This window comes from Diplotaxodon limnothrissa, linkage group LG14, assembly GCF_057381915.1.
Source record: "Diplotaxodon limnothrissa isolate DT_005_m linkage group LG14, D_limnothrissa_male_GT1.1, whole genome shotgun sequence".
In the NCBI taxonomy this organism is placed as follows: domain Eukaryota; kingdom Metazoa; phylum Chordata; class Actinopteri; order Cichliformes; family Cichlidae; genus Diplotaxodon; species Diplotaxodon limnothrissa.
In genome coordinates this window covers 13,810,604-13,954,782 of record NC_140609.1, presented here as the reverse complement: position 1 = coordinate 13,954,782, position 144,179 = coordinate 13,810,604, and the positions used below count along the sequence as shown (strand labels likewise).

At 43.0% G+C, this 144,179-nt stretch overlaps 4 protein-coding genes across 5 annotated transcripts; 2 read left to right on the top strand and 2 right to left on the bottom strand.

The window, feature by feature from the left end:
- The first annotated feature begins 39,971 nt into the window (after positions 1-39,971).
- fzd9b (frizzled class receptor 9b) lies at positions 39,972-42,692 on the top strand. Its single transcript, XM_085371649.1, has one exon. It carries the CDS (start codon positions 40,441-40,443, stop codon positions 42,196-42,198), a length of 1,758 nt encoding a protein of 585 aa, XP_085227775.1. The 5' UTR covers positions 39,972-40,440; the 3' UTR covers positions 42,199-42,692.
- Positions 42,693-68,427: 25,735 nt separating this feature from the next.
- Positions 68,428-82,725, bottom strand: baz1b (bromodomain adjacent to zinc finger domain, 1B). Of its 2 annotated transcripts, XM_085371155.1 has the most exons (22): positions 81,974-82,725; positions 80,683-80,799; positions 79,573-79,717; positions 79,209-79,398; positions 78,943-79,064; positions 78,585-78,782; positions 78,303-78,491; positions 76,883-78,203; positions 76,519-76,674; positions 76,288-76,426; positions 75,076-75,239; positions 74,724-74,838; positions 74,521-74,619; positions 74,207-74,384; positions 73,184-73,369; positions 72,847-72,994; positions 72,460-72,597; positions 72,120-72,267; positions 71,489-71,604; positions 70,683-70,822; positions 70,490-70,596; positions 68,428-69,294 (listed from the first exon to the last, which is right to left on the bottom strand). In XM_085371155.1, the coding sequence occupies exons 1-22, from the start codon at positions 82,090-82,092 to the stop codon at positions 68,592-68,594; spliced, it is 4,938 nt and encodes a 1,645-aa protein (XP_085227281.1). In that variant the 5' UTR covers positions 82,093-82,725; the 3' UTR covers positions 68,428-68,591. The 2 variants fall into 2 exon arrangements, with proteins under 2 accessions (XP_085227281.1, XP_085227280.1); XM_085371154.1 differs by lacking the exon at positions 72,460-72,597.
- A 994-nt stretch (positions 82,726-83,719) lies between these two features.
- Positions 83,720-85,979, bottom strand: bcl7bb (BAF chromatin remodeling complex subunit BCL7B b). Its single transcript, XM_085370944.1, has 6 exons — positions 85,814-85,979; positions 85,237-85,312; positions 85,057-85,144; positions 84,591-84,749; positions 84,393-84,496; positions 83,720-84,282 (listed from the first exon to the last, which is right to left on the bottom strand). Exons 1-6 carry the CDS (start codon positions 85,924-85,926, stop codon positions 84,211-84,213), a joined length of 612 nt encoding a protein of 203 aa, XP_085227070.1. The 5' UTR covers positions 85,927-85,979; the 3' UTR covers positions 83,720-84,210.
- Positions 85,980-89,319: 3,340 nt separating this feature from the next.
- On the top strand, positions 89,320-140,568 carry hip1 (huntingtin interacting protein 1). Its single transcript, XM_085371327.1, has 31 exons — positions 89,320-89,631; positions 109,631-109,694; positions 110,184-110,326; positions 110,431-110,487; positions 114,513-114,593; positions 115,265-115,341; positions 117,252-117,313; positions 118,400-118,540; positions 120,209-120,266; positions 120,453-120,528; positions 120,747-120,890; positions 122,044-122,141; positions 122,424-122,496; positions 122,587-122,770; positions 122,908-122,996; positions 123,117-123,233; positions 123,406-123,507; positions 125,405-125,599; positions 125,735-125,882; positions 125,994-126,080; positions 126,229-126,336; positions 133,592-133,728; positions 133,828-133,938; positions 134,099-134,157; positions 135,770-135,863; positions 135,965-136,065; positions 136,881-136,986; positions 137,105-137,228; positions 137,319-137,380; positions 138,124-138,241; positions 138,332-140,568. The coding sequence occupies exons 1-31, from the start codon at positions 89,515-89,517 to the stop codon at positions 138,340-138,342; spliced, it is 3,144 nt and encodes a 1,047-aa protein (XP_085227453.1). The 5' UTR covers positions 89,320-89,514; the 3' UTR covers positions 138,343-140,568.
- Positions 140,569-144,179: the final 3,611 nt, after the last annotated feature.

The following is a 144,179-nucleotide window of genomic DNA, read 5'->3' as shown; positions in this document are numbered from 1 at the left end:
AGTCATAATCAAGTTAAAACCATAGAAAGTAGACCTACTACGAGCTACAACCTGGTGAAATGATGGCAGCTGCTCCTGTTGGAGCTCCAAGTCAGTATGATACCAACCTTGTATTGTTTTATACTTTATTATACTATAAATTATATATGTTGACAATTCACAAGACCCATTTACAAATCATAGTCTTTAAGTTATAAGGTTTTTTGTCCATTTTTGACCAATAAATTACAGAGTTCACCTTAAAGACCTCGATGGACGTAAGCTAAATTTTAACAGATTTATAACGACCACACTCTCCACTTTACAAAGTTTCCACAGAATTCATTCGAGACTTTTTGAGCTATCGTGTTTACAAGCAGAAGGACATGCACACAAACGCTACCAAAAACATAACCTCCTCGGCGGAGGTCACGTCTATCCTCAATCATAAACCCTTTTTTCCAGTTTCTTTTATTTTTGTTAAACCAAATCAAATATTTTTTAGGATCAGGACTCATCCTGCAGCTGGTTCAAAGCTTAAAACTCTTTTTATACCGATGGTTCAGAACACACGCATATAACGTGTTCTGAACCATCAGTGGATAAAATGAATGGGAAATTCACGGTCACTGCCGAGCTCTGTTGCTGTGTTCAAAGACACTTCCACTGAACGGGATGATGTTTAATGGCTCACAAACTGTCCGACCACTAATGAAACACTACACACTCAGACACGCATAAACTCTGTATGGAATAAATCTGGTGTTTTATGGTATCAAAGCGGAAACAAAATGCCAAGTTTCTGGTCTTAAAATGGCAACTTTCAGGTGACTAATCCACTTCCTGACCTCTGGATTGTGGCTACAGCTACTGCTCAAGTTGTCCAAATATTATTTCTACAAGACCACCCGAGTATAGCAGGCTAACAGTAGCCTTAGCTGGGTTTAAATATATATTTAGCTATGAGGCTAACCTCCCTTATGACCCAAGCTAATATGAGCAATCATACAAACTATTTCTGTGCAGTTTGTCAGTAAAGGTGCGTGTTAAATGTACAGTTTCTGTATTTACCTTAAGGACAAAAGAAACGTTAATGTGTGATCAATTCACTCTCAGAAATTGAGAAAGATGTCAGAAAGATTTCATACTGTGGGAAGTCTTAAAAAACAAATTCAAGTATAATAATTTAGTGGAATTCAAAGGTTGTATGAATAGTAAGAACTTTAATGCAGGTTTGTTTGTAGTACTGCAACTACGATGCACCGGTGCAGAGAAGCTGTGGCGTTCATGGTCAGTGTTAGCTGGTTGATGTCAGCTACCATTTAAATTTTAGCTAATGATGCTGAATAGAGTCACGCACTGGATGCTAGCTTTATAATGTCTAAGGGTTGCTGCTTATATCTTGTTACTATTCCTGAGGGATTGTTTCCCCCCACGCTGCACCACTACAACCAATCTTAGAGTTGCCCCATGAATGAAGTTAAAACATCCCATTCTAACCCCTGAGTATACACCAGTATAACCACAGTATCTACCTATCTACAATGTAGGCAACAGCTAATAATGCTTTGTTTTTCTCTGCTGATGTTCTAGCAAACCGATGTACAAGCTGAAGACTTTCGTTATAATTATAATTTAAATAAAGATTGTATTCCATTCAAATCTTTTAATGCCATTGACTATTGCATTTCCATCTTTGTCACTGTACATCTGACAAGGTATCTCAAAGAGCCTTTTTTTACTCTCATACTTTTTAAAATTCATTTCAGAGTCTGTATGTTTTTTTAATTTTACTTTTAATTAAGTAAAGAATTAATACTTCAACTTTTACCAAGGTACTTTTAACACAAGTATCAGTACTTCTGCTTAAGTTATGAATGTGTGTACTTAGCAGTGTTTTAGCATTCTAACATTTACTAAGCAGTGACTTACTGTAAACCTAAATATAATATAAATAAATATAATACAGTCGCACAGCCAACACCAGCAGCAGGAGATTTATTTAAGCATACATAAACAAAAACAAGCAAAAAAAGCCTTATATCAAATGTTTGTTCATTCTTTATGGATGACAAGGCCTTTGTAACTATCAAGTGATCACATGGGCAAAAAATAAAACTTTAGTAACTTAATATGCTGTTCAGACAGTCATGTATCTATTTGTTTAGAGAGATTTGTCTCTATCAAAAAGACAACATAAGATTACAGACGAGTTGCAGTGGAAACACTAAAAGCCTTGTCTGCTTTTCTTCCTGCTATTTTTTGCTAATCGTATCTCTCACTCCCCCACACGTCAGATCCATTCAAGGTTTTTCTTTCATGCCCGCTCCAGTGAGGCGGCTGTTATGAGTCAGAATTACCAGGTCGAAACTTCAGTGTTTGAAATCTTTATTATCTCTGAGATCTGTTTTCTAGTCTACAGTTTGGCATAGAGGCACTTTATCTCACATCGTCCTCACCGGATCAAGTCTCCTAATCTCACAGCAAGTCTCCGCTTTAGATGTGGGCGTGGGGTCACGGGGTGAAAAGGTACGATCCTGAGCCAGTTTGTGAGTTTTTAATATACAAACATCAACAGTCCAGAGAAAATAAATGCATGAATGAAGATTTTCTGTAGTTATCTGGTTGGAAATCTAGTTTATCATCCAACTGTGACTGTCAGTAGTTCCCTTTGAACCACGCAAGAGTAATTATAACCATTTGATGTGGACTTTTTAGCCATTCCACAAAAATACAAACTTTCTGACTGGAACGGGTCAAAATGGAAAGGACATGGCCAAATGTAAACTTAATGTGTTGTTTTTCCAGATTTCTGGAGGCTTGAATTTTGAGAGACGGGGGTAAGGTGAGACAGGATTAAAATATCAAATAGGCTTTTGGGCTCATTACAAAAGAAACAGGGTTTTTATACGTCCTCTTCAGCAAACCAGAGTAAGCTGTGTCCGTTGGCTGCCGGTGAATGCGCGCTCTATGTCCTGACAGACAGAAGAATGAGCTGCTTTATTACCTCTGCGCAGGGCTGCCAATCATCATACGGCGGGTATCCCCTCACACTAGTGCAAAAACAAATGGAGTATAATGTATTAAAATATATATTTCCATTTGAACAGATATTCAGTGTTTTACTAATATAATGACCTTTACTGCATACAGTGATCCTGCAATGGATACAAAAGCCCCAAACACAGGCGGGATTTCATAATCTTGACCTTACAGCGCACCGCCCTCATTTTATCTCGCATCAAATCACGTCTCTTTCACTTTTTCAGTGAGAATTCAGCCGTTTCCACACTACGCCGACTCCTGGAGTCACGCTCCCTGCTTCATCCTGCTGATCCCGCTCTGTCAGAAGAAACGCACTGCGATGGAGAAAGCTCGTATCTGATGGTTTTAGTTGCTGCCTTCCTTGATTTTCATTGTTGATGAGCATCAAATTTTAAATGTATGTACGCAACAAAACAGATCATGAGAGCCAACCAAAATGACCCTGTCATTATCTCTGTGGCCTTATCAGCGGATGGAGTTGCTAAGGTGACTCTAAGATGGATCTGTTAGCGTTCAAGCTCTCTGCTTTGTTAGGATTTCATTCATAGTACTTTTTAAGTACTGGCTTAAGACTATGGTGTCCATCCGGATGCTCACTGAATACTGAGGGCTCAATAAGCAACATACCATTAACCAATACTTCACTGTATTTAGACAATGGTGAGTGATCAGAGACAGCAGGGTCATGCAGGGTGAATGACTGAATGACATATAGAACTTGCTTATTGTTCAATTATTAATGTAACCGAGGACAAGGGATGAGTAAACGGGGCAAAGAAATAATTGATCATTTATTTATTACATGAGTTAAACATACAAATTCCCAGTCGTTTCCAGACAGGACTTACAACACATCCTGCTGATATCCCAGCTGCACATGAGACTTACCACACAAACTGTGCGAAATAACACTACAACCCGTCACACCCCGCTTAGTGACACTGCAATCGTGGCACACACTGCAAACAATTCGGGTCTCAGCGCAGCTGGGAATCAGTGCTATGTATGGCCTGTGATCTGAGAGATAAAGGGAAGTGGCACAAACAATTAAAATAAAAAAAAAAAACAAAAGAGAGGTTAGTCCGCCCTTACAAAACTTACTCTCAATCAATAACCGCCTCTACGGCTGGACGGACTAACCAAAACAAAATTACAAATCAATCAAAAGAACAAAAAAAAAAGGACAGCAGAGACAGCACAGCTGAAAAACAAACAACATTATCAATTAAAATATTACCCAATAAAATAGCAATTTTATAAAACCATTCAAAATCATGAAACTAAAACAAACACTCAATATACCTACAATATTGATCAGTTTCCCTGCGCGCAGTCGATCTAGGGCTTGATCAATTCTTCTATTAAAATTCGTGGTCACACTAAAAAAGTCCAATGACACATTAAAAAAATAGGCACATGCAATAGCAAAAGATCCAAACAAAAAATGGCAAAAGTCTCTTACCGACAGTATACCCACTCGCACCTGAGTGAATTAATTGCCTCTGGTTTTTTCCACAGAAGAGCGCTGACTTCACCCCACACACCCACTACCTTTTCACAGCTCTTCAGCCAATCACCTGGCAGAGAGCAACAAACTGCCAGGTGACACTTGTTACAACCCTCCCCTTCAAAGGGCATCGGCGACCCGACGATGAGCTGAAAAGAGAGCACACTTAAAATTTTGCTCATTTTATAATGGATTGTGGCAATTTAAATGGGTTTGAGTGCTGTCCAGCAGTCTTCCTCATTGACCTACGAGACCCTTGCGTCAAGCTGGCAACATCTTCCTCCCCAGAACAATCCAAATGGGGCACCCCCACATGTGTGGGACTCAACGTCCCTTCCTCCAACACTGCAGAATCGCCTCCATCTCCCTGTTCTGTAAACATCTGTTCCACTTCATCAACCATACTGTTATTTGTGGCCAACATTCCGGTTAGATCATCCTGTTTTGACATTTGTAGGCCACTATCTTGGTCTCCATCCAATTCCCTGATTGGAATGTTTCTCAACTCAGTTCGATGTACTTGTCGAAGTGGACCAGTGTGCCCAGCAGGAGCGACTGAATATACTACGCCATGACCAGGAGGAGGTCGCACTACTTGAAAGGGCGTGGGATCCCAAAAATCTTGAATCTTATTGCGACCTCTTACAGAGTGGTTTCTCATATACACCAAATCGCCCTGCTCCAAATCAGGACTAGCACATTTAGAGGAATTCAAATCTCTCTGAACCCTTCTCCTTTCTAACCGTTGCTGCACAACATCATATGCAGCAGCCAAGGACTTTTGGTGTTCCTGTACCCACTCTTCAAGAGTGACGTCCTCATCAACTTCACTGCCAGCACCCAACCAAAAATCCACTGGCAACCGTGGCTCTCGCCCGAACATCAAATAATATGGAGTCATACCAGTTGACTGATGTACTGTGGTGTTATACGCATATGTGACTTGGGAGAGATGCCGCGGCCACCGGCGCTTTTGTTCAGGAGGCAGGGCACGCAGCAAGTCATGAAGTGTACGATTAAATCGTTCACATTGACCATTACCTTGTGGATGATAGAGAAGAGTCGGACGACACCCTATCTTATAAATTTTACACAGCTGTTGCACCAAAGCGCTTTCAAAATTTCGCCCCTGATCAGAATGTATACGGCTTGGAGGCCCAAATAAATGAAACCAATGCTTCACTAAAGCCTCTGCCACTGTACTGGCTCGCTGATCTTTTGTAGGGACAGTCTGAGTATATTTAGAAAAGATGTCAGTCATTACCAAAATATTCTCTTTACCATCAGTTGAGGGTTCAAGTACTGTAAAATCAATTGCCAAAATTTCATGAGGCCGAGATGCAGAAATACTACCCATAAAGGTTTTAATCTTTGGCACAACAGCCTTAGAAAGAACACACCTTTCACAATCTCTGCACCATCTCTCAATATCTGCATACATGTGCGGCCAATAATATCGCGAGCGCACCAACTGCAGTGTACGCTCAACCCCTTGATGGCCATGCTCATCGTGGAGTAAACGAAGGACGCGGCCCTGTAAACACTGTGGCAGCACCAGCTGGTCAACCTCCCCCACTCCATCAGGAGTATGAGTGCAGCGATACAACACAGACTCCCTTTGTTTCATCCGCCCCCATTGACGGACCAATTCCCTCGAACCCTTACCAAGACCATCTCTTTCCTTTGAATCTGGCAACCTGGCCACCTCCCAATACTTTAAGAAGGGACCAATCACAGGGTCTTGTTTCTGTAACGTACAGAGATCAGAGAAAGAACAACCAGGTAAAACACTTATCTCTGCCTGAACACTGGGAATCATCTCACACTGCACTCCAATATCATTAGATAATGGACCATCCAATTCCATTACAGTTCCATGTAGGCGGGACAATGCGTCTGCATTAGCATTCTGAGCCCCAGGCCGGTATTTTATGGTCAAATCAAAAGCGGCCAGCTCTGATGCCCACCTCTGTTCTGTGGCACCTAGCTTTGCCGTGGACAGATGGCTTAGTGGGTTATTATCTGTAAATACAGTGCAACGATGACCCAAAAGATACTCCCTAAACTTTTCAGTGACGGCCCACTTGAGAGCTACAAGCTCAAGCTTCATGGAACTATAATTTCTCATATTCCTCTCTGTAGGCTTTAAGCTCCGACTGGCAAAAGCTATTGGCCGCAATTTACCCTCATACTCCTGGGAAAGCACTGCCCCTAGACCCCCATAGCTTGCATCTACTTCCAATGTAAATGGCTTCTGAAAATCAGCAAAAGCAAGCACTGGTGCAGAAACCAGAGCAGCCTTGAGCTGATGAAAACTTTGTTCACACTCCAAATCCCAAGAATCCAATAACGGTTTTGGGGGGGTCCTACCTTTTCTACCTGGAGGGAGGAGTGCAGAGACCAATCTATGCAAGGGAGCAGCCATGCGTGAAAAACCAGCTATGAATCTCCTATAATAACTAGCAAATCCTAAAAAGGAACGCAGTTCTGCTAGATTGCTGGGCGTTTTCCAATCCCGCACTGCAGCTGGATCAGTAGAAACTCCTTCGGCAGACACCACATGCCCCAAATATTTCACTTGCCTCTGGAAAAACTGGCACTTGGAGAGTTTCACTTTAAGCCCCTCTTTATCCAGACGAGAGAAGATTTCTTCCAACCGCTCCAAATGCTGTTGCACGGAGGATGAAAAAACAATCACATCATCCAAATACAAAAGCACCGACTGATGTCTGCAATCTCCAAACAAACGCTCCATCAGGCGCTGAAATGTACTGGGTGCATTACACAAACCAAACGGCATGCGGTTGAACTCAAACAAACCAAATGGGGTACAAAATGCAGTTTTAATCTTATCCTTCTCAGCCATTTCCACCTGATTATAACCACTAGCCAGGTCCAAAGTGGAAAACCACTGAGCACCAGTCAAAGCATCCAAGGATTCTTCAATCCTTGGCAGAGGAAATGCATCCTTTCTGGTCTTGGCGTTTAACTGTCTATAATCGACACACATGCGTAGACTTCCATCCTTCTTTTGAACAAGAACTATTGGGGATGAGTACGGACTACTACTTTCTCTGATGATGCGAGCTTGCAGCAGCTGTTTGATATGATCCCTTGCCAGTTCATACTGAGACGGAGGGATTCGCCTGTATGGTTGTCGCACTGGTGTTTCATCTATCAAAGGAATTTCATGAGTGATCAATTTACTACAACCAACATCCAACTCATTCTTGGCAAACACGCCGCTATACTTCTGCAATAAAACTTTTGCTTGCCGTTTCTCGCTCTCCTCAAGACTGACACATTAAAAAATAGGCACATGCAATAGCAAAAGATCCAAACAAAAAATGGCAAAAGTCTCTTACCGACAGTATACCCACTCGCACCTGAGTGAATTAATTGCCTCTGGTTTTTTCCACAGAAGAGCGCTGACTTCACCCCACACACCCACTACCTTTTCACAGCTCTTCAGCCAATCACCTGGCAGAGAGCAACAAACTGCCAGGTGACACTTGTTACATTAAGGTGTGAAGCCATTTTTAATGCATGTTGATCAGTAGTAGGGCTGCTCAATTAATCGAATTTTAATCACGATTACGATCTGGGCTTTCAACGATCATTAAAAATGACTGAGCCGATTATTAGCCCCTCCCTCATTTATCCGCGACACCTTAAAGGCCGGTCCGTGAAAATATTGTCGGGCATAAACGGGTCCGTGGCGCAAAAAAGGTTGGAGACCGCTGATTAAGAGGACCCGAGGGAAGCTCGGAAAGCTAAGCAGAAGTTATTTGGAGAGGAGAGTGACTGCTGTTGGTTGAAAAGAGGTAAAAAAAAACATCAGTGGTGTTGCACACTATTTTATATTATTTTCTAAAGTCATTGTTAACCCTTTAAAGCCGGTCAGAGCAGCACGCTCCATTTTGTGTAACTATTTTTAAATCCCTGTAGAACCCGAACCGCGTAAGCTAGCGCAATAATTTGTTTTGCATATGAAACCGGAGGAGTTGTACTTACATCTGATGCCATCAGCTTGTCCTCGGTCACGGTTTCCTTCCACATAAAGCTTTGCAAAAATTGCATAAAAAGCGCTTGCAGGAACAAAAGCATAATATTCCAGAAACACGCTTTGCCGATCTGATCAGCTGTTTGTAACACTTCCCACAGTGAAACAGACGTCAGCGCGAACTATCACATGTCCGCCATTTCCTGCCCGAAACCGGAAGTGACGTCATTTTCGCGAAAAATGTAGTTTTTTACTTGTAGGCCTTAAAAGCCTATACTGGTCATGTTTGACTTTTCTGAATAGTTGCTGGGATGTTTAGAACTCGAATTGCACTGCTGGAAATAGTTTATTTTGATGCACCTGCTGTTTTCTTTGCAAATTTGCATCATAGGATTGTTTTTTCATTTTTTCTGCAGTATATAAAAATTGGTGTATCTCCAAAATAAAACTATGAAGACACTCAAAATAAATTTCCTGTTGTTGTAAACTATTTTTTGCAACTTTTTTGTATTTAAAGTTTCGAGGGATAAACCTCTTAAATTTCTACTTGGAGAAATATATGTTAAAAAAAACCAAACGATTTTCAATTTTTTTGTAGTTTATTGCACTTTTTTGCAATTAATGTAGTTGCTATGGACTTAATGCATACATATTATTAAAATATGGGCTATAACAGTTGTATAGCAACTTGAAATGCTCCCACAAATGGCACTACAGCATGTAAAAATATAATATAAGCTCTGGCGGACTTGGTTCTATGGTAGGTCTTAAAGGGTTAAATAAATATCGTCAAATAATCGAGATCTCAATTTCAGTGAAAATAATCATGATTATCATTTTTGCCATAATCGAGCAGCCCTAATCAGTAGTGTTATTTTGCAGAGCCCGTGGCCCTTTCATTGCCAAAACAAGGCATGACACAAGGTAGCAAATCCAGACATTTAGATATTTACGCTGTACACTGACTGTAAAAAACACAGTTTACCACAAGCACACACAGGCTTGTCTGAGGAGGTTATGAATGTGACTCATCAGTAATGAATTTAATCCAGGCACGTCTACACCGCTAGATGATTTTATTTATGGCTCAGTCACTGGAGTAAAAATATGACGGGATCCTCCTTGCAACTAGGAAACATTTGGTTGGTTGCACAGGCATCGCATTTCAATTTTCTGCATTCGCAAAATGATTGCAAGTAGTTGCTGTGACTGCTTTTGATAACCAGGTGACCGCACCGGTTGCCTGATCGAAGGCGAAACAATCGTCTTTCACCAGCGGCGATTATCTGCAAACCTTCGCCAAGGCAGATTGGCAAAGGTTTGCAGATAATTACCATCTGTCTAATTTCTAAATGCAGGCAGTTTGCCAACACACTGCAATCAGTCTGTGCGTATGAGTGCAGCTCATCTGCAACCTGTCCCTTTCTAATAGGGCTTTGTCTAAGCTGGTTGTATCCTCATTATATTCCTATATAAACGTGAGGCTGCTGAGTGCATATGTCCTTTTGCAGTTAAATTGTTGCCCCCTAGAAACTACGTCACTATTTCTGGAGGAATCTCTGAGGTTCTGTTTGGACTCTGACTGTAATGATACGGTAACAGACGTGCGACAAGTGGCAACAGACTTGTGTTTTTTTTTCCAAACCATCACAGGTGATTGCCACTTTATCACAAACAGATTGCATGTAATTGTCAGCTTAACCCCATTCATTCACAAACTGATAGCAGACAGCAGTCTGACTCCGTCTTATCCAGCTTTTGTCACTGTCTCATCGCACCAAAGTTGCACTGAAGACAGCAACTGACTGTGATTGGTTGCAGATCTGGTCCCCGTCTTCAGGGCAACCACTGAAAAAGAGATAAAAATGTAGGTCGTGCTGTGGACTCTCACTACTGTTTTCCCAGGTGTGACTGGAGTAAGCTTTCTTCAATCATCGCAGAACAAAACTGCAGACACTGCTGTAAAAGCGGTACTTTTTAAAACAAAGCACTTTATTATTTTTATGTAAAATTACTTCCTGTATAATGACCCTTTACAAATGACTTGCTTTCCAAAACAAACAACAACAAGCAAGTTTAAAATGAAAGCAAAGTTAATCATCCTGATGCTCTTAGTTTCAAACTTTCATTTCTATTTTTTAACTAAGAAACCATAAGTGTAAAAATGTACTTATTTGAAAATACAACCACCCTCATCTCCTTCTCTGTATTAACGTAATAATGTGTTTAAAGCATCATCGGAGGGTAACGTCACTCTCCTCAGAGGCCTGTACTTGCCCAGCTGCAGTACTGCTGGCACAGGGGCAGTAAGGTGATCCTCAGGCTATCAGCGGGCCATCGGTATCATCTCGGGTATCTGTGTCATTTCTGGCATGTTCCAACCCAGGAGCCAGATTCTCTTTCCATTTCCACTCCTGCATCACGAAATCAAAGATCAAAGATAGCTGCCAGCCTTTCGACAGCTCGCCGTCGGAGAGGAGCGCCTGATCTTCTTAGATTGAGATTTGCAATTACGTCTTTGTTTAATCTCTGGCTCCTCAGTGTTTCCACACGCCACCCGAATTCCATAACAGTGCTGCCTTATGCTGCAGCACACCCTGCCAACACTTATCACATCAGCCAAAGACTGAAGGGAGCCAAACGTTTGTTCAACCTCGCATTTTCGGGCACGTTAAAACACAAACTGCCGTTCACTCCATCAGATGGCATCGGTCTGGTCTTGCATAAAACAAAAACCCCGAAATCTTAGACAAGTATCAGAACAAGGCACAACTTTGTCTAGCCTGCCCCCCACACCCTCTATGCACACACACCCCACCCGCTGACCCCCACCACCATATGCCAAAAATTATCATACAAGTTTCTCTTTGTATCCATATTTAAAACATGATGGAGAAGAATTGAGTCTTTATACGAGGGGCAGCTTGTGTGTTTATCCAGCAGCTCGAGCACCAGGAAACAAGAGAAAGCCCCCATTGGTAGTGGTGGAAGCAGGAAAAGGTTGGAGACTGCGGGGCTGGCGAGAGGAGAGGTGAATGGAGACGGGGGAGAGAGAGAGAGAAGGAGAAAGAAACTCTTTGAGTGACAGTAATTTGGGAACCTGGACTTTTTATGACTTTCCTCCTTTTGGGAAAACATACAGACTTCGGGGTATAGCACTTGGGACCATATCAAAGGCATCTTTTACCATGAGAAGGTGTGTGTGTGTGTGGCTACGGTGAACCAATCACCACACAAATGTAGGTTTAAGTTCTTCCGATGTTCTCAAGTAAATATAAAGTTTTTCAGAAGAGGAAAAATGTTTGTTTTATGTCAACAGAAAACCTGTGTGAGGGGGGTTGTTTACCACCACAACACTGGACTGAAATGTGAGAACCAGCATTAACTAATGTGGTAGAACTTTTGGGATTTATTATATAACCATCATCCATTAACCACCGAATGTCAGCTACACTACGTGTCAGCCGCACAATCTCTTCATTGTTGAAATCAAGGTTTTTGATAAAGAGGGCATTACAGTTTTCCTGTGATGGAATTTTGCCATGGAATACCAGATTTTATGGGAATTAATTGACAGAAGGGAAAAAAATGAAGCAATTTGTTAAAACAGCGAATGATCTCACACACATGTTGCTAATCCAGCCTTAAGTCATCATATATTTTGCATTTATCTGAAAATACCTAATAATATGGTGAAATTAGAAAATATATTCCTTTTTAAAAATTGTTACAGTTTGGCAAGTTACTTTTTAAAAAAAACATTTAAGCAGGATATTAAACATAAATCACAGTACCACCGTACACAAACTAGTCAGTTAATATCGTTCTCTAAAGCCGACGTCACCGCTCGGCGTCCATCTCCACGTACAGATGGTTGGCCTTTTAAAAGTAAGGACACATCAAAATGTTTACTCTCCTCACTGATAATGAAATATTAAACAAGCTGAATTTAATGAACCTGAAACATTCAAACTGATTTTTAGGTGTCAGCTTCAAAACACAAAACACGCCTGGAAGGCGTCTAATATATTTGCAGTCCTGTCCGATTATCAATCACCGACTCCCTTAAAGTTGTGAAATTTAAAAAATACTGAAACTACAAACTAGCAAATTATTAAGAAATTGTAAATTGTGGAAATGTGAGAGTTGAGAAACATTTCTACTGATGGGTTTGTTTTTGTGGCAAACAGAGCTGGGACTGAACGGGCCTCTTCATGACCCTCTGGCCTCGCTTCCACATTCAGGACGCTCAGGAAGGCCTGCGGCTTGGAGGTTTGAAACCACAACGACCTTCTCACTCCGTTTGCCTCGTTTTAAACTTTTTTATTTCGAAACGAGACAGGGGATAAATTGCGCTGACTATGAAGGGCCCCCTTGTTCACTAAAGAATAATAAAGAAAGGATACCCTGGTGGAGAACCTTGGAGTAATTTTGCCTGTAAGTGTGTGAGAGTATGTCTGGGCTCGAGAGTTGGCTGACACAGAGGGTAGAGAGAGGGAGCGAGCGTGGGGGGGCTGTCTCATTCCCTCCATGATGGATGAGCCTATTAGCTGTCCAGTGTTGGCACAGGTTTAGCTTTACAGCTCGGCGGCGCTCGCCTCATGGCACACCACGGGCGATTACAGCAACCAAAGGGAGAGGGAGCGGGATGAAATGATGATGTCGATTCAAGCATACCCCAAACGCGATATCTGCTCCTGCAAACGATTGGCAGTCATGTTTAATTTAACGAATGGCCACATTGTACTTCTCAGATGACCTGTGCATGCTGCACGTCACTAAAAAGAACAACTTGGAGAAACAAAGAATTAAAACCAAAGGAAAATTGTTTGTTTCCATAGTTGGAGTTTGTTGTATGGTATTTCTAATCCACCTGAATGTGCCCCCTTACTTAGGTACACCTGCTCAGCTGCACCAATGTAAATATATATAAACATGAACGTGCAGAACACAGATATCTAGTCATGTGGCAGCAACTCAGTGTATTTAAGTATTTAGACATGGTTAAGACAGCCTGTTGAAGTTCAAGCTGAGCATTAGAATGAGGAAGAAAGGTGATTTAAGAAACTCTGAAGGCATTGTCGTTGGTGCCAGACAGGCTGGTCTGAGTATTTCAGAAACTGCTGATCCACTGCTACATAACCTTAAATACAAAGAAAGGTCTGAAAAAGTTCTAGTGAGCAGCAGTTCTCTGGGAGAAAATGTCTTACTGGTGTTAGAAGTCAGAGGAGAATGGCCAAAATGGAAGGCAACAATAACTCAACTAACCACTTGCTAGAGGTCTGACTATGCAACATGTACAACATGAAGCAGCAGAAGACCTCTCCAGGTGCCATTCCTGTCAGCTAAGAACAGGAAACTGAGGATAACGTTTATACAGGCTCTCCAAAAGTAGGCAACAGAAGTTTGGAAAAATGCTTCCTGGTCTGATGAGTCTAAATTTCTGCAGCAACATTCAGATGATTGGTGTAAACATCGTGAAAGCTTGGATCCATCCTGGGGGATATTTTCTTAGCACACTTTGAGCCTCTTAGTATAGACGTTTAAACACCACAGCCTGCCTTGCTGACCATAGCCATCCCTTTATGACCACACCATACCCATCTTTGAACCCTGCTTCTCAAACTGGTTTCTTGAACACGACAATGGCGTCCACAGTCACCAGATCTCATTCGATAGAGCACCTTTGGGATGTGGCGGAGCAGGGGATTCACATCATGTATGCGCAGTCGCCAAATCTGCAGCAGCTGTGTGATGCTGTCATGTCAACATGGACCAAAATCATTGGAGAAGACACACAGCAAACAGCCCAAAGTGGATTTGAACCACAGAGTATGGAGCACCTGCTCTATGAGAGCATTATTATCATCAATACTATGTCATTCCTCTTTGGGTAACATCCTGCATTTTAATGAAATTTCCTTTCTTCTTGAACATCGACAAGAATATAAATGGAATTATTTGAAGCCATCTTATTTTTATGTATCATGATTTACTGATAGAAACCACCACAGAGCGGGGAGATCAGACTTTACAAGCTTGTAAGCTGTGACAGAGAGTTAAAAAATTAACAGTCTCTTTAATCCTGCATTTACTACAACCAAGGAGCACTCCTTATGCCTTTATTATTTCATTATGCTGTTATATACAAACAATACTGACCAAGTGGTCCTTTCCCCCCCGTTACAGAGCAGCAACCTGCCCAGCATGTATCCTGCCTCTCACCCAGTGTCAGCTGGAATTTGTCCAGTGTCATTAGAGCTTGATGAAGACAATGTGATAGTTCAAATCTATTTATTGGATGCCTATTAGCTAAATTTAAGTTGAATTAAGTTTGCAGCTACTTCCAAACCATGCTGACGTCTGATGGTGTGCGACACATCTGTAAACCTTTGGATAGCCTTAAAGACTCGTCTGTATTTATGTTCACCCATAGTGCAGATAAGGGAAAATTAAATTGTTTTACTATTTTACCTTTAATTCACTTTTAATATGGAGAAAACAAAACAAAACATTTATAGCACATTAGCACTGCAGATCAGTGAGACTTAGGATACATTCCTGTGCACATATATTGCAGCAAATGGACATATGCCAGCATCCCATCCCTGCACACACGCACTCGCAGGCGCGTCAACATTAACACATACATTCACCCTTCAGACGTGGACAGTTTCCAGAGGAGAGTCCACCTGATTCTCTCATCCATCCACAGGTTATAAATAGGACTCGTTTGACGTACCAGGGCAGAGGCCTACAGGGTGGGCAGATGAGGCAGGGGTGGGTGTGGGGTCAGAGATAGTTGATATCCCTGTGCTTGTCCCCTAACCACTCTATAAACCCCCTCCTGTCTCTGCTGCCAGCTTTCTCTCACATGCACGTCTGCCTCCCCCCTCCTCTCTTCCCTGTGCTCTTGTCTGTGTGCTCGGCCCGCCATGTGTCCTTCCTCACTCACTCTGTGCAACATGTGTCACTCGCACTCTCTCCGGCATGTGCTCCGTCTCTCATGCTCTCTCTAGCTTTCCGTCCCTCCCAGCTGACAGCATGTAATTGAAATGGTCAAACGCATGAAAACATGACAAATGGCAAGGAGGTATTTGTGCATCATCATCAGCATCGCTGCTGCTGCTGCTGAGCGGTCTCTCCTTTGCACTTCGTTCAGCTGCAGCTCAGTTGACAGCTTGCAGCCAAACTGCATGGGCAACACGGCAAATGGTGAGGCGACTGAGAGGAGATTTGTGCTTCATCATCATAATTATAACGGGCCCCAAACTCCCTCCTCCCCTCCAGCAGGACCTACACACTTGGCTGCAGCGCAGAATGAGTCAACATGTGTTAAAATATGACCTGTGACTATTTAGCCTGCACATGTTGTACTTCCCAACAGAGAGTCCCTGAGAAACGGGATGTGCAGCTTAACGAGATTAAAGATGATCAACCAGATTAAATGTGATGCCTGAGTAAGTGGAGAACAACAAATTGATTTTAAACCCGTTTTAAATCCCAGCGTATAGTTTTTGGCTCAGATTGTGTGATCACTGTTTATCCACTTCTGAAGCACTTTTAATCTTAAGGAAAAGAAAGCCTGGAGAATCAAACTTCCTGGTGCTGTGTCGGAGGATTCCTCCACTAAGAAAACAGAGATAAAGAAGTAATTAGGAAAAGAGAGGGGGAACCATGCTGAGCCACTGACCTGGGTCTGATCAGCAGCTCTGACAGTATATCACCATACACTGATAACATATGTTTGGTTTGGGCACTCGGTGTCCCTCATGTCAACCACAAATGCCATTAGATACTTACCCCCAGCATTTTAGCTAAACTAGCAGTGTTGACCTTGAATTAAAGGAATAGCTCAGCTTTTGGGAAGCATGAATTGGAGAAGCTTTGTACCATCAGGCCAGCTTGTTCCTGCTGCAGGAAACGACCAACAACAATCAACAATCTTTATTTATAGAGCACATTTAAAAGCCTTGGGCATACCAAAGTGCTTTACATAAAACAAAACAATAAAAGGTTCAAACATTGATAACGGATAAATAAAAATAACGAGTTATGTTCATAGATAAAAGCTACCAATAAGAATGACTACAGCACATGGGTAATAGCAAGATAAAAGCTGTACCACCATAATAAAAGACACCAGTAGAAGGATAGGAGGGAATTAATACAAGAGGTCAATAGGTCACAGCAACCAAACAAACAAACAAACAAACAAACAAACCAGCAATTAAAAGGTGGAGAAGGCAAGTTTAAAAAGATATGTTTTAAGCTGTGATTTAAAAGAATGAATAGAATCAGATGCCCGGATGCCAATCGGGAGATTGTTCCACAGCACAGGTGCAACAAGAGCAAACGATCGATCACCTCTAGTCTTAAGTCGAGATCTGGGCTGAGCCAGCAGTAACTGTGACGATGACCTTAAAGCCCTAGCAGGAGCATAAGGGTTTAAAAGGTCCTTAAGGTAGCTGGGTGCAGTGTTGTTAGTAATTTTAAAAGTAAACAACAAAATTTTAAATTGAATACGATATTTGACAGGCAACCAGTGCAGATCGGCAAGGACAGGAGTAATGTGGGCAAACTTGCTGGTTTTAGTTAGAATGCGAGCTGCAGCATTCTGAACTGTCTGTAATCTCTGTAAAAGGGAAGAGTGGAGACCACAATAAAGTGAATTACAATAGTCTAGCCTCGACGTTACAAAGGCGTGGATGAGCTTTTCGAGATCTTTATGCGGGATATAGCGCCTAGCCTTAGAGATAAGACAAAGCTGGTAAAAACTAGATCTGACAACAGCAGACACTTGTTTGTCAAGTGAAAAGGAGCTGTCAAATAAGACACCCAGATTCCTGACAGTATCAGAGAGAGAACAACTAAGAAAACCAAAGGCATCCCGGAGTTTGGCACGAAGGGCATTACTACCAAAAATCATAATCTCGGTTTTCTTCTCATTAAGGATAAGAGAATTCGACAACAACCACTTCTTGGCCTCAGACATGCATTCTCGGAGGCTATTCAGAGACAGAGCAAGATCGTCGTTTAGCTCAAAATAGAGCTGGATATCATCTGCGTAATAGTGATAAGCAATATGGTATTTCTCAAAGATGGCACTTAAAGGAAGCAAGTATAATGAGAAAAGGGTAGGGCCCAGCACAGATCCCTGGGGGACACCACAGCAAACAGGTACAGCCGAGGAAGAGGATGTAGCCAGATGTACCGTAGAGAGCCGATTGGAGAGATAGGATTTAAACCAATCCAGGGCAGCGCCCTTGATGCCTACAGTGTGCTCAAGTCTCGCTAATAAGATATTATGGTCAACCATGTCAAATGCCGATGATAGATCCAAAAGCACTAAGACTGAGGGGCGTCCGTTGTCAGCCATTAGTAGGAGATCATTGAAAACACGAAGCAATGCTGATTCTGTGCTGTGATGTTGTTTGAAGGCCGATTGAAATTTATCATTTATATTATTCTCATCAAGGTAGGTCTGCAGTTGGAGCAGAACCACCTTCTCAAGTATTTTAGCCAGAAAGGGAAGCTTAGAAATTGGCCTAAAATTGGCAAAATCACTAAGCTCAAGGTTCCTTTTTTTTAGAACAGGTTGGATTATGGCATGCTTGAGAGCTGAAGGTACATAGCCAGAAAGCAAGGAGAAGTTCAATATGGACAATAAACAAGGTCCAATTACACTGAAACAATCCTTAACAATACGGGATGGGAGAGCATCATGTACACAGTTAGTATTGTTCAATTTATCAATTAGACGCTTCAGAGTGGAGAGAGAAACGGGTTCAAATTGATAAAAAGTGGCCGAACAATCAGGAGTAGACATACAATCAGTCACCAGAGGAAGAGTAGATCTAAGGGATAAAACTTTATCTAAAAAATAGTTTGAGAATTTTCCACAAAGACCCGGGGAAGACAGCAGTGGCATAGAGGGACGGGGGTTCACCACAGAGTTAAAAATTTTAAATAGAATTCGTGGATTATCACCATTAGTGGTAATAATTTTAGAGAGAAAAGCCGCTTTAGCCGTTCTGGCAGCAGTTTGGAACTTCGAGCGGCTAATACGTAAAATATCATAAGAAGACTGAAGTCTGACCAATGTATGAGGTTTTAAAAAAAATAGCTATGCATGCGTTCCTGAAACAAATGCCGTATACGTGTGTTTCCACTTTAAAAGACCAAAAACGGCCACATTAGGGTGAAAGCGGGGTGCAGGAGGGACAACACACGCACATTCAAGTCTTGTTTCGGGTTATTTGTATTTTTTCTGCAGTTTCTTAAGGTTAAGTTTAGATCACGACTTTCTTGCTAAACTTAGTAGCACACTTTAAAAACAACTTTAAAGTTATATAATTGCAAAAATATTAAAAATAATGTGTCACGGTCCTAAGATTGTACTATTATTGATCTTTATTTCATCATAATTTTTCACTGCTAGTCTCTTGGTTTCAGTTTCCAGTATTTCTAGCTCCCTAGCTCCTTAGTATTTCATGATTTCTAGTCTTTGGGTTTTGTTTATGTGCCTCCCCTGTGCCTTCCTGCTCCACGTCTCTTTTGTCTGTGTCTTCTTCATCCTTGCGTCCGTGTTCGTGTGTTTCCTGTTTTACTTTGAAAGTCTGTGTCCTATGGCAATGTATTCTGTTTTGCTTCCTCCCTGTCTCCTCACGTCTAATTAGGTTCAGCTGTGTCTCCCTCCTGTTGTGCATTCCCCTCGTTACCTTGTGTGTATATTTACCTCTGTTCTTCATCAGACTGTCTGTGTCTCATCATTCTGTTCATGTTCCCCAGTTTCTTGCTAGCTAGGGTTCCAGTTTAGCTGTCCCCAGTTAAGGTTTTTGTTAGTTTGTAGTATTACATTCAGCCACAAATAAAGGCTCGCTTTCAGTTAAACATCTCCATCGTCTGTGTTTGGGTCCACTCCTCATTCTCACCACACAATTTGCCTTTGGAAGCTCTGACAAATAATGGACGCAGCAGCCTTCGAAATGCATGAGCGACAGCAGGCTGTTCTCGCCCAGCTGGAAGACGAGCTCAGGTGGAAGCCATGGCTCACCCCTGACTACGAAAGCATATTTCAAGGGACTCGTTTAGCTCTGGGGGGACCCCGGAGATGCCGTGCTGCTTCACTTGCTGCTAAACCAGCACCCAAGCCTTCATGCCTGCGCTCCCCAGCCTCGGTGCTGCCATTCTGCGCGCTGGAGGCCAAGTTGCCTGGATCACCGGCTTCCTCTTCCCGGAGGAAGCGGCGCTCACGGCGCCGTCACTCTACACCAGCTGAGCAACCTTCAGTGGTGAGTAAAAGTAACTCCTTTTCTTACGCGCCTTCAGAACCCACAAACATAAGAAACTATGAACTCACCCAGGAAAGCTTTGGGATTTCTTTTTTTGATGAGGAGTTGGACTTGGAGGATTCCTTTCGTTCTGCTCCTCCAGAGGAGGTAAAAGACAATCATTTTTCAAGGACTGTTAACGCTGTTAAATCAAAAACTGTAAGCCATGTTACCAAGTCAGGTTCTGTCAAGTCACAGTTTGTTCACTCAACCAAAAGGTTGAGTGAACAAAAAGCTCCGGATTCAAGGCCAGGTGAAGCTCTGCTAGTGTCTGCATCTGTACCAGCTCCTCGGGTGGGGACAGCAGCTGCCCAGCCGTTGCCGGTACCTATTCCGGCTCCCAGGGTGAGGGTGACCATGAACCAGCAACCTGCTACACCCATACCTACCCCTCGGGTGGGAGTGACTGGTGTCCGGTCTGCCCCGGCAACCATACCAGTTCCCAGGGCGATGCTAGCCAGGACACAGCCCACCTCTGCACCCATACCCACTCCTCGAGTGGGAGCGGCTAGTGTCCAGCAGGTGCCTGCATCCGTTCCTGTTTCCGCTGGAGGCTTAGGTGAGCCTGTCCAGCCGTTTCCCTCGTTTTTTGGAGGCTTAGGAGAACTAGTTCAGCCACCTGCTAATCCACCACTTCATCCACCATTACAACAACATCAACTTCTATCACTAGCTTACTCGCTAGCTCAGTTATTAGTTCAGGTATTAGCTCAGATATCTGCTCAGCCACCGATTCAGCCAGGGGTCTCCACACCTGCTGGCCCTGCTTCATCTCAGCCAGAGGTCTCCGCAACTGCTAGCTCTGGATCTGCTCCCGCTGGGGGCTCTGGAGAGTCCATCCAGCTGTCCACAGCCTGCTTGTCCACGTCCAGCACCACACTGTCGCCAGCCACTTTCCAGGCCATCAGCTGAGCATCTTTGACATCATTAACGGCCTCCTGAACTGTGTTGCCAAAGCTGCTTCCCATGTGGTCAGCGTCTGGACTTGTTACACTGGCGCCGCTGCCGCTTTCTTCACGGCAGGCACCCTGGACTGTTTCTTCGCTGCTGCTGGCTCCACGGACAGCCTCCTGAACTGTGTCTGCGCCGCCGCTTTCCGTGCAGTTTGGCCCCCTGAACTTTTTAGGCCTGGGCTCCTGCGCTTTCATCCTCCAGGCCGGGTTAGGGTTAGGCTGTTTCTGGAGTTCCAGTGCTTGTTGTGGATATTCTGTTTTCGACTATTTCATGAGCTCTAGTGCTTTTTGTTTTGGACCACCACCATCCGCCCTGGTTGGGTTGTTATTGTTATGCTCTTCTGGTTTGGGCTGTCTGGAGCCAGCCCTTGAGGTGTGGGTACTTTCACTGCAAACCAGTGTTTTGAGTTTGTGTTATTATTAATCTTTGATTTTATCATAAGTTTTCACTGTTAGTCTCAGTTTCAGTATTTCTAGCTCCCTAGTTTCTTAGTATTTCATGATTTCTAGTCTTTAGGTTTTGTTTATGTGCCTCCCCTGTGTCCTGTGTTATGTCTACTCTGTGCTCTGTTACTTTGAAAGTCTGTGCCATGTTTCCAGGTTTCAGGTTGTTTAGTTCCAGTTTCATGCTTGGCTGTCCCCAATTTAATTTTTTTTTTTTTTTTTTTTTGTAGTGTTCATTCAGCCACAAATAAAGGCTCGTTTTCAGTTTCATCTTCATTTCCATTGTCTGCGTTTGGGTCCCTTCTTCATTCTCTCCGCACGATTCACCTTTGCACACCGTGACACAATGATCAATAATAATCTTACTATAATGATTGCAGCATAAATGTCTGTATCTGCCCTTTTCCTCCTTAACAGTGTTGTGCCAAAAACTTGCTCCAGGAATTTAAACTGTTATGAGTGACTTGTTGATCCATAATAAAACATCCCAAAGAGAAGGTAGAAGCTGCAATGAGTTTGTGGCAAAGTAACTTTGATATTTCCCTTTTTTTTTTTTTTTTCTCCCCCCCCTCCCCCCTTGGGTTAAAAAAAAAAAAAAAATCTCATTAACAAAAATGTTTTTTCAAGAGAGATCTGGCCGAGAGGGCAGCAGAAATTTTAGATAACATCACTATTCTATAACCCTACTTCAAGGAACCAAAACATGGCTAGGTTAAGTCATAATGACTTAATCAGGTAATTTATTAATTTTATATTTAACCCCTTCATAAATCATGCTCACTACAGACTATTTGTCAATATAAGTAAAGATGTTAGTTTAAAAAAATAAAAAAGTAGAAATACTAAATATCATTACTTGGCACAACAAGGGAGGCTAATCCTTAAATCGTAATCCTAATATTTTTGACTCTTGAATTCATAGTATATAGTATACATGAGACTTGGGGGATATAAAAGATGCTAATGAGGTGAACCATATTTCCTCTGGCAGGTTATTCCACAACCAGCAAACACTTTTGTCTTTAAGCGTAAGGTGGGAAGTGCTTCTGCCCGAGGTTCAGAGGCTTATGCCTTTAAAAGACCAATTATATGAGGACAAGCTATTGTTTGTCTCTGTTTCAAGTCTCTGGTCAAAGTGAGCTCAGGGGCTAGAGACCAACCAAGCTGTTGGGATCCTGGAGAGGTCACCAGTCTTTCACAGTTCTAACACTGAGAGGCAGACAAACATTCACACTGGCAGTCAATTTCGAGCCACCAGCGACATGCATGTGTTTGGACTGTAAGAGTACACCAGAGCACCGGAGAGAACCCCACGCAAGGATGAGGAGAACATGTAAACTCCACACAGAAAGACGTGAGCTGGACAGTGGATTCAAACCCACCATCACTATGCTGCTATATATACACTACCAGTCAAGTTTGGAGAAACCTCCTTATTTAATGGTTTTTCTTTGTTCACTACTCTCTATATTGTAGATACAAACTGAAGACATCAAATATATGAAGCAAGATGTAAAGTTATTTAACAAAGATAAAATTGATATGTAAAAGTTGTTTTGTTTTTTATCTTTGATTCCTGAAAGTAGTCACCCTTTGCTTTTTTGACAGCGCTGCAAACCCTTGGCCTTCTCTTAATGATGTAGTCACCTGAAATGGTTTCCACTTCACAGTGTGCCTTATCAGGGGTCATTCATGGGATTTCTTCTTTCTTAATGGGGTTGGGAGCATCAGTTGCGTTATGCAGAAGTCCTCTTTTCTTTTCCTCACCCCCAACTGGTCTCGGCAGATGGCCGCCCTCCCTGAGTCTGGTTCTGCTGGAGGTTTCTTCCTGTTAAAAGGGAGTTTTTTCCTTGTAATGTCGCCAAACCGCTTGATGACAGGAGGTTGTTTGATTGTTGGGGTTTTCTCTGTCCTATTGTAGAGTTTTTATCTTAAAACATAAAGCGCGTTGAGGCAACTGTTGTTGTGATTTTCCGCTATATAAATAAAATTGAATAATAAAGAGTGCTTCTTTGTGATCTTTCATTTTTTCTGATCTGAGGAGTCTATTTTTTCCCATTTGATGTTCACCTAATCACGTGTAAGCCTTTTTTTTTTTGTTGTGGTGTGGTTTTTTTGGTAAATATAAAAATAAATCCACATCATAAGAAACATTTTTGAAGTAGTTTGGAGGTATTTTGTTTTAAACTCAAACCAGGAAAGTGCTCAGCATCTTTAACATCTTTTTTATTAAGTTCACAGAATATTGGTTCACTCACAACAACTAAAGCTATAGTTGTGATTATACTGTGAGGTCTGGATATGTTACCAACCTCATGTCCCAGTTGTGAGTTTCTTTTTTAGTAAAGTTAAAGGTGTCTGTCTTTATTTTCACAGCAGAACGTGGGAGTTAAATCACATGCCTACCTGCTGTTTTATTGTAGCTAACAATGTCAGTAATGACAGTTACATGGCCAGGAATGCATTACATGCAGGGAATACAATTGGAATATCAGCCAAATGCATAATCAGGTTGTTTTGGTACCTCCAGCTATCTAAAGCAGCCATCTTTCAGTTATCCTAAGCAGCTATGTCTCTGTGCCCCCTCCGACATCAGATGGGAACTGAGCATTGAGAGGGAGACAACACTGGATACACTGATACTGCAGGAGTTTTGTTTTCTCGTGTGCGTTGCCAGGATGTGGTGTATAAATAGGCACTGAGCTGTCTGTGTGTGAATGCAGGCTTAAGTTATGCGGCTATAGCTTGATAGGGGCTGTGCGTGGCTACGGGGGCCACTGCTGGGCCGGAGCTATGGTGAGTCAGGGATGTCGGCGTCTTCTCATGTCCCGAGATCTGAGAGGCCTCGCCCAGGAGGTGGTGACGGGTGGCAGAGGGGCATGGATTCGGAGTATTTTAGTGTTAATTGAGCTTATTGGGCTGCTATTCACAGCCTTGACATGTGATTGATTTAAGAGCTAGTGTGAGACAGAGCTGACATCTATGGTGGCGGCTCCTTAGATATGGCCCGAGGACTGCACAGCTGTGAGAAATAATCCCCTCCCTCTCTCCCGGAGAGAAATCCAAGGGCCGTCCACAGGGCCTTGAACCTGAACACCAGGGAGGGTTTTACAGACTGGAGCACTAGTTAAACTCACAGAGCTAATCACATACCAGGACCAGATTTCACCATTTAGAGGGAAAGGTTTCTTTAACTACGTTCAGAGCTAATTATTCGACTGGATTTAATTTCTAATTAAACTTGGATGCGTTATTTATTTGTTTAGCATTAATAATTTATCCAGTATTGGTCAGATTTCCTGGAAACAACAATGCCAACAGCGCAAAACATCTTCCTTTCTCTCGTGCTAGCCCCCAGACTACAGACGCTTTTGAACATGGATGTAGCCTTCATGATGTCACCCATTAGTGTTGAATTTTTATTTCGAAGTCTCAGCATAAGCCACTATGTTGGTTTATTGGTAGATGGTGTGAAGTTTATTGGTGTTACCATATTTGGAGGAAAAGAAGGGAGTTTTCAGCAAATGTCATCAAGCTGTATCCATATCTGCTGATTAGTTCTAAGTAACAGTCTATCTATTGCTGGAGGTTGATTGTAATTGCTGGGAAACTGACTGCTAACGCCCGCATCACACAGGTCTCCAGATGAGTCAGTGACTTCCTGGCATCCAGCTGTCGCTATGGAAAAAACGTTATTGTCCAGCTGGTTGGCAGAAACTTCCATGTGGTTGTTTTGTTTGCTATCACATTGCTCAGTCATAGTTTCAATGGAAGTGGTACAAACACTGTATGTCTACTCTCCGAGCTGTAGTGAAAGTGGGAACAGTGTGACATAAATTAGAAATGAAAGCCTTCAAAGTAAAGGTTTTTGAAACATGTTTGCTGCACTGCTAACAACTTTTATTTTGAAGGTGAACAGTCTCCATTTTCTGTTTGCAATGCAGTTTTTCAAGTTTTACTATCGCTGGGCTAGCAGTTAGCAAGTATCTGCTAAACAAACATGAAAAATGCTGCCAGTGCTACCCCTCAGCCTCCCAGTGGATGCACTGATAAGTTTGAACATCGTAGGCGACATCCTTCTTGAGTTATTGCATTCACAAGCTTTTCAGAAAACTTTGCGCTTGAGATCATTGCCACCAAGATTCTAACTTGTCCAAGATTATTTTTATGCACCTATGGTAACAATTTAAAAGTCCTATGTTGTATCGTTCTCGAGTTATCATGTTCACAAAGTTGGGTGGATGATGTCAGTGTTTTATAGCTGAGGGATAAAAACTACAGGTGACTGTGGCAATCTGCAAGCAACCAAAAGCGAGGTTTTGGTGCAGTACATTCTTTGCAGCCAGTTTCATCCAGGTAGAAGCAGCAACTTCCACCAGCAACCACCACTGCCCACCAGCCCGGGAATAGGTGTTTTTAAGACATCCAATATGTTGGACAACTTTTGAGCAAAATTCACATGACAATCCTCAATATTTTTCACTTTAGCATAGCTTTTTAGCTCTTTAGTTTTTTTGCAAGTTTTGCTTCATATTTCCACCTTCTTCACGCCCAACAAGCCTGACCCCTTAAGGGCATCCACATAAAAGCAACTAGCAGCAACTATAGAAAGTCGAAGGCATGGCAGTGATGTCAGCGATGGACGAAATGGCCACAAGCTGAATTCAAATTCAAATTTTATTTGTCAAACACACACAACCATACACAGTATGACATGGGGGTGAAATGCTTGTAGCTGTACAATGCCCGACCATTAAATGACAGAAGAAAGTTTTACAATATTTACAATTTACAGTTTACTACAAAAATTTACAAATTAACTTAGGAATTTACAGTAAAGAATGTGCAAATAGCAGAAGAGATTATAAAGATAAGGATTATAAATTATAGGAATTATAGGATTATAGGAAATGTGTGGTGGTGCGTGTGGTGACGTGTGTGAGAGTCCAGTCTTATAGTGACGTGTGTGGGAGAGTCCAGTCCTACACCTGGTTCAGGGCCCGAATAGCCTGGGGGAAGAAGCTCCTCCTCATTCTCTCTGTTTTGGCCTTAAGGGAGCGGAAGCACTTCCCAGACCTCAACAGTGAGAAGAGTCCATTGTTGGGATGGGAGAGGTCCATCATAATCTTCCTAGCTTTGGACTTGCACCGCTTGGTGTAGATGGACAGCATGTGAAGTGGGTGGGTCCCAGTTAAGACTCGTCTCAACTTTGAGTCGAGCAATGAAAGCAGCTACCAATGAGAGTGAAGAATACAGCTGACTGACATTTGCAGGTAAATACAGCACACTGAGGGTTACCTTAGCATCTGATTCAGGTTGCACATCGCTTTTTACCTGACAGTTGATTCTTGTCACTCGGACCTGAGTGGACCTCAAGTGGACTTGATAATGAGTACTCAGCATCGGGTCTGTTCGTGTCAGTTTGTGTAAAAGTATAATCATGGCTTTCTTGGACACTCCAGGCTCCAGTTGCCTAGTTAGCAAGGTTTTAGCAAGGTGTGAAAGTAAACTGAGCCAATAACATAAATGCTTTTGTGCGGATGCCCCTTAAAGAGCGTCCATTTGGGTTGTTGCCTCTTGCAGCATGGTGTTAAAAATGCCAACAAAGCAGACAGTTTACGAAACACATTTCAAGCCGACCTTAAAGAATAAACACATCTAAGATTTGTTCATTGTGTAAGGAAAGTTTCTGAAGCTGACTGACGGCTCCTGACATAATAAACACCAACTGCATGTGTTATTTCAAGTCAGATATGCTACTTGTTCCTTTAACCTTGCTCACCCCAACACCCCTCAGTCCATTTTTAGTCTTTCCATGCCGGGCTGGCTGACAGCCTGTGTCGGTCACTAGCTGCACTACGACCTGTAGTGAAACACAATCAATCCCCAAGCAGGATGCCTTTAGAGCATTCATATTCTGGGAAAGAAGAATAATATACGATCATCTCCTGTTATACAACTGTGGCAAACTGGCATTGTTGTTTCTCCTCCCACAGAAATTCTAACAATCTCAATAACATAATATCATTGTTTTGGCTCACCTCCCCTAAAAACTTTATCTTGAAACATTCCTAAATCCTCCAACCCTTCTTTCTCTCTGTGCAAATCCTTAGCCATTCAAAACACACACCCCCACCCCTCTCCACTACGTCTGTATGACCATGCACTGGTATTGCTTTCAACTGCATTGCTCCCCAAGGACATCTGAGAGTGTCCAAGTGTATGCCCAGAAACTCCAGCCTTTAAAAACAAAGCAGAGACTTTTCACTGTTTGCAAATTGAGCCATTCAGCATTAGCCCTCCTGTGCAAACACGCACGAATGCACGCACCGCATGCAGACGTCCTGTTAATACACCAGTGAATCATACGTTTATTTCATGTGTTTGACAAAGCTGAACGAAAGAAGACTATAATCCATCTCATTCTTCTTAGCTAATGCAAACTTTTGGGGCAATGTTTATACTTTCACAAATCCCTCTCATATGAATATACAGGCCCAATTTATTTTGTAATATCTCAAAAATGTTTTGCTCTCGCTGGCACATTTATGGTGGCTGTGTGTGTCCTCCTGAGTCTGAGAGAGACTTTGTGATGTCTCGTGATGGATAAACATCCTGTGCCTGAAACATATTTTTTTTAACTAAATGTTTACATGTTCATCAAAAAAAGGCCCTAATTCGGACATTGTTTCGGGATGTTTGAGGTCGCTAATCAGAGCTGCTGTCTATTTTCTTGTATTTGCATCTATTTTTATATTTCTTAATGATTCAGCTGCAGAGCTGCTATGAATTTGCTTCCCACAGAGGCTGGTTTGAACTCAGGTCAAAGTTGGGGTGGAATGGTTCAGAAGCACAGCTGGCTGTTGTTATAACGGTTATAATTGTGCTGTAGACCCGTTTCTCTGATTTCTAAGTAAGAAATACATTTGGGTCACAAAAAGCTTTGTTTTAATGAACAAACCTGAGTTTTAAAAAAAATTACATTTTGTAATAGTTCCTTTGTAAATCTACACAAACCAGCAATGGGAGGATAGGAGTTAATACGGACGGCTGCAAAAAGATGAGGCCTGTGCAGGACTAGTCCATATTTCCCAGGACACTAACTTTATTTTACATAACCAACAACTTTTATGTATGTTTTATTTCACATCAGGGTTTTTTTTTATGTATAATGACTTTACATTAGCTTCATTAAGTTGTTGTGACATCGCAAACGCAGTATGCACAGACTGTAAGGTTGCATGCACTTTGTCTCAATTTAGAGACTCAGAAAGTGCTCAGAAAAAGAGCCACAGCTAATTCTAAATTCTTCTACAATGAAAAAGCTTTTACACAACAGTGTTTGATAACTATGCAACCATTTGGTAGCTGTGTTAAAAAAGCATCTTCCACCTATTGGCTGAAAATTGTTTGGTGCTCCCCCTTCCACTAACTAGACATGCTGGTGACCATGGATGATGTAAAGTCTAAAGTATTCCACACCAAACCTTTTGACAATTGTTAGATTGCCATTTGGTACTCTGGTGAGAACATATTTGGCGAATACCACCTTTAGCAACAACAAAGTCTGCACGACCCAATGTTGTGGAGGAATTTTGGCCCACTTATCTTTGCACGTTGTTTCATTTCGTTGAGGTTTGCAGACATTTCTTCATGCTTAGCTCTTATAAGGTCACAGCATTTTAGTCTTGCTGAGGTTTGAAGTTTAACTTGGTCATTGCAACACCTTCATTCTTTTCTTTTTCAGACATTCTGTTGTAGATTTGCTGCTGTGCTTGAGATCATTGTCCTGTTGCATGATTTAGTCTGAGTCAAGCTTTAGCTGTTAGACAGGTGGACTCATGCTGGACTCACCCCTGCTCCACTGTCCTGAGAGTAAATATGAGGTGTTTGTGCTGATATACTGTGTTTGGTTTTCTGCAAACGAGGTGCTATGCATTATAATCAAACATCTCCACTTAGGTCTCATCTATCCAAAGGACGCTTTTGCAGAAGTCTTGTGGTTTGTTCAGATGCAACTTTGGAAACACTCAGCCGTGCTGACATGTTCTTCTCAGAGAGAAGAGGCTTTCTCCTGGAAGCCTTTCCAAATAAGCCATACTCATTCATTGTTTTTCTAATTGTACTGTCATGAAACTGAGCCTGTAGAGTCTCAGATGTAGCTCCTGGCCTTTTTTTAAGTACAGGAAACAAACAATGGGAGGTGCTCACACCTGCTGATGATCAGTTTATCAAGCACATTTGATGCTTCTGCTACTGACCCTCATAATTCCTATGGAAGTAGTAAGGGTGTATGTAGTTTTTCACAGGACTTCAGAGAGTCCTATAAAATCTTTCATTACATGACTGTACTTGTCAGTGTGAGCACCCGTTTGCATGAGAAAAGCAAGTGTAAGTACAGACGTATGCAGTCAGACACAACAGATAAGATGCCAGCAAAGCAAACAAGACCAAACAGCAAGTAGTCAGGCAGTCAAACTCCGTCAAACTGACGGAGCAGGATTTTTGACAAGACAGTGGGCTGGTATAAAAACAAGGCAATGTGGGACAGGTGTGCAGGCAGGTGACGATAAGACAGTCTGTGAACCCGTCAGATAGTCTGCCTCTGGAGACAGTGGCCAGCTTTTAAGGGCTTCCACTGCAGCCACGATATCAGATTCAACACTTCCTGCTGTTTCCACCAGACTTTGCTTATAATGCAGATAATTTTGAGATTGAGTTTCAGCAGAGACATCAATATGTCTGCTCAAACAAGACAAGTCAGGTTAACTCTAAGATTCTGAATATTCTTCTGCAGATACCTGCGTATAGAAATGACTGATATGGAAGCTCAGGAACCGCAATAAGAGCAAGTGATGTAAAACAAGTAAAAACAAAAGAACAGATGACCATGCATCACAGCAGCTTTAACTAGACAGAAAAGGTCAACTAAGATCTCTACCAGAACAACGTCCAACTCTGCACCCAAACTTAAGCATCTCAGGCTCCCACCTAAACATAACCAGTGTTAAGCTTATGTCTAAACCCAACCTTTCAGTTTGGCAAGCCAGTCACATACTAGTCATAACCCAAGCGGTGTTATCATGAACCGCTCAGGCTCTTCAGGGGTAGTGCACTTCTCTTACTCCAAACAGGGAACTGTAGAAAATATATCCTATTTATAAGAGCCAACTTGTGGAAACGTTTTTAGCAACAAGTACCCACTGTCCTTGAAAAAAGAGCTGGCAACGTTGCCACAGTGTTGCATGTAGTCAGCTGGTAGCAAGACAGATAACAGTTTCTATAATCAGTGTTTAAACAAATTATTTGCTTAAGGGTTGAACGCCAGTTTTAGGAAGGATGGCAGCTGCAGGAAGCAGCAGTGGCTGTGCAGCTCTGTTTTTACCGTCGGATGAGACGGATCGGCTGTTTGTAAGGCACAAGAAGAAGAAAGAGAAGGAAATTTAAGGCATGCATATGGAAAACTTCGACATTTCTACAGAGCAGTCATAAAGCAAGTGATTCTAATATCCATGCTGGCATTTCAAAAGCCCTGGAAATTTTTCAAGTGTGGACAGTAAGACTTAGCTGCCTCTTAGATGCGTTTCTATTAAAACGTGCTTCCATAAATGCATTTCAAGAGAACTTGGATCACAATCACAACATTTTGATTGTTTAGCAGCTCAGTTATCTGCTCGTTTAATTCCAGTAATGCTGACATTCAGAGGATATGGCAGCGGCGTCATTCATGCTACCTGCCGCAGGCTGTGAAGAACATTATCTCATTTCAAAACAGGATGAGGAACGCAGATGGACTGAGGTGAAGAATCAGGCCCATTCACTCAGTCACCTAATAGCACTACATAAAATTGCATAACAGTGAAACTGAGACACTTTGTGCACGCTGTCCTCTCATTACAGCAAATGATTGTTTCAAAAGGAGCGTTCAAAAAGAGGCGAATGTGGACGTCAAAATCCTGCAGTCGTGATTGCAAAACAAGACGGCCCCAGCTGATGCTGACTTTTGCTCCGCATGCTTTTTCTTTACCCTTCAACACTGCATAAATTTCAGATTAGTGCTACACAACGTGAACAAAGAGGTAATTAGACGATCCGAGCCTTAACAATTTGCCATTATACTCCCTGTCAAAGGCAGCGCACTCATCCAGATGTATTGCTTTACATGTGAAGTGCCTCTTATTACACCCATAACAATCTCAGACAGCCCGTGTCTCTGGGATAGTAATGTCATGCTGGGCTTTGGCAAGGCTCTCCCATTGTTCTCCACAGGTTGTTTATAGCTTTGTGCCTGATATATGATAACCAATAAGTGAGAAGTAGTAATTACAAGGCCCACACTCCAGCGGATCGCCTGATGAATGCGTGAAATAAAAGATGGGGGTTCTTTGTGGAGGCTTGTTATTACAAAGACATACAGAGACTTGACATACGGCAGTATTATGAGCAGGCAAAGGGGGGTATAAATAGCGTATACCCATTTCCACCAAATAGCAAAGTAAATAGCATTGACCTTCTTAAAACAAATCAGCCGCAAGCCAGAAAATGCCCAAATCAAAATACTCAATTGCACACATTCCGACTCTATTCCAGTCTTCTGTTCAGGTCAGGAAGGAATAACATGATTAAAAGAAATAAAAACATACAAAGAAAGCACAATAGTATCCTATTGTAGGGCCCGGGACACACAGCAGCAGTGTGGTCAGACCGTGTGGCTCCAAAGCTAATCAGCGGCACAGTGCCATTTATTCTTTATGCAAGTCGCAGCAGGAATACCAAGGAGGTGCAACAGCCAAACTCAGAGGACCCATTTGTTAATTTGCAAATTAACCCAGTAAGTTGCATCACACTCGGCTTATTTGTGCCAGGAGTTAGCTGAGAAGATTAATAGCACTCTGTAGTAAAAATAAAGTGACATCCGTTCACCAAGCAGCTATTTCTGGCTCAGTGATGTCCTGAGATAGAATAGTAAATGACCACACAGTCACAGAAACCATTAATCAGCCTTTTGAAAGACAGGCTAGCTGCAGCATTGTTTTATTTAAAGATGTGGTTCATTCCAAATAGGCAGTTTAGGAAATGCACTTTCTTAATGAGAAGATTAATATCAGTTTCTGGATTTTTCTGTGTTAAACACAGAGCTTGAGCTAGCTAGCTTAGCCTAGCATAAAGCCTACAAATATGGTCGGTTAGGATAGCACCTTGGTTAAAGCAGAAAATCCAAAACTAACATGCCTAGAAACCAACCCAAAGGCCGTGTGTTCAAGATGTTACGTGGACAAGATGTTACGAGGACTTTCTGAGGAAATTTCTCACCTGTTAGTCCTCACCTGACAGGTTAGCGAGTGGTTGCTGGAGGTTTCTGGTTTTCACCATGGAAAATTAACAGACAACTGGTGATCTGACAGGTAAAGGCACTTTATATGGTAAGATAAAGACAATAATAAAATAGCGAAAACCCCAACAATCAGAGCAAGCACTTGGCGACAGTGGGAAGGAAAAACTCTCTTTTAATAGGAAAAAACCTGCAGCCATCTGCTGCGACGTGGGGGTGAGGGGTGGGAAACATGACAAAAGAAACACTGTGGAAGAGAACCAGAGATGACTGAACAGAGATCGGTGTATAAACACATAGAGTGGAGTGAAAAAGGTGTGTGAACAAGAAGCAGTGTGTCATGGGAAGACCCCAGCAGCCTAGGAGTATTGCAGCGTAACTAAGGGAGGATTCAGGGTCATGTGATCGAGCCCTAAATATGTGCTTTATCAAAAAGGAAAGTTTTGATTGCAATCTTAAAAGTAGACATAGTGTCTGTCTCCCAAATACAAAGTGGAATACAAATTTTATTCTGGATTTAACAGGCAGCCAATGAAGGGAAGCCAACGTATGGGAGAAATATGCTCTCTATTTCTAGTCCCTGTCAGAACTCTTGCTGCAGTATTTTGGATTAACTGAAGACTTAACAGAAGTTTTTAGGACAGCCTGGACTGGCCACTAAAGCTGTGAAAAGGTGCAACAAAAAAAGACATTATGGGTAGAGCACAACACAAGTTTTGGGCTATTTCATGCTCAAACCAACAGTCAATGTAGTGCGTACTGCTTTCTATGTAACTTGCATTTAGTTAACTTTTGTTATTCTCTGTTTTTTGTTATGAAACACTTTGTGATCCTTGTCTTGAAAGGTGTTTTTTTATTTTACTTACTTAATTACTTATGTGAGGGGACCATACCAAGCAGTTGCTATTCTTTTGTCTGGCTCTAACCAGGGAATGAACCCAAACTTAAAAGCTTGAGTTTTTCAGTCTCTGAAAGAGCTTTCACTTTACTTCAGGAACCCTTATGTGGGTTATTTCAGACAAACAACCGATATGAATCAAAAATCCACCTAACAGCTCCTCTAAAACTCCCTACAGCAATGCTCGCATTTGTTTGATATCTTACATCTAGTTTGCATTTGCTAAACTAAGTTATACATGAGAGCATCATGAATCGTCTCATTCAAAATGTTGAACGACTCCTTATTTGTTTTAAAAAGGTCAATCCTGATTGATGCAGACTGAGGGCCAAGTAACTATCATCCAGGCTACTGCTCCACTCTAACCGTGATCCACCAGCGCTCCCACCGTGAGAGGCCTTGTGCCTTGCATAGACCTGCTAATGCATCCTGATATGTGTTGCTTAGCTTACAGAGAGAAATCTCTCCAACAATAAACTGAAGCCTTCAGGGGGCATACTCAGCCTTCAGTCTGGCCCTCTCCGATGACCCACTGTCTTTGAAGTGTGAACTTAAAAAACGTTAAAGTGGAGAGTGGTAATGGAACTTCAGTCAAAGCTTCTCTTTTTGATACACCGAGGTCTGGGTGCTGACGTACAATAAGATATCATCTCGGAGTCTGGAATGCATTTCCTCCCCTGCTCGATCAGGCTTAATTTAAAGTCGGAGCCTTTTTTTCCTACCTGAAGCCAGATCTGATAAAACCGTCTTCTAGCCCGATTTGTCAAATAGAAGCACAGGAGTAAATTTCCTTTCATAAAGCAAAGGTAAAATACGTCTGATACTACAAAGTGCAGTGTTTGATTTTCACACTTCACTGGACAAGATGAAAATATCAGGCTTTGCAGTTATCTTAAAGAAATAGTTTGAAACTGGGGAAAATTTGCTTTACTGTTCAGAGAGGCCTGAAGTCACTCCCTTAGCAGGCATGAGACAGGAAAAAACAGAAGCAGTACTTCAGCTCTAAAGCTGGATAAAGAGAAACGTTTTAAAAGTATAACAGCTATGATTCGGGGGACGGGGGTTATAGTTTGTGTATTTAAGTATCTGTATTGGTATTGGTATTAGTCCGAGTAGTCCAGGATACTTATAAAATACGACTCACCAAAACTGAGTTAGTAAAGTTAAGCCTACTAAAGTTATTTTTAGCTTATCCAGCTTGAAGGACCGATGAGTTCATGACATAGAGAGGTTCACAAAAATCGAAGCTCGTTTTGGAGTTTGCTCCAATTTTACTGAAACTTGCACACAAGTGTTCACCTTAAAGGTCTTCATTCAAATTCTGCTCAAGATCACATTTCCATTTTTAAAGCGTGACTTTAACGCACTCTACTTACAGATTCATCTAATCTTCGCTCCTGATGTACTGAACAGTATTATTATTGGATTAAAATCACCATACTTGTTGCTACATGCAGATGGTGATGAACATCATCTTACTGGTGGTGATGATGGAGTAAGTGGTCCTCCTGGTTTATGAAGGTGTGATTTGGGCCTGCTTATCAACCATTATGCTGATATCAGTAATACGGTCAGTGCAATGACATGCTGATTCTCATATATTATACATAAATATTCTTTATTTTTAATAATAATGATATAATAATACATTTTATTTGTTGGCACCTTTCTAAAAGCCAGGATCACAGAAAAAATGATTTTTTTTAAAAACAGCATTAGAAAACAATTAGAGTCCATGTTTTAAAAGATGGGTTTTGAGTTTTGACTTGAATAAGGGAATAGAGCAAGTATTTCTGATATCAGGAGAAAGTGAATTCTCTATAGTTGTGAGATGGGCAGAGGGAACAATAAGGTGACCTGGAACGAGAGGGAGTAGTAATGTGGAGTAAATAACACAAGTAGGGAGGGGCAAGGTTATGGATGCATTTGGAAGTGAGAAACAAGATTTTGAAAGTGATTTTAGAATCTACGGGTAGCCAGTGAAGCCGCTGAAGAAAAGGGGTGCGAGTTATGATCCAGGCTGCAGAATTCTGGAGGAGTTTGTAAAGGGACTTGTTAGGAGACCAAAGAGAAGAGAATTACAATAATCAATCCTAGAAGTGAGAAGTATAGTTACAGCATGGGGGGTGAGGAATTGGTAATGCATAAGTGGAAGTAGGCGGATCAGGTGATGTGATTAATAAGAGACTGAAATGATAAAGAAATGTTGAGGATGACACTCAAAATCTTAGCCTGAGGGGAGGGAAAGATGGGTTTGTCAATATTAATGGAAAATGCGTGGGATGCGGTTGGAGTGAAATCTGTGCAAGAACTTCAGTTTATTAATATTGAGTTTGAGAAAATTGAAGGAGAACCATTATTTAACCTCCATGAGACAGTCACAAGGGGAGATGGGTGGAAGGGTGAAATTGGGTTTGGAAGAAATATACAAGTGTGTGTCATCCACATAATGGTGAAAATTAATATTGTATTTCCGAAATATGTGACTGAGTGGAAGCATGTAAATAATGAACAAAAGAGGCCCCAATACTGAACCCTGGGGCACACCAGCAGAAACAGAAAATGAACTGAGTGTGATCCAAGAGATATGAGGTGAACCAGGCAAGGGAGTTATGATTAATACCGATGGATGCAAGTTTTTTCAGAAGGATAGCTCAGATCAAGAAGGATGAGGATGGTGAGAGAACCAGCATCAGCTGCCATCAGCTGGTGATTTTTAATAATGCTGTTTCTGTGCTGTGGTCAAAGGTTACTGAAATTATGGAGATCTGTACCAGGTTTTTAACAATGTGAGTAACGGAAGTAGTTCTCAATAACGTCAGTACTGAGGGAAGAGTGACTAATGGTGGTAATAAGGGGGACCAGTGAGGTAAGATAGGCTTTAATTTAGACTTTTGAACCATTATTGATACATCAGATACTGAGGGGAGAGTGAAACTCGAAAATGACAAATGGTAAACAAAGAGTGGAGCAGGAAGTCAGCTTCAAAGACTTCACCTCCTGCAGAATTAGGTTTCTGGTGAATATTAGAAATTTTGATTGTGAAGAAGGACATGAGAGAGTTACAAAAGTCAGCACATACATATGAGAAGGAAAAGAGTCCAGAGGCCAAGTAATGTTGTTAAACAAGAAAAGAAACTTTACATGCACTAGAACAGATTAAACAAGAATATTATGCAGATTTGGCTGAGGCAATACAGTTCTTGTAAAACAAAATGTGATTATTATACATTTCTTTGTGTATGGTTAGTCCAGTTTTCTTAAAGAGGCATTCCAGTTGGCGCCCCTTAGCTTTGAGAAGGCGCAAGGTGGATGTAAACCAAGGTGCTGAGAAAAGGAGACAGATCTGCGTTTGAGTGGAGCGAATGTATTAAGAAGGTTTTGATGTTTGGTATTATAATAAGAAACCAGATCATCAAGAGTTGAAAAACTACAGGTTAAAGTTAATTATAGCAGATGATTTATGGCCACTGTGGAAATATATAATAATATAAATATTCCTAAATACGCTTGAACTCAGACACTTTGATTTGGTAGTAAATGAGGTTATTCTGTCTTAGATATGAATTTTTTGTGTCTCCTCAACTTCTCAAAGGAGTTTAAGTCTAATTATTCTGTGCAATACAGCCACCCGATGACAAGAAAACTTATCACTTTCTTCCTGCATCTCATGAAATACAGTACCTTGTGTTTATATTTATGTTTATCAGAAAGGGACGATGCATATTAATTCACATGAGCACTTTAATACACCGTGTAAACAATGCCAGATTTAGACCCATGAGCTAATTTTCATTTGTAGCCCGTGGCAGGTGAACTGTGAAGGATCATGGGCTGGATGAGCTGCTAACTCACTGACATTCTGGTTTATTGTTTACATCAAAGATTATATCCGTCTGACCTGTAGTGGCTAAAGCTCAGCTTGTAAACGATGGCTGGAAGTAACCATGTTCATATGAGAGGGTCCTGCATTAGTAAACTGTAAGGGTTGCACTGCACACATTTTGAATAAATGGCATTTTTTTGGTGCTTCTGGGTTGTCTTCATTTTTCAGCCTATAAGTTTGCCTCTTGGTTATGATTTTAAAACATTTTAACTACTGAAATCGAGCTGCACATATGAGTTTTAAGCAAAGCTAGCAGCTGCAGATTTTGTTTTGGCCTAACCAAGCGTGGTTTGCTTTTCAGTTTTATAGCCCTTGGCTATAATCTGGTATGTTTACATTCATGTAATTTTTTTTTTTATATTTATGTTCATTAACATGCACTGTCCTAAATAAAATAAATAAATACATAAATATAACTCAAGCAAAAAAAAGTTTTTTATTTTATCATGCTGCTTAGCTACCAGCTGCTGCTGCTGCTGGTAACCCTTTATTTAACATTAGATATGGGAGTGGTATTTCATATAACTCTTATCAGCTCAATTGAAGCAAATAAGAACGCTCCATGAACTTCCACGGCATCTTTCTAATTTTTCAATGTATTTAACCTGCTGTGCAGTGCCCTGAATGTTAACCCTTCAGAAAGGGGCAGGACGAGGCATGAACGCATCTCGCTGCAGCAGACAGACTTTTAATACAGGGGCTAATAGAGACAGTATGCAGTTGACAACCCATTCAGTCCCGCAGGGCGAGGGGCCAAAATCCTTGAGTTCCAGCCCTGTTTGAGAAAAGATCAAATGCTCAGAGCGACAGCTGTGGAGCTGCAGGCTCTTCCCATTCAGCCACTAGGTGGAAACAATAGCCTGCTCTGCACGACCACCACTGCATTCGTTTATTGCCTGTTATGCCTGATTCCGTGCACCGCTTTGTCTCGTCTCATCATGCCCGTGAAATCATCCTGTTTATGTATTCTGGGTATGCATGGGTCTTGTGTTTGTAGATCCTTCAACTGGTCTGCATACAAGCACCTGCCTCTTCTGAAGCATCTTTTAGCAAGGCAGCAAGAAAAAGGAAAGAAAAAAAACAGCTGCAGAACTGCTTTGCTTTTATAGAAACTGGCCCGCAGAGCTTAATAAAGTTTCACATTATATTGCATGAACACATTAGCAGAAATGGTGACAGAGTAATTTGTGAGTCAGCAACAGTGAAACACCACTGGGACTATCACTTTACCATAGGAGCGGGTTATTTTCTACAACTCCACTGGAGAAAAATAAACTCTAAGGAGCAGTAGTAGCAGGTTCCTTATTAGGGATCCAGAGGGGGAACGTTCCTGCCTCACATATGTCATTTTTATGGAGTCCTCAAAATTACTTATTAACACATAACCACCATTCCAGCTCCCCTTGTTTTCATATCCGACTGTATGGTCTGCATTTTATATGACTTCACGTCCTCATTGGAATGCTAGTTTGTAACTAATATTTAATACTAACCAACTGCTTGAAAGTATCTGCTGTAAATGTGATACTTCTAGAAAAGACAGACCTTAGCTTTTACCAAATCCTGAAGCTTCCTTTGTCTAAACCTGGTACTAAAGCTGGGCGGATCTATCCAGATATCACTAGTATCATACCATCTGATCCTCAGTATTTAGGCCAATGATTTTTGTTGAGTTAATTATATTTTTGGGAGTGAAAAAATATACCCCAAACATGCGCTATGAAAAATGTCTTAACTTTTTTGTGTTTACATTCAGGGTCTACAAAAAGGTTTCAAAATACATGAAAAGCTGAAAGGTGTGATTTGGTGATTATTAAAATATGATCAGAATTTTCAAATTGATCTCATACGTCATGACGCACTGCTCTTCCCCTACATAAGCTGCCTCTATAAGTAAAACGTATCGATACTGGTCTGCGAAATATTGACCCTGTATTAATTTGGTATCGATCAACACCAAAATTTGCAGAATGGCACAGAACTATCTGCTCTGTGACCCACTTTCCTGTTATATTAAATGTGTTAAATGCTGCATTTAATTATTCTACAAGCTGGGCAACACAGCAGCACTTCTAGTCCCAGGTAAGGGGGCCTCTGCAGGTTTACTTGGCACATTACTAATGAATGACCAAATGCATGAATACCTTTTATGTATTTTCACACTGCAAACATGTAGAATAGCCTGCTGTAAAAAAAAGAAAAAGAAAAAGAAATCCATGGTATCCTCATTACTGCATGTAAGTTTTTATTATTATAGCTGTTCCTGAGTGAGATTTTTTGCCTTTTTTAACTGCTGCCCTACGTCGTGTTTTGAAAAGTTGCCAAATAAGTGCAGCAGCTTTTCTGTCACATCGATAATTTTGTTTTTTACTCGAGTGTGCAAACGACTATATTCGTCGTGACATTGCAGCTTCCCCCCACCCTCCAGGCAAAGCGCCTGAAAGGGTAGGCATACTATTCAGGGCAGAAATGTCAGAGGTATTTGACCATCCTCCAGCATCTGTCTGATAATTTTCCTTGTGTAGTGCTCGGGCTGAAATGTGAGCGTCACGGAGCGCCCACCCTCCTCCTCCTCTTCTCCGTCTCTCCCTCAGTGAAGTCCCACTGAGCGGCTTTCAAACTTCAGTGTCGAGCCTGAAAGCGGAGGAGGAAGAGCTGGAGCCGACAAACAGCCTCACAGCAGCTCAAACAGCCGCTGTGATCGCTGCCTCTCTTTTTCTCTTCGCTCGGTCCACTTTGAGGATTTACGCACAGCTCCCCGGCGTTTGATTTTACGATTTTTGTTTTTGTTTTCGTTCCTCAATCTTGTATCGAAGTTTCTGTCACGTTTTAGTCACGGACCTTTATCTCGGCAGACTGTGGGAGTAACCGCTTTAATTCAGGACTAAATCATAACAGCGAGCCGCTCCGAGTGCAGCTGGGGAGGTTTTCTAACGGAGAGCTGACTGAATTTCGACCTGCCCTCGACATGGGGAAATAGCGGGGATCTTCTCTACCCGACCCCGTGTGTCTTCTGAAAGACAGAGACCCCTTTTTTTTCTTTTCTTTTTGGCCGAAACGATGAGTATGGACGGCTGTCCGCTGAAGGTGGTGATTTTTTTGTGGTGTCTGCTGGTGATTTCGGGTTCCAGCTTTGAGATTGGCTCCTACGACCTGGAGCGTGGCAGACCGGCCAAGTGCGAGCTCATCACGATCCCCATGTGCCAGGGGATCGGCTACAACCTGACCCGGATGCCCAACTTCATGGCCCACGACGACCAGAAGGAGGCTGCCATCAAACTGCAAGAGTTTGCCCCCCTGGTGCATTACGGCTGCCATGTGCACCTCCGCTTCTTCCTCTGCTCCCTCTTCGCCCCCATGTGCACGGACAAAGTGTCCACCTCCATCCCCGCATGCAGACCCATGTGCGAGCAGGCCAAGGAGAAGTGCGCTCCCGTCATGAAGAAGTTCAGCTACACCTGGCCGGAGTCACTTAATTGCGAAAAGCTGCCTACCAGGAATGACCCCAACGCTCTGTGCATGGAAGCCCCGGAGAACGAAACCAGGACGGAGGGGAAGAAAGGGGAGGGCATGCTTCCAGTGCCCCCTCGCCCCAGGCAGCCGGGCACGGGCAACAACCGCTCTCCGGGCAGCGTGGGTTCCTGCGAGAACCCAGACAAGTTCCAGTTTGTGGAGAAGAGCCAGTCTTGCGCTCCACGCTGTTCCCCTGCTGTGGATGTCTTCTGGTCTAGGCAGGACAAAGACTTTGCTTTCATTTGGATGACTGTGTGGTCCATCCTGTGCTTCGTCTCCACCGCTTTCACCGTCCTGACCTTCCTCCTGGAGCCTCACCGCTTCCAGTACCCAGAGCGACCCATTATCTTCCTCTCCATGTGTTACAATGTCTACTCCGTGGCCTTCATCATCCGCTCAGTGGCTGGGCCCGAGAACATCGCCTGCGACCGTGAGCACGGCGAGCTGTACATCATCCAAGAGGGGCTGGAGTCCACCGGCTGCACCATCGTCTTCCTCATCCTCTACTACTTTGGCATGGCCTCGTCTATCTGGTGGGTCATCCTCACCCTCACCTGGTTCCTGGCTGCAGGGAAGAAGTGGGGCCACGAGGCTATCGAAGCTCACAGCAACTACTTCCACATGGCTGCTTGGGGGATCCCTGCTCTCAAAACTATCGTCATCCTCACTATGAGGAAGGTGGCTGGAGACGAGCTGACGGGGCTGTGCTACGTAGGAAGCATGGACTCGGGCGCCCTCACGGGCTTCGTCCTGATCCCTCTGTCATGTTACCTCATCATCGGCACCTCCTTTATTCTCACGGGCTTCGTGGCGCTCTTCCACATCCGGAAAGTGATGAAAACCGAGGGCACCAACACGGAGAAGCTGGAGAAGCTCATGGTGAAAATCGGCATCTACTCCATCCTCTACACCGTGCCGGCCACCTGCGTCATAGTCTGCTACTTCTACGAGAGGCTCAACATGGACTACTGGAAGCTGAGGGGGCTGCAGATGAAGTGCGGATCTTTCAACGGACCCGGCAGCGACTGCTCGCTTCAGACGTCCGTGCCCACAGTGGCCGTGTTCATGCTGAAGATCTTCATGTCGCTGGTGGTCGGTATCACCAGCGGGGTGTGGGTTTGGAGCTCCAAGACCCTGCAGACCTGGCAGGGCCTGTGCAGCAGGAAGCTGGCAGACAGGACTAGTAGTAGGAAACCCTGCAGCGGTGTCAGCTGCGGCAGCACACACTGCCACTACAAATCTCCTGCTGTGGTTCTGCACATGGCCAAGACTGACCTGCACTCAGACAACCCCACACACGTCTGAGATTGAGCACACACACACACTCACACACCTTTGCCCTGTGTAAGGAGCTGCTAAAAGACTTAATATGAAGATGAGGCATTGAATTGAACTGTCACTTACTTCTGTGCTGCTGCCAAGGGACACGAAGCTACACCATGAGAAACTATAAACAGTATTCAGTGCATAAAGGGAAAAATGTTCAGTATTGCTATCCATATGTTTCCTGTTCATAGTGTTCTGTGCAGTAGACATGCCCGGTGTTGCAAAGAGAGGGAAAAAGAGACTCGTAGGGGAGGTATGTTGGGAAATATTAGCGTATTCTCCTCCCTGAAAGTGGCATGATTAACTGTATAAATGTGTATAAATGTGTTATTTATTGTCAATATATTTAATTTAAAGTTCACCTTGGCTCTTACAGGATTTGTTGTTTAGATACATTTATTAAAAAGGTCGTGGGAAATCAAGTGCCTTTTCTAAGACCTCTGGTTCTGGCCTTTTGAAGGATAATAAATTTGCGGAACTCATCCTCAACTTTCTTGCCTTCTTGTTGTTTTGATGACCGTTTAACAGTTTCAGCAACCTTTAATAAGTTTTCGTGGCTACAGATGATTGTTTGAATAGATTTCGTAGCTTTTCTTCTTCAGGGATTTTTTTTTTTACAGCAGGACTGCTGCCGCGTGTGTTGTCTTCCAAAGCGCAGGCTACATCCCAGAGGCGTCCCCGACAATAATCCTCAAAGAGAATTGCTGATGAATAGAGTGACAAACCGTGGCAAGTATTAATGTTTGCATCATCAGAGGAATATATTTAATTAATAGCTGTTTTAATCCTTCCGCCGAATCGCTGTTGTTGCCCTCTCGCTGCTCTATTTGATCCCCGTGCAAACACTCGGCACTTTGATGTGAGAGGACAGACCTGAAGTGGATTTCAGCCTTATTGCATGGTTTCACTGACAGATTGAAGCTTAGCGCACGCGGCCAAAACTGTGGTTGCTCATCGAGTAGATGGATTATTAACTTAATATTCGAGTTTATATGCGGCTTGTGTCTCTTGGAGCCTGCGCTTGTGATATGAATTAAGGAATTCCGCTAAGCAGTGCATTTTGTTTGGCTAAAGCAACGACGTGCTCTCAGAAACTGACACGAGGTATAAATGATCACTGGCTGATTCAGAGAGAAGGTATGCATAGCATTATTTTTCATTGAACAAATACTCTAAGTTGGTCCTCTGCAGCTAACTTTTCAGTAATAAACCTGATTTTAACTGTGCATGAGCGCTACCATCTCCTCACACGGTCCATAAAAAAGTGAAAATAAATAGCTTTTACATTACTGGACTTTAACAGTGTAAGCGCAAACGTAAACTGCAACCACACACACACACACACACAGCAAGTTGTGTGGAAATTAGTGTTTGACAGCGGTGGAGTTTATTATGTTTGTGTGTAATTGTGTGCTGTGTCACCACAATCACCAGCAGCAGCAGGAGCAGCTTGTGGGAGTGATAGTTTGGTAAAAGTGGGATGACCAGGAACGTTACCGGGATGTGAGCTGGGTGAAGCAGGGGTGAGCTCGCTGACCATCTCCGCACATCTAAAAGTTGTGTCGTTTGCATTTTTTTTCTCCACCGCTTGAATTTCAGCCGAGTCATTAAGGATGTAATACAGCTTGTTCCACTGTTCAGTTATGACACGCACAGCATTTTTAAAATCAAAGGCAAGTTGTGTCTCTGCAGTAAATTAACCACATTTCCACTTGGCGTGGTGGTGTTGTCGTGGATTTGTGCAACGCATGAGTTAACTTAAATTACTTATTCCTTCCTTCGTTGGAAGAAGATGTGGGTTAACTACCAATATCCTCCCCTCTTTTGTTTTCATTGCTCAGCCATTGTAGATGTTGTCCACGGTTTTGGCAGGCGAGCGCTGCGAGTCCTGGACTCTGACACTGTGTGGATCACATTTAACTATTAAAAAGAGCTGTTTTGCTTGGAGAGCCCTCGCGGCCCGAGGCTCGGCTGGTGGTGTTTTTAGGCCACATGTTCCAGTTCACGAGCGACTGATCGGGGGCGCGTGCTTCCTCCCCGGTTCACACTCCAGTGACATGACCCAGAGAGGCCAAACACTTGCCGTGTGAGACACAAACCAGCTTGTCCCACCTGCGCTGAGCTGCTCTGATTAGATAGGAGCTGCAGAGGGTTAAGCCCCTCTTGAGCTTTTTTTAAATATATTTTTCCATGTAGTGCTGAATAAAAAGCCTCTTTTTTAAAATAAAAAAGTGGGGCCAGCAACAGCGACAGGATGTCTTTAATGTGTTTCTTTTCCACAAGTATGAAGTCTATCGCTGCATTTCCAGGTCACTGAGAGCTATTTTTAGCTCTTTTCTTTCACAGAGGAAAGGAATCACACAGCACAGCGCTTCAGATAGAGGCACGAACGAAAGAAAGGTTCATTCCAAAAACAGTTTGTTTGAGCTGTGGTTCTTTTGGCGCCAGATATGTGGCTGCCGGGAACACCTTGCCTTCACACACGCATACAAATGCGCACACACCTGAGGTCTGCGGGGCTGGAGGAGCGCCAGCCAATCAGCAGCAGGCTTGTTTTGAAGAAGACCCCACCCCATCTCCAGTAATGTCCAATTTCAGGAGTAAGTAAGCCCGGTCTCGCTCGAAAGATTTAGTTTGGCTGAGGCTCGGCACTGTTTTTCTTCTCCTCTGGCTCAGGAGGTTAAATAGTGTCAGAGTCAGTCGCACTGAGCACCAAGTTTGTCTGGGCCAAGAGTGAGGCTACTCCCAGAAAAGGCAACACTTTTCCCTTATAGGTTTCTCAGGGAAATTTCATTGTGTGCCTGAGAGCTTTACAGAGTATTTATTGATTCTGTTTATCCGGGATTTGTACAATTTGTTTTCGACTAAAAGGCGTAAAAACACCTCAGCGGTTATCCCGCTTTAGCTGCTGACACTGTGTTTTTGTCTGCTGAGGAGAAATCCCTCCATCTGGTCATGGGTCTGATTAAAGGCGATCATTATGGCATCAGTATGCCTCCCTCATAGACTTAAAACCCCTGCCCAACCCTGAGGGTAAAAAGAGAAAATAAAGCATCCTTCATTACCCTGCCCTCCCTCCCTTCTGCAGCCCCTCACCCCCCTTGAGCACTATCCCTTTCCTGTGCTGTTTTGATGTGTAAATGAGCGCATTGAAAACCTGCAGGCCCCCAAAGAGATGCTTTCCATGAAAATGCGGCAGTCAGAGAGCACCAAAGTTCACACAGCTCACCAGTCCTCGCAACCGGACTCCAATCAGACGCCCAGTACACGCACAAAAACCACACAACGCGACCGCGCGCGCATGCTGATATCACGGCCCGCGCGGCGACCTCTGAGGCAAGTTTGATGGTGACTTTTTGTCTAAAATGAGGATTTCAGTGTCAAGTGGCAGAGGAAGAGATTGAGGGGCTGAGGTTTTCCAGCCGGTTTAATGAAAGCAGGCAGACTGAGAGATGAAAAGCCGTTTTGCAGAGGGTTTCTTATTGTTTAAGAACCTCTAATGTAGCACAGAGGGAATGCTTAAAGGTGTTTTCACCATTCAAAATTACTGTGTCATACATACATCTGTTGGAGGTTTGTATACAGGTACTGAAAGTCCATCTCCAGTTACCTCTCTGTGTTGTTTGAGAGATATTTTTAAGGATAAAGTCCAGCTGTTGCTCGTCCAAGTTCACGTCAATATTTTCAGTGCTGCTGTCTGGGGGAAAAAGGCCCATCTGCCCATCTGGAAAGAAAGTCAGTTTGTATTTAAAATATTATCCATTACCTAGAAGGTTTGGTCAGTTTTAACAAGTCAGATATTAAATATCCATATCACACTGACCTGATATTTATTACTCTGTGGATCGCAGTCTCAGCTGTAACTGTGCTTGATGTGAGCTCAAGGACACGTACCTTCAGTCTTCATCCTTTCATCTTCATCTAACGAGGGTAGAGACACGAACAAGAGGAAGTGTTCCTTTGAATTAAAATCAGAATGAACTATGAATTAAACATCGTCCAAAAGGGACTCAAATCAACATTTAAAACTTCAATGAAGAGCACGCAGGCACAGCAACAATCTGCAGCACGGCTTACAAGCGGGTGCACACGTTTGTGGCGTTGTTGAGATGGCAAAATTACAGAAAGAAGCTAAAGTTTTGTTTCAGGACCTTAACAAGGAGTGTCGACTCGCTCCGAGATATAAGAGGAGTTAAATATAATAAGGAGCAGTGAGTGAGGAAAGCTCACGGTAAGGAAAAAAGTAAAAATGGGTGACTATTGTTGTATTGAAATCATAATTAATAATGCCCTTACTTCACTCTTTAGCGTCATCCACTGACACTAAAGAGTGCACAAGAAACAGGAAGTGACTGCACCTTTCAGACACCTGGAAACCAATGAACAGCCACAACCTCTAGGAGAGAACTCTTCTGCAGCCAATCACAGTCCATCCAGGAGTGACTGCAGTCACTCAGATAACTACAGCATATCTAAATTATAAATTAAGAGAGACTGGCAACACATTGGAATCAATTGGAGTTAGTCTGTCCAATGGCAGCTCATCTCTTTGCAATAGGAAACTCGGTTCAACTGGTTGCCAACTGGTTGTTTTCTGGTTTTACTCCCATAGGAAAGCAAGGTTATCAAGACTACTGTTTAAGCCCATTCCTGCATTAACTATGTTGTTATTTGTGGAGGATTTCTGAATTGTCTGTTCCCGGTCTGCAAGTTTCTGGTTGGACGCTGAAGTAGTTCATGTGAATTTCTGTTTATTGGGATCTTCTATGTATGTAGACATCAGATTTGCAATTTTCAGTGATTTATTACAGACACACTGCTGTATTATCACAAACAGACTGCATGCTATTATCAACTTGACCCCATTCAAACACAAACTGATCGCAGACTTCATCTTTTATCATCTTCCTGATGCATCCAAGTGGCTTCGAGGAGGACAACTGAATGATCGCAGACCTGGTCTCCGTCTGTGAAGCAATCATTTCAAATGCAACAAGACTACAAGTCCATTGTTTCCCTAGTGCTTAATATCCAATCCGACCACATTGGACCTTCGGGTTGTTCCAAGTCCAGGGATGAAAAAATGACAATGTTTTGTAAAATCCACTCTTTGTGATGTTCAGAGTTATAGAATTAGTGAGAGCTACAATCATTATTCTCAAACGTGTTGCTGTTCTGAAAGGGTGTATTTTAACTCACCCTATGATCTTCTACTAGAGTGAACCAGTACGTGATCTCCTGGTTTATAAAACTGCCAGTTTTGCCACAGGTCTCTAGAGCGGGACCTCTATCTGAAATATTCAAGACACCAAAGACAAAAGATGGTTTGAGCAAGTGGCATTACCGAGAGGATATGGTTCTAATTGTGAAGTTACTTTGGGACAAATTAAGTTAAAGATGTCAAAAGTGCAGGGAAAACAGCGCTGTAGGTCAGAACAAATAAAAACATAAGAGTAGGAGCACTTTACAGGAAGTGAAAGTTTGAAGAAAAAGTTTCCAGCTTTTTGCTGTATCTTTTTTTAAATATATATTTTTTTGTTTTTTCACGTCCTTTGATCAATAAGCAGAAGACAGAGAAGTAAAGCTTTCTCATCCCTCTGTACTCATTCCTGTGCTCCGTCTGCCTGTGGCTGAAGGAGAGATGAATCAGTGAACAGAGGGAGGTTCCACCGCTCGCTCTCGCTCTCTGAAGCCAACAGCATTGCTGTGATCACTGTTAATCTCCTTTGCCACTCTGCTGCCATCTCCTCAAATACATTCATCTCATTTCCAATAGCGTTCGCAGCCTCTTCTTCCTTTCTAATTAGGCACCGTCAAGATTTCAGAAGTCACCCTTTGGTGTTCTGCAGTAAGCGAGATGGCTCTTTGAGCAAGGGGGTCAGCCATGGCAAGTATTTGTTTGAGGGCTAAATCACAGCAGGCCTTTCATCATGTTGTTATGTTGCACGATCAGAGGCTTGGGATTATGTAGGTCAGACGTTGGAGAGTGAGAGCACCCCTTTTGTAGCTGCCATTTTTATTCAGTTGCTAGGCAGCACCCGCTCTAATCTCTTGTACCAAAGAGTCTCTCCCCAGAGAAAAAGAGAGGGAGCAGGAGTTACAAAGGACGGGAAAAAATGTGAAAAAAAGCATCAACAAAGAACACAAACCCATGCAAGGACTGCTTTTAGAAACACTCTAAAGGGAGGGAGCGGAAATGGACAGGATGTGGGAGTCTAAGCTCGGCCCTGAAACCTGCTCTGGCCCTCCTGAACATCTTTAAACCCCTGTGGACTGTTTGTGCCATTGACTCGCTAACTAAAGGATCAACAACAGCGGGCTACATTCAGCATTTGAATCTGTGGCACTCTTGCTTAACGCCGGGAAGCGAAAACTTAACAGCCTTCAGTTCTCGAGTCTAGCTTTTCAAAACAAGTGGAACAGCTCCAGTGGGTCAGTCAAAGCAGGACAGTTGATGAAAGTCACAATGTTGACACAGATTTTCTGTCAGCGAGTGCCAAAATGGATCAGAACCGCTCAGATGTGGAGCTCGGTCTTCTGGCAAAGTGTGTCTGCTGTCGCGCTGCTGCTGCTGCACCCCCATCCTAAATGTGCTCATGTCACGCTCCGCCATCAAAGGCTCACCCCTCGGCTCTGTGTTCTGAGAAAAGGAGGCACACCACCCCCCACCCCCACCCACTGATCCTCCCCTCCCCCCCCAGCCCCGGGCTCAGTAAGGATCTGCTATTCTCCGTTGCATTTCATACGCTTTGATTTGGAGTTTTGAAGTTTGTTCTTGTCTGCCTTTTTTCCTCTCTATTTTTTTTGACTTAGTTCTATTTCATATTGACTGTTTTGATTCATGAAGTTTTCAGATGATGAATGCTCTGAAAAACTGGCACTGCAGCACTGATGGCTCTAATGCTGTCTGTAATCGCATACGCCTGCTCTCAGTCAGTGAGCCTTTGCAATGACAAAGAAGGCCAATAAACTGTATGCAAAACAATGAGTTAGTCTTAATCTCAAACATTTACATCCTTGCAGGGAGTGAGATGAGAGGACTGCTAGGCGACCTCTGCAGATTTAGCATAAAGTCTGAAAAGTTACTTATTTGCAAAGTTGCAAGCCTGCTGTTTTTGTTGAATATTTTCCAGATTTTCCTTCTACAGTGTATTGACTCTCTTGGCAGAACTGAGATGAGCACTAGTACCATCGTTATATCTGTATTCAAACAATAAGCTGCTAGCTAGTAGCTTAGCAAAAGTCCTTGAGACACCACTCATTTCTTTAGATTTTGCCAGGAAAATGGGTCCAGAGATTTATTCAAATGTGCAAATACACAAAGAAATACAATATGTGTAAATATGTTAATCATAGCCTTAAAAGTATACGTTTTTGGAATTTCTTTAAGTATGACAGGAATGCACTGTCATGTCTAGAAATAAAGCTGCTACCAATCAGACACTTTCCAGGTGGTTTTCTGAGTTCATAATTTCATCAATTTTGACAAGATCCCCAAAACCACTGGCTGAAATGCAGCTCAAGAAATCAGAAGCCTCCACTGTGTTTTATAAATGGCTACAGACACTCACTGTTGTACTTGACCTCCTCCATACATCGTGACAACAAACTGAACTAAAATTTTAAGTTTGGATTAATCGCTCCATCACACCTGTTGTCACTGATTTTCAGTCCAGTTCTTGTGTAATTTGGTATGCGTCAATCTTTTCTCCCTGTTTCCCTTCCTTAACAATAACTTCTTGACAGCTTTCCGCCGAGACCATTTCTGATGAGGCTTCAGTGAATCAACTGAAGGGCCAGATGCATCTCTCAGGTTCTGTGTCAAGTCTTTCCTGTATTTTTTCCCATTTCTTAAAGACATGACTTCCAGATACTGTTTATCTGGTGTAAATAGTTTTTCAGGCCTACCCCTTCTTTTTCTTTTTTCCTCCATTTATTCAGTTTCATCAATTTTTGAGGATAGGAAATGTTTTCCACTAATAGCTCAATGGGGAATCCCCTTATTGGCATCATCTGCCTGTGTTATCTATGGCATCTTTCCTACATTAAACAACAAAAAAAACAAAAAAAATGGGGCCAAATCGTGTGTATAGTAATACAATTTTAAATTAGCTGAGTTGTCTGCGATCTGTTGACTCAACACACTGCTTCATAGTTCAAATTAGTTTCCTTTTTATATTGACTCATCAATGAATGACTCATAGGTCAGCATTAAGCAAACATAAAAATCGTCATCTAAAAGGTAAAAGTAGTGGACTGAAATTTGGTGAGAAAGCATCCAGTGCCCAAACTAAAAACCCTGAAAGACCTTCAGAAAGCCTGAAGAATTATTGATCAAGAGCATTTAAAAAACTACAAGTCTGGCTGCTTAGAAGCAAAATATACAGCAATGAGGGGTGGCCTAAGACTTTTGCACATCACTTTAGTTGATAGTTAGACTGGAAACAAGTGTGAGCAAGTAAGAAAATCTGCAAGCCAGTACCTCTAAATCTCTGTCATTAACATGCTATTATAAATTTTATTTCCATAAAAAAATCACAAGTCTGAAACTATTTTACCATTAGTCTTTTGCAAAGCTAAGCTAACTGTTGGCTATCTTTGTAATTAGCAAATATTTCACAGAATTACACGCACAAAAAAATTGTAAGTCAATAGTTTCTTGTTTTCTTAGAGTAAAAGAAAGACTAGAGTAAGAGAAAGACTAGTACCACTCTGTCTTTTTGCTAAACATGACGCTAAAGCTAGCCACCCGCTACCTAGCAAAGAGATTGGAAAGAAGGGAAAACAGTGAGGTTTGACTTATCCAAACAAGATGCGGTTTCAAGAGAGGTTCTGTTCAAATATTTTTTACAAAAAGATTATATAAATTTGATGTAAAATCTTAATTAGCAAGATTTAAATGTTTTCTTTGTCACCTGTTTCCAGTCTTTATGCTAAGCTAAGCTAACCGGCAGGTGGATGGAACAAGGCTCAAACTGACGCTACATAACAAATGTTGAATTATCACTTTAAAACAGAGGGGTGATTTTACTCCACCAGACTTAATTGGCTAATTAAAGCGGCGCTGTGTGAATGGTGCCTGTTATTGTGGGTGTGTGTGGAAAGTTGAAGGGTGTAGGGGGAGTCCTCAATATAACACCAATGGGAACAGTTTTCTAGCCTGGCTTCTGTTCTTTGTTTGCAAGAATGAGTGCGTTAATTAACTTGCGTGTTTGGCACTTTATGCAAGTATCCGCTCAGGTTGCCCGGGATTATTTGTATTCTGTAAATAAAAGGAGAATTTATTGAATAGGACATTTTGGGGCAGTTCAAACACATTTATCCAAAAAACAACTTTCCTATCATCAATTAAGCCCCTTTCTAGCCAGCACTGTTGACTCAGGCTGATCACTGTACATTAGCCAGTCTGCGGAGTAAAAGGAACCAGCTGGGGCCACACTCACTCCAACACTGGACCTTTTGTCAAGGTCTGAACCCCCTACAAGTAAAAGAAAAACCTTGTTGTATAAGACATTGCTCCTATTGTGGCGTGTTAAAGCTGCCATGCCAGGTCCAACACAGTGCTGAATAAACTGCGGTTTGTGTACATACTGTAACTGTAGGCTGTGGAAACGGAGTGAGGCAACGGTCTGTGATGATCTTGGCGGCTGGTGAGGATTTGGCATGCAGACCAAGGGCTACAGCAGCAGTACCACATGCGGCCTTTTCCCTCGGGATAATAACTGCCTGTGGAGGAGAGAGGGAGAAAACCTGCAAGGATCAGCCTTCCTGTTCACACCCCATCATGCATGAGCTGGCAGGATCCTTGTGTTGTTATGGTCATGAGACATTTCCTGTGTGTGTTTTGGGGTTGCATCTGGGCTTGTTTACAGCCTAGGCTAGAGCCTCATTAAGTGGAACATGGTACTAGGCGGATGTGGCGGGGGGGGCTCAAGTGCCTATTAGTGGGACCAGTCTGTAGCCCCAAACCAGAACCCAACTGGGCCAGGTGCTTCAGCTGGGTTTCCAAAATACAGCCAAACATGGCGAAGGAAAGCTTACTCATTAGAAAAGTGTGCAATTAATTTAAAAAACCAGCACATGTATCATCCACGGAGGCCTCAGATGCAGAATTAAATAATGCTGGTGATATTCTGTGTTTCATTTCTTAACACATGCTTAACACACTTCACACCATCAGACTACTAATCACAAATTTCTGATCATAATATTTAAGCTTTTGGAATAGAAAGAATAAATGGTTTGTGTGCATTTGTTGAACACTAATTCCAGCTGTGTATATTAATACATAACACCACATTTATTTTTTAAAGTTCAGAAGTTCAAAGGAGGACCCGAAAATAAAGATGCAAAGTGTGCACGACGCCAGGTTGCAAAAACAAAGAGTGAGGCCTAATTTCAGAAAAACAGACTCACAGAAGTCCAGCCCAGTTCAGTAAAAGGTCAACCAAAGCAGCAAAAACAGGTACAAAAATCTCGAGTCAAGGCATCAGCTGAACCACAGGGGGACTGGCAATCTCAAAACAACAGCCAGGCGGAGCTTTAAACTGCCTATGTTACAGAAAAATGTGATTATAGTGCATTACTTTTTAATGTGTTAGAGCCAGCGCGAGTAAAGCTGTGTGTGGATAACTTAGGACAAACTTTTCTTTTGTTTCTTTAAATTACTTACAGAAAATATTTAGGTTGCAGTTATATGATGATGACTTAGAGTGCAATCGCTTGAATTCAAGGAGCTGAACAAAACAATGTATTTTAATACAGTCCCATTTGCAGGGAGTCAAATGAAAACCGGCTGCCCGAAGTCTGAAACCTATGGATCTCAATAACTAATGAGTTTTCTTTTTTGTGATGCCTTGCCAGGTCTTTCCTTCTGCTGTCTTCAAGTGCAATTCAGCTCAGTTATGTTGTGATGAATCTGTTCCTCCTTCTTTAATGTTCCTCCTTCTTTACCTAAAGCCTAAAAACCCCAGGTTTCTTCCTGAGTATCTTTTGGGCTAGTATTTATCTGCACTTTGAAGCACAGTCCAATCAACATTCCCTCATTTGGAGGAGTCCGAGCTGGAAGTAAAGCTCCGTACACATCGCAGCTCATCATTTCTGTCTTCTGTCAAATCACTAATAAACACGAGTGACCCAGCGCCACTGGAAGCTGTGCGTGTCCATACATCACACTGGCTCCAGTGTGTTTTACAGAGGATGCGTCATTCTCTTTAAGATATCCAAAGAATGCAGTTCCAGCGCCGGTCTGCTGTTTTAGATGTTTTTGCAGAGCCTAATCTGTTTTTTTCTGTTCTTGCAGCTGATGGCTGGTTTTTCTTGTTTTCCCTTTAAAACACCCTGCCACATAGTGAGCGCATTCTTCATTTGATTTTAAGTATTATATATCTGAAGAGGTCTTTGCCATGGAAAGGATCCCATGATCATCCTCCACTCCTATCTTCAGTCAATATCCGGGCCTTTTTGTGTTGTTGTTGTGTTTCCTTTTTCCATCCTTTTTGCAGCCCGAGGACTTCTCTGCTAAAAGAGCTTCTACTACAAGTTAGGCTGAGAGAGTTTCCTAATTCAAATGTTAAACCCCTAATCACATGCTGACATTTTAACTGCTTAACTAACTGATAAAAAGGCTACACTTGTACAAAGAGCATATTTTCCAGTTATATTTAAGCCCCGGGTGTCAAACTTATATTACATCAATTGTCAGTGTAAAGATGTTCAACTACACATTTAATCCCTGAGATATCTTAATAAATAAGATGAAGAGGTGAAATTACACCATCACATTTCAATTATTCTACATGATAAATGTGTACAATTACAGAAAAGGTTCTGGTAGCTCACTGCCCGGACTGTTTCGTATGTCTAAAACTTGAACTTTTAACCAAAATTTCTGTATTAGCCAATTAAAAGCATGATTTTTTTTGTCATGTCGTTTGTTTTTATATTATTAAACTACTTTGGTGTAGTATAAATGCCTGTGAGGGAGGTCTTTATCAGCAGGAAAAGCAGCTGTCAAACTTCAAAAAGTTCAAAAATGAATTCCCGCCTTCATGTTTTCCCAAAACTGTCCAGTGGTCTGGATTGGAGTCTTTGCTGGGTCGATTCTGGCCCCAGGGCCTTATGTTTGTCATCTCTATCCTGGACGGTGACTCAGTCTAAAAACTTGTGGCACAACACAGGCAGGTGATCCAGCTGGCGGGAACAAGACAAATGCACAAAGTAAAACTAAACATGAAACACAAGGTAAAAACAAAACAATTCCGGGTTTTAGAAATTCAGTACTGATTTTGTGTCTTTTCTTGGAATTAGTCTAATGGGAATTGCCCTTCATGGCATAAGTATGGCTGCTAAATGAGTCTCTTTGATTAGCATGAGCATACTGAGGCGTTCTTGATACCTCCTTTCTTTCTGTGCATATCCAAGTAGCCATCTTATTAATCTGCGCACAACTATGAGACCCTCAGAGCGGCGGCTTCGTGAATTCCTGCGACGTTCCAGTGTGAAGCGTCTTGCACAGACAGAGGACAAAGCAGAGAGGGATTAACATCTCCCGCCTTTCTGCACATGCACACTCGCGCTGTGTAACGCTTAACATAATCAAACACTCACCCAGTGTGACACACAACACAACCAAACACTCTTCTGGGACTACACTACTAAAACAAACCTGCGCTAGAACCCCAGGGGCCAAGGAGAGAGGTGGAGGAGCTGAGGAGGCGGATATGAGGGAGGCCAAGCACTCCTGGTGTTTATGCTGAGCAGCCAGCGACTGGGAAACGCTCGGAACACGATCCTCGTGTTTTCCTTACCCCAGCTAATCCGACAAAACGACAGAGGGAGCAGATTCCGTTACAGAGAAAGCTGCCACTTAGATATTTATCCTCGCTAAGGCAAACATCTGGCCCCGGTGGACTTTTTTCACAGGGCGATATGAGTGGGTGTGATACTCTGCTACATTTATTTGGGTGTGAAGCTTTAATTAAAAGTGAAAGCGATGCCCGCCGGCCAACTGCGACAGTTTTATCTATCCCGCCCAAGGTTCATCTGCAGGTAGGATGAAACGAGAAGAGCATTACGGCCTGTTGAATAAAACACAAGCAGATTTCAGAAAAATGAGAATGCAAACAAATACAAACAAATACAAAGACAGGGAGAAAGGGCAGAGGAGTAGGGGATTTATCTGCTAAGGAGGTGCCCAGGGTGTGAAATTTCCCCTCTTGCCGTTTGTTTTCACTTGCAGTCAGATGGAACAGCCTGAGTAACAGACAAAGTGGCCATTGCCCTTACACACCGAGACGGGCGTATTGCTTACAGAGAAATCTGCTTACTCTCCTGGGTCTGCTTTTCCAGAAGCACCCTTGCATGCAAGATCGCTTCTGTCAACCGGCTAACGGGGGAACAAGAACCATTCTTATCCAGACCGAGGACGAAAACTGCAGGGCAATTCCCAGCATTCATATAATCTTTCTTATTTTTTTCTTTTTTTTGCAGTTTTATGCTTTGAAGGGACATCTTCATCACACAGTACAGCTTTAGCACTGCGGTCACAGTCGTAACAGCAGTTTAGGGGCGAGAGACTGAGCTCATTTTGTGTTTACCGATTGCCTCCGGTGCTGGGGCCTCATTTATGAGCTGGCACATAGGATCCCTCATCACCAGAAAAAAAAAAAAGAAAGAAAAGCTTCTTGTACATACGCCGTGTTTATAGCAATGCAGGTAATAAAGCTAAGCCTTCCGTCTATCAGCTGTAATTGCCTGTGTAGGAGGCAGAAACTGTGTGAATGAGCTTCAGTCCCCCCATGTGATAAATGTTCCAGACTACTTTTAATTAAAGTCGGGGCTGGATTTGCTGACACGGTGCAGGGAACAGTTTTGGATTCCTCTGTGCAAACCGTGTTTCTGTTTTTTACTTTATTCATGAGTTTTCGGACTCGGTAATTTTACCGTCCACGCTGCCTTTACAGCACTTAAAGGCACGGCTGAAGCCATTTATTCCCATTCATTTCTCCAAAAGCTGTACAGGGTGTTTACGTGGGACTATTTCTTTGCACACCGCATCACCAGATATTCTTATATGTGTCAAATGATATATTTGTGCAGGATCTATTCAAACATGCTGGGCCTCTCATCGTATTGAAAGAAACTCTTGCCTCGGGTCGTATCGCTGACAGATGTCCAGCACATGGATAAGCTAATAAGTGTCACCCCACCTGACTGTCTGCCCAGCTCTTTGCTTGAAAGACTCAGGCCTATCATGTGTTACCTGGCCGTGCTCTCAGTGTGAGAGGATGTTAATTGGCAGTGAGGCGCCAGTCTCCCCCACCACCAGTCCTCTGGCGTCAGTCAGAGCCAGGAAAGGTGGCATAAAGCCTGGCCTCGGAGCGCTCTAGACTCCCTGGGTCCAGAGGGAACAAGGAGGCTTGATCCAGTGTGTGTGGAGGCCATCCCCGAAGCACCTGGAGTTAACTTGTACGCTCGAATGGAAAACGTGCCCAGAGAGCAACACAAGGAAGGAACTCAACCGTTTTTTGTTTTTTTTTTCTGTTAGGAATAAGAGTGAGAATTATTTTCAATTTAGGAGCCAGAGTGGTTCAAAGAAAAGGTCCTGTCTACTGTTTAGTGCCGTGCAGAGTTCCCTCCTGGCTGATTGGAGTTCACCCAACAAGTGTGTGTTTGTGTGTGCTTGAATGTGTGTGTGTGTGTGTCTCCTGGCTCCTGTCTCCCGTCCGTCTGCCTACCCTGGATTGGACTCCTGTCGCCTTAGCAGTGAAGGGCCACTCAACCTGGGTGGATATTCTTTCCCCCACATCTGCTACAAATTTACCAGAGCCAAGCCATTCAAAGGCTCCTTTATGGAGCCGTCAGCAGCACTGTGACTGCTTCCTATAACACACACACGCACTCACACAGTTGGTACACTTATACACCTTGGCACAGATGAGCACACAAACACAAAGGACACCCGTTTTGCATTCATGTGCACTTTTGCACTTTCTAAACAGTTTTAAATTCACATTTTTTTCCGCAGTTTTTTCCATTTCTCTTTCTATACAAAGACAATTAGACCTGAACACAACCTCCTCCAGTTTCTTACTGAACAGAAAATCTGAACTTAGGTCATCACCAACAGCTGCAGACATTTTTTTAAGTGAATCAACCGTGCATGGTGGAGAAGTGCAGGGGTGGTTATTGGGCCATTACACACTTTAATCTATTTATTGCTGACATCCCTCTCACTTGGCATATGCACACTCCAGAGGAGCATTAGCTGTGCAGGGCCACCACCTAACTTTAGGTGGATTTGATCATAAGAGAAAAGATCGATGCAAAACAATGATCTGGGGTAGCAGGAAATTATTCTGCAACTTATTCCTTTCTATTATTGGATTACGGAAAATGGATTGATATGTTTTCCTGATCTGCTTACCAGAGACATGAAAATATAAAGTAATTTTAGAGTAACTTGCAAAAACGAATTTGCTTTCTTGCCAAGACGTAGATTGGGAAGAATTATAACTTGTACAGGAAACATTTAATGACCATCTGCAGTCAGTCAGCTTACCATAAAGGACCAGTATTAACAGTGACCAGACCATGGTGACAGTTGTGTCATCCATAAACAAGGCCAAGTCTACATAAAACTAAATTTAAAAAAATATAAAAAAAATTTATTCTTGGAGAGCCATGGTAGAAACATATTTACTGCATGCCCAAAAGAGAAAATAAAGCCAACAATTGTCCAAAACACTTCTTTGCTTCAATGGACATTTGAGACAGGTGCCAAAAGTGAGCAAAACTGATAGACAGTTAAAAAATGGACATAGCCTCCAGGTTAGAAATACCTTCAACATGCATTCTTATAGTGGCCATCTGGGGAGTGGGTGAGGGGGGGGATCCTATGGTTGCCTCAACTCAGTAAACGCTTTCTTGATGAGTTTATGGGCTTTATGACTCTTTCCAATTGTAAATTCTAAGCGACACAAAGGAGAACAATCCAGGATATGCTTCTGTGCGCTGTTGCGGTCAGATCCACTCCTCTCTCGTCACATCTGGTTATAAAACACGAGTACGGCGACAACTCGAGGTGACAGCTTCAAGTGTGTGACATCACACTGCGAATACTAACTGCTAACCACTAGTTGAGCAGAAGTAAAACTTGGGAAAAGTGCAATCTAATGCAAAAACTGTACTTTACCACTGCAACAAACACATTTTAAAAGACAATTCTTTTACTCTAAAGGCAAATGTTCTCCATTTCCAATAGTTGGGGAGTGTGTGTAGATAAGTTGGCATCTTTCATACAGCTTGTATGGGCAACAGTAGTAATCTGCCACCAACTAAAGTAATCACAAAGTTTTTCTCAGTCTGGGAATACTCACGGTTCCAACTATTTGGCAACTCGTGGTTGCCAAATAGTTGCAGACCAGTTTCTAGGCCTAATTCTTGCCATATATCCAAAATGCTGAACAACTAAATTTCAAATATTTAGGAAAACCTCAGTATATGGTGCATTGTAATATCCCCTCTTCCCCTCCCTGCTTTCCTGTCAGACCTTCACTATCACATTTTACATATTTTTTGGCTGGATAGAGCCAAGTTTAGCTGAGCATTGGAAACATGGAAGCAGATAGCTTGGCTCTCTCCAAAGATAACAAAATCCCCTACTAGCATCTCTAAAGGTCACCAATTAACATATTATATATCATTTATTAAACTCGGATTAAATCCAAAAAGGGAAAAGCAAGTTTATAAGTGTTATGTGCTGAACTATTCATCAACCCGGCACAGTAACAGAGCCAGACTCACCATTTCCTTACTTTTAGCACTTATGCTAGGCTAAGCTAAGCTGCCTTCTAGCTGTAGCTCTGCATTGGACTCACGGATATAAGAGTGGTGACAATAAAATGCCATTTACTACTTTTCTTTTAAAAAGCCAAAGGTAAAAAAAGTAATTTAAGGGTAGCTCTGTGTCACTGCATGTGTCTCCATGCCTGCTATAAACAGTGGGAGGACGTTAACTGGCTCTGTATCATCCACTGCTAAGCCTGCAAAGAATCCACCGATATATATAAGCCTGTTCAACATTTGGAATCACTGGCTTGCCTGAACGGTGAGATGAAGCCTCAGTATGAATCATGAAAGGCCTCAGCCCACTTATTACGTCTACAAGTTTGACTGCCTTTCATCTTCCCTGTAGCGCGCTCATCCAATTGTTGCTGCTGCCATATCTGAATCCCCCAGTTCAAAGAACTCACTGGGTGATTCTGCGGTTATTCTCTGCAGTCCTTTTCCCAAATTGCCTTTAACATTTTCCTATTTGTGTCATCATGTGAATCTTAAATTAAAATATTTTTGAAAAAGAAAGAAGAGGAAGTGATATGAACAGGAATATAGCAGCGTTTACCTGTGTCATGGAAAGCCAGCCAGAGGATGTAAGCGCTGACGGTGTCGGCATTTGTTGCAGTCATGGCGGAGAGAGAGGTTATGTGAGTGATATGTAAATGCTGCTGCTTGGTCTACGGGAAGATTCAGACTGTTTCAGAAGAGTGCAGGATTCCCTTTGGGATGAGAGCTCTGCATTCCCAAGAGAAAAAAGCCATCCTCTGAACTTCCCAGTCTCTGTGCTCCCTCACTTTTCTCCCCTCTTACTTTGGTTATATCATCAAAGGGAGAAGGCGCACATCAGTGGAGAAAAAAAATGGGGGAGAGACAGCTCTGTTTTGTGAATAATGCATTAATAATCATTTATACTTGCTCTTAAAGCAGAAGGGGGAGACAGAAATTTAGGGCATGTCGCTGCTGCAGTCATGTGAGTTGGTTTTCACATTCAATTTTCGAGACACCTTCATGCTCTGTGAATGATTATGTTACTTCACTTCTTTCTGTTCTGGCAGCCTGTCAGGATTTTTCTCTTTTTCCCCCCCGCTTGTCCTCATTTTCTCTGTGTGCATTCCTGCAGCTGCCAGCCTGATAGACTATTGACTGAGCTCATTCTGAAGTGTGGCGTGATATGACACAAATCGAGTTTACGCTCACAGCTCAAAACTACCTTCGCTGTCTGCCGGAGCAGTAAGAGCCTGACTCGCTGTGATGGCACCGGTGGGACAGGTGTCAAAAATGCGGCAAACAGGCCTCGGTGTAACTTCATCTTAAGCTGGGGATGTGTTCAAAATGTACTAAGATATTCATAAAAGATCCTTACAGTGACAGCTGTTACAGGTACAGCTGTGCAGCTAAAAGACACTCACAAGCCTCCAGAACATGATAGGATCAGGTGACTGCAAAGACCAATCCTCAAACTCATCTATCTGCCGTTTACTGATCCCTTGTGCCATCTATGGAATTATCCATGTTTGTTACATTCCTAGCTGGGATAGGCTCCAGCGCCCCCCGCGACCCTGAAAAGGATAAGCGGAAGCGAATGGATGGATGGATGGATGGATGGATGGATGTTACATTCCTAAATGTACTTTTTCTGTTGTTTAGTCACCTTTAGTCACCTGAACATATGTTTTAAGACTGAATCTTGATTTAGACTTCCACATCGTAACTTAAGTCATTACCAGAAATGCTGTAAGTTACGCAGCAGATGGCCGGAGGCTTCTTCCTGTTAAAGGGGAGTTTTTCCTTCCCACTGTCGCCAAAGTGCTCGCTCATAGGGGGTCATATGATTGTTGGGTCGCTGTATGTATTATTATAGGGTCAACCTTACAATATCAAGCGCCTCAAGGCGACTGTTGTTTTAATTTGGCGCTGTATTAATGAAACTGAATTGAACTGAACCAGAAACCCCTCCTAACCTTGTACTGTAACTTTCCACACCATTCAAGTCAGTGCAGGCTCCGTTGACCCGACGGGCAGTAATAATTCTCTGGGAGGTTCACGTCAGGGTGTGGGAGGTTACACCGTAAGGTTAAAAGGCGTGTCCAAATCATGAATAAGAAATGCCAGTCACCCCATGCAATGCTCAGAAAAACTGCAAAAACCCCAAGAGCTACATCTCAGACTCTGCATTCCTCAGTTAGCATGTTAAATGTTAAAGTTCATGACAGCACAATTAGAAAAAGACAAAACAAATATGGCTTTTTTGGCTCCCAGGAGAAAGAACATGGCAGCATGGGTTAGGAACAAACCACAAGACTTCTGGAACAATGTCCTTTGGACAGTGACCAAAGTGGAGATGTTTGACCACAATACACAGGATCTTGTTTAGAGAAAACCAAACACAAACATCTCATACCAACTGTGCAGTGGTGGAGGGGTGATGATTTAGGTTTATTTTGCAGCCAGGGGACCTGGGCAGCTTGCAGTTACTGAGTCGACCATGAACACCTAAGACAGCCAACACTTTGCCAAATTGGGTCATGCAACTGGACAATGATCCAAATCACAGCAGGAAATCAACAACAAAATGGCTGAAAAGCAAACGAATCGAGTTGTTCCAATGGTGCAGTCAAAGTCTAGACCTCAACCTGAATGAAATGTGTGGTTTAAGAGAGCTTTGCATAAACAAATGGTTGCAAATCTCAATGAACTGTTAAGAAGAGTGGGCCAAAATTCCTTCGTAATGATCTGAGAGACTGAGAAAGTCAGACAGAAATTGATCGCTTCAAGTTATTGCTGCCTAACTTGGATCAATAAGCTACTGAATCATTGGTAGACTTCACATCCCTGTAGTTCCTGGGATGGTCATGAGTTAGTTTTTGGTGACTCCCATCTTTTAATGCCCAGCTTTAATCTGCGTCCACACGAGAAGCAAAGCACTCATTTTGCATCACATCGTAGCTGGTGATTGGATGACATTCCAGGCTCTGGTTGCCTAGGTAACTTTACTGTCAGATGTTAATCAACAGTATCCTTCCCTTTCATTGGTAGTTCAACCCATCACTCGCCTGGAAATTGAAAAAGGTTCATCTCGTCGCCACACTGCTTCTTGTGCTGACTCAGATTTTGAGCAGAAATAAGAATGTTTATTAGATTATTTCCCCTTTTGTGACGGCTGTCCAAAGTGTGAATTTGTGTATAACTCACCTGTTAGCACAGTATTAAGGCTTGGAGTTAAGCCTCAGCCAGATGCTGACACAGACACTAGATGCAGGTCTCTTCCTGTTTAAAGGGAGCTCGTTCTCCCCATTGGTGCCAAGTGCTTGCTCATAGGGGATCATCTGTGCATTAGATGAGTTCTCTGTCTAATACACATTATAAGGCACTGTTGAAACAGCTGTTGTTGCAAACTGGTGCTATATAAATGAAATTGAACTGAACTGAATAGCTGCCAGGCTTCACCTCAGCTAACATGAATTTCTGAACTCGACTGTGTTGGCGCATTTTGGAGCATTTTTTGATGCAATTAACTGACAAAGAGACAAAGAGAGTGTCCAACAAGCCTCTCCTCCGGTTTCGGTGAATATTTTATTTGTATTATACGTTGTATTATATAGGAATGCCAGAACTGTACTGTTTTAAATCTATTTCAAGCAATCTAAGAATTTTTTTTAGGAATTTTTGATCTTTATTAGCATCCTCTTGTTTGTTTCCGTAAGGTCCCAATATGAAAAACCAAACAAAAGAACAAACTAAAGTTTCACAATGAAATAAAAGCTCATAAGGAACAAATAAAGGAAGGAACACAGCATGACAAGTAAACAAATGTTTTAATATTGCACCACTCTTATAGATCGAGGTCCCAACTCCAGGCCTTGAGGGGCGGTGTCCTGCAGTTTTTAGATGTGTCCGTGATCCAACACAGCTCATTCAAATGGCTAAATTACCTCCTCATCATGTCTTGTCGTTCTCCAGAGGCCTGGTAATGAACTAATCATTTGATTCAGGTGTGTAGGCCCAGGGTGAGCTCTAAAACCTGCAGGACACCGGCCCTCGAGGCCTGGAGTTGGGAACCCCTGTTATAGATGCTTGAAGCTCGCTGCGACATTGGTGAGTATCACATTAACAATCCAGTCCCTCAGCTGTCCTGCTATGTGGCCCCAGTGAAGTCATTCCTTGTCTGAATGAGAGCGACAAACACACTTGTTCCCCTCTTGCCACATGCCCTCTGCACTAACTTGGACCTGAGGTAAATATTTGCAGGGCGAGTTGCTCCACTCTGCTCATCCACATCCACACGCTGTGCCGATGGACCCATGATACAGTCGGTTTGCACAGGGTTCAAAGGTTAGTCCACGCATGGCCAGTGTTTGCTTGCTGGCATGCTGCTGCTGCTGTTTGTACTTTTATTGAACTCTGTGTGTGTTTGTGTGATATAAATGTGTCACTAGCAATGCCTAATGTGCAACATGAAACTAAAGGGGAGTTTTACGCATCCGAACACATTCAGTCAGTGACATAAAGGAGAGCAAATCCACATTATATAAGGAAGTTTTTCCACATTCCACACCACACATTAAGTCATAAAACAGCACAACATGCTCACAACTATTCAAGTAAAAGATTCCTCTGACGTCATGCAGAGAGGGAAAAAGCAGCTCAAACAGGAGAATGTTGTGCCGTGACCCCGTATGAAAGACACATGTTGTTTGGCGCCAGAAAGTTTAAAAAAGAACTGAAATGTAGCAGGAATTTAGGCAGTACTATGTGCTAAAGAGAAGTGGAAATGAACAACCGGGCCAGAGACCCCTGGCAACCACCTGTCACTAGTATAAAATGTGTATTTCCAAGGCAAAAACCTTCCTCAATGCAAGCGTCTACAAACATTTTAAAGGTACTCTCTGAGCTGCAGCGAAACCAGGAAGAGTGATGCAAATAGTAAATAGAGACATTCCCCTTCAAAGTAAAAGTTGTGCCTTTTCAAAAATGTGGACTGCAGTGCTGAGGAACAACTTCTACTTCAAAAGTAAACTGTCTTAATTTCCAGTTTGTATTGCGCTTTTTCATGTTTTGCTATTGCTCAGCTAGTAGTTAGCAAGTATTTATGAGAAAATACTGGCTATGTATTGTTGTTGTTGTTGTTGTTGTTAAGCATTTAAAATATTAATAATATAATACGTTAGGTTTTATGTTCCTGCCAAATTCAGGTTACTCATGTTGGTTTGCTTGTGACAGTTTTTAATAGTATTAGCTAACTTCTTTGCTAATGCTAACTGAAGGATTGGTCAGTTGTGATGTTGCACCTGGGTTGTATCATGTCCAATGATACAACCCAGGTTATATAGCACCAATTCACAACAACAGCCACCTCAAGGCGCTTTGTACTGTAAGGTAAAGACCCTCTTTGAAGATGAACTTGGCAACAGCGGGAAGAAAAAACTCATTTTTAACAGGAAGACACATCCAGCAGTACCTGGCTCAGTGAATGCAGCCATATGCCATGACTGGTTGGGGGTGAGGGGAGCAAGACATGATGTGGAAGCACAGTGCACAAAGCTCAATATGACTATGTAAGGTTAAATAATATCACATGCAGTGAAAACTATTGGGTTAAATATGGATGTCAAACAATGTATCTGCAACTTTTGAAAATTAGACTACCCCACACGCACTCGTCCAGCACATGTTCATGACAATCCATTGATACTTGTTGAGATACTTCAGTCTGGACCAACACGAGGGTCACACTGACACTGCCAAAAGCTGTGTCACTAGCAATGCCTAATGTGTAACATGGGGCGAACCCGACATAGTCGCTACATAATGAGTCATCATGAAGGACCGTGGACCGTTTATCCCTGCTGAGCTACCTGTAAAATGTTTTTGGTGGGACATGCCAATGTGTGCAGTCGTTATCTACTCTGACCTCAACAAGGGAGTGAGAGTTGGGTGATTAATGCGCGTTTCGCTGCGTAGGATGGACTGTGTGAGGAATGACAAATACCTCACGTTTCACAAGCTTGGACAGAAACCGATAGATCCACAAAACTCCTAAAACATTAATATATCATGGCTGTATCTAGAAGACAATGAGACTCCTCAAATCAAAGTGATCTACGCCCCAGAGTTCATTAGAAGTTCATTCAGACTTTGGAACCAGTTAAAGAACCAGTGTTAAAAAGAAGTCCTCATGTATTGATTAGGTTTTTATATATTTATACGGGGAGTAAATAAAAAGCACAATAAAACATACCAAAGTGAAAGATCACTTTAGGTTTATTATAGCTGAATGCAGCTGCCACCATGCCTGAACTGCCACTAATCAAGTGCTACGTTTCCACTGACTTTTCACATCTCTGACCTTTACTCTGATCCATCTTAGACTGTACACCTGTTGCCAAATTACAGATGGCTCACAGGCTGTCACCACTTCACTCCTAAATATTTCATCAGGTCCTGCTGTCCTCCTTGCACTCTTCTTTGGCCCATACATCACACGCTCTGTGGGATCATCGCTGCCGCCTGCTTACCTGTACAAGCCTTTCCTGAGCGAACCTGGTTACCAGTGGTTACTTTTCTCAGGTTATTCCGAAATTATTGTGCACAGAGTTTTTAAAAATCAGGTAAAGCTGCACCTTATAGTTGGATAAATACAATCACCAGTTGTTTTATTAGGTACACCTTACAAGTGCTGGGTTGGACCCTCTTTTTCCTTCAGAGCCCTCATTCTGGTCCATGTAGACACGATAGCATCACACAGTTGCTGTAGATTTGTCGGCTACACATCCATGACGATCCATCTTCCCGATTCTCACTTTCAAGTTCAGTCTTGACCACGTATAAATGCTTAAAAGCACGAAATTACTGCCATGTGATTGGCTGACTAATTATCTGGGTTGACAAGGTGAATAGGTGTACCTAATAAAGTGTTAGTATAGTTGACTATGTTGAGAACATCTGAATCCAAACAGACAGCTTCACCTCTTCATGGAACGCTTTGAGTCCAAGTCGCTCATCCTTCTGTGAATAATGAAACCATTTATCCTGTTATGACGGCTTTGGCTTCGACATCCAGGGTTTGCAGATCATTTGTCTTCCACACAAAGATTCAGATGTTCCGAGAAAATGAACCAACACCAGTGTAAAACAATGATTTGATATTTTATTAAAAAGTAAAGACATAACTTGCTTGTCAAAGCTAGCCCATTTTTTGTTTTTTAAAATCAAAGTTTACAGACGGACGGCAGTGATGTCAGCCTCATCAGCTCAGCACAAATCAAACAGGGAGAACTACGGTCTTCATCCATAGCCTTTATTGGAAATTCTTTACAAGTGAATCCTCAGAACTTGCCCAAACCCAGCTTTTAGAGACTATAAATATATATAAAAAAGGAGGTGTAAAAGGATTTTGCAGTTGCTCCAAGTACAAAGAAAGCATTTACAGCCAGATCTCATTCTGAGAAGGGCAGTTTGCTCGTTTGTTGACATGTCAATTTTTACAAACATTGTTGACAGCTGTTAATCGTGTCAGGAAGCTGAATTTAAACAAAAACAATACGGGGCGAAAACAATCAGTGGCCGAAAGAAAACAGGAAAGTTTCGATGGTAACAGCACTAGAAATAACACGGGCGAACGGCACAGCACAGTACAGACAAAAGAGGGCGACCCAGCCACTGCCACATCAGTATACAGGTAATATATACACACACACATTTGATGGCAGGCAACCAAATAACTACACATGGTTTTCTGCACACTAAGAGCTAAAATATCCCAGCACTATGAAGCTCCCCTGCAGTGACAGGCAGGTGGTACAAGAGTACAGCTAGCAGCACTGCCGCTGAAGTACTTGGAAAATGCTGGCACCAGAGTAATAAAAGTGCAGGTATAGAGCGCCACCTGGTGACCACACCAGGAGATGTGCTAGAAAACCTTTGATTTACCTTTAAAGAGCTGCTTTACCCCAAGTCTGAGCTACTAATCTAATTGAGCTGAACCACAGCGCTCACTGTGTCACAAAACGTAAAAAGGGAAGATTTCTGCTGTTGACTATGCGAGAAGTAAAAGAACTCGTGGCACGTTCTGAAGAGAGCCCCGTTTTAAAACCTTGCAAATTCCTGGGTACTATTTATTATTTACAAATAACCAAATAAAAAGTGCAAAAATTATCAAAGGTTAAAAAAAAATGCCCATTTGTCTTAACAAACATCACATCTGCTGCTTTTAAACACTGTTTACAAATGTTTATGCACATAATTTCAAATATAGTATGGTCCTGCAGCTGCTGGCATATTAAGTGTACTTTACACAGGAGGAGTGCAAACTGACGGATCATTTGAGGTACCTTTAAAGTGGCAGGGCACTACAGAGGGGGGAAAGGTTGAACAGCTCTACAAGCCGACAAAGAGGGGGAGACTCAGAGTCCGTCCCTGATAACATCTTGGCACCAAAAGCTGGGATGAAGCTTTTGTTTGTTTGTTTTAAACCAGTGAAGTGATTGGACTACAAAGCCCCTTTCAGACACAAGCTCCTTTCCTTCTAATGGCTTCACATCACACATTTCGCGTTTTCTTTCTTGTGATTGATAAATTAGCCGAACGTGTGGCTTCACCGCGAGATCTCAAGGCTTCTTAATAAGGATTTCGCAAACCAGTGGTCACCATCATGGTAGCTACATCCAACTTCTAAACAGTTTGTGGTTTCTAAAAATGTCCCGGGGCTCTGTGAAGCCTGAAAATTGACTCAGTGCTGTCACTAACAAGATTGAGGAAGCTGAGAATCTTGTGTCTGAAAAGGAATTTTGATTTGCAGTCTCAGCCCAGCTTTGAATGAAAGATTTAAACCTGGACTAGGAGGGAAAATATATATATATTTATGTATGCATATGCTAAATCTAGTAAAATCCTATGGTGTTTATCTATGAACATGGAATTAACCAAAGATTGTAAGCAAGATGCTTCACAGAAAGAGCAATTTACAAGTGACGGCTATCAGCAAACTCCTAGATTGTTTGTAGACACACCAACACGATCTGTTACAGTCAGCGACTCGTCACAGATGCTTGGGGGGGCAGAGAGCTAGCTGGACTCATTCCTGAAGCACACCAGTAAAGCCATGTCTCAACTAAGTGCGAAGACAAGTCCCTCTGATTACACTGTACTCACGTTTGGAGAGGACACAAAGCAGTTCACAACATTTAAGTCAAATTACACTTGTGTGTGAGGTTGTCGACTTTAAATCGAAGAGTCTTAAGAGCTATGAGGACCTCTTGATTATCTCAAATGTCTCATTTTTCTTGGTTTGGAAAAAAACAAACAAACAAAACATCACCAATATTAAACATGTTACAAATATATATCAGTTTTCTTCTCTTGTTTTTCCAAAATATGAGCATAGACTTATTAACACAAAAAAAAGTCCTTCTGAGGATTAGGTCCCGCTGGCTGTGTGAGGAGGAGATGAGGCGCTCGTGGTCATCGTTCTGAGGAGCGGGACAGAAATTTTTAAAGCAAAGAGAGATGACAGAAAACAAACAGCACCCTGGATTTCACGAGCGTTTCTGTCTCTTGGAATGTCGCTGCTGGTTTGACCGGTCCTCGTCGCTGCTCGCTGCCTCGTTGTCGCCCCGGCCCCTGCGCTTACGAGTTCTTCGTGTTTCCCGCTCGCCGTCGCTATCCTGCTCTCTGTAATCCTTCCTGCCCGAGGTGGCAGAGGTTCTCTTACTTCTCCTCCTGCCATCGTCATCATCATAATCATCATCATCATCATCCTCCTCCTCATCTCCATCCACCTCATCATCCTCTTCCTCCTCCTCACTCTCGCTGTCGTCATCCTTCTGTCTTCGATCATTTCTGGTTGTTTTCCTCGCATGAGATTTTCCATTTGTCATCTTCTTCTTGGGCTCTTCTTCCTCTTCCTCATCTTCTTCCTCCTCCTCCTCCTCCTCCTCCGATGTTGCAGGAGCTTGGTAGACACGCTTGCGGGAACGCCGCCGGATGTAGCTGAGACCAGGCAGCAGCTTCTGGAGCAGCTCGGTGAACGTCTGCTCCGTCTTGACCATACAGGAGAGCACGGTGCTGCCCTGCTGGTTGTACTCCTCGGCATTGGAGAAGACCAGCTTTACATCTTCCAGGAAATCCTGGGCGTGGCGGTACGAGCCCTGGCTGAACTTGCCCAGCATTGTCTGATAATCCATGGGCTGAGAGATGATATCTAGGTAGTCCTCTGCCTCTTCAGAGGAAACAGGCTCCCTGAAAGAGGATTTAAAGCATATGATGAGTGTTAGACTGGAGACCTGGGACCATAATGTGTCGCATGTTTTATAAAAGTCGAGAAACATACATAAGGCATATTAAATATAAACGTTTAAATCCTATTAGACATTTATTGGAGGCAGAGACACAAATCCCTTTGGGGTTGCATCATGAGGGAGATCCAGCATCAAACATGCAGACCTACCCATTGTGGTGATCCCTTCTGAAAAAGGGAGTCACATGAGTCAGAGTGGTGAATGTGACCACCAGCTACCTTGTCTCTTCAACATGTCTGAGCAGCTCCCTGAAGACCATCCAGCATGTTTAGTACAGTAGTTATTATCACGATCATAAACTCTCAGAGGAGCAGTTCAGCCCCGCACCTTTCTCTCTCACAAATCTCTACTGCTGCCAGGATTAGCAGCTAATAACCAGCCATACAACCCACACCATTGCTCTGTGTAAAATAACTTGCAGAGGTCAGCGCTCGATCTAGAAGGAAATAGTGCCCAAGAGGCTCTGGGCTTTGCAGTTTTCACACTGTTTCTGCCGAGAGAAAACCATTTACAAAATGTGACTCAGTCTGATAAGCTTGTAATATTTCTGTGGCACACAGGTTTTTGAATGCACAAGTAGTTTCCATAGACAAATGCTTTCCACGCTGATGGAAGCATAAATACAAAAGTACTGGTCCACCTGCACATTGAGCAGTGCACCTAGGTGCCATGGAAACCATGCCACGAAGCTCCCAGCACACAACGTTTGTGCTGATGTTAATGCCAGAGCAGGTTTGAACTCTGCAGAAACTGACTCAGTGGTCTGCAACTGAGTTTCTCCTAAACACTCAAGATGACACCAGTAACAGCTGCAAGTACAAGGAGTCAAGAAACTTCACAAACCACCTTGATGCAGTGGTGACATCCTATCATAATACCACACTTACATTCAGTGAGCTCTTTAGAACAACCCACTCTTAAATGTCTGTAGAGGCAAACAGCATCAGGCTAGGTGCCTGATTTTACACACCTGTGGCCACCAGGCTCAAAACAGCTACATTCAAAGAGTAAGAGGTGTGGCCCAACACTTCTGTCCCTATAATATCTGTAGTTTGGCTAATAGTTGAAAAGGTTGTTCAGGAGTCAAAGTGGCTCCTGTTTCACATGTACTTGTGTCACATTTCTTCTTCCCTCACCTGAAAGGCCAGCTGTAGCGATATTTCATCAGCTTCTTGAGGATTTCCTCACACCTCTCCAGCTCCAGCACCTGTCTGCTCACTCCTGTCTGGGAGCTCTGTCGCACCTGCAGAGACGGCACACACAAAAGCTATAATTTTAGGACAAACGATACAAAGCTGGTCTGTTCTAAGCTCTCTGTAAACTTTGTACCAGTTCGTCGATGTCTGCAGGACTGTTGGGGCCTGTTCTCTGCTTGCCGCTCTGATTACTAGAAGAGGCCGACTTCTTTGATTTACTTTTTGAGCTTTTCTGCCGTGATGAAGACTGCTTATTTTTCTTTCTTGGTCTCACTGTGGAGGAGGAAAGACACGGAGAAGAAGCAGAAGTACAAATTAACATGTATAATGCTGCAGTTTCTCTCATGAAATCAATCCACATCCAACTGTTCAATTCTTGGCATTTTAAGAGATGGCTCGAAACATTCCCAGGCCACCATGATTTGAACGTTCGCCTGTCTGAGCCTCACGCTTGAATTGAGAAAGATAACTGGCTCTTAGGTGCACCGACACCTCTCTGTTGAAACTTCTAAATCATTATCCTTGACAGGCAGGCCTGAACTGACAGAAGGGATCATCCTGCCACATACTCTGAGTGAAGCCACGGTGACAAAGCTTCAAAGCCAGGTCCAGACCTGAGCTGTGCAGCATCACACACAGACAATGAGACAAAGAGGACAATGGCTGAAATTCCCCATCAGCATTCCTTTCATTCTCAACCTTCAGCACCAAAGATCCTCCATTTCCAAAACAAACTCAGGTCTTAAAGCCTTTAAAATTATCCTTTCTGGACCATTAATGTCTTCACAACAATGATTTTAAAAAAGGTATGGAAAAAATGCTAATGGTAACTCAAACTGTTGTATTCCTCACCACCTCCTTAACTGTAGGAGTGAACTTAAACTTGGTCAAAGAGTTACAATTTTTTTTTTAACCTAATTTTCTCTGTAAAATACTCACAGCTGTGTCCCATGGCTTTGTAGTCATTCTCTTCTTCGTCCTCATCCTCTTCCTCAGAGTCCTCCTCTTCAGACTCCTCCTCATCGTCTTCTTCATCAGAGTCTTGCTTATAGTTCCTGCAATGGAGAGCTCGCCTTTAAAGACAGCTGATGAAGTATAGGGCAGACACATCTGGGCTTTAGTTACACTGGTTGATCCGCTGCTCTGTTTGTGGAGCACCCTGAAGAGGGTCTCCCCTTTCACTATATCCAGCTACCACACCATCAGTGGGGTGTGCGATTACTGATCACATGATAGAAAACTAATAAAATAAACAATGTGTTTGTTAGACTATGTCCTAACCAGCTGTTTCTCAGCAACTGTACAGACAGGTTAGCATTAGGGACTGGGGCACAGGAGAGATGCTTTCTGTAGTCACTAACTGTCTGAATACTTTGATGTATATTTAAGGTGTATGTCAGCTGAAACCAGGAATTCCTTTAGCCTTTATTTATATTTTGGTTATCTTTTTCCTCCATGAATGTGGTAGTGGTAGGGTCTGTGCAAGATGGGCACTTTCAGTTATATTTTAGTCTCCTTTTGTTTTGAACTCTTTAGGGATCAGCTTATTTAAAGAGTGGAGGACAGTTACCTTACGCGGGAGCCACGTCTGGCCACAGTCGGCTGGCAGGCTGGGCACAGCCACTCTCCATTGGGAACCCGGTAGAGAGCCGGTCGCAGGCAGAACAAGTGGAAGGCCTTGTTGCACTCATCACAGAGTATAAGTTTCTCATCATCACCTGGAAGAGATCAGCATCAACCATAAGGCCTTTTCTTTTTAATTTTAAAGCCTTAAGTTTTATTCTGGGTCTTTTTAGCAGCCCCACATATTTCCACCTCAACTCCTTTTGCTTTTCCTGACCTTCAGTGTATCAACAGCTCAGCAAATCTCTCACATGTTTTCTACTGTCATCTTATCACTACAGGTTCACCTGTCGGCCTGCGGAGTGGTTGGCTCCGTATGTAGATCTGCCTGACACTACTACTCTGATGTGCTTTGACCCTGCAGTTGCTGCCCTGCCTGGATCTACACTCCTCCAACTTCAGCACAGATGGGTTCTCCCAGAGCACTAGACAGGAGGGCAGAATATCATTTGGCAAGTGCAAAATGCTTCACTTTAACCTTTATGAAGTTTACATGCAAATTAACACCATAATAATCTGGCAAATTCAGAGTGAAACTAGATAATAGTGCAGTTTTTGTTGTCCTCTCTGGAATTTGAACTGTGCGTAATCAATAATGCTCCCATCAGCTGCAAATAACTGGTGATGTGCGTTCTCCCACACAGAGCGGGGCAACCGTGGAAAACATTTCTAACCTTTCCTGCGACAGACTTTGCAGCGAGCGTTCTCAGCAGACATGTCCCACTTTATGCAAGCGTCCAACATTCCCAGCAGCACGTGCATGCGGGAAAATGTCTGGGCCTCTCGAATAGCGGTCTTCCACTTCTCCACTGCTGTTGCTACCTGTGAGGAGAAGTAAACATTGAAAATAAATTAATTGGTTTTGGGGGGGTTTTCAACATTTTTTACTTTATTATTTGTTTTAAATAGCAAAAATCAGAATTTCAGTTTCAAATGAATAAAACTTGACCCTGATTTGGCTCCATACTGCTTTAGCATCAGAGTGCTAACAGTTCATCTCTTTCCTCTTACCCTGGCCTCTTCTGCCAACCGCTTCTCCTCATCCACCTCTTCAGCCTTGCTGCTTTCCTCTCCTGCTTGCTTCTTCTTCTTCTTCTGCTTAGGAGCCATGAACCCCTGCAGGAACTTTTTGATTACACAGGCCTGAATGGTGATGATGCACTCGCCGAAGTCTTTCAGGCTCTCCATGTCTTTCAACTGTGACAAGAGGATGAAGCAGACAGAGAATTTCAATTCAAAACACAGACGGTATGCCCAGTAAAGTCACAAAACTTCCCCGATGGGTGCTTCATGAGGAAAGAGCATCTCTCTAGACCAGTTAAACATCTAAGTACAAATGTTTCATGGAGATCATACTCCCTTAAAATTTACAAAGCATACAGAAAGTAATATTTCTTGTTAAATCAGCTCCTCTATATTACAAGTAATCTGTTTAGAAAAAAGGTTAAGGACAGCCTGATGCGTTTTAAGAAAAATAAGCACAATTTCAACAATATCAGGTTTCCAACCTGCAGTGAGTCCCAAAGTCTTCACATGCAGAGTTTTGGTAACTAAACTAAAAACAGTATTTTACATCTTTATGATTGAAATAATTTGTGTTTTTAGAAGGACATTTACACTTTTGTGCTGTAGGCCCACACTGGCATCGCCACACCAGGTTTGGCAGTGAATTTTACTGAAAAATTTGAGCAATTAAAAATGACCAAGCATTTCTTACACCCTGGAAAGCCAATCAGTGGGCTGTTCTGACCCCACATTTGTTTACACCGTGGCTTTTAATACTTACACTAAACATTTCAGAGCCTAACTGTGTACTTGGTTCTACCATATATGCCTTCCACACTGAACATGATTTCAAAACATCTGTTTTCTTGCACTAGTTATCTGTCTAATCAACCACTATGTCCCATGCCCATTGCCTGATAGCCTGAACAAACACTCTGACTACATGCTGTGCCCTTTTAGTAGAATTTAAACACAGATTTTCACTAAAGACTGGGAAGAGTCTCATTTTCAAACTGTCTGACTATTCACCTTGTCCTCAATGTCCACGTTATCGTCCAGGTACCCGAGGCCGCCCTTCTGCAGGCGTGAGGCTACTTCCTGGATGTCGCTACGCAGATATTTGAGTAGCTCTGCATAGCCGTCACAGGTCCTGAGGCCGAGCCTGGCTTTCCGGGTCAAATGGATGGAGTGGAGTATTTCCTGATACCTGACACAGTGAGAGGTATTTTACATTATCACCACTGCCACCATAAAACTACAGACGAAAAAAAAAAACAAAAAAAAAAAACTGAACTTTGCAGTTTTATATGGGTTAAAACAATCTCTTATAATACTGCATTCACCTGCTTTGTATATTTGACTTTAGTTCACTCTCTCTGACCCCCTGAGAATGAAGACTCTCCACCAGTTCCTCCAGCTCAGCTGAACTGTCACATATGAACCTGAAATCAGAAGTGAAAATGAGGAGAAGATCAATTAAACAAAAAGGATAAAATGCATCAAATGAAAGTGAAAAAGGAAAATAAGGACAGACATAGACACCTACCAAAGGTTCTGTCCCTGTTTGGGAACAGTAGTTTCTATACAAACATCTGGTGCTGCTCCCTGCTGGGCTCCTTCACTAACAGCACCGTCTACACTGCCATCATCTTTTTCAGTTCCTGCAACATAAATAATAATTTAGTGTCTCAAGATAAAGCCATGTGTGGAAATTTGTTTCTCAAAAACACACATTAACTACCAATTATGTGCAAACAAGCCTGCACACAGAGCAAACAAAACCAGACAGAAACAACTGGAAGAAAAAAATAATAATTCTATATCAGTTAATAAAAATATTTGCATTATTAGATCTAAAGAAAAACAAACATTTTTCAAGAGAATGTATTTTTGCTTACCTTGTGAATCAGGAGCAGGGGCTGCCTCACCGTCCTCCTCCTCTTCTACCTCAGGCTCAGCTGGTTTTTCCTCTGGTGGAGGGGTGAAGCTGTAGTCTATGCTTTCGTGCACCCAGCCTTTCTCGATGTACAGACCAGGAACCACATCAGAGAAAAGCCAGAATCTGCACAAAAACATCACGTATGGTTACAATTTACCAAAGTGCTTCTGGTAAATATGTTGTTAGTCTTTTAATTTTGAAAGACTAAGAAACAGGTAAAATGTCCAGAAATTTTGTGATACTCATTAATTTATGACATTTACAATACATCCCTGACTAGGGATGTTCCTGGGGACTAAATTCTTATTCCCTAACCTGACTAATGCACTATTCTAACACTGAGAAGCAATCAGATAAAGTCACATTTGAGACCAGTTTAATGAACAATGTCAGAAGCTCCCTAAAAAGGCATTTGAAAAAAATAATTATTAGTACTTTGCCAACTTAACCTCTGAAAAATGAATCAATTGCGACTGAATAGTGTGGCACATTTTGAATCATTCATAGTGTACAGCACATTCATTTACAAATACAACCCGCGCTATAAAAATTTAAATAAAAAAATAAAATCATAAAACAATCAGTCATCCATCAATTTTTTCCAGACTTTTGTCCCCAGCCACCTCCCTCAGCTTAACTGGGCATAAACCGAGAATACCGAGGCGTTCCGGGGACAAACAAGAGATGCAATCTCTACAGCATGTCCTCAGTCTACCAGGGTCTTTGTCCTGGCAGGACACGCCCAGAACACCACACCAAGGAAGCAACCACCTCTGCTGGCTCAGTTCAATGTGGCAGAGATATAGTTCTACTCTGAGTCGCTCCCAAATGGCTCCTCACTCTATCACTAAGGCAGAGCCCATCTGTCCTTCAAAGAAGTCTCATTTCCATTGTTTGTATCTGCAACTCATTCTTTCACCTTCAAAATAACTAACAATAATATGCTTTAAATAAAAAAAGATCAGGCTTAGATTATTTGATTTGTCTTCAATGATGTCAGGCTTGCAGCGCCATCTAGGGCAAACAGCTGCATGACATTTAGGACACAGCACTTTACCTGTAAACAGTTTCAATTAAATTAATGACTGGTATATCTGGTGCAGACGATTTCATCTGTGAGCAGACATGATGTTTTGGCACACTGAGTTAATTCCTCGTGTTAAGTACCAACCTGTTGTGATTTCTGTCGGTACCTAGAGGAGTCCTGCGCATCACTTGTCTCGCTTTGGTTATTCCATCCTGAAAAGCCCTCTCTGCAGCCGCCCTCTGTTTACGCATCCGCTCCTCTTCAGCCTCCTTCTCCATGCGTTCTAAAAGGAATAATAGTAACCAAAAATAAATAAAGCATACTATGTAATGAATCAAAGTTATAATTAGTATCAATCTTGCTTAAAAACTGTACCTTTGTTCTGTCTGTCCATCTCCTCCTTCTCCTTCTTAGCCTGCATGGCCATTAGTCGCCGGCTCTTCACTGAGCTGATCATGTCCTCTGGTTCTGGCTCAACCTTTACTTCCTTCTTGACCTCCTTTTTAGAAGACCCTTCTTTTTTCTTCTCACCTTTAACCGCATGCAAAACACAAATATGTTAATACAAACAGACACGTGTTGTGCGAGACTTCAAATACACACTAGACTTGAAAGGCATCTACTTTCTCTGACAATTCTTAGGGTAAAATGTAGATGCACAGTTTAGAAACTGTGTGTAAAGTACACATTTGATTCACAGCAATATATTGAGACTGGTAAAACTGATGATCCCTCCTACCTTTGTTCTCCATCTCCTTCCGCCTCTTCTTCTCAGCCCTCTTGCGGTCATTGGCCTCTTTCAGCATTGCCAAACGCTCCTTCCACAGCTCAGCTGACCGCTGCTGCATTGCATCAACATGGTCTTCCACAGAGTACGTCATCAGGATCCGGTGGCACAGCGCCACTAACAGGGTGACTTTCTCCTCGGGGCTCAGCTCAAACACCTCGGTTGTCTCGAGTTTATCCAGGAACTCGCTGGTCACCACATCGTCATATCCACCCATGGCCCCAGAGTCTTCTGAGCCCTGGCCGCTCTCCTCACCGTGAGCGTCACATGGTCGCAGGCACAACCGTGCCAGCTCGGAAGCTGAGTGCATAGTCAGAGGAATCTCAGATAAGGGCATGTCGAGCTCACTGTAGCCCTCAGCCAGCTCATCCTGCAGTAATGTTTGGAGCAGCACCACCAGCACACGGTTTAGATAAAGGAAGCCAGACCGTTCCCCAGCTAGCGCTTCCATCAGAGCCGCTGCTGTGATGGGATACTGGTCATTTGGCATCAGCAGCCCTGAGTAACAGTGAAGGAAGTCCACAACCATGGCCACATTCCCAAACAATGTGTTGGGCAACCCCTCAGGCATGTCCACAAGCTTGAATGCAGGCAGAGGCTTGCCACCTTCGATCTCCTGATCTTCGTATCGGCGCGACTGTTCACGGCGGACCAGCATCTCCTTCTCTCGTCTCTCCTTGGCCTTTTCTCTTAACTTCTCTTTGAGTTCCTCACGCCTCTTCTTCATCTCTTCCTTCTTTTCCTCTTCACTCATGGCTGCCCATCGCTTCTTCTGCTCCAGAAGCTCCCAGCGTTTCTGCACTAGCTCCTTGAGTTCCTCTGGCAGGCGACTACGATCATCTGGGGACAAGGTCTTGGCAGCTTTGGAGATAAGGGATGAAAGGGAGTTCTTCTTATCCTCTTTACCCTTGTTCTCCTTGTAGTAACGAAGGAGGTGGAGAGCCATAGGGTGTAGTGGCTTCCCAAGTTTCGGTGTACCAATGCCAGAACTACGAGCTCTCTTCTTTGGGCTTCCTGCAGCACCGCTCTTAGCCAGATGCAGTAGAGTCATCTGCTTCATCTTTGGCCCCTTAGCACCAGCTTTACCGTCCTTTTTGGATGCTTTGAGAACATTGAGTTTCTTCTCACCACTCTTTCCAGTTTTCTTTCCTTCTTTTTTGTCCCCTGACTTTTTGCCAGATTTCGGAGTGGAGGGAGCGGAGCCTTTACCTTCTCCTTTCTTAGGGGTTCCTGAGTTCTTTACCTTGAGTGGAGAACCATTCATTTTTATTTTCTGAAATACAACCAAGGAACCATTAAACATAACAGTGACGTTTGAGGGATACCTCATAAATGAAATGACATTTCACCATGTACACACAAGCTGACTAACCTGCATGTGGCCCCAGATGGTGGGACTAAGGGGCATGCCTAAAGCATCTTTCTTCTTTTTCTTAGTCTTTTCTTCCTTCTCATTGCCCGAATCTTCTCCTGGAGTGTCAGCAGTCTTGAGCTTCTTGTTAGGCTTACCCTCTGGAGATGACAAGCTCTTGCGCTTCGTGGAGGGATTCTCTGCCAAGAACTTGAGATGTACACAGGAAGGTGAGTCAAGAACATGCAACACTTAAAAAACTGATTTAAATAATGAACAGCAAAATGAAATAACTAAACTTACCTTGTGTGGATCGAGAAGAAAGTCGTTGAATTTGCTGGGCAGGTTAAATTTTTTCACCAGTTCATCTTCAACCACCCAGGGAGCACTTTCTCCCATGCCCAGCCTTAGAGCATAGTGTCTGATGAAGTAGCGCATGATCTCCTTGGTTGGAGGACGCTCTGTTCTATAAAGACTGTCCGCTGGGACGTCACAGATCACCTATGACACATGTTGGAAATTTAGAGTCCAGTTTTTCTTAAAATCACCAAGTCTATTGTTCACAAGTATATGAACCTTAAGTATAACCTTTTATACTCTAAAAATAGAACACACTCCACACACCATTTCTTGAGTGATGATGTAAAAAAACAAAACAAACCTTGTCCTCATTGATGAGCTTTACATCATACTTATGAGGAAGGAATTTAGGCATTGCCCATTTCTTCCTCTCTTCTTTCATGGCAGTGGGTAGTTTCCTCGGAGAACGTCGTGCTCTGTCACCTAACAGGAAGCCAAATATCATATATTGAACAAATACTGTATAAATAAACAATTTTAACCTGCTTATCCAAGCAGCATTTACAACATGTTCTTAATTTTATCCACGATGCAAGATTTCGCCTCCTAAAACTGATTGGCACTCACTCAGACTCTCCCTCCTGTTCTCCTCTCGGGGAGGAGGCTCCTTCCTCTGGTTTTCCTGGCTTGCGTTCTCCTTGTCGCTGGATGGAGAGTCACAAGCACCTTCAAGTTTCTTTTCCCCAGACTCACCCTCTGTGTTTTCCAAGGGGTGGATCTTTACCACTGTCACTCGCAAACTTTTCTCCTTGCCCACCTGAAGCCAAGATGTAAGATTTGACATTATGAGAAATTTTACACACACACTATAACTTTTAATGCAGTAAATTATCAGGTTACAAAAATAAAAAATAAAAAATACTGACAATATCATAAGATTGACATTACAGACAAGTTTAGAAATGTAATAAGAGTAAGCTGTCAAACTGACCAGGAAGTCGCACTCTTCACCCACAGCATATTTGGTGAGGATTTCCACCCAAGCCATCTCAACCAGTTTGTCTAAAGACACTGTGTTGTGGTGAACCATCTCAAGGACTGGTTTCTCAAACCACTTTGGATACTCCTCTTGAAGCCTGCACACGCGCACGCACGCACGCACGCACACACAAAGTGATCAATGGTTAGTTTATAAAAAGGTAACAAGTGTGACACTGTCTTGCAGCTCCATCGTTCTCTGTTCACAGGGGTTGTGATGCTAACACAGAGTTCATCATCACATGATTTGTTTTACTTTGCTTAGATCTGCAGTGCAGAAATCAACCTGTGATAGACACACCATGACCCTGAACTGTAATAAGCAGAAGAAAATAGATGGATGGATCGTTTGCCGAGGGTTGCCAGTAGGGGGAGTAGTTTCTCTTGGCTGAAATAATTAGAGTGTAAATACTGTACAGCTCATGATCCCGACTTACTTCAGCTCTGGGCTGCTGAGCACTGCTCTTCCCAGTCTCTGCTGCGACATCTCTTTGGGCCATATTTATTTTTTTGTTCTCTCTCTTGCTAAAAGGACATAGTGATCCCATATGTCAATACATATTTCAAGTCAAGTGGACCGAAAGAGATGAGTTGAACCATTTTATTATTTTCCATAGGTTCAAGATAAAGGAACTCAGGCCCTTGCAGATTCAAGGATGACTGAGTCACTCGCCCTCTAAATAGACTGAGAGGAGGAGCACAAGATTTATCCAATCATAGCAAAGCAGTAAGCCTTGTGACCTTCACTGGGGTTGTATGGTTCCCTTCTTTGTTGATACCATGAACTTCTGTTAGGTGACTACTGTGTATTTCTTGCACAGTCCTTCCACATAAGTAGGTGTGGTTTTTACAATCAGAGATTTATGCAAACCAGGTTTTACTGGACATCTGAATACAAAGGGCAGGACCTAAAGAATTGAATCTATGCATTTTCACTCAACAGCCTTTATTAAAAGTGCATACTCTGTTTGGTCTGAAATCAGCATAGTAGACCAACAGAGCTTTCACAAGTTAACATGGAATAATGAATGTGCACGTGCAACACTGTGGATGTAATACTAACAGTTCGGTGACTTCTTGTTCCTCCTCCCATGCCTCTTTGTGAGTGAGCTGGCTGCTTCCAGTGCTCTTGCATGTCCAAATGCGTTCATTATATCTCTGTAGGCGGGCCTCGTACTCTCTGTGTACATTCGGTCAAGGAAGTTACATCATCCAAATGTTTTCCTATTTAGGGTTTTGTTTACGCACAACAAGCAAGATGCAAGTCAATAAAATTCCATCATGACATTTAACATCACTGAGCATAATGAGAGGTAAAGAGACCCAGCATAAACACATTTCAAAACAAATCATCTGTGAATAGTCCTGTCCTAACAAGACAAGGAGAGGGTTAGGGACGGGAATGAATAATGATTTCAGAGAAAGTCAGAAAGATCAGTTGGATGCTGTGTAATGGAGTATACTACATTTCCATGGGTACTCTAACAACATACCAAGTCAAATTCCCATAGATGGGACTGTTTGACAGCGTAGTGGTTCACAAAGCTTTATTAAGACAATAAAAATGGATAACAGAGTTTAGACACCCGCATAAAGTCAAATATCATAATCGATTGTCCATATCAGCATATTATGGACACTTAACACTAGCTACGTGTGCCACAGCGGGTTTCATAACCTTGCTGACAGTCGTGGACCTTTAAGAGCTTAAAGCGTTCATGTGAACGTTTTAACAACGTGGTAAAGTTCTCCAATTGTGACAACAGAAGAAACCAAGCTAACAACAAAATGCTGTCATAAGTCACTGAACACCTTTCAGTCTGCCCAAAATACGAAAGTAAGTTAAAGCGAAACGGACTCTGAGACTCTTCTGTGCTAGCATTACCAGCTAACACATTACCAGCCGGGGAGCGGCGTCAGTCTGGGCTATTGTGACATAATGGGATACCTAACGTTAGCAACTGGCTAGCTCACCCTGTTAGCATTGCCAGCAGAACCGTAAAACATGAAAGTGAAAGACTCCTTTTCGCCCTTCTCTACAATGACGTGCTATTTACAGTCATATATTTAGCTCGGTTAGGTAAAAAGCTAACTAATAGGTAAAATTATTTAATTACCAGAAACAGCGGAGTGTTAGCTAGCCAGCCTGTCAACCCAGAGTAAACTGTGTACATGCGGGGAAACACTTAACGGGGAGAAATGTCAGGTCAAATTCCTTGCTTTAGCCAGCTTTATAGCGTTCTACTCGTGACTATGAGCACATCAGTTCAGCTAACCAAGACAAAGCCCGCTATCCAGTCTATCGACTGGCTCGATAAGTCGAGACTGATAACCAGCATCATGTTAAAGGATACTCTTTGTTCCTGAAGGCCTCCTTGGTGTGCTCGATGATGTAGACCTCCTCTCCCGGGCCTGGTGGCTCGGCTAGCGGCTTAGCCAGCGGGTACGGTTTCCGGCCCAAAAGCGGTGCCATTTCAAATCCAGAGATGGCACAAGTGCCGAAAGTAAAAACAGATATACTAGCAACAGACTAGCGCAATAGTACACAATGGTATGTCCTTTGCATGTATCCCAGTATTAAAAATGTCAGAGCCGACAGATAGCACGTCTCACGTTACCGCCGGCAGGCCCGGCTCTCAGCGTGTAGCAGCTAGCTTTCTAGCTAGCAGGCTGGGTTATCTCGTTGCAAAACAATAACAGTGCGCCGCTTCTCGCCGCCGGACTCATCGCACCATCCTTTGCTCTTCTGGAAGTGGTGTCAGGCTATTTTTTATGCTGCACCTTAGGTAGAAAACACGCTGGCAAACGTGTCCCCGGACTCCGTTGTTAAAGTTCAGCACCTTCGGGTGAACGTGAAAGGATGCGAACCGCACCAAAATGAAACTCACGGCAACCGTCAGTCAACAGCAGGTCTGGCGGCTGTACAGTCCCGAGCAAGTGTTCGCAAATTAGGCCTGCTCCCTTTCAAACTGTACTCGCTGCATGCTCTGAAGCTCCTTGTCATCAGGTAACAGCGTGAGCAAGCGTTGCGAGAAAGTAACCTGAATCAGCTAAGAGGAGGTTAATTCCCTGTCGAAATGGCGGGAGTTTTCAGTCCACCGGCACTGTGCCTCATACCCTCAGAACTCTGTTTCCCCGGTAGCAAGCAGCGTCGCGCGCATGTCCCGCCCCCTCTTCGCTTTCACTGGCTGTCTCGCTGAAGCGCCATCGTCAAATTTGCCTGCAGGTTTCTCAGTGGTTGAATTGTCCTGTCTATTCTCAGTCTTTTCCGATAAACCACGCCCTCATATAATATACATGAGGCAAGAGGGTCAGCTGATGACAATAAAAATTATATAAACCGTTCAAATCAGCACTCTTAAATCATATTTCAATAGACTGAACATGGGTTTTGTCGATATCTAACGAGGAGCTGTCTTGTTCAGTTATCGAATTAATTTTTAAAACCATTGTCTGGACTCCATTTTGAATATGCTGATTAAACAATAGGTTACCCACTACTGGGAATCCTCATGGTGTATAAATCCTAACTTAGCAGGATCTTCTTCGTCTTCAGCTGCTTCCTTTAGGGGTCGCCACAGTTAACCATCTCCCCCGATTTCTAGCATACTGCTCTGTGAAGCCAGCCCCTCTGTATGCCCTCCTTAATTACACAAAACTTACTCTGTGCTCTTCCTCTTTTCCTCCTGCCTGGCTGCTCCATGTTAAACATACATTATTCAGTTTATTTACTGTCTTCTCTGCATTTCCAAACTGTCTCAGTTTTGACTTTCTAACTTTCTAAATGCTCAGCCTGTCCACGCTGTTCACCCCCAGCGACAATCTGAGCATCTTCTGCTCTGCCACCTTTTGTTAAAATGTATTTTGTTAGAGCCACCATCTCCAAACCATACTTCAGTGAGTTAAAATGAACAGTCGCATTTATTATGATTTACAAAATGTGTTCAGTTATAAACAAATGTGTTCAGTTATAAACATGGGCAAATAATATATATATATATATATATATATATATATATATATATATATATATATATATATATATATATATATATATATATATATATATATATAAATAAAATAAAAATCATATTCTTGCATGTGATAAGCCAAAAGAAGCTTCTTCTTTTTTTAAAGGAGGGCACTGTATTTAATACACAATGGCACATCTAAAAACAGCAATTTGCATAAAGCTTCACAAATAACACCTTTTCAAAATCGCCAATAAACCTTCAGAATAAAGCAACAGCATATGGAAACATGCATAATTTCAGCTGCGGCTACCAGGAAAATCAGACAGTTACGGCAACTGCATGAAAATACACAAAGCCTGCGAAATACAGTTCAAAATGCTCCCCCCGTCCTTTTCAAGATGAAAAACGAAACACAGCATGACTTCAAATATTAATTAAAGTAGGGGGAAAATAGAAGATTTTGCAGTTAATACACATTTTCTTAAAAGCTGAATTTAAAATAAGCAATATTTGCGTAAATATATGAAGAGATCCAGAATAATTGTCAAAGCTTTGCTAATCTCACAACAACTGAGGACGTGTTTTGTGTGTATTTTGACAAAACGATCATAAATAAGCTATCTCAGAACAGCGTTCTCTCCTGTGCAAATCTTCTTTAAGGGAGGTGCTCCTGATTCATCCAGTTCCTCCTGTTCAATGAAAAGAAACACATTTAATTAGACTGCAATAATTTTAGGAATGATTTAACAAAGGAACATGCTTTTTGGTCTTCTTTGAGCTCATTTTTAACGCAGTGAACCTGGGTGTCTGGGGTGCTCCGTCTGACAGTTCCTGATGATAGAAGGTCCTCCTTGATGAGAGTGGGTGGCTCATCTGTGCCCTCCTGTCCTGAGTGAACTGGCTCTGCATCATCAAGGAGGCAGCGAGATTATATACTGATTATCGAAGCTTTCGCACCGTCACAACAAATGTGATGCAGTGCATGTTATCCACATACCATCCACGCTCTCCTGGCCGAGCATTGGAGGCTGGGAGTCTTCAGCTCGCAGGCTGGAGGCATGAGGAGGGCTGACCTGCTGCGAGCTGGAGGTGCTGCTGCTGTTATCCATTTTAGGCTGGTAAACGTCCGACAGGAAGCTCTGGTTGCTGTTTTCATCTGGCGCAGAGAGGAAGGGAAAGGCACGGAACATGAGGTTACAGCTTTTACAGCATTTTTGAAATATATATTACTGTGCATTAGTCTCGAGCAACCTCTCATTTCTTCATGAAATGAGCAATAGGTCCAGTGAATTACTGTGACGTGCAAACATACATGAAACTGCAACTGAATATTTGGTATGACCACCTTTAGAGCAGTACTGTTACTAATTTCTTTTAGATTGTTGTTTTAATTTAGACAGCATTAAGTACAAAACAAGTCAGCAAACCTTTTAAAAATTATTTTTAAAAGCCTTCAAACATACCAGTAAAATCCAGTAGAGAGTTGGTGTTTTCCAGGACCACATCTTTCAAGCCTCTAACTTCTCCACCGGTGGATTTGGTGCGATATATCTGACAATGGAAGTGCAATTTGTCAGTTTCAAGAACTGTGAGCAAAATAAGGTTATTAAAAAAATAAGCTACACATGACAAAAGGCCCACACCTGCTTTGTTTCCGTCACTGGCACCCACTTGAATATACGTAAAGACGTGTCACCAACTGTCACCCATTTCTTCTCCCTGGGGATGTGATTAGTTTGATTACATTGAGACAGGAGCTCAGGAAACACCTTCCGCTTTCACCTGGTCTACAGCCTCAGTCTCTAACATGACATGCAGCATACACGCTCACGTGTTCTCTCTGCAACAGCACACAATGGACAGCTGCACAAATATCACAATGTGCCCACTAACAGGCATCGCTCACAGTGCAGGAGAGGGTTAAAACCCCCGGGGAAACGTCCGCGGGTGTTTATGAATTACACTGTAATTAGACTAACGGGACAGCGAGCCGGAATTAGCCGCGCTCCGCATGTCAGGCTGAAGCCATATTGACAGCTCTCGGCGGAAAAACTCAGCTAGCCCCGCCCCCTCTGTCAAACTGGAGCACGGGTTGGTCGGCGTCTCCGTCAATCATCTAACTTTTCCGACTGAAGTTTGTTGTGCGACGCAGCAGATATCGGGCTTCGGTCTACTAATACCTTTCCCTCCATATTGTCCCCCCGCGGATCGCTTACGTACCATTTGCGCACTTTCTCGATGGCCGCTAGCACCTTTTTGATGTCGTCTTTAGCCCGACTTCGCGTCTCAGCGCGGCCCGATCGTCCCGACATCTTGATGCTGTTATGATTCATCTACAGATGCATCTGAAAACTTCAAGACCAAGCCCCAGTCCTCCGTTACACTGGTAATCTCGCGAGATTCATTCGTCACATTTTTTTTCTCCCTTTTTTGTCAGCTTCATTCTGACACCTTATGTTCACACTATATATATATATATATAATGTACTGTAAAGACAGGCTGGGCACGTTTGATTTTATTCGTCTTTTTTGTCCATTATCCATCCCTTCTGACTATAGTGGGGGTTTCTATTTAATGTACAGTTTATTCAAATGCTGTACTTAATGACAGCTTTGAAGGCTGTAAAGTGAGACGTGGGGATTTTGTTTTCACATTAAAAAAGGCATTCTCCTAAAAAAATGAAAAATAAACCCAACATGTTGTGGGGTTGTCCCCCTGTGCAGAGCCCCTGTCACATTTAAAGCGAGTTGTTAGCAGCTCTACTCAAAACTACACTGCTGTGCAAAAGTCTTATTTCTTTATATTTTGCTTCCAAGCAGCCAGACTTTCTTGTCAATTTTTACCAGTGGTCTTTAGGAATAGCTCTCCAAGCTTTCCGAAGATCTTTCAAGCTCGTTGGGAATCAGCTATTAGGTCCAAACTGTGCACTTAAAAAAAATGGAGGAAACTGGAGAAGTGGAAGCCACCACCTAGGATCTAATGTTCGCTGGAGCCTCATCAGACATGGTCTCAGTGGAAGGGTGGTTGCTATGAGGGGAAACAGGGAGAAGTATCAAAACCATTGTCTGATTTTGATCCACCATATGTAGCACCTGGAAAACATCTGATTGGCAAAGGCTACCTATTTCAGCATGACAATGAGCCCAAACACACAGCCAACAAAGAAAAAGCATGCCTGTATAGAAAATCACACCGCGGAATGCTATGAGTCATGGATTGGCCTCCCCAGAGCCCGGATCTCAACGTTACTGAAGGAGTGTGGGATCATTGTTAGAGAGGATGGAACAAAAGTCAGCCAACATCCAAATAAGAGCTTTGAATGTCCTTCAAGAAGCCTGGAGAACTATTCCGGAAAACCACTTAGAGAAATTATAAGAAAGCTTGTCTAAGAGAGTTTAAAGTTCACATATTGACTTTTAAGCTCATTAGATTTGTACAAACTGTGTTAACAATACAAATTAAAAACAAAGCAAATAAAATCCTCTCAGAACATCTTGGATCCACTGCAGTAAATAATTACGTTTATTGTGCATAAAGCTCTTTTCTTTGCTTTTGTATTGATTTTTGTATGTACTTATTCCCACATGTAATCAACAGAGGGCAGCTTTGAGTCAGGCATTGGCAGACCTGCTCCTCCCGGCCCTCAGGGGACACAGAGCAAAGGTTGTCAGTGTGTTGATTTATTGCTGAGATAGGAAGGAATCACTGACAGGAAATTATCCTTTGTTTGCTTTGCTTGTCATCTGCAGATAGTAAAGGAGCAGAAGCAGGGCCAGCTTCTCTTTAAGCAACTTGTTTTCACTCTGCCAAGAATGAAACTAGAAACATTGTGACAATATTGTCAAGTAATGTGAATATTTTATTTATTTATGCAAGTTTGTTAACACTATCATCTTTTTAGTAAGAATGAACATAAATAGATTAAAGCCCTTTTTTCAGTTAACATCAGATCAGTGACTGAGAGAGTTACAATAAACTGGATGCTGCCTAGAAAAAATAATCTCAGCGATGAAAAATCTGTATCTTAGTCTCAGACTAAACATTTCTGTGGCGTATGTTTCCAGAATCATCACATTGAATATTTTCTTTTAGTGTTTCTATATCTGTTTGACAGGACACGATAAGACAGCTGAATGTGGGGAAGGCCACAGAAAAAGAAAAATGTCAACATATTAACTGATGGCGTGGGCGGGGACTGCTAGAGCTTCAGCCAGTGGCTGACAACACAGGGAGGAGTCCCAAGGCCGTTACTAGAGAAAATATCCAAATAACAGCCCAGCATGCAGCTGAAAGTTGTCATGGTACCTACAATGGCAGCAACTTCCTGCCACGACTTTGTGATTAAAGGCTTTTCATTTTTCAGAGATTGTGAGGTTTGCACATCACCGTTGATGACAAACACTATGAGTCAGGTGAATTTTGTGCTTTTATTTACACACAATTCCACACATGGACGTCCATCAGTTTACTCAGAATTGTTGCCATCCAGAGGGGGCACGTACTCCTGGCTTAAAATGCAAAATATAATATTTAACTTTGGTTCATATTTAATTTTTTTTAAAGCAAAAACATGACAAGTAACTGGTTGAAGAAATATCTGCTTTTAAAAGTAAAACTAAAATATTTTGATCTTTGGCCATTTCATTGGGTACACCTGTTCAGCTGCTTGTTAACATTTACTTAATCAGCCAATCGCATGGCAGCATCTCAGCGCACTTACGCATGTAGACTTGATCAAGATGGTCTGCTGATGTTCAAACTGACCATCAGAGGGAAGAAGAATGCTGATTTAAGTGACTTTGAATATGATGTTGTTGTTGGTCTGAGAATTTAACGAGATGTTGAGCTATTGGGATTTTCTTACACGACCATCTCTAGAGTTCACAGAGAATGGTATGAAAAAGAAAGCTCAGAGGAGGATTGCAACACTGTTTCCAGCTAATAGGAAGGCAAAAGTAACAACACTTGTTTACAACCGAGGTACCATGCAGAAGAGCGTGTCTGAATGCACAACATTCAGGTACAGAAGAAGACCACACTGGGTGTCACAAAAAAGAGGAAACTGTGACTCAGACTCACCAGAGAGAAATGTTGCCTCGTGTGATGAGTTGTTGGATCAGAGTTCAGCATAAACAACATGAAAGCATGGATCCATCCGGCCTTGTATTAACTGATCAGACTGCTGGTGGTGTAATGATGTGGGGGATATTATCTTGGCACATTTCTGACCCCTTAGTCCCAACTGAGCACAACTTCACAAAGCTTAAATCATCTCAAACTGGTTTCTTGAATGAATTCGCTGTATTCAAATTGCCTCCACAGTCACCACATCTCAATCTAATAGAACACCTTTGGGATGTGGTGCACAAGGACATTCTCATCACTGATCTGCTGCGTGATGCTGTCATGTTAGAATGGAGGAAAATCTCTAAGGGATGTTTCATGCACCTTGTTGAATCTTTGCAAACAAGAAATAAAGCAAGGTGTACCTAATAAAGTGGCCAGTGAGTGTATATTCACAATATAAGCTGTAAGTTAAAATATAAGTAACAGCTGAGTCTATCTCCGCTCTCCACATGTGAGATTTACGTCCTCGCTAACTGTCGGAATTTGGGAACTTTAGTTTGAAAAAGTGAAAGCGGAAGTGAGCCCTTCGCGGTGAGCTCGTGCGCGAACTTTACGTTGGTGCCGCTCAGGCTGCTCCTGTCATTGACTGGGGTGGTGTTGGTGGTGGACGCAGAGGCCAAATGCTTCTGTGAACGGGGGCGACGAGTCCAGCAGCGCAGCATGGACGGCTGCCCGCCATAGTTAGCGCAGTTCGGAGTCTACTTCACTGTAGCCTAGAGAACGGTTATAAGCTAAAAGCCTCTCTTTCTGTTCCCCCCCGCTGCTGTTTGTTCTTCATCTGCCTCAGACGACAATGGATCGAGTAAAAAACTCCATGCAGCAAGTCCCCAACGCTATCCCCAAAGTGATCCGACGGACCGGAGGAGCCAACAGCCTGGAGCTGGAGAGGGAAAACTTTGAAAGAGTGCAGGTACGGAGCACAGGAGGTCACAGTCATATAATAACGTTATTCTGCCGAGAGTGTGGGATGGAGGTCCCGGGCTGAGAGCCTCTTTATGGCGCTGGTGGGAGGTTTTTAAAAAGTCATGTCAACTTAAACTATGCACAGCACTGTGTCACTATTTCTCTCCGTCTGACGCGAGAGAAAGAAATGACACGGGAGCCAAAATTTTCCTTCATTTTAAACGAGTCACCGTGTGACAGCTGAGTCGATCAGGCCTATCCCGTGTTTGCTTTGCTTTTTTTTTTTTTTTTTGGATCCACATTGTTGTCACCTTCCCACACGTCTGTCTGAGATCAGCAGACACAAAACGAGCCCACTGTACAACAAAAGAGCTGTGGAGATGTGGGTCAGTGGCCTTTTGAATTCAGATAACTATTGCATAAAAAAGCACACAGGAGGGGGGCTCAGTGGAGCTGTATCATGTATGTAAAGTGCCTCCGAAGCCCTGCATTTAAGGCAGGACCAGGGATGATGCCAGGTCTCTCTTGGAAATGAGATTTTTAATCTCAATGAGATTTTTTACCTGGATAAATAAAGGACTAATAAAAAATGACGATGAAAATGGGTGAAATTGTAAAACCAAGGTAACTGCCTGTCTTCCTTCCTTGTGTTTAGTTTTCATGGCTGCTGATGAATAATGAATGTTGTGTATCTTTACTCATATATATATATATATATATGTATGTATGTATGTGTGTGTGTGTGTGTGTGTGTGTGTGTGTGTGTGTGTGTGTGTGTGTGTGCTGTGGAGCCTGCTGCTTCCTGCTTGGTGGTCTCCCCTCCCCTTGCCCCGGACCAGGCGCAGAGGAGGGAAAGCGGTGGGGGAAAGTAGGTCAGCTGAATCAAGGCAGCGTGGTAGTGCTGCAACATGCTTTTCCCAATCCACTCCTGCTGCTAAAATCGGACAGTGCAGTCCACACAGCCTAAATGTGCACAGTAGGTATTTGGCCTCGCTGCCTCTAGATGGTCTCATCCAGTCTGGCCCCCTCTCCGCCAGCCCGTCGCAGCAGCAGTATGGATTAAAGTTGGGGAAAGACGCATGCGTAGCTTTGTGCATCTCGAGCCAATCCTGGTCACTGGGTCACTGTCAGGCTCCTGAGATCACACCCTGCGGAAGGTGCCAGCATGGCAACGTAATGCAGGCACATAGTTGCTCCAGCTTCCGAGGAAACTGGAGGGGGAAGTAAATGTGTCTGAGCAGAAAGGTGTTTTTGTCTTGCTCTAGTGTATCTCCCATTAAAGGAGGGTGAAAATATTCAGGCAAGCTTTAACAAGCCCAAGTTTGATGTGTTGTCGGCAGATCATACTACTGTTTTCGTACTAATGGAGTCAGTTTCCGCCTCGTAAAGGTGTAATTTTTAAGATAATACTCATTGGGATTTGTCACCCGTATGAGAGGAAATGCTTATGTTTGCTTTTTGTTCCTCGTGGTTGTTGTTTTTGTTTTGTTTTGGGGGTTTTTGTTGGGGGGGGGGTTCTGACTGAGGATCCAGAGCTGCGGCAGGAGGTGCAGGAATCAATGAATGTGCTGTCTGCTTTACAGGGATCAACGAGAGATAATCTCATCTGATCTGTTGTGCTCTAAAGCTGCCTAAATCTGCTGGGTGGCTGGCTTTCACCTCTATAGAAATCCCAACAGCCTGCCTGCTTTTAGATATTTGTTTCTTTCACCAGCTTTTTCCTTTTTTCCCCTTTTTTTTTCATCCGTCCGTTCACATTAACAAGCTCACCTTAGATGTAAAACTTTTTTTATGTTATTTGTTTCTACCGTTTGGAACAGAATCTTATTATTTCTGTTAAATGTCTTGTTTTGCTGGTTATCAGTGATATGTTCAAGTTTGTTTGGACTATTTAGTGTCAAAAATGACTCGGTATAATAACCCCTAATCATAGCCTCAATGCTTTTTTGCAGATGAATGAATCCAGGCATTCCCAGATTATTCCCAACGCTTCTTTATCTGATTTACCCTCACGACATACTGTTTTAGCCTTTCATGCACTTAGTTCAGCTGACATGCTATTTTTTTCCCTTGAAGACCGATTTCAACATCCGTAATATAGAGCAGTGTGCAGAGCTCTCGGTGTACCTCTCGTTTGTTTATGTTTTGCCAGGAAAATTTGAAATAGGTGCAGGGATTTACTAAAACACCTGCAAACATACATGGAAATACAGTATACAAGACAAAAACTGTCCATTTTATACATCTTACACATTACTTTTAACTGACTTTCAACCTTTTGTCCACTCAGCTCTTTAATTAAATGATAACTTTTGGGTTTTTTTTATTCCCTCGATTAGTTGAGTTTATCCAACCATATAACCCCTTTGTACTGGAGAAGTACCCCGCCTACTCTGCCCACCCTGGCTTAGACCCACTGAGTTAAACAACAACAACTTAAAAATGACTCCAGAATCATCTGCTGTTAGTTGAGACAAGTTCAAGGCGTAAATTAAGCGTAAATTAAAAAATGTCTTCTGTGGTTTTCTAACCACGCTCATCCTGAGAACTTCCTGCCCGATCCTTTCTGTTGTGTGCAAAATCCCCTCTGTCATGTCCACTCGGGGTTATAAAAAGCACGAACCAGGGCAACCTGATAGCACTCAGCACTTTTAATGACATGTTTAGTCTCATAACAGCGACCGAGTCTTTCATTTAGAGTTTAGGCGGATTAAATCTCCGGGGGAGTTCGTCTGAAACGTCATTCTGTGTTTTGGTTTGGGTTGAATCGTAGCCTCAAAGCTTTAGTGAAAACAAAGGAGTAAATAACACAATGAACACCAGCGGGAGTTTTTATCATCTTTTATCTTCAGGCTCCGAAATGTCCAAGATGCCAGCTCCCGGTCCCTGAGCTCCCAGAGGACAGGAGAGGTTTTTCATTTGAAAGCTGGCGTAGGTAGTAATCTATGGACCAATAGGAACCATAATTAGTGCTTGAGGAACATTTCTGGGGCACCAGCTCCTCGGTTGGGATATGCAGAGTGAGCCACAGAGTGACACCACATTGTACGCATGTTACATAATGAAGGCCTTAAAATCAGACTGTCTGTCTGCCTCATCCTTCCCCTTTAATTGTCCATACTGAGGGCACTCCTGTATCTGGATATAAAAGTGCTTTGACTGTTTGACTGTTAATGTTCTCTTTATTTTCTATCAAACTGAACTGCCAGCATTAAGGTTGTTTTGGTTGAGTTTGCAGTCCTGTTCCTGGTGTTTTGGAGGAGTAGTAGAAGCTGGATGTTTAACTAGAGTCTGATTAATCCTTGGGCTGATTCGTAGGAAGTAAATAACCTGCTCTTAGTGCAGAAGGCCTGTCCCCCAGGCCTGCACGATCTTTTAATTCCGTTTGGTGTCACGGCAGCTTTGGAATTCAGGCAAGGAGCAAGATCGCGGCCTTTGGGCACAAGCAGGAATCAGCAGGGGTCTTTGTAGACAGGCGGGTTTTTTTTAATCACGCCGTCTTCCTGCCTCTCTTTCTCCCTCATCTTTTGTCTTTGCCTCCTTCTGCTCCCCTCCGCCGCTCATTGTCTCGAGTCCTCGTCATCTTCTTTGACATCCTGCGATTCAGAATGCGCAGGAAGTTGTCGAGGGATATCCGCATGCATGCGGGATACACGCAGACGAGCACGAAAGCGAGACCATTAAAGGCGCTGAGGGAGCAGAAACGGCGGGTGGTGGTTTGTGGCCTCATTGCGCTGGCTGCGTGGAATAATGGAGCGGGACGTGAGTGACTGGTTAGTAAGTAGAACAAAGTGCACTGCGGAGTTTCTGGTGGCAATAACAATGACTCTGAATTACAGGTTGTTTTGGAGTTCCCTGCTGAGTTTTACGAGCACGGTACAGTGAAAGGTGGAGACGGGGTGCTTGTTTGTTTCAGTCGCAGCAGAGGTCAAAAGTCAGACTGGAAGCTACGTCACCGGTGGAAGAGCGCGGTAGGGGAATTGGGCTGCTTCAGCCGCCTGTATTTGATTCGTCGGCTGCAGCGTGGGAGGTAGAGCAAGGAGGTCTGCCAATCAGGAGGTTCGATCCCTGGCTCTTCTAGTCTTAGTCTGCACGTCGAAGGATCCTTGGCCAAGATACTGAACCTGATGCATTCATCAGAGTTAGCTTAAAAGAAAAAGAATGGTTGTATGAGTGGGTGAATGAGGCTTGTAGTAAGAAAGCGCTTTGAGTGCTCAAACAGAGCAGAAAAGCACTATAAGAGTACAACTCCATTTACTCCATGTGACAAACTATGTCATTGTCAGGTTTTCTTCATTTCAAATAATACAATATTCTCATTTCAGGATAATAATAATAAGTCCAGAGGTCCTGCCCTGATGGTCACCATGCCAACACGAATACCAAATGTCAGCATGAAAATGAAAGCTTTTTTTTTTTTTTTTACTGCTGACACAATAACAAAGGTCTCCTCTACACATAAATGTCTGGGGCTGAAAATTCCCTGCTAGTTTGAAGTAAGCTCATCAAAGCTGGGCTTTCTCGGCATTAGCTGGCTTGACCCAACCTAAAACCCCGGGTGGAAGATGACAGTGTTTATCAACTTTCTCTGTTAAGCCCGACTTTCTGCGTCATTCTCGGTGAGCGCTCACTTAACAAGGAGCATTTCACGCATCATATGACTCTTCCTCTACACGAAAGAGTCCCTGTGAGCGCTGCCTGCTCCAGTCAGAGACGTTATCAGATGATGATGGAGATAAAATCTTTAAAGAACATCAACTATACTATAACTATAGCAGTCAAATGTCACACAGTTTCAAATAATACGAGGGGGGTAATAATCTCAGGATTTAACACTCAGAGCGGTAAAAATAAGCATTTAAACTCGAGTTAATGTATTTATTTTATTGCTAAGTGCGCTCTCGGTGCTGATGTTTATTTCTAGTGTGGTGGCTGCTCATCGAAGCTCTGTGCTTTGAAACATGAAAGGTTACTGCCCCGAAGCAAAATAAAGGAGCCGTGGAAATCTCTTTGATTTCTCGGCAGATCAGAGTCAAATAAAGTGTATTGATTGAACAGGTGTATAGCAGAGACCTGGCAGTATAAGAACATTTATGCACTTTCTGTATCACCGGCTGAATGCATGCACGCTCCGGTGACGATGTGGTGCACAGTTTGCTGAGCTTAACAAGTTGCACGTATAAAATGCGTTCCAGCTCTTAAAACCGAGCTGTAAATGAAGGAATCATTTCCTCCACCTGCTCCTCACTTCTTCAAGCATGTGTTGCCACGGCGAAACTGAAAACTCTGTGTTTAAGCTCAACGTAGCTCGCTAACCCAATAATCTCGCTCCGTGGTAAACCCCTCTGATTTGATTTGCTAACATCTGCTTCAGTATCCCAGGTTACTGATGTACAACATATAGACATGATGAAGAAGTGGCTCCAGTCTGTTTTTAAAAATCATCCTGCTGTGTCAATAACACCTTATGTTAGCGTATTGACATGATAACACACCACAAACTCCTGTGTTTTAATGTCTTTTTTTTTTCCACTGCGAGAAACAAAGATATTCCAGGAAAAGTGTCGTGTCATAACACTTGAGTTCAAACAAGAGACATTTGGAGGACTTTAACCCCTGACTGTGTTTTGACATGGTACAACGACCTTTTCCAAGCCACACCTGCTTAAAGAGATATGACACACGTTTTCTAATATGTCATATGGCTGCTGAGTAGGAAGTTTAACACAAATAATCAGCAGGTTAGGTGAGCCATTGCTCTTCTTGGTCCTTAACCTTTAGTCAGGAAGGTGCAGTATGACATCACGGTTCAAGTGGACTGTGAGAGGTTTACTGGAACAGGAAAAAAGATGGCACATGATGTATGCTGACAGCACAACCCAGCCAGCCCGTATTGAACTGCACTTACTCAGCAATCCTAGCCCACATCTGATTTAACTGCTGAAACACCTTGAGCACTTTTACATGCTTCATACGGCTAAATTAAAACAATGACTGAAACTCGGAGATGTGTCCTTTTAAAGCTGGTTAGACAAAAACAGAGATGAGTGTTGCTGAGTCAAAATGAAGACAGAGACAGAGTGGGACTGCTGTATGTGAGAAATGCTCGGCGATGGGCCCACGCCGTACCAGGAAGTGAGGAGACTCGGTGGAAAATAGCCTGCATTGTTTTTAGACTGACTGCTGGGCAGCCTGGAGGTTTAATGCGCACACCCGATAGTCTAATGAGTAACATATTGATTATTGTGGCTGGCCTGGCCCTGGTTGGTCAGCTGTGATTGAAAGCCTGGCCTGGATTTTAAAAATGGATCCTGTGGGCTCACTGGCTGTCTCCGAGTCTTCTGTTGTGTAATCCCAGACTGCCTCGTTGATGTTGGCGGTTGTACTGTCTCTTTTTCATTGAGGATGAGTCTTTGTCACTCTGCCTGGATGTTTTGCGCAGATTTGCACAGATTCGCACACACTGGCGACTTTATACAGTCTAGTTATTGGCATCAGGATGACACTTCTGTGTGTACGGCTGAGTCCACACTTGGTCCCTAAAATGTGAATTGAAGTTAGTCAATATGCTGTTTATATACGCTCACTGGCCACTTTATTAGGCGCACCTGTGCAACAGCACGTTAATGAAACTGTATAATGAGCCAATCACGTGGCAGCAACACAATGCATTTAGGCATGCAGACGTGGTCGAGACGACCTGCTGAAATGCAAACCGAGCATCATCCCGGTGATTTAAGTGACTTTGAATGTGGCATAGTTGTTGGTGCCAGACGGGCTGGGCTGGTCAGTTCTCTGGGTAAAAATTGACTTGTTGATGTTGGAGGTGAGAGGAGAATGACCACACTGCTTTGAGCTGATAGGACGGCAACAGTAACTCTCATAACCACTCGTTACAACAAAGGTATGAAGAAAAGCATCTAGGACTTGCTGATCGAATTAATGAAGCTCATATTTCAGTACAGAGGCTTAGTTTACGGGATTAGTAACACCTGCATTTTACCTGCTATGTCATGTTAAAATGGTATCTTTATGGAGGGTCTGTTATAGACGACTCTCCCAGAATTTTCTGAGTCAAAAGGGCCTGAAACTTTAAGCTGTTGTGAAGCTCAAATCCTGCAGGCTGACACAAACACAGAATAACTGAAGACTCTCAGAGGCACCAGATGGGGGCATCAGTTGCCCAGGAGTGATCTCCTGGTGGACGCTGAGCTCCTTTCCCCCACTTTTCACCTTTTGAAAGTTGCTTTTTTCCAGGCTTAACTGTAGTCAGTCAAGATAAGGGTTTAAGGCAGTGTGTGCATATAAAGTATGGAAATATAGGGGGCCTACTGTATACTGTCAGTATAGTTGAGTTGTTGAGTTTTCTTTGTACCACAGCCTTTTTGTTCTTTTGGCTACATTTGATCTAAGTGTCTGTTGTTGTTCCCACATCTTCTTCTCTTTCCTGCTTTTTCTGATTTTCACGGTGAGGAAGATGATTAAATTTTTTTAAATTTCTTTATTTTTTTGGAGATAGGGGAGGGGTAGATGGTCTTTTGGCTCCTGCTGCAGTTTAGATCAGGTGATCATCTGTTACTCCTACTAGTGAATGGAGCAGCAGTGGAAGTTGCAAACCCCAACCACCCCCCACCCCGTTTTGTTTCTCTCCCTGTTAGGACCCCCGGCGGTTCCCCGGACCCCAGTTTGAAACCCACCGTGTTTGAGCCATCCCACTCTGCAGGCTCCATGCTACTATTGTCTAACAGGAGAGCGGGCTATTTGCAAAATAAAGGTAGCCTCCTGCCTCAGTGTTTGCCCCTACGAGGGCTGATTCATGCGAGTGGGGTGATTGTCTTTTCTTTTGCCCCTTTTAAAGTGAAACGAGCGCCTATCGGTAGCGGTAGTCCTCTGGGTTTTTCCTCCCACACAGCTTGAGCTCCTCGCCGGGTCGGATGCTGAAAGTCCTCGCCGATAAGAGATCGCGCAGAGCTCGCGGAGAAAAGCAGACTGGACGCGGAAGGAAGCAAAGGAAGAATAGAGCAGCATTTTAATACCAAATCGGGACACATGTTGAGCTAACGGCCCTCGCCACCTCCTCCCCCCTTCTTCTCCTCCCAAATGCATTTGTAGGCTCAGTCGCTTTCCCGTTACTGCGCGTTAGGAGAGAGCCAGCAGCTCCGAGGATCCCCCGCTCGCCGTCTTGGAAGGACGATCATGGATCTGAGCAAAATCGTAAGTCCCGAAGAGCCGATCGGGTTGTCTTTATGTGAGCTAAGGACGGATATTAAGAGAAAAAAGGAGAAAGCGACAGGGTTTGCATGTTTTTGTGGAGGTGGGGGTGGTGTCCAAGAAGTCCTGAGCGCACACACTACACTCAGCAGGGTGAATACATGCAAGTTGGGCTCGGTGCAAGCAGGGACTTGCTCTGTCTGCTGTTTACATGGCAGCTAAATGCGTCCGTGGGAAGTTTGGGTTTTGTTGTGAAAGCTCGGAGGTCTCCCGTGGGTTTATTCCAGGGTTTTGCGAGCTGCTGTAGTGAAAGAACAGCTGCATTTAGTCGGGGAAATGATGAAACCAAGAGTCAGAAAGCACACGATTGTGTTAATGCAGCCTACTCTCTGGAGGCTTTACATTTCTATTGCAAGTAAATGAAGCCATTCACACATTTGGCTTTAATATAGTGTTCTTCTGAGACCTGGAAATGTTTCCTGTGTTAACCAGAGCTCTGTTTATGCTGCAGGTTAGAGGAAAAAGTTCTGCAAGCATGGTTTAAATGCGCCATGAATGTCAATTACAGGATCTTATTGACAAACCTCAAGGCCAGTCTGAGTGTGTAGTTAAAGCTCTATAACACAGAATCAAGAGACTGGGGGCTCTAAGGGTGAATTTAAAGTACAACTTCTTCACAAGCAGTGATGTTTCCAAACTGGCGATCGATGTGGAGTTTATTCCACATTTGCCTGTTCATCTTCCTTTGACTCAGAGCGATGGGGATGAGGCAAAAGAGGTGCAGCTTGGACTGCTGAAGCAGGTGCACAAGAAGCCTTTCACAGTGGATGAAGGGGTTGCACTTTTAGCCTTTTGTACTGAAGTGTAAGAGTGTGTGTGTGTGGTTTGATGAGAAAGCCTACTCTCTAGTAATCCCCAACCAGGTTGGAGACTCAAAGGTTTGTGGAGGAAAAGCACAGCGAGTGTAAATTCTGCAACGATGCACCGGATCCTGACAGGCTGTCCATAGGTGGAACAGGAAAATCAGTCTCTCAGCTGTGAGGAAAGAAAAAACCTCAGCCGCCCACGTGAAGTCAGTCACGTGTAGACATGGTGTAGGTAGGTGTAGCGATGGAAAGCCTCCTAGGGCATCACCTTCCAGTTGCAATTAACAGGTTATTTTAGCTGAACCTCGAGAAAAAGTGGGAAAGTGTAAAGTATTCCAATCAAAGCTTTTCTACATGTTGTTTCTGCCACTGTCCAGTGGGTCTTGCAGACTGTGCATCACCGCTCCACCACAGGTAATCTGGTGATGCACAGCAGAGATGAAACACTGAGGAATGTGGCTGAAGGTATGCAGGGTGTGTTGTTTAGAGATGATGACAGCCCTCCAGCCCTTCCGCGACCCTGAAAAGGATAAGCGGCAAAGAATGGATGAATGCTTATAGACCTACAGTTTCTTTATGTAAATATACACTCACCGGACTCTTTTATTTATTTGTTTTTTACCTTCAGGACTGCCTTAATTCGTCATGATATAGATTAAACAAGGTGCAGGAAACATTCCTTCAGTTGTTGTGGCTTTGTAGGCTGTACATTCATGATATGAATCTCTTGTTCCACCACATCCCAAGGGTGCACTGTTCGATTGAGACCTGGTGGTTGTCGAGTTCATGTCAGTACAGTGAACTCTGTCATGTACAAGAAACCAGTTTGAGATGATCTGAGCTTGGTGACATGGTGCTCTGAAAATATCCCCCAAATCATTAGACCACCAGCAGCAGCCGGAATAATTGATGCAAAGCAGTATGGATCCATGCTTTTGTGTTGTTTACGCCATCGTCAGAATCTCTCAGCAGCAATAGAGACTCATCAGATCAAGCCACATTTTCCCAACCTTCTATTGTCCATTTCCGATGAGTCCGGACCACGGCTTCCTGTTTTAGCTGACAGCAGTGTCACCTGGTGTGCTCTTCTGCTGCATCTGAATGTTGTGCATTCAGAGATGCTCTTCTGCATACCTCGGTTCTAACAAGTATTGCTAGAGTTACTGTTGCCTTCCTATCAGCTCGAGGTACTCCGGGCTTTCTTATTTGACATCAACAAGTCATTTTTACCCAGAGAATTGTTCTCTCTGGATATTTTCGTCCTCTTTTTTTCCCCAGACTCTAGAGATGGTTGTGTAGGAAAATCCCAGTAGATCAGCACTTTCGGAAATACTCTGGCTAACAACCACACTACGTTTAAAGTCAATCAAATGACCTTTCATTCTCAGTTTGATGCTCAGTTTGGACTTCAGAATGTCGTCTTGAGTTTCTCTACATGTCGACATGCCTTCATGCACTGAGTTAATGGCATTTGATTGGCCGATTAGAAATTTGTGCTAACGTGCAGCTGAACGTTTGCCCCATTGTTGCATCAGCTGAAACAGTTTGTTTTAGATAAAATGAAAAAGAAGCCACGGAAGCAGATGATTGTGACGCCTGTGTAGATTCGGTTATTGCTGTGCTGTGAGGTGGGGTGAGCTGAGGTGCACAGATGTGGCTTTTACTGATACGTCTTCAGGAAGTTGAGGCGAGGCCGTGAGGCTTTTTCACGCAGAGTTGCAAAGAGAGGAGGGGCTCAAAAGCCTGCCACGGGGATGAAGGGCTGAGAGTTTAATTGTGGTGGAGCCCGGCCTTCGACCTACGTGTGACTTTAACCAGCTGCCACCCTCCACCTCTACCCTCAGCGACGAACCCATTGCTGTTAGGTCGCACGCTCCAAACATCCCGGAGCTGTATGTTTGCATGCTTTTTAGTGGGCTCTTATGAGACTGCAACATCCCGCTGGGCTTATCTGCATCACCCATTGCCCCGTTATTAATGGGACAGGAGATACTCGGTGCATTAGGTGGAAAACAAGCTCCCAGTTACAGCCTCAGGGGCCTGCACATGACTGGCAGCCATTGTTACTAGGCTGGTGGCTGGTTTCACCTTCACTCTATGATAAAATTGTACATTGCATTCCAGATTCAGCTCGCTGGGTTGATAATGCTCCCTCAGTGCCTGCAGTGACACCTGTGTAGCATGCATGGGTTTGTAATTTTTGCTCCCTGCGTGCACATAAGAAAAAACTCTCACTCTGCCCTCTTTGCGTCAGTGCAAGCCTGAATTTTGAGAGATGCGAGGAGGCTCACACGGGAGCAGATTTGCACGTCAGACGCGACACATAACATGGTCCTGAAACAAGCAACACAGAGGGCTCTGTTCAGACCGGTGACCTTTTCAGCCGGGTGGAGTCGCTCTTGGAAAAATGTTTGGGCCAAAAACGCTTTTCCTGTTATTATCCAATTTTTTTTTTTCTTTCAATGGATTTGTAAAAGAATAAATAAAAACTGTTATTTCATGGTGTTGTGACCTCTGAGGAGGCTGCTTGTTTGTGTGAAATGCACCACGGTAAGGCGAGCTCTCAGTTTTACCACGTATACTTTTACTTGTGCACGTTGAACCATGAAGGCTGTTGTTTTATTTTCGAGGAAATAGGCGGATATTTTTAGTGTGTGAAACCCGAAGTCAGATACCGAGTGCACCGAAACCATGCTCATCGGAGGTATAGTCCAAAAAAAATGTTTACACCACTATATCATACTGCTGTAATCTGTGTTTTTAGATTAAACAGTTGGATTAGGTCATGTGTGTATATGTAAAAGGGAGGTTTCATAAGAACAAACACAGAAAGGCTTGTCTCCAAATCTGCACTTCCCCTTCACATCTTTGAGCTCAATGGTTTCGTTTTCCAGCTGGCGACTTTGCTTTTGGGTTTACTGTAATCTTTAAAAAAAGACATTAAAGTCTGGCTACTTGAAGCCAAATTTAATAAGAGGTGAGGCCTGGCTAAACATTTTTGCACAGTACTGTATTCTCCAGGTATGACACCATGTGCAGACTCCAAAGGTTTTTAGAAAGAGATAAGACACAGTACAAATATTGTTCTTTAAACATTTGATAGTATATGAATTAAAGATCATTTTGGATTTTTCTATATACTGAGCTGGAGACAAAACACATATTCAGTGAATATCAGACTTTTATTGATCAGCTGAGCAGAAAATGCTATTCACAGTGTGTGTGCGCTTCACATGTAAGCATGCAGGTGTTTGCAAACAGATGTGTGTGCTTGATAAGTTGTGTCTAAATATTACGGTCTGTGAAGTGGGGAGAGATGGCATGTTCTTTTTAGATTGTTATTTCAGGTCATCTGTTAGCGATCGCTGACTGCCCATTTTTAAATATCCGTGTTCCTAAAGGTCTGAGTGTATTCACACAAAGACACCTGGAGGGGATCTGGCAGGAAATGGAGACAGAGCAAAGTGTTTGGTCTCAGCTGCTCCCTGTCTGGCTTGACTGAGCAAGGTTTTAGCTGAAGGCGGGGGTGCTGTGGATTTGGGCATTTTTCAGCAGGCAGGAAATGGGCAGTGGAGGGTGTGCCAAGACAGGAAGCCTGACTGAGTGCCTGCAACCCCCCCCCCCCCCCCCCCCCCTTCTCTCCTTCACCTCCACCCCTACAGCGTCAGCCACAATGACCGTGCCTCCTCTGCCTCACCTCAGCGTTAACAGGGCTCCTGCATTCACAGCCTGCACGTTTCCTGTTTTCATTCCTTCCTCCATCCCATCGCTGTTTACCCTTTTTATAGCAGAATAGCTGGACCGGTCTCGGCAGCAGCTCCAGCCTCGGCCTCCGAGACATCCGTCTTTAATTTAGACGGGTAGCTCAAAAGGTATGACAGCAGTTTGGTGTCTGCTGTGTTGTTTGGGAACAGTGACAGACTTGGTGAAAGCATTCTGGGCTCTTGTCCCCTGTTGGGTGTGCTGAGAGGTTAAATCGGAAGGAGGAAACATTGCAAAAGGATTGGGAAAGCATGCAGCTGTTAAATACAGACACGCAGTCCTTCTTAGCTGTGCCATAATGAAGGTTTTAAGACCAGAGGCTTCACTTGTTGATATCATGCCAGAGTCAGAATCACTGGGAACATGGGTGAAGCTAAAGCAGACTCCACGGCCTGTCATGAGCTCTCTCCTCCATCCACACCTAAATAACTGCTGTCAGATAATCATAGTACCATAACTTAAATTAATCACTCCACTCCCATGCTAAGGATGCCGCCTCCTCCTCCTCCTGCTTAAATCCAGTGAGAACAAGTGTTGCCGAATTTACTCTCCCCCTTCTCATTTGGCCCTGCCGAGGTTTTCCACAGTCATTTTCTCATGATTGAGCATCACTAGCTTTGAGTTATTCTCGGCACTAATGCTGACATGAAATGTGCGACAACGCGCCAGAGACAAAAATATCCGAGAGCGCTGTCTTTTCTCTGTGACCGTCATAAAGTGACCACGATAAGATGACATGTCTCCGGGACTGACATGGGAATCAAATCGCCCAACATCGCTTTTTAGTCACATGCTCTTTGGGAGGCGGAGGGTTGGGGAAGGGAGTCGCTCAGCGAGGGCCGGTTCGTTTAGCAGGCAGAAGATGCTTTCTCCCTCTGGGTGCTGTGCGCTGGGCCTTCAGCGGGCGCAGCCAGACCACGATCAGCATATCAATGCCGCGCTTTCCACAGAAGAGCTGATTGGTGCTTGCCAGGCCCGACTTTGCATGCTTTCAACACTGTATCAATAACACTTTGTTTGAAAGCAGAACTGTGGAAAAGAAGATGTTTCTGTAGATATCAAGAAGCAGAAAGGACTTCTGTGTTGCGTCGGCGAGTAATTGATTGATGGCTCGTTATGACTCTTTGCTTCAGGGCGGAAAGGGGAAGCGCAAAAGATGCCGGCCCCCTGCAGATGCAGTGACGTAGGTTCCCCAGTTTAAGGACTCTCTCGGGGCGGATCTTTGCGCCTCAGCTTTATAATCACTTTCCTCTCACCTGTGATTTAATTGCTCGTCATTTGACTTTGTCAGCCGGTCCGAGTGGCTGCACTGCGAGGGGCTAATAGGCCACTGATTTATTGATGCCGGCAAGCCGCCTCAGCCAATGCCAGGAGATCTAGGCAGCTGGCACTCCCATTCAACCCTAACACAAAGTACAAAGTCTCACTGTGGGCTAATTGGGTCATCCTCATGTGGGAACCAGTTGCACTGGCGTTTACTCAATCATCCCTTGATTTTTTTCTTCTTCTTTTTTATTCTTGTGTGATGGAAAGAAAAGGAGAAGCAAAGCAAATTGTCGATGTTAAAACTTACAGCTTCGATCCCTGAAGGCTGTGTTAGCTCACATGCAGATCACAACACGAGTGTCACAATTTTAGTGCTTGTGACAAATTAGCAGCCAGTGACCATGACAGGAAATGCCACAAAAGTCACTTCCCTCATCAGTAAAATGTAAAGCAGATGTGGCTTAAGTGTAGACATGGTGTTTCAGTGTTAACCTACACTTTGAATACAATGTTTAGAAATATGGATCGTGTTTAAAAGAAGGAAAAAGGTGCAAAACACAAGAAGTGTGTATAGATTGTATTCAAACTCTTAAGTGTAAATAAATACAGCGCTATATGTTCATAACTCCTGAAAAGGAGTGACAATATTATCTTAATTTGAGGCTTTTTGTGTTGCCATTGGCCACATTTCATGTTCCAGCCTCCACACGCGAAGCTTCAAATTCAGTCTGTTTAATTCCAAATACTCACAGGTGCATCAGTCTACACAGCCTCAATGTTTCTGGAGAAGAAATAGCTTTTTGAATGTGTTGCATCACTGAAAGCCTTTCTACAACCATTCTCTGTATCAGCCTCAGGTGGTGCAAGAAATCAGGGTTTCGCAGCTGCATGGGGTCTTTTTTTTTTTCTTTCTTCCTTTTGTGCATGAACAGAATCTTCAGGGTTGTTTAACAAAAAACAAAACAAAGAAAAGTATTCCAGTAATCATAAAGTTCCCATAAATTTCCAGATCCTGTCGTCAGACCTTCTGGTTTATTTGTAAACAGGAAGTCTAACTTTTTTTTTCTTCTTTTTTTTTAAAGCACATGACTGATCATAACTCACTGGCCTTCCTTTTGTGGACTCTATCAGCAGACACAGGCTGTTTTCACGCGTACGCTTTTCTAGATCATATCCAGCGGTGCGTGTCAGGATGCAAACATCCGGCGCCGACCTTTAACCTTTTAAAAAACAAGAAAGCGTGCGGCGTCAGGTTGTTATACTTTGTGCCTACATAGAAACAACTAGCCGGTGGCCGTCATGTGTCCCGCCACGTGCCTGCTCTCCCCAGGTCACGCTAGGGGTGTCAAACATAAGGCCCTGGGTCCTAAATCGGCTCAGTAAAGGCTCCTACCCGGCCCACTGGACAACTTTAGAGTGGATAGATTTTGAACTTTTCTTGCTGTAAGTTTTACGGCTTTTCCTTTTAATAAAGAGTCCCCACCCATACTGCACCAAAGTATAAGCGCACTTTCTGTTATCCACGTCTGTCTCTTCTCACCTTTATGATTCATAGCGCCGGCTGTTCACCATCGACAGGACTACGACCTGAGCGCGGAGGGGCGGATGCTGTGCAAACAGCAACCAGCTCCTGAATTCCTCCTCGTCTTCTCATGATCACTGAATCACTCCTGTGACTGAACCAAACTCATAAATTAGATTTTTCTCAACAGTAAACTTGTGTTTGCCTGCCTGCCTGCCTGCTTGCTTGCTTTCGCTGCTGCTGATATGTCACTCAGAGTGATGGCGCGTGTGGAGGTGGCGGTCTATTGTCTGCCGTTGTTTTGACAAGCCAGACCCACATTCTTCTTCTCCGATCCAAACGTCATCTGTTTCAGGATTGTGGCTAGAAGGAAAATACTTTCTAGATGGGCTCTCTCGGGCATTTTTTTTCTCAGCAGTCTGCGACACCAGGTAGCGTTGTGGAAATCTGAAGTAGATCGAGGTGCACACACCCAGGTTGTCTTTCCAAAGCTAAATAAAACTCGCTGTAAACCTAGAATATTTATAGTCTAGTTATCTGTCAAGCTCAGTCACAGGATGCTGTCAGAACATTGTGCAATAGAAGATAACTCGAACATCAACATGTGGTGTATCTGCAAGATCACACAGAGACAGACTAAGAAGATATGGAGCCTTTCATTCACCGAGGTCAGCTCGACACAGAGAAGATCTTAAAATTTTCCTAAAGAGACTGACAGAAATCCCTGCTCCCAGATCATTCCTCCTTTCATCTCTCCTTTCCCTTCCCCATTCCAACCTCCTTCTACCCCACTCCTCCTCCTCCTCCTCTTCCGATTCCTCGCAGTAAACTTCCAGTCCCGGCAGCTCACATACTGGAAGAGGAGGAGCGCACTCTGAACATCTGTGGGAAGTGAGATTATGAAACAGGCCTCCCGTCCTCTGCTGACCCCATCCCCATCGCTCTCCTCGCTCTCTGCTGGAGACACCCTGCAAATGATAGCGGCAGGATACGCTGCCCTGTTTGGTCGTGTGTGCGGAAGACCGGCATTTCGGGCTCCGTTTGAGTCAGCTGTTTGGATGTAGAACTTTTCCCGGTTTTGTTTTCCCCTCGTGTTTAATGTCAGCCAGATGCTGCTTCACGTCACCTCGCCTTCACAGAAACTATCTGAAAAACTCTGAAGCGATGTGGGTTCTAGAAGATTTATATTTATTTGTACTTGCGGGTTTTTCTTGGTCAGCTGCCAGCTGACATAACCTAAAAGCATCGTGAAAACTTTCACACAACAGCTAGAAGGCTTTTGAACTTTTCATGCACGTATCTATGGATGCAAATTTCTGTCAGTCCAAATGTAAATGGGCCACAAATATATCTTTCCTACACAGTTTGAGCCCTCAAGGTACTTTCTTACTACTCCAGGCGACAAATGAGTATCTTCCCCAAGGGTACTTCTACATGCAGACGAAGGGAAGCCAGGGATGAAACCGCTGACCTTCTGATTAATAAACGACCTATTGGACCGTTCAGATATTCCTCAGAGGATGAATCCAAATAAATGCAGCGATCTCTGATGTTTATTTGTTTTTCTCATCATAAGTAAAATGTGTACGGAAATTTCTCAGCAGGTGTTAAATGGTTTATCATAAAATGTCCGCATATCGGTGATCTCCACAGGCTGAGTCAAAGAGGAAGTCCACTGGCCAGTTTCCACATCGCAGAAGGCGCCACCAAATACGTGAAGATATTTTAATAGTGAACTTGATTGCACAAAACCGGTTATGAGTCAGGTTATGTTTCGTAGATCAGCACTGGTGAGGGGTAGAGTTAAAAAAAAGAAAAAAAGACCTGCTGATGCGTCAGGCAGTCGAATGATGACGAAATTAGCCAGTGTGTAACGTTGAGGTCATATTGCATTGTGGGAAATTGGGAAATTTAGCATAGAGGATATGAAAGAATGAGATGTCTAATTCTGCCTCATCGCTTTAATCATTGGTGCTATAAACTCTGTTTTAGCTTTTCTTCTGGCGCCATCGCTGGGTGATCATTTCAGTTCCTGTTTTTCATTTCTGGATCATTTCAACATTCTGGTTTCTGACCAGGCGCCTACAAAACGAATTGCTTTCCACTCAGACTCAAACTGTAAACTTCATTTTCAATGAGCAAGTGTTTTCCTGCTAACAAATAAAACTAAAACGATGAAAACAAACGAGGCTGGATGTAGGAAATGTTTTATACCTCGTGCTTTCAGTCTGTGTAACGCAATATATCTGTCTGGCACAGAGATCAATTATTATCCCTGTTTATTTAATTTTTTATTACTATTACTCAAGCTACTGCACTTATTTGGCGTGGCTGTAGCTCAGGAGGTAAAGAAGGTCTAATGCAAATTAGATTGACTACTGAGAAGTTTGGTCTTTCTATCCCCGGCTGCTCCAGAGTGCATGCCAAAGTGTCCTTGAGCAAGGTACTGAACCCCAAAGTTGCTCTCCGATGTGTTGTTAAGTGCGCATATGGATGGGTCAATGAGGCATGTTGTATAAAGCACTTTGCGCGGTCAAGTAAGAACCAGGGTGTTTAGTTTTAGTCTGTTGTTAGGTGGTTGCTAAGACATGTGATGACTTTATAATATAATAAAACGGCTGATTTAACTTTGGTGCCTGTAAATCAAATGTGTATTGTGTTGAAATTAAAAGGATGCAGGTGCGGAAATGTGACAATGGCCATTCTAGCCCATTGGTAGGCTGTTGTTAGGCAACACAATGAGGTCACAATACCTGATATAGATGAGGTTTGGTTGGTGAGCCCCTGATTGTGTGTGAGGAGTTACTACTACTGCTGTTGATGTTATTACGGTTGATGGCTGTAACAAAATAATTTTACAAATATGGGATAAATGAGGAATTTTTCATCTTATTTATTATTTGCATGTTAGCATGGTACCATTAGCTTTTAAGCTATGCTGTGCAAAGTCCAGCCTCACAATCTGCAAGCATTGCTGGACACCCAGGCTTTGTTTTATTAAATAGTGGTTGTGTTTTTAATGCTTTTCTTTGAATAGCACTTTATTAATTTTGTAGTAGTTCGTAATATAAGTTATCTTAGAGCATGTTTAGTATGCCTCATTTTCACCTTCCTATGTTACAAAGAAAGAAACCCAAAAATATCCTGTATAGAAAGTTACAGTTGAGAGAAACGACTCCCTTTCAACTGAAACGAAACCCCAAACTAAGCCACACTCGGGATTGGTGGCTTCTGCCTCAGCTAAGAAGGTATACTCGCCACTTTGGTGGGCCAGGAAGTGCAGACCTGAAACATGTAGAGCCTGCACAAAGGTAGGCCACAGCGAGAGAGAGAGAACAAAAAGTAATTGGCTGTAGCAAAGAAATGCATGGAAAATGGGGGGGCCCACAGCAGCATATCTAAATGATGGCCTGAACCATGAGCTTTTATCTAAAGGGTAGTTTAAGAATGAGAGGGAGTGTCCATAGTACCTGCTGAAAGCTAATAGCGTGCCATAGCACAACCAGAAATCCCCACAAAAACTGCCAAACTAACACCATCCAAGCTACCGGTGGCAGCATTTTCAGCCTTGTGACTGTGTCACACTGGGTTAGAGCAGAAGTGAAAAGTCATTCCAGTGTGTTCTGGTGGTTCTGTAATTCATCTCTGATGATTCTTAAAATTTGAGCTGAAGTTGGAGGAGCTTCAGGTTCAGTCTGGCCAACATTCCTCAGTACAGTAGATGTCATAGCACAGACAGATGCTCCCCTGCTTATCCGCACGTGTCTGGTTGCTGGTGCCGTCTCATTAAATCTGTCTGGTTACAGTCTTAATGTTAACTATGTTTGCTGAAGAGTAGTCCGTGGTGGTTTTCTGTCCGGCCTCTATCCTCTGCAGATGTTGCAACTGTTTCCTGCTTTGTTCGTATATATGATGACATCTAATCCTGTGAATTAACACAAACACGCAGGAGAATTTAAAAAAAAAAAAAAAAAAAAAGCACCTGCGCCGTTTCGGCCCTTCTTACATGCTCTGTCACATGTCTGTAATTTAACTTGCCGACTGCACTCCATGCTGAGATTTGGCAGCACACGCGTCTCTTTCGAGGCTGTAGATCCTCCTCAGCAGCAGAGAGGAGGCCTCTCAGCTGCTGCCTTGAATACCAACTCTGCAGAAAATGGGTCAATCAGCGCGTTATAAAAAAAACCTGGGCTGCCTCTCATTCCCCAGGTGGTTAGAAAAGGGAAAAGGCAACTTTCTGAAAGGTGGAAGGATGTCAAGTTTTAAAATGAAAAACTTGACTTGTTTTTTTTGCTGTGAGTAAAAAAGCTGTGGGCTGATTTATTTCCTCTGCTTCTCTCCCCTCTTCTCTTCTGCCCTTTCTTTACTCCTCTTCACAGGCTGTCAGCATCAACAAGGCCATCAACACACAGGAGGTCGCTGTCAAAGAGAAGCATGCCAGGAATATCCTAACATTGTGTGTGTGTGTGTGTGTGTGTGTGTGTGTGTGTGTGTGTGTGTTTGTTTGAGTGTTTGAGGAAAGGAAGAGCATTTGTTTTGACTTTGTTGTGTGTGCAAAATCATCCTTCCGTAGCTGGAGGGCTGTGTTGGTGCAAAACAGCTAATTTTGTGTAACCCCATCGTCTGCACATGGCCCTGCTGCACAGCTAATTTAGTCATGTGTAAAACCAAATGGAAGGCTAGACGGACATATTTCTGTTTTATCAGACAGACTAAAAAGCACCAAACTGCTAACATCTAACATCCTGCACAGAGACGGAGCTAAGCAAAGGCCTCAAACATCAGAAAAGAGATCATTAAAAAAAATTCACACACAAAGGAGATGCAACAAATGTTAAAATAAGAGTTTTCTGTATTGAGATTGGTAAATACTTAGGCTCCGCCAGGCTACACAAACACTGTAAGCCTGTGATCCTTGACTGCCGCTCTCACCCTGCATCTTGGGGACCCATCATGAGAAAGGTGCCCACACCTTCTGGGCGGCAGTCAACCGGCTTCCTCTCTCCAGCAACGCCGTGCTCTGCTGGAAGTTCTGCCATGTCTTCCACAAGCTGCTGCGGGACGGGCATCCGAACGTACGTAAACACGAAAACTTTGTCTCCCTCTTATTGTAACTGTGTTCTGATACTCAATGTTAAGGATGTTTCCCCTCTCTTTGTTTCCATTGTTGATTCTTCAGGTGATAAAGGACTCCATGAGGAACAAGGCTGATTTAACTGATATGAGCAGGATGTGGGTAAGGATTATGTCATCTCACACAGTCATAAGTCTCATTTACTGCATTTTCCACACTACAGGGCACACTTAAAATCTTTTAATTTTCTCAAAAATTGACAGTGTGCCTTATAATCCAGTTTGTCTTATGTATGAATTCTGGCTGTGCTTACTGACCTCGATACGATTTTATGTGATACACGGCATTAGAAAAATCTGACAAAAAATGTTTTAGAACGGCTGCCGTAGTCAGGAGCCTTGTGGAGTAATCTGGGTCCAAAACTCCGTCCCCATTAGGCCCCAAAGTCAAACGAACACTGCAGCATCACTGAGAGTCAAAAACTGTCTAAATTATTTCATCTTTAATAAAATGATCAGCGTTGCTGCTTTACAAGGTGTAACAATTAAGTTTAACATCCAGGCATCCATGAAAACAGAATTTATTAAATTTAACAGATTTAGAAGTTAGCAGGAAGTTAGCTCGTTAATTTCCACCTAAACATGATATAGCATGTTCTGACTGAGAGATGTCTGAACAAATTAAAACGTACAGCTCTGCTATCACTTCCAACATAAATGAAGACAGAAAACTAAACAGCAGTGATGTTTGTAGGGTTACTGAAGTTGGGCTAGCTGGTATATAATGATGTGCTACGTGAGCGCTAGCGACACAGCTATGTTAGCATAACATAAACACAGTGAAGCTGGAGGATGAACGCCAACTTTTTTCCACTGGATAAAAGTTAACGTGAGGGTTCCTGATGGTTAAGGATAAATCCAATCGCTTGGCAGGATGCTGTAAAGGGACCAAACTTCAGTCAGAACAACTGAGATAATCCATCCACAATACGAGGTTAGTCATTAATATACTGCGACAACACGGTAATAGAGCAGCTGCGAGAGAATTCAACATTAATGAATCAATGGTACAGAAGTGGAGGAAGCAAGAAGAATGAGTTGAGTAAAGTTTGACTTCTCTGACTCTTTTGTTTCGCTTAATGCACCTTATGGTCCAAAAAATACGGTAATCTTCTTTAGTCCTTACTTTATTGTAACACTAAAAAGGAATTGAATAAAACATGATACGAATGAAACATACTCATTACTAAAATGTGACCATTTAAACTAGTCAGTATAGCCTGGGGTGTTACTCCTGTATTTACAGTGGCTCCATAGTGTAGTGGTTACACATATGCCTAGCATGTGAAAGATACCGGGTGGAGACACACATCACTCTGAGGTTTTGTTAGGAAGGGCATCCAGTTTAGAAATCTGCCAAATCAAATATGCCGAGCTATCTGCTGTGGTGACCAGCAATGCTACTCTCCAGTAATATTTACAGCTGTCGTCATAAGAGATGTGATCTATCTTTACTGAACCAGTTTTGTACAACCAAACTGTCTTTTGCAGCTATATGAAGGATGCCTTATTGTTATTGCCTTTAAGTGTCATTAAATTCTAGTTACAGTAATTAATGTTATAAATCATTCTGTGATTGCATGATTTTCTGACAGCTTGGCATTATCGTGCAGCTTGGCAGTGGCTTGTGGGACCACTGCATTTGTTATGTGAAGACACGAAACACTGTGTATTATTATGCCCTTTATTCTGGCATCGCAGTTGTGTGTGCAGAAGTGCATAGTACTGTAGAGGCGCTCGGTAAATGAACAAAACAAATTCTGTCAATTAATTTACGGAGGCAGTAGCTTTTTCGCTTTACTTCCTGAATTACAGCAGAGCTTAAAGTGCTTTCAGAGTAGATTATTTTCTTTTTAAAAGCATGTTGAGAGACCAAGAAAGCCACAGAAACAATAACGCAGCAGTAAATAAACAGGCGGCAGAGTTATTAGACATATAGTGCTCAGGCTATTTTTACGAGATGTCAGATTAAGCACCAGATTAAGTTCACATGGAATAAACTTGTGTAGCGAACCTCAGGCCAGGTGAAGGCACTCACTAAAAAGGCATTAACAGGCTGTCCAGGTGGGTGTTGACTCATTAAAATGATCTTTCTAGGAGTTTAACATATACAGGTGCAATTTTTGCTGATTTACTTGGATTTTGTTCATTATCAGAGTACGGCTGCCAACTGTCCTCTTTGCTGTGGTGATCATAGCAGATTATATTCATCATCATTTGTTGGTAGCCTGCTGCCAGGGTGTAGTGACAGACATAATGGACAAAAGCCACATGAGCTCATGTTGCATCATCTACCACCCTCATGAAACAGTAATGTCACCGAGGCTGGTGTCGTTCTGGTTTGGGGGATTTGTGCTGACATGCGTTTAGTCTTGGTGGTGTAGTTAAAAAACAATAATGTCATTTGATAATATTTGCATTTATCCACCCCACTGACTTCCCTCTCCAGGTATCTTGTAGGAAGCCAGAGATGCATTAAAAGAATAAATAATTTAGTTGACCTGAATAGGTTTGAGCACCACTGTTAGTGTTACTGCGCCTTTAGTTAACCAATAACAACCGAAAGAAAACACAAGTGATTAAAATGGACAAGAAATATCTGACTGGTTAGAAAAGCATGGATGAAAATTGTTTCCTGACATTATAAATGCAGAGATTATTTTATTAAGATAAGTTGATAAGTAATGAATTAAAAGTGGAAAATTGTCATAGCTAGCTAACTGTGTGCCTCAACAGTTAAATTATTATTCAGTGGCAGAAACAAACTTACACAGTTAACACCTGAAATGATATAAATAGCTAAGTATTACATTAAAAGTTGTAAATTGTCATAGCTAGCTAACTATATGCCTCATGAGTTAAATTATGTAGATAATAAACATAAAGGTTTAGATGGGCAGTAAAAATGATTAACTGTATGCATACATTACATTGTTAGCGCAACCTAATTGGTTAATAGTTGAAGTAGGTAACTAAACTTAACTAGACTGAAAGTTGGAAATTTATCTTAGCTAGCTAACGGTATGGCTCAATAACTGAGAGAGCTAAAGAAATGTTTTTAGAAAAAAAACAGAAGTTTTAACAAGCAATTTAAACGATTACCTAATTGTATAAATAAACAAATGAAATAGTCAGCTAAACATAATGGATAAATGATTAAAGCCTGTTTCCATCCGTAAAGAAAAACTATTTTACCTTCAGCAACTCACATTTTTATGTTAGCAGGTTAGCAAGTTGCATACCAAGTTTCGACTCAGGAATAACTCACAATTTTCACTTGCGTGTGTGTGTGTGTGTGTGGGGGGGGGGGGGTTAACAGCTAAAATGACATAAATAGCTAAGTATTACATTAAAATCTGGCAATTGTCATAGCTAGCTAACAGTTATAGTGAGCTAACAAGTTACAAGAGCTGTTCAAGTTGCTATCCAACTTGAACAAATATATACATAAAACAAATATATAAATGAATAGATTAAATAAATAAATAGATGAAAGTGGAAGCCAAAAAAAGTGTGAATAAACTGTTAGCTAAAATTCTTGTTAACGGAACATAACAGCTTAAACATTAGGCTAAATAATCCTGAATGTACACCCAAATAACATATACAGATATATGTACTATAGTGTTGATGAAGCAGTGTTGTCCATCTGAATGGGGCATGGATGGAAAATGCTGGGAACCACTGATAGAAGTGAGCAGATTTCTCTTCATTATATTGATGCCGGTGACTCTGATGAAATGCAAGCGTGTCAACTGCAATACATTTAGCCACAAAAATCTCAAGAGACACTCCTAAGTGATTAATTGAGCAACAGCGACTGGGGTGGAGGTCTAAGATATTCCTTATTACACTAACTCAGTTTTGCTGATGTCAGTAGGAAGGAGGATACAGGAAGCGTGGTCAGTGGGACAAAGGTTGTGGCCTCTTTCTTTCCTGTTATGTCATTACCACCCTCACTCACAGGCTAGAGATATTGTCAACTGGGTTTTTGCATTCACCCGTACACTGTGAGACCTTCTAAAGGTCACGGTGTCCCTGTGACCTTTAGAAGGAAGGACATGGGGAAACTGTTTCTCCTTTGTTTCCTTGGATTTCTTCACTTCCTCTTCTGTCTTTCTACATCAGGGTCACCTGAGTGAAGGCTACGGGAAGCTGTGCAGCATCTACCTCAAACTGCTCATCACCAAAATGGAGTTTCACATCAAAGTGAGTTGGCCTGACCTATAAAACCCATCACCACTCTCCCTCGTCTCTCATTATCTTTGTCTCAGACTCTCCTTTTAGTGCCAGCAGGTCTCTGCGGGTGGCTTCAGAGAAAATTCCAGCTTTTACACTAATGGCCTCCCAAGAATCTGTAGTGTAGCTTTTTATGAGACATCTGAGTAGAGTTAAGGAGGGACCAGAATACAGTGCCGGTGCTGTCCCAGAAGGTCTGGGTGTTTTTTGCCAAGGTTGAGGATTTTCACCTGGAAAGTGGCAAACATGCATATGATGCATGCCTGCTAGTATGCATATTAATTCAGTATTACTAACAATTGCTCTAATCAGTTGTTTCTATTAAAAATGGATCACTACGCGTAGATTGACATTGCTATTTCACTACATGTTTTTAAATGGAGTAATCGAGTAAAAGTAGTAGGGTGAAAGTACAAAATAGTGTGAAATACTCACGGGGTGTTTCAAAGTAAAGCCTTGTCATTTGTATCTTTTGTCCGGTCTCCCTTCCCTCATCTCCAACCGCTCGTACAACTTATTTGACTCACAGTACTCAGACTAATTAATGAATCTTAATTTAAATAGCACATTGCTTTTTACAACCATCAGATTGGTCTGGTATATAACCGTAATCAGGACTTTTACATTGCTTTGTCTTTCAGAACCCTCGTTTTCCAGGAAACCTTCAGATGTCAAACCGACAGCTCGACGAGGCGGGAGAGAACGACGTCAACAACTTGTGAGTGTGGCGAGTCGCTGCTTCGGCTGCTCGTATTGTTTTTGTTTGGCAGACAGGACCGCTGTGCTGGCAGCGTTGCCTTTTTCTCAGCTTTGTGGAGCAAAAGTGTGAAATGCAAAATCCTTCAGTTGTTACTGGACAGTCGCACACGGATAATATGTGGCTGTTCATGGGGATAACCAAAAGGCTTGTTCTTTACTTTGACACATACTAACACTTTAACACGTTTACAGAAGATGTTTCATTTGAGGTATAGCCTCCACTCAGTATGATGCAAGCAGTCTCCCATCTGTGCATGGACTGCACAAGTGTCCGGATCTGTTGTTGAGAGATTGCTCTGCATTCCTGGATGAGTGCAGGCTGCAGCTGTGCAGTGGTTACTGGTTGTGGCTGGCCTTTGATGAACATTTTGATGTTCAATAGGAGACATATTAGGAATAAATGGTGGCTAAGGAAGTGCCTGGATATGCTCCCGATCTGGAAAGAGATGGTCACGTAAGCCAACAGTCCTGGATCGGTATCTGCTTCTTTAATGCTTTGATAGTAATAAACCAGACATGTTTTTGTTTGATATTTTCTCCCAAAAAAAGAGCAAAAGTTTGTGGAAAATCAGAAGAAATGGAAAGAAGTGTGTAAAAGAAGGAAAACACTCGTCTGTAGGTTAAAAGAAATCTAATGTTACAAGTGCTCTGTACCCATTTGTTAGATTTGCCATCGATGTTGTAATCTGAGGCATGTATATCAGTGTCAGAGCAATCTCACGGACGCGGAGAGGTTTCAGTTGTCTTTTATTCGTTTTTGCGAGCCACATGGATCGAATTAACACGGGCAAAAGGAAGACATGAAAGAGCTGTCAAACACTTCATTTAGGATAGTTTGCCCATAACTATTCCTTTCTGGGCTTTTTGTTTTGTTTTGGGTTTTGCTGTTTCGAGGAGATTCCATGAGAAAGTTACTCTAGGAGAACTTGACTGAGCCGTAGAAAGTCCTTAACTCATCAACAGGACCTGTATCTGTATCTGCTCCTTTGTTCGATGAAGATCCTGATGAGCACTGCCGGAGCTAGAAAATGACCCCCAGCAGATCACTGGTGTGAATGTCTCTGACCAAACAATCAGGACTTATAGAGGGTCCTGTACTCACTGCCAGCACCGTGGAGTCCAATTGGAATTTGACATAGAATACCGGAATTGGCAGGTTTGCTTTGAGCACATGTGACAGACATGAAAGGGTCTTTAGAAGCCGTGGAGAACATTATGATGCCTGTAACGTCATTCAGCATGACTGTGTTGTTAGTGATAGCCTGAGGAGGTGTATCCATGACAACAACACCGCCATTGGGTATCAGTAAACCTTGGATCCATTGTCAGGCCCTACGCTGGTGCAGTGGGTCCTGGGTTCCTCCTGGTACATGGCAATGCCCGGCGTCATGTGGTGAGAGTATACAGGCATCTCCTTGAGTATGTTAGAACTGATGCCATTGGCTGCCCCTCATGGTTGCCTGACCTAAATCCAATAGAAACCCTCGGGGACGTTATGTTTCAATGCCACCAGGTTGCACATGAAACTGGCCAGGAGCTCAGTGATGCCCTGGTCCAGATTTGAGAGGAGACCTCTGCAGGACACACCATCCATCATCTTTATGAGCCTCAACATTGTCAGGCATGCAAACAAGCAAACTAACGAGCACCGTTATGAGTTTCTACAATGACATTTCGATAAAATCCCTGTGGCATAATGTTTTTTGTTTCCATCTAATGATGTGGCATCCTTGTGTTGCTAACAGATTATCCAGTCCATATCGGTGTAGACATCCAGCATGAGATCTGATGTGTTTTCAGAGTGTTTATTTATTTAAGTTTAGCATTTCTATTTAAATGAGCTCTGCGTGTCTCTCTCCTGTCCTGTAGCTTCCAGCTGACCGTAGAGATGTTTGACTACCTGGAGTGTGAGCTCAACCTCTTCCTGGGTGGTAAGTTATTCTGGTCTGACTGCGCTGCCAGCTGTGCTTATCTGAAACCGTGCGCATTAACATTCACACACCCACAGATGAATGCATCCAAGTTCACACTTTCACAGACAGGAATACGCAGTCTGACGGATCGGAGGTCTCTGCACAATGGTGCGCAGAAATAAAGATGATGTCATGATATATATATATATGTCACGTCAGAGCTCCACCTCTTCTGTTTCAGTTTACTGCCAGGCTGTTTGTGGATTCATGTTATATTTTAGCCCCCCTTGTTGTCTGGGTGAGTCATCCCAGGTTAATGTCTCTTGAAGTGTGGGTCGAGCTAAAAATAGAGCGCTGGGATGTGACCAGGAGCTCAGAAGAAATGCCAGGAAGGCTGCGTGCCTCCATTTATGAATGATCAGGAGGAAATTACATTCTGGTATCTATTTATCATGGCTTTCATTCAACATCCTGGTGATGTTATCAAACCCTCGTCCCCAACTTCACTCCTAATATTGCTCCCAAGCCTAAATCATATCTCTTCGTTACATTGGCGATCACATGTCGTGTTTTGACAAATCAAAAATCGAGGTTGCACCCAAATCTCTTATGCTGTCGTCAGCTTCCTCATGTGGTCTGTTCTCTAAAAAGCATCACGTCATCTGGGGGTGAAGAGGCCAGACATCTAGGTGCATGTGTGTGTGTGTGCACGCTGTGACTAAGCAGGAAACCACACCTCAGCTTTACACATAGGCTCTCAGCGGCTGACTTTGGGGATAGTGTGAGCAGGGCAGCAGGGAAATGAAAGAGGGGGGCGTAATGACAGCGAGTCACACAATCCTGTTAGTGTTCAGGTTGCTGCTCTCTCTCTCTGCGTCACTTAAAACCTTTAAGTGCAGCAAGAGTGAGCCGTGTGCTGCTCTCAGACACTTTATTAGTTAATTGTGGCAGAAGCAGTAAAATGAAGAGCACGAGTTGATTGAGTCATGAAACATGTATGATCGATGAGTCTCCCACTGTTTGCAATAATTACTAATGCTCATGTGTGTATGTGTGTGCATTGATTTTTGGGTCTGCATTTATTGACCGTCTCTCTCCTCACAGTGTTCAGCTCTCTAGACATGTCTCGGTCGGTCTCTGTGACGGCGGCGGGTCAGTGTCGTCTGGCCCCCCTCATCCAGGTTATCCTCGACTGCAGCCACCTGTATGACTACACCGTCAAGCTGCTGTTTAAGCTGCACTCATGTGAGTCACACACCCCTGCTGGTCGAGCACACACACGGCTGCAGGCTCAATAACTGCAGCGGTGCTCAGTGTTGTCGTTACTAAATGCAAATATTGTGCAGTTTTTGAATATCACTGAAGTGACTGGAATCCCTTGTTAGACTGGGCCGATTTGCATTTATTGATGTCTAGCTAAAGTAGGATTTCGTCCATGGTGATAACTGATTATTTCCATTTTTTTATTAGTTGAGATTGTGCAGGAAAATAAACACGGGCCTTACTCTGAAACTTTTTTTTTTTTAATCCTATATGTTGTTTATGGTTTTCTGACCTTAGCTTATGAGAGCAAATCCTCGGCTTAATCAGATGTGGTTAAGACTTAGTCTCACTGTGTTTGTTGACCAGTTTCAATCATAATTGTATTTTTATTTTAATGTTAATTGTTTTTAATGTTCAAAACTGGTCAACAAACACAACAGCAACATTAGGTCTGCAGCTAGCGATGAACAAAACTGCCATATTTTTTTAATGCTTCTGTAATTTGTTGCTAAAGGTAAATAGTAGTCATTGCCATCACATCTGTCTAAAGCACAGATGTGCTTAAGCCATTTAACACTAACTTGTGACTCATTCAAGTGCAGTCGAATGATCAGTGGATGGACCAGTGTTGTGTCTACACGTAACAGACAACCTAACAAAGACCCAATGTCTTTACACACTTTGTAAACATTTTTGTGACAGACTGCTGGTAACAATTTCCACAAAATAGCATTTTTGCACCAACAAGGCAATTCTCAAAAAGCTATTAGTCTGAAACTTGGCATATCTCAGCGTGGTGTGCAATGTGTCCTTAAACAAATTTGAGGAAACTGAACAGATGCAGGACAAAAGAAGAAAGGGAAAGACTAAAAAAACTATCTACAGCAGATAAACAGCATCTGAAAGTCACATCTTTAAGAAATAGGAAAAAGACCTGACACAGGACCTGAGTGATGCATCTGGACCTTCAGTTGATCCGTCTACTGGCATCACTTTCAACTTTCAGCATGATAATCATCCCAAACACACTCCCAATGCAGTTTTGTTTGCCCGCTTCAATAAGTCACTGCACCTTTTCCAAGAAAAGTATAAAGAAATGTGGGGCGGCTCGACACTTTTGAACATTACTATACCTCAAATATTTGACATCATCATTTTGCCTACAATAGTAAAATCACAGACGAATAAATACTGTAGTATGGGCTTGTATTCAAGGTCTCACTCGTAAGCACCACTTAAGTACAAGCTGATGAAGCCCTGTGTCTCCTGAACTGCACTGGGTTTAGCTGTAGGATTTCTAGCCTTACCTTTGGCTCTTAATATTCCTCAGATGTGTGCATACTTAAAATCTCTGACAGTTATCTTCAAAGATTGAGAGATGCGTTTCTCCTCTCTGAATTGATGGATTCCTCAGAACCCCTCGGGCTCATGAAAATTTTCAAAGCCTCACTGGGAAAAAAAAATTAACCAGCAGCTCAGTTTCAAAAAGCCTTTTTCTTACTCTCTGGAAAGGTAGATGTGGAAATTTGCAGTTCTGAAGTATTCTTAATCAAATCCCCCCGTATGTGTATGCAGTCAGACATGTTTTAAAGTATCCTGATCTACCTGTCTGTAAGTAATTCCTGGCCACTTGTCTTTGTGTGCACGCAGGCCTTCCAGCTGACACTCTCCAGGGCCACAGAGATCGCTTCCAGGAACAGTTCAAGAAGTATGAAGTTCACTTTCAGTGTCTCACACACACACACACACAGAGTTGGTCACAGTTTCTCTGAGCTCTTGTTACCGTGCTGAATGAATTTTTAGTGTCAGACCTTTTTGCTCTGTCTGCTTTTCTCAGTGAGGTTTTCCCGTTTCCTCTTTTTCATTTTTATATCTCTCCCCTTTTTGCTTTCAGGCTAAAGAGTCTGTTTTATCGCTCCAGTAACCTGCAGTATTTTAAGAGGCTGATTCAAATCCCACAGTTGCCTGAGGTGAGGACTTACGCGCATTTAAACCACACCTAAACGTGTAAAAGTTTCAGTTCAAAGCTTTTATCTTTGTTGTTGAATCCCATCGTTTTTCACAACTGAAAATGAAATGTGATGTCACGCTTTCATGAAAATGTAGGCAAATAGATTCCACTGTGATGAACCTGACGAAACCAGGACATTATACAAAGAATAACCTCGTGCCTTTCTGATTGTCGCAGAACCCTCCAAACTTCCTGCGTGCATCTGCTCTGTCGGAGCACATCAGCCCCGTGGTCGTGATCCCCGCCGAGTCGTCGTCCCCGGAGTCAGAGCACGTAGTGGAAACGGACGACCTGGTGGACACGGACGTCCCCGTACTGCCGGTAACCAGATAAGCAGCTCTGGATGCTGTCTTCTTAAATTTGGCCCATCTGTTTGTCCAGCCAAATTATTAGGAACATCTGTGAACTCGTATAGGATCCAGTAGAGCTGTTCTGCCGCATCGCATAGATTTATATTTAAATGTGTCGTCTATCTAAGCATTTCCTCTGTATACATCTGGTTTGTATAGTATTAATTATGTTGTTTTTCAGATGCACATGAAATCCAGTGTCTCAGCTTATTGGAATATTTAATAAGATCAATTTAAAAAAAAAAAAAAAAAAAGGTTTTACTGTTTAAGGTCCAACCTTAAACAGTTTGGTGCAAATTATTGGTATGACATGGACGTGATCAGCTCGTTGCACTGCTGAAGTGTTACTGAGGGTTTGACAGAAGCTTTCAGCTTGTCAGTATTTTTAGCTCTGGTGTTTCTCATCTTCCTCTTGACAATACCTCCAAGTACGGTTCAGTTCAGGCAGGTCGATCGAGTGCACTAATGAAAAGGTCGACAAACCGTGGGTACGTGTGAAGTCGGCTTCTCCATAAAGTGCTCTAAAATCTCTTGGTAGACAGCTGTGTTGACTTTGGATCAAACACCTCCAACAGCAGCAGGTGACACAGCGCTCAACATCATCCCAGACTGCAGAAATCTCACACTGGACTCTAGATCCTTGATTTCCAAATGAAATACACAATTTACTTTTATCTGGAAAGATACTTTGAACCACAGCGGATGTCCTTAGTCCAGGTAAAACATTTTCAGTGCTGTCTCTGGTTGACAAGTGGTTTCATTTTAGGAATGGATCGGTTTCCTGAAGATGTCTGAGCGTGTGGTGCTCTGACCACAGCCTCAGTCAGCTCCTTCTCTGCAGGCTCTTTCTGTGCCTGCTTGTTGAGGATGTCAGTGATGATCATCTGGGCCGCTGTCAAGTCAGCAGTTCTCCCCATGATTGTGCTTGCGTGTACTGAACTAGCCCATCAGACACTCTGAGTAAATTACAATCCAAACTGTACAAACACAAACTGTAAAGGAAATGTTCTAAATACAAGAGATACTGGATTTTCATGAGCTATCATAATTATCAAAGTAAAAAAAAAAGTGGTGACATGTTTCACTTTAGGTTGCTATGTGATTTGTGTGTTTATCCTTTTCAGGCTCCTGTGGAGACAAAATTCGACGACCTGTTTGGCACCTCGGCTGCTATCGACCCGTTCAACTTCAACAGTCAGAACGGCATGCGCAAGGATGACAAGTGAGTGTCATTACAGGAGCAGAGTGACATGAATAAACACTTATTGTATATAAAATTGCCCAAGCGCTGCGTAAACATGTCTCTGGTGCCTGAATGGTACCGTGTGAATCTTGTTCTCCAGTTTTATGTAGAGCAGCAGAGATGACAAATATTGCCAAGTATTTCTAACAGTCCAGGACACACGTGTGCCATCGTACCCCAAATAGCTAAAGTTTTGCTTATGTTAACAACAATCTTGTAAGATCAGATTAGATTCATTTTTATCTGTGATGTTAATGACAGAGACCGGCTGATCGAGCAGCTGACGAGGGAGATCCAGGCCCTCAAAGAGGAGCTGGAGTCTTTCAGACTGGAGGTAAAAACAGCAGCTTTTTTCCTAACTTTATCCGAGCAGCATCCTCACAAAACGTATGACCTTTTCCCCCTCTCTCCTGTCCGTCGCCAGAGCGGCCGGTTGTGCCAGGCTCTGCGGGGGCGAGTCAACGAGCTGGAGGCGGAGCTTGCCGAGCAGAGCCACCTGAGGCTACAGGCTGTGGGAGAGAGCGAGTTCCTGAAGGCCGAACTGGACGACCTGCGGAGGGTCAGGGAGGACACGGAGAAGGAGCAGAGAAGCCTAACGGAGATTGAGAGTAAGGCTTTGTTTATTCTACACCGGCACATTATCTACTCAGTCAACGAGTCGAATTTTTGGTCATGGTCATCTGACATAGCCGCTTCACCTGCTGTGTGTGTGTCTCTCTGTATGTGTTCACGCGACTTTTACCAGGAAAAGCTCAGGCCAACGAGCAGCGCTACACCAAGCTGAAGGAGAAGTACACCGAGCTGGTTCAGAGCCACGCAGACCTGCTGAGAAAGGTGAGACCCTCTACTTCATGAGATCCTTAGATCGCAGTGGCCTCCTCGTGTCCTTTATTTCTGTCAAGCTGAGGATCTGCTGTCTGAATTACAAGTGTTTCTTTGTGTGTCTGTATGCAGAACGCAGAGGTGACCCGGCAGATGACGGTAGCTCGGGCGGCACAGGATGAAGTGGAGGCGGTGAGGAAAGAGATGCAGGAGAAGGTGAAGGCCGCTCAGGAGGCGGCGGACAGACAGGTGAGAACGAGGCTGGTTTGGTCATCACTGCCAAACGTGTACGGAAAGCAGTACGGTTTCGCTCCAAATGGTGTGCAGAGTTTGGTAAAGTTGGATTTTTCTGCCGCAAAGTGACCAAACAGGCTGTTGTTTTTAAGATGTCTGAAGTTTAATTTGGGCTTTTCTTGCTCAGGAGCGGGAGCAGCTCGAGCATCTTCAGGAGCTCCAGAGAGAGCTGGTCTCAAGCCGGGCAGAGCTGGACTCCCTGAAGACCAGCGTGGCCTCTTCGCAGCAGGTCTCCCTCTCCTCTCCTTTCTTCGCTCAGATCCTAAATCCAGATCCCGGAGTTGCTGTGAAAACTTACAAAACTAATTTATAGCCCGCTCCCTGCCCTTTAACATTAATCTATAAAAACACCAACTAACACAAGAGTGTGCGAAAAGATTAATGACATGGGTGACCTGTGTGATCTTTATGTATAAAGTCTTATAATGGGGCGCTGACACCACACACTCTTATTCTAATCATCAATTATTAAATGATCTCAGTCACTCTCTAGCTTGGCAGCAGAGAAGGGACAAAGTTAAATACAGCTGGTATCCTCCTGTGATCCTGGAGCACACCAAGCCTCAGATCTGCAGATTTTTCTTCGAAGGAGTCAGGCTTTCTTGGCATTTGTAAAGTGATCTAAAGCAATAATTCTCCAGGCTTTCTGAAAGTTTGTCAGTTTTTCATCAGACGCTGGTTCCGGTTTGACCCAGAGAGCTGTCAGGGGAAAACGAGGCTTATCTCTAATAAAGGTGCTCATAGCAAAGCTTGTTGGAATTAAACAAATGAGGGATGCTCAACACTTTTACACAGTACTTTTAAATGGTAACAACACATCCCGGACAATGACTCAAAGATAAATAACCGCTTTTCTGTCACAATCGCGCTCCATAAAAACACACTCCGTCCCCGTCCATCATCCACGCCCTCCATTTCTTTTTCATCGTCTCCTCTCTTAATCACGACTGTTCCTGTACGCGAACCGCTTCAGAGGCTCAAAGCGCAGCTTGTGTTAGAATTGAAATGCTAATTCGTTTGTTTGACATCAGCGATTGAATAAAACGATTTTCACAGTGGAGAAATTTAAACAGAAGCAATTGTTATGTATTCATTTTTTCCCCCTCACCGCCTCGTTTCTTTTCTTATTCGCCTCTCGGTTTGTTTGTTGTTTTTTTTGTCATTGCTGAGCTGAATAGAAAAAGTTGCAGAAAACAAAGAGAGAGCGAGAGATGAGAGCGGTAAAAATCTTGCACAAACATTAACTGCTTATGGAAACACGGATATTTAGTCCCTTACATTAGTGCAGCATTTCATTCCAGGATCTTAACTACGGATGTTTCAGAGGGGAGAAAAAAAGCTGGAGCTAACGAGATCATTTACAGGAAAATTCATAACGGGATAAGCGTAATTTAAACATAAATAAATAAATAAATCCCTGAATCATGCTGTTAACCCTCAGGATCCCCGACGACTGTACCGTTTCTCTGCACATGCTCTGTTCCCTGTGCCTTTCATCCGTCTCTCAGCCTCCCACTCCTGACTTCCTATTCTTTGCAGCATCCACTTATCAACTCCATCACTCTTTCTGTCCTCCTCCGCCTCTCTCCAGTTCTTTTCGCTCCCACAGCCCACATTTTATCGCTCTTGTCACTTTATTTTTCCTTCTCCCCGATGAGCAGCTCTCACACCGCAGCTTTAAAAAGCCTAACAGTTCTGTTTCTTCTTCATTTCCTCCTCTGTCTGTCGGACCTGCCGGCACCCAGGCTGTAAGTCTTTCACCTTTTCCTGCTTTTACACTTCACTATCTACCTGCAAATAAAAGGGCAGGCACTCGGCTCAAGTTCCACTGCTCTCGTCCAAAGACAGGAGGATGTAGCTACATTACAAAACCACAAATTCCCAGAGTTCCTTTATTTAAAGGTCAACCCCAAAGCTCTGGGGTCTGAGACAACATGGTTATTGTGGTTAAAGATGAAGTGGGGTTTTTTTGTGTGTGTGTTTGGGTTTTTATAGTGAGGTCAGAGCTCTTCCTGATCCCGACAGCTGTGAATTATCCTGACCATCCAAATCGTTTCCTTCTGTTGTTCTTCTCACTTCATTGTTTTTGTTTCGTAATCCCTCCATGTTTTATTTCCTCGACACAGTCGAGCGAGGTGCTCGGCACTCAGCTGGCAGCGTTGGAGTCGGAGAAAGCCGAGCTGGTCCAGTCGTTGTCGAAGGTGGAGGCGGAGCTTGCGGCCCGGGGGGAGGAGCTAGAGCGGGTCCAAAGCTCGCTGGTGACTGAAAGAGAGAGCAGGGTGAAGAGTGCTGAAACCCTGCAGAACCAACTCAATGAGAAGGTGATGAATTCAAACATCTCCCCTTGTAAACTTCTTAATTTTAGTCACTTTAAATCGAGCACGTGGGAGACGCGAGCGGCTCTGAGTGTGCAGATTGCGATGTTTGTAAGTTTGACTGTGTGCGTTTGTCCACAGGAGAGCAGGGAGCAGGCGTTAGAGAGCCAGCTGGCAGCGGCTCGTTGGGCCAGCCTGCAGGGCGCCGTGGAGGAGGCGGAGAAGATCATCCAGGACAGTCTGGCTCAGATAGACGACCCGGCGCACATCAGCTGCACCAGCTCGGCAGGTCAGAATCTGACGTGTGGATTCTGTGCAGTGCAACTGTGAACATCACCTCTTTGTGTAGCAGCGTGTTCGTGTGCATGCGCTCATCAAGTGTGTCGCTCCATCTCTGCAGACTACCTTGCATCCAGGTGTCAAGCCTCCTTAGAGTGTATGGAGAGATTAAATTCTACCAGAGTGGCCTTCCTGGCTGACAACACGGGTGAGACGAAACAGAATGTGAAAGAAAAAAATTAGTTATTTGTTTGTAATTTGTTATCTTTTAAAATCACGCTGTGTTAATGCTGTTAAATAAAGCTGATGAATATTTGTGATAATTTTTACTTTCTTTTTTCTGCTGTTTTGTGCAGGTGTGTCTGAGCTGGTGCGTGCAGTGACCCAGTCTGGCCACCTGGTGGGTGACACCATAGTTCAGGGTAGTGCCACCTCCCACATGGTGCCTGTGGAGCAGGCTGACGGTAAGATTGTTCTCTGTGAGAGGTACAGAGAGATGATTTCAGTTTATGGAGATTTTCATTTCCTTACTTATCTGAACTGTTCTGATCCTTACACTCACTGGTCACTTTATTACGTACACCTTGCTAATACTGGGTTGGACCTGTTTTTTGCTTCAAAACAGCCTTAATTCCTCATGGCATGCTTTAAATAAGGTGCAGAAAACAACCTACAGAGATTTGACATGACAGCATCATACAGCTGCTGCAGATTTGTGAATCTCTCGTTCCACCACATCCCAAAGGTGCTGTATTGGATGGAGGTCTGTTGACTGTAGAGGTCATCTGAGTACAGTGAAGTCACTGTCTGCTTAGTGATGTGAAATCATCATCAAATCTAATTAAAAGCCAATCTAAATAAATGAGCCTTAAGCTGCTTTTTAAAAGAATAAATACATTCAAGGCGACGTAATGATGGAGGGAGAGCATTCCACAACCTGGGGGCCACTGCTCTAAAAAAAATCTCCTCTGGTCTTAAAACGTGTTTGTGGAACTACCAACAGCCTTTGATTAGATGATCTCAGGCTGCGAGAGGGAGCGTGGGGTTCTAAAAGATCAGAAATGTAGAAAGGGGCATCACAATTCAAAGCTTTAAAAGTCAGTACCAAGATTTTAAAATGAATTCTAAAATGTACTGGAAACCAGTGTAATGAACATAAAACTGGTGTAACGTGCTCTCTTTTTCGTGTCTTAGTTAAAAACCTTGCAGCAGCATTCTGGACTAACTGGAGACAGTCAAGATTCCAATAAGCCAGAGGACTAATGGCTCAGAAGGCCCAAATGAAGCTAGTAATGTCCAAATATCTAGCCTATATTAGTTAATATTCATTAACCTATGTAAAGAGCACTTTTGCTCTGTTTCAGGTAAAGTGTAAATCTGCACCATTTTCTATTCGTCTTTTTTCTGCTGCAGCAATCAAAGTCTGATTTATTAATGACAAACCAGTGGTAGAAGCATAATAACATCAAGAAAACTGGACAGTTAAAGGATTTTTTTCTTTATACATTAAAAAAATTTATTGTTTGATGATCTGAAATGTTTAAGTGTGACAAACAAATACAAAAAAATGATTTTTCACACCATTGTCATATAAAAATGACTCACTTCCTTCATTCTGTTCATTGACCCCATTGTGAACCACTAAAATGTTTTATAGTATGTAGTATATACATATATATATGTATGTAATATATATTTATTTTATTTATTAATTTTTGGGTTTGTTTTGTTTTTTGCACTAAATTAGACAACATCAAAATAGCGTTGACATTTTTGTTATTTGTGTTTTGTAATCTTTATAAAAACCTAGAAAAAAACACCTCTTAATCTTTGGTATATGGCGAGGTGCTGTGGACATCCAAGTTTGTGATTGTGTAGATTTTTCAAATCAATACCATGGTTGCATCTACTGAAAATCTCTGTGAAGCTTAAATCTCAGTGACCTTGACTTCAAGGTCAGAGGTCAACTTTTCTGAAAATTGGAGGCGTTTCACATTTATAACACAGGTATGTCTACTAGGAGGCTCCAATTTGTATGGAATTTATTTCTGTAAACATGGTGTTTTAGGTCGGATTAAGGGACTGATGTGATGGTAAGGTGTCCGCTGCTCTGCTTTGAATATTGGAATTGCTAGTTCCCCTAGAGTTTTGGCCACCCCAGCAATCAGAAGATTCCCTATGAGCAAGCATTTAGCGACAGTGGGAAGGAAAAACTCCCTTTAAAAAGGAAGAAACCTTCGACAGAACCAGGCTCAGGAAGGGACAGCCCTCTGTCACGACTGGTTGGGGTGGGGGGAGTGAAAATTTAAAAAAAAAGCCAAAGTGATAATTATTGGAGCAGCTTAATTAATATTTCCAGTGTAATTTGCTGTTAATATCCTTTTCCAACCCCAGTTTGTGTTTTTATCACTTTGGTCCAGGGTGGAAGATGCCATGCTGGAGATTGACTCTGTATGGTTTTTCAGTGTTGATACTTGGGAACCTGTTGGAGAGGCCAGGGCTGAAAAAGGGATGCCGTAGAACCTGAGAGGGTGTTATCCACTGGTGTGCATCCAAGGCCAACATCTGTTTAATAAGGCTGACAAATAAGCGTTGGCCATCTTCGGGTCCTCGTCTAAACATCATTATTTGTTCGAGGTCATCCAGACGTTTAAGTTTTATGTATCTTGTCTCCAAAGATTCATATCCTGTCTCATATTTAAATTGTTGGGCGGTCTTAAATGTCCAGCGCTGTTGGTTGTAGTTGTAGTTGTCTTTTGTGAAATAGTCTTCAGTGTACACGCCAGGATCGAGAACATGATCTGGTGGCTGACCCTGAGTCTCTATGATGAATTTCAAAACATCATATTTTTTCCAGGGTAGAGTGGCACGCCTGTACCGAGCTCCACAGCCACCAGCCCCAGAGACCACATGTCACATGCTTCATTATAAGGAAGGCCAAGCATAACCTCAGGTGCACTATAACCAACTGTCCCCACACGGTCACCAGGCATCACTGCAGACGCAGGACATGCGAGGCCAAAGTCTATAAGTCTGACTTTGACTGGAGACTCATAGCGGTTTACAACCATGATGTTTCCAGGTTTGAGGTCAGCGTGCACTATTCCCAAAGAACCCAGGTGGGACAGAGCATTTGTGAGTTGACCTAAAATTGGCCTGACTTCGCTTATGGGGAGACACCGGTTATTCGGGTCCCCTATGTAGTCCCACAGGCATTGATCTAGGAGTTCAAATTTCAGGCAAACCCGCTCTCTGTCAAGGAAAAAGCCGTTCCATTTAACAATGTTGGCGGCATCTGGATCCAACCTTCTCAGCTGCTCCAGGATGAAAATTTCCTTTTTTGCCTGTTGCAGAATATCAGTGCGGTTCTTGTTCACCTTAATAGCCACAGCTTGGTTGGTTTTGGTATCACGGCATTTGGCTACAATACCAAAGCCCCCTTCTCCGAGGAAAGCCTCTACCTTGTAGTGGTTTCCCAAAATGCTCCCTTCAACTATTTCAAGCTCATCTGAGCTGAAGGATGGGCTGGCTGACGTGTGTACGAATACTTGCTGAAAATTCAACCGAGTTTTGGAAACTGCAGTTGATTTTCTCTGATCTCTTGCATTTCAAGTTTGAAGGGTGCTGAAAGACCACAGGGTTTTGTGGTCTTTCGGCACTAATGTCAATGCAAGGGGAACTCTTAGGGTTGAAAAAGGGATGCCGGAGAACCTCCGACGGTGTTATGCGCTGGTGTGCATCCAAGGCCAACATTTGTTTAATTAAGCTTACAAACAAACGTTGGCCATTTTCAGGTCCTCTTCTAAACATCATAACTTGTTCGAGGTCATCGAGACGCGTCAGTTTGATGTATCTTGTCTCCAGGGACTCATATCCTGTCTCGTACTGAAATTGCTGGTCAGTCTTAAATGTCCAGCGCTGTTGGTTGTCGTTGTCTTCAATGAAATAGTCTTCAGTGTACACGCCAGAGTCTAGAACATGATCTGGTGGCTGACCCTGAGTCTCTATGATGAATTTCAAAACATCATAGTCTTCATTTCCAGGGTAGAGTGGCACGCCTGTACAGGCTCCACAGCCACCAGCCCCAGAGACCACATGTCACTTGCTTCATTGTAAGGAAGGCCAAGCATAACTTCAGGTGCACTATAACCAACCGTCTCCACACGGTCACCAGGCATCACTGCAGACGCAGGACATGCGAGGCCAAAGTCTATAAGTTTGACGTTGATGGGAGACTCATGGCGGTTTACAACCATGATGTTGGATGCAGAGGATAAGATCCAAGAAAAGATTTACTTATCTGTCAGCTCATCAGCGAGCAGCTGCAGAATCACAGGTGCAGCTTGGCAGGGGATGGAGAGTGAAGACACAAAATCAACAATGACTTATGGCAAAGAGACAGTCTCAATGTTATTCTTTATTTTTTCTCAGTGTCTTCTTGGGGGTATGTGTATATGTGTACGTGATATTAAATGAATGTTTAAGTGCAGGACACTGGGTATACCGTATTTTTCGGGCCGAAAGGCTCACTGTCGATAACGGGCCTGTTTTCATACATAAGGTGCATTAAGCGAAACAAAACAGTCAGATAAGTCAAACTTTACTCTACTCAATATTCTTGCTTCCTCTTTTCCGTACCATTGATTCATTAATGTTGAATTCTCTCGCAGCTGCTCCAACTTCTATCGAGTGGGAAAAAGTTAGCGTTCATCCACTGGTTTCACTGTGCTAATCTTATGGTAACATAGCTGTGTCGCTAGCGATCACGTAGCACATCATTATATACCAGCTAGCCCAACTTCAGTAACCCTACAGAAGTCATTGCTGTTTAGTTTTCGGCCTTCATTTATGTTAGAAGTGGTAGCAGAGCTGTACGTTTTAATTTGTTCAGAAATCTCCCAGAACATGCTACATCAATGAAGTTAGCTCGCTAGTTTCTAGCGAGCTAACTTCCTGCTAACTGTTTGATATTTCTCCTTCCACAACACTGACACTGAAAAGCTGTGTGAAAATGGATCTAGCTAGTGACAGCTGCCCTCTCCTCTTAGCCACAGCTTACTTCTTTACCCAGTTCTTCATGTTGACCATGTCTGCACACATAAGTCCATTGATGATTTAAATATGCGTTAACTTGCGCTTTTGAACAGCTGTACCTAATAAAGTGACCATTAAGTGTATGTCTGTTTATCGTGTGGCGGGACACTCACATTGCAGTCGCAAATAGTTCTTTAGTCGTGTTTTAAATACAGAATGTGAGCCAAAACAGGCCAGAATAGAACAAAAGTGCTGACTTCATGCAGATGTAATGTTTTCGCCCTCGGGGAGATGGCAAGTCTAAACATGCCCAAATATAATAGAGTTCTGGCCAGCACTTATTTTACTGCAACAAAAGAAAAAAACAAAACCTAAACACTGGGTCAAAACCACAGGCTGCAGAGGCTAAGGATCAATGAGGAGCACTTAGCTTTGACTCGGTGTGTGTGCTTCCATACATTGCCTGTGGAGCCTGTTTACAGTTTAGAGCAGGGGTGTCGAACGTACGGCCCGCGGGCCGGATCAGGCCCGCAAACGGGTTTAATCTGGCCCATGAGATGATTTTGTAAAGTATAAAAATGAGCATCAATTTTTCAATAAAGAAACTGCTGTTCCAATTGTGTCCATTGGATGGCGCAATAGCAATTGTGAGATACTTTGTTTTGCCCACGAAATTTAAACCTGATGTGCTTTGGCACCCTTATTGCCCCAATATGTCTCTGTCAAAAAAGAGAAAAGTGGATGCAGAGTGTTCCAAGAAAAATGGTCATCCTCCTATTTATTCACGGGAGTGAATGGGAAAGCTGTATGTTTGGTGTGTTCCCAGCATGTTGCAGTGCTGAAAGAATATAACCTCCGTCGCCACTATGTGAGTCTTCATGCCGACAAATATGACAACTTTCAAGGGCAGCGGAGAAGAGAGAAGGTGAATGAACTGTTGGCGGGTCTGAAGAAACAGCAGTCTGTGTTTACTCACAGACATCAGTGATGCTGCAGTGAAAGCTAGCTACCTCATTGCTCATTGCGCTGGACAGGGTCGGAGTGGACTGGTCCCGCGCTGTCAGCCTGGCTACAGATGGTGCGCCCTCAACGATCGGGAAGAAATAATGGATTGGATTTATATAGCGCTTTTCAAGGCAGGCGTTGTAAAAAAAGTTCAGAGATAAAGTGCAATCTGCAAATGGAGGACGTGATTTTTGGACTTTTCACTGTATTTTGCACCAGGAGGCTTTGTGTTGCAAGTCACTGAAAATGGATAACGTCATGAAGGTGGTCATCCAAACTGTTAATTTCATCCGATCCAGAAGCCTCAATCACCGTCAGTTTGACAGTCTTCTCAGAGAGAAAGACCACATCTATGGCCTGCCATACCACACTGAGGTAAGATGGTTGAGCCGAGGTGCTGTGCTGAGGCGTTTCTTTGATTTACGAGGAGAAATTGTTGTTAAACGGTTTATGGAAGAAAAGGGCAAACCAGTGTTAGAATTTCATTCCGCAGAATGGATGCAGGACCTTGCATTTATGGTGGATGTTACAGAGCACCTGAATAACTTGAACAAACAGCTGCAAGGACGCAACAAAGTTGTCACGCAGTATTATGACAGCATGCGTTCTTTCAAGTTGAAGCTGTTATTGTGGGAGACGCAGCTCACTTCCCCTGTCTGAAAAATGTGTGCACGATGTGGCAGATATGAAGCGGTTTAAAGATAAAATAACGGGACTGTTACTAGTTTGAGCAACGATTTCAGATTTTTGGTGAACTGGAGAAAGACTTCAAAGTTTTTTGCTCGCCGTTCACCGTGAATCCCTTTGATCTGCCCGTCCGGATCCAACTTGAAATAATAGACTTGCAGTGTGACTCGGATTTGAAGGGCAAATTTGCCGCAGGTTGCTTGAACACATTCTATCAGGATCTCTTGCCAGGTTACCCCAACTTGACAGCCCTCGCTGCAAAACTGTTGTGTATCTTTGTGAGCAAGTTTTCTCTGTAAAGAGCACATCCTGAAGTTAGCTGACGCTCAGGATGTGAAGCCTGATATTGATGAGCTGGTGAAAGCTAAAAGATGCCAGGTATCAGGAGTCAAATAAACTATGCAACCCCACTGAAAGTGCTGCATGAGACTCCCTGATGTAGTTCTGTGATCTGTGATATACGTCTGTGAATCACTGAGGCACTGTGTGTTTGTGTGTTCTTTGTCCTCAGAATTTTCAAATAACTTGATGTTTTATGATTATTAGCTATGTTGTGCCTGTACTATTTTGAACATACTGTCCACAGGCTCTAGATTTATTTTTATGTTGATCGTATTAAAACAAAGAAAACAATCTGAAGTTGTTGTTTTTAAGTTATATATACAATGATTTTACCAGTCCGGCCCACTTGAGAATAGACTTTTCTCCATGTGGCCCCTGAACTAAAATGAGTTTGACACCCCTGGTTTAGAGCAAATCATCTGGCTGTCAGGTGCTGCAGAGTTATATTTTGGCTTCCTCCTGTCAGAGTGTTCGTCTGCAGCGGTTGACACGTCTGAGGAGATATCGGTTTAATTAACACTCCAGCTTCAGCTGCTTGTGGCACAGTCATATCCCAGAGTTCAGAGTATAAATCTGGTAGCTCAAACACTTAGTGTGTGTGTTTGTGGATTTATAACCCGTGCATCCTTCCTGCCCCTTTTTGTGTGTCAGCCCTGTCAGAGAGTGTGAAGGTGTGCGGGGCTGAAGCTTTGGCTCTGCTGGGACTGATGAAGCAGCAGGACGGCCTCGCTGCAGCGGACAGCGGCAAGCTGAAGGCAGCTCTGGAGGCCGTCCTGGCCACGGCAGAGGTGGGTAGAGATAAAGAGTCGCTCTGTCTCCGCAGCCGCTTTGTGATACGATGGCTAATTTCTCCCTTAATGTGAATACTTGACTTTCCGCTGTTTCAGAAATTGCGTCCTCAGGGTTTGGAGCTGCAGCAGGGGGAGCTGGGAGACCTCGTGGAGCAGGAAATGGCTGCCACTTCTGCCGCTGTGGAATCAGCCGCTGCCAGGATAGAGGTGCATAAGTGTGTTTGGGAGGGGTGTTTAACTTTGGTCATCAGGCACCAGGTGTTTGTGCGAGTGTCCAGTGTGAAAACATTGTCCCCTGTTTGACTTTGCAGCAGTATTAACCTCTCACTCTTCTCCCCCCCTTATGCTCCTCTGTGCGCGCCAACAGGAAATGCTCAACAATTCTCGAGCAGTTGATACAGGAATCAAGATGGAGGTCAACGAGAGGTAATGCTCAGATTAGGACTTGTTTTTTTTGGAGGGGGGGCACCGCACGGAAGCTGAGCAGATTATCTTTTTCCTATAACATCATTTTTAGTTAAATGTGGGTTTCCAAAGATAACTGACTGTCTGGCTTTTAAAGCAGCTGCAACCGTGAGCCTTTCTACACTCATGCAACAGCGTAAAACTCGGACGAGCGGACATTCAGCGACCTTTAAATGAGTTCAGAGTCATGTAATGTCCTCGCTCTAACCAGGCAGCACCCTCCTCCTAAAGCAAACAGTCACACAGTGCACTGAAGCTCTGATATAGACCTGCCAAACATAGCACAGACAACAACACCACATTTTACCTCTAATTAGAAACAAACTTCAACCTCAAGCTTTTTAACTTCCGGTGGTTTTGTTTTGGTTTCTCTTTCCTGCACAGCAGCAAAATGCTTTTGAACTTTAGAAGAAGTTGAGTCATCTCCAAAAACTAACTCAGCATCTTCTTCAACAACAAGAAGCTCTCCACAAACCTTCACCAAAGCAGTGTTTACCTTCAAGGGAATAGTGCTGTAAATAACTAGAAGTCACTATATAACATGATACTACAGTATATTTCCTGAAAATACTTTCTTTATAGATATAACACATTTTGATGGAGAGGTCAGAGGTCAAATGTGACACAATACGTTGACGATACACCCCACACTTGTAAGAATCATAGTTTCTAAATTGGAGGCTTTTTGTTAATTTTCCACCAATAAATGTTTAAGTGAACTTTGAAGATGTGAGCTAAATTTTAATGGATTGTTAACATGACCTCACTCTACACCACTACAAAGTGTCAGAATGACACACACGCATACAAACATTACCAAAAATGTGCAAATGTTGTGTTTTTTGGTGGCGTTTTGCCTCCTTGGCAGAGGCGAGTGTTCCTAAGAGAGCGGCGAACTCCTCCATCTCATTTTGAATAAATAACACAGACACAAGCCTGCAGGTATCTGTTTGTATTCTGATGTGCGCAATCTGAGGAAATGAAGCGGGAAAGGAAAGGGAGATGGTTTTCATCAACCGCGAGATGTCGGATAGTCACCTGCTGAGTGCTGATGTGTGAAGAGTTTCATAAATTCAACCACAAAACCAGGACAAAGCTTGACATTTGAAGCCAGCCTGACACTTGTCTTCAATGCAGTATTCTGTCTTTTCAGCCTCATTAAATAAACGTCGGCCGTTTGTCGGACCCACAATAAAAAAAGATCGGGTTGATTAGGTTTCTCTGGTATTCATCCAGGCTGTGTATTAACTCTGTGTGCAAATTAAGCTAATTAAACTTTCTCTTAACTCTCAGGGTGACTTAATTATTCATGTAAAAAAGGAAAAAAGTGTTTAATCTGTAGCTGCTGTGGGAGATGATCATGCAGAGGAACAAACAGCCACTACAGCTGTAACCAAAACAAAACACACAAACTGCACTGAGGATTTGGGTCAGTGGTGCATCAGTCGTGCATTAGCTATCGCTACAAGCTGCGTTCAAGATATCTGCAGGTACAGCTTCTGAGCTACATCAGGCTTGCTTGAGCTGGAGAGCTGCAGGCAGTGATTGTCTTCTGCTCTGTCGCCCTCTGCAGGATCTTGGCCTCCTGCACAGAGCTCATGCAGGCCATCAAGGAGCTTATTTTGTCTTCCAAAGATCTGCAAAGGGACATCGTGGAGAGTGGAAGGGTGAGTCACACTGCAGCTTTATGTTACTGGTATTTTAGCATAGTTTAAATAAACTCAATATCTAACATCTAATTTAAACATGTTTGGTGTTTGTCCACCAGGGGGCAGCCTCCATGAAGGAATTTTATGCCAAGAACTCACGCTGGACCGAGGGCCTGATCTCTGCCTCCAAAGCGGTGGGATGGGGCGCTACAGTCATGGTGTAAGTAGCCTTCCTCTCCTCTGTGAGTCTTCCTCACAGCAAAGTATTAAAGTGCTTGAAGGCTGAGTGCTTGCTGTGGGAAAGTTGTTGATGATGATGATTATGAGCAAAGAGGAGACTTTTTTTTTAATTTTATTTTAGAAGAAGATTGATAAAGCGAACACTTTAAGGCTTGTGAGGTTATTTACAAAGTTTTAGTTTCTTCTGAGCGTGATGCCCAGGAGCTCTGGCTAGTGACAGGGAAGATGACATCGCAGATGCAGACTGCTTCCTCTGAAGCGTTCCTGGGCGCACTTAGAGATGGGATTAGGTCGGGCAGTCGTTCAAAGCAGAAAAGGAGCAAAGTGAAATTGTTCAGGCATCCAAGCAACCTCCTAGATGTGGCGTTGGTACAGACTCTGTTAGCTGAGTCAGTGTTCCCCAGGATGAGCTGCGCTCTCTGCTTAAAGTGCTGTATTTTCAACAAGTGGAATTGCCAAATACAAGAAACCAGTAAAACTATATTTAAAAAAACCTTTGAATTTCAACCACAGGTGGACAAACTTAACAGTTTTGTTCATGTCCTGTAGTAATGATGGCTGTTATCTAATGTTATGTAAATGTTATGCTATAAACACTTACCCTGATGTGGGGTATAGTTTATGTTTTAAGGAGTCGTTTTCGTTGTTTCTATGTGTGCTTTGGTTTAAGATGCTAGCCGCGTTAACACTATAAAAATCTCCAGTGTATAAAAACTCTGTTTCCACTTCCTTTCTAGCTTTAAATTAAAATCAGAGCTTCCCTTGAGTTTGTTTTGCACTGTGTTGTTGTTGCAGGGATGCTGCTGACCTGGTGGTTCAGGGCAAAGGGAAGTTTGAGGAGCTGATGGTGTGCTCACATGAAATTGCTGCCAGCACAGCACAGCTCGTGGCTGCTTCCAAGGTGAGCAAAGAAGTTGAGCTTTTTTGAGAAAGCTGAAAACGTTACTTTAGCAGTTAACTCTAGGGAAAGATGTTAAAGATTTCACGTCTCTCGCATTATTGCTGCTCTCCTTCTGCAGGTAAAAGCAGACAAAGACAGCACCAAGCTGCACCGCCTGCAGCAGGCGTCCCGCGGCGTCACACAGGCCACCGCGGCCGTCGTGGCCTCCACTAAGTCTGGGAAGTCCCAGATTGAAGAGACAGGTGAGTTTTAGTTTCCTATTTCCTGCTACCTTAAAAAAGAAAGGAAAAAAAACCAAACAACCACAAAATATTTATGCCGGTCTTTTCTAGACACTATGGACTTCTCCAGCATGACTCTCACCCAGATCAAGCGACAGGAGATGGATGCACAGGTGAGCGAGCAGCCGACAGTCTTAATTAAATCAGGAGGTGACCGTAACTTCATCCGAGAAGCTTTTCACAAGGTGCCTTTCATTGGACGTGGAGTAAAAATAGTCTCTCCCTTTTGGCCCCAAAATAATCACAAAGTCTTATTTTTAACGAGCGAGCCGCTCGGGTAGGCGTGCCGATCCGAGACTCTGAAGGTTCGTTTTTCATCGTGAGTGAAGCCAAGGTTCATGTGAACACTTGAGTCTGTGTTGTGGCTTTGCTTCACCCACACTGAAAGAAAAACACGGGAAGCTCTGAACCTTCTCTCACACACACAGACACACACACACAGCTCATTGTTGGAAACGCACACAGGGCTCCTATTTTAAGATGTGTGTTTTAGTTTAAGTCAGACCTGTTTAAACAACAGCTTTCATCTGGTTGTTTAGAAGGTTTTCTCTCACTCACACACAAACACACGAGCCTGACATAATTCAGCCTGGATGACAGTTGGATTTTCCGTGTTTGAGAAAAGTTAAACAGCTGTATCTGTATCACACCGTGACACCCATAAACCCACGCTGGCAGCTGTGGCTGCGTTACGTACAGTTTTAAATGTAATAAATCATCAGCTGTTGCTCGATGAAAGGTCGTCTTCTCCCTTGTTTGTTCAGCTTCGAGCCGATCTGTTTATAGTTTTTCGTTTTCCAGGATTTGAGAGGGGAAAGTGATTAACAGTCCTGTGAACGTGTCGGCGTCTCCACAGGTCCTGGTTCTGGAGCTGGAGACCCGTCTGCAGAAGGAGCGAGAGCGTCTCGGCGAGCTGAGGAAGAAGCATTACGAACTGGCCGGCGTAGCAGAAGGCTGGGGCGAGGATGAAGAGGGTGGGCACCTGCGTTACAATTTATGCACGGTTTTAAAAAAACCGTAGCAACAAAAACACTTAAGATCTGTCTCCTCCTCGTCCTCCACAGGCACAGGCTGATCCCCGCCACCGGTGTCGTCACCCCACTCCTCCTCAACCCAGAAGACCAGCTTCTGTCTGCCTCTTTCTATTTATAGACACACTTTTCAGCCTTTCTTCTCCCTTGTTATTTTTTTAATTATTATTTGTTTGTCTGTTATCCAAGCCAAATGAAAAGGTGCTTCTTTTCTAAACCCGCTTCTCCACCCATGTCCCGAAGCTTCCATAAAGGACAGCACCAAGGGCTCAGCAACAGCGGAGGATGGGTGGGGGTGTTAGTGGTATCGGAGGGACGAACACGTGCACACGAGGAACGGTGTGAAAGACGACCCACAGCCCGGCTTCGCGGCCTTCCCCCCCGCTCCTCCTCCTGGACTGTGTTGGGAAAACTCAGCGGCGAGGTCTCTTATTGTCGTTTCCCTCCTCGCTGCACAAGTTCTACTCGTCATCCCGGGACGCACCGCACAAAGGCCGAACTCTGAGGAGCAGGACGGAGGGGGGAGATGAGTCCACCCAGCCCACATTCGTGTCTCCGTAACATAGACGGCGTGCTCTCCCATTTAAAAACAGATGTTTTTGTCCTGCGCGTGAAACCGCGGGAGCCCGAGACGCTTCTTTTTTTCTCACTGTGAGTTCTCACCTTATTGAGTCCGCTTCGCTGGACTTTCTGCCTTTCACCTCCTCACCATTGTAACGACCATGACTGTTAACTTAAACACCGACCCCTCCCACACACACAGACACACCCCTGATTTTTGGTCTTTATATTAATAAGCGCTCAAATAGAACGGTCCATGTGCAGGAGGGTTGGGTTGCAAAGTAGCACACACACACACACACACACACACACGGTCCCTGTGAACTACCTCATGCTACATCATTGGAGGTAGCCGTGCATCAGGGGAAGGTTTAGATGAGCAGGTTTGCTGAAAACACTAATAACATGGGTCTGATTTTTCAGATTTTCCTTCTTATACTGGTTAAACTGGGGAACAGGGTAGCGAGAGGCAGCCCTCTTTATTATCGTTATTTTTTTTAAATATAGAGCTCGTTCTGATGTCTTTTTCTCTTCATCAAAACACGAGTTTTGCTCCTCGGTTCAGTAAAGACAGAGACCCTCCTCTGCTGTCTCGTCACAAGCTTAGCCCAATAAATCAGCAGGAGAAGAAATATCCATGAGAACTTTGACCTTTCTTGAAGTCAGACTTAAACGAGGACTCGAGGCCATTCCCGCTGCACAAACCTTTAGATCGGCCCGGTTTGATCACGTGACCCAGCCTCTCGCCACGCACAGCGGGGGACCGACTGCCGTTATTTTCCCTGAATTCCTTCTCTGAGTGACAGAGGGATCACGGGGTCTGGGACGAAAGCAAACTGCAGTGTTTTTTCAATAGCTTCCTAAAGACCAAGTAGCTGTGGACATAAACTACAAGCCTCCTGTTGTTGGAAATAATATTTTGCTTGCTTTTAAGGATTCGGTTTAACTTAAACAAAACAGTTAGTTTCCTAACTTCCTGCTGAACCCGACGAGCTGCCGTTTGGCTCTGGACTCTGAAACCTGAGACGAGCAGGCGTTTATCTTCAACCCTCAACACGTTACTTACCTTCTTTCTATTCGATGACCCGCGGTTGGTGGTGGTGGGGGTTTGTCTCTCTGTGTCTTAACGTACTTTAGTTTTGGACGCTCCGCTTCAGCTGCATATCTCTAAAAGGTTGTGACACTGGGTAATTTAACAGCTGCTGGTCGAATAGTATTTGCCAATAATAATAAGAAGTATTATCTGCAGTGCTATTGAGTCCAGGTCTTTTTGTACTAAATGATTTTTAGCTGTAGTCTGTCACTTCTTCCACATCTGGACAACACATCTGGTAGCTGACTTCAGTAGAAGAAGAAAACCTCCATAAAAGAAAGGAGCATTTTCTTTGTATGGATTTTTTTTTTCCAAGTGTCTTGAAAGACTGGATTGCACCTCGAGTGATATTTTGGGTTTTATTTTATTTTATTTTATTTTTGCCCAAATTACCTTTTTATTAACCTCTCTCTCCCTCTTTGGCTCTCTCTCTGGTTCATGTCTGTTTAGTCCTACCAGCTCAGCCAGCCTTTCAAACTGCCTCACACTGTAGTCAGAGAGAAACAGATACTCACATAGCAACATTGAAATATGTCTTTGTATAATATACTAAAACTATGTTGGTGGGTTTGTTTTTATTTTTTCAGTTTTTAAAAATAAATATTTCAGCTCATTAATACAGACCATGGCGTGACTGCGTCTCCTTCTTTCCCTCGTTGGATCTTAGTTTGAGAAATGTTAGTATTCTTGGAAGACGTCAACGTTGCACAACAGTCACTGATTGATAAATTACTTTAGTCTTTGCTCCGTTAATCCTTTTACCTGATAACGCGGTGGTCGCTGGGCAGATTTTGAGGATTTCCAAGAAATAAGTGAATAGCTGGTGGAGATGACGTGCAGACAAGTGAAAACAATGGCATCCTTATGTGCATGAGAGCGCAGTGGTGGGAGGGTGCAGCGGGTGTAGGCTCAATAACCATATTTTACAGAAGCAATAACCCCTTCATGTGTGTTGGATCAGATTTAAAATCCTAATGCAGCTAATTGATTTTTCTTTTTCAGGAGCAGGGGTTGGGTTGGACTGTTTTCCAGTAAAAGGATTGACTCGAGTATTTTTTAAAGTGCTTTGTTGGCACTCACCTTTGCCTAGATTTTCTGGCCAATGAAAGACAAAAGAGGAAAAACTGCTAATGAATCAGCCTGAGCCACACCCTCCCCCACCGCACCGAGATATGGTTGGAGGCGCTGCGGGACTTGTGAGTAAATGAATCGGTGTAATCTAAAACCACTGTGCTGAGATTACATAAATCCCCAATCTGGGCTGCTCCAGGATCAAACGTGTCTCCTCATAAGAGCCTTAAATGCTCCTAACTGCAGTACAGCTGATTGCCACTGAGGAAGAAACAAAATACAAACAATACCACCTCACAGCAGCAGATCATCATTAACTCTGCTGGTAATGTCTGAGTTATAAACCCTGCTTGCAACTTTTAATCACAACACTATAGTTAAAGTCTGAGTCTTTCAGAAGCTGCTGATCTGCTGGGATTTTCCCACACACCCATCTCTATTGTTTATAGAGACCTAAAGGTCTCCTTTTCCAACCAAATATCCAGTAAGTGGCAGTTCACTGTGTAAAAATATCCTTTTGGTGTCAGAGGAAGATTGTCAAGCTGATTGGAAGCCAACAGCAGCTTGAATAACAACCAAGGTATTCAGAAGAGCATTTCTGAACATGCAACATGTTTCATAAAGCAGATGAGCCACAGCAGCAGAAGACCACAATCCTGTTGGCTAAGGTGAGAACACTGAGGACACAATTCAGCTCACCATAACTGCACAACTGAAGATTGGAAAAACATTGTTCTGATCAGAATTTCTGCTGCAACATTTGGACGGTAGGGTCAGTTTGGTGTAAAGGACCTGAAAGCATGGATTGTGCCAACAGATCAGGTTGGTGTTGTAATGGTGTCAGGATATTTTCTTTGCACACTTGGGACTCCTTAGTACCAACTGAGCATCATTTAAACATCACACCCTACATGAGTACTGTTGCTGCTCGTGTCAATTCCTTCATGGCCGCAGTCAAACCATCTTCTTATGGCTGCTTCTTGCATAATAATGCACCATGTAACACTGGTCAGATGATGATGAGTGAGTTTACTGTACTCAAATAAACCTCCACAGTCACCAGATCTCAATCCAAGAGAGACACTTTTGGGATGTGATGGAACGGGAGATTCACATGATGGATTTGCAGCAACTCTTTTATGCTATCATGTCAACATGAACCAAAACCTGAGGACTGTTTCCAGCACCTTGTTGAATTTTTGCCACAAAGAATTAAGGCAAAAAACGTCTCTATTACTACCAAGGTGTATCTAATAAAGTGTCTGCTGAGGGTGATTCAAACATTTATTTAATTTCAAAGTGTACAGGTGTGCTACAGAAATGCATCCCCTCTCTGTGACGGTCACAGCTGCAGTCAGGTGCAGACAGGCCACAGGTGTGCTCTGTTTACAGTCAGCAGCGACTGTAAACCTGCAGGCCCAAAACAGCAGTAACCCTTTTGTAGGTCAGTAAATCCTGTAAGCTGAGAGTGTTGAGCAGCAACAACAGCAACAGCAACAGGCTGAGGATCTGTAGAGCGGCACACAGCTAATCATAGCGGCACACAGCTAATCATAGCGACACGTGACATCTGAGGATCAATCAAAAATACGGTGAATACAATCAGGGCAGAACAGCAGATCAAAGGGCAGTGCGCACAAAGACGTTCGTCAGATGTGCAAAACATGTTTCTGAATATCTTAACACGTGTCTATACAAAAAGAAGTGACCCTTCTGTCTGGTGCACGCTTCGGTCATCTCCACTTTGAGACCGAAACAACATGTCATGTACAAGTGAAGCACATTTAATAAATGAACTTTCCAAAAGCCTTTAAACTGTCCTCTCAAAGGTTGTTCAACATTATTGTTGAAATGACAAATATTCACTTTTTATTGTTAGCATTAGTTGTTACCATGGCAATAAAGCTTAGAGGACACCTTAGCCTAAATTCACTAATGTTAAAATGCATGCATAAAAATGTTATGCTGTCTCTACAGACAAAGAGATGTCATTAAAGCAGCTCTCTCTCTTTAAAGAGCCCTACATCAGTACATGTTGTTCCACTCCCCTCTCAGTGGCTCAGTGTGCAGCGGTGCTGAACTGTTTTGCTTTGTGCTGCTGTTGTGTCACATGGGTTATGTAGTGGGTGGTGCCTGTGAGAAAGACAGGGCTGAGCTATTTATAGCCTCTGCAGTCTCTTACAACAGGTCTCCTGGCAGCAGCAGCAGCACAGCCTCGGTCTGTCTGAGGATTCAGCAGGGACCAAGAAGCCCCACGTATGCAGCATTTTTTTAGATCAGTGTTTACACTGACAGGTTCAGCACGATGGTTCACACAGATGGAGATAAACTGAACTGTAGTAGGTTATACAAGAAGAAAAGCATACAGCATATAGCAGGTTCTGCACAAAGCTTTGTGAAACTGGCAAGAAGAGTAACTAGTAAACAATAGTGGTTTCAGAGAAACTTATTTTTTCCAAAGAGCTGCTGGTGACATATAATTGCATCCATCCTTTGCACATGAAACTAAAGCCACTGCTGTCCCCTGTGCACGTGGTGGTGATTCACATTTTCTTTTTTCGATTGTGTGTGTTTTCATGTGTTTGTTTTGCTAATGTGCTTCATTAGTTTCTCATTTGAAGGCCTCATGCAGTGCAGATCTCTCCCTTAAAGCTGCATCACAGCTGGTCTTATACAAATCTGTTTTTATTTTTGTGCACATTACACACAGTTAGGTCGATTGGTTTTTGGATAATTCTTTCTGTTTTTTATAATTCAAGGGGTGGAACAAAAAACACTTTAACAGATTAAAATAACAAAATCGCAATAACTATTTAAGAATTACAGTCAATTTTCAGTCTCAACAGTAACTCATTGAGAGGCAGTTGCATGGCCATGTGAAGCCCATTATCTTGTATTTGTTATTTGCTTACTGGAGCTCTCAGTAAGCAAATCCAAAAAGATGGCAGTACAAACAAAGGAGGCCGTCATTAGGCTGAACAACCAAAATTAAAGCCTTCAGCTGCCAAATCAACAGTCTGGTTGAGCAGCTGAGCGATACCAAAAGACCTGAAAGACCACAGAAGACAACTAAAGTGGATGATCACAGAATTATTTCCATGGTTAAGAAGGAAATCCTTAAAATCTAACCAATTTAAAATCTCTCTGCTCAGATCC

Bases quoted from the DNA above. Each gene is read 5' to 3' on its own strand.
- hip1 (XM_085371327.1), top strand. From the start codon at position 89,515: ATGGATCGAGTAAAAAACTCCATGCAGCAAGTCCCCAACGCTATCCCC. The intron at 114,594-115,264 runs GTGAGTTGGCCT...TTTGTCTTTCAG, and splicing joins AAATGGAGTTTCACATCAAA to AACCCTCGTTTTCCAGGAAA. The intron at 136,066-136,880 runs GTAAGTAGCCTT...TTGTTGTTGCAG, and splicing joins TGGGGCGCTACAGTCATGGT to GGATGCTGCTGACCTGGTGG.
- fzd9b (XM_085371649.1), top strand. From the start codon at position 40,441: ATGAGTATGGACGGCTGTCCGCTGAAGGTGGTGATTTTTTTGTGGTGT.
- bcl7bb (XM_085370944.1), bottom strand. From the start codon at position 85,926: ATGAATCATAACAGCATCAAGATGTCGGGACGATCGGGCCGCGCTGAG. The intron at 85,313-85,813 runs GTACGTAAGCGA...TCACATCCCCAG, and splicing joins ATCGAGAAAGTGCGCAAATG to GGAGAAGAAATGGGTGACAG. The intron at 85,145-85,236 runs GTGTGGGCCTTT...TTCCATTGTCAG, and splicing joins CAGTGACGGAAACAAAGCAG to ATATATCGCACCAAATCCAC.
- baz1b (XM_085371155.1), bottom strand. From the start codon at position 82,092: ATGGCACCGCTTTTGGGCCGGAAACCGTACCCGCTGGCTAAGCCGCTA. The intron at 79,399-79,572 runs GTCAGTTTGACA...TCTTGGCTTCAG, and splicing joins GTGAAGAGTGCGACTTCCTG to GTGGGCAAGGAGAAAAGTTT. The intron at 75,240-76,287 runs GTTGGTACTTAA...GTTTTTGTGCAG, and splicing joins ACCGACAGAAATCACAACAG to ATTCTGGCTTTTCTCTGATG.